At 43.9% G+C, this 144179-nt stretch overlaps 2 protein-coding genes across 5 annotated transcripts in view; both read left to right on the top strand.

Moving 5' to 3' along the window:
• Positions 1 to 2926, top strand: part of LOC135052200 (vomeronasal type-2 receptor 26-like) — a 7076-nt gene extending 4150 nt beyond the window's left edge. Inside the window, exons 2-3 of the mRNA XM_063957426.1 lie at positions 888 to 1021; positions 2023 to 2926. Coding sequence (XP_063813496.1) covers positions 888 to 1021; positions 2023 to 2926 — 1038 coding nt within the window. The remainder of the gene's footprint in view (positions 1 to 887; positions 1022 to 2022) is intronic.
• Positions 2927 to 77680: 74754 nt separating this feature from the next.
• On the top strand, positions 77681 to 138839 carry LOC135026854 (proteinase-activated receptor 1-like). Of its 4 annotated transcripts, none has more exons than XM_063953663.1 (5): positions 77681 to 77807; positions 81202 to 81291; positions 97425 to 97484; positions 135077 to 135175; positions 137645 to 138839. In XM_063953663.1, the coding sequence occupies exons 2-5, from the start codon at positions 81261 to 81263 to the stop codon at positions 138715 to 138717; spliced, it is 1263 nt and encodes a 420-aa protein (XP_063809733.1). In that variant the 5' UTR covers positions 77681 to 77807; positions 81202 to 81260; the 3' UTR covers positions 138718 to 138839. The 4 variants fall into 4 exon arrangements, with proteins under 4 accessions (XP_063809733.1, XP_063809760.1, XP_063809742.1 ...); XM_063953672.1 differs by lacking the exon at positions 77681 to 77807 and adding an exon at positions 78018 to 78252; XM_063953690.1 differs by lacking the exon at positions 97425 to 97484.
• Positions 138840 to 144179: the final 5340 nt, after the last annotated feature.

Below are 144179 nucleotides of genomic sequence, written 5' to 3'. Positions count from 1 at the left end.
ACTATAAGTAGTAAAAATTATTATGAATGATCTGCTGTGTACACAGAAACACCAAAAAATCTAGTTCTAGGATTTATAAAATTTAGCCCATTTACTGTATGTTTCAATAGGTGCGAATTCTCATGCATGTAATCCCACAGTATTAATGTTACCTTTTATTTATTAGGTGCTGCAAAATGTATACACCGCTGTACAGAACACACATACATAACACTTCTCATTATCAGGGCATCACAGTAGGTGTTAAATACAATACACAAAGGAACGCCATAATATAAGTGTCAAAAAATACATTTACATCAGACTGGAAAGGACGGGCAAATGGGGCATGGATATGGCAACTCACTGATGATAGCTGTAGTCAAACGTGGGAGTCAGTGCAGTGCAGTTATCCTGTACCCAGCATGTGGGCAAGCTACAAGAATCAGAGTGGCTGTAGGCCACGGAGTACTGGTGAAAGGCGGAGTATTAAGGAAGAACAAGGAGCAGGAGCTTACATTCTAAAGTGAAGGGAAGAACAGCATCAAGGTGACCAGAGAAATATCAATTGTGCAGGGTTAGAGAATCAAATAAACAGGAAGGATGAAATGCTTTAATAATAAGGTATATTTTAAACCCCTTAAATAGCATTACTATTAATATAAGCCTTAATGTGGGGAGTGAAGGAGAGAGTGAATGTTAGGGTAACAAAGAGGCAACGGACTTGAGGGACAGAAGATATGGTCATGTTATCACTGGAGGATGAGGGCATATCAGCATATTGTAATATACCTAAGAGAAATAAAAAAAAATTGTAAATTGTTTTGCAAATAAAAAGAAGCAGTAATTAAATTAAATGATTTATATATAAACCTTAATCATATTTTATCTTTTAATGCCTGTACAAGATCCCAAAATCTCGATGCAATGACAGATGTCCTCCTGGGTACAGAAAAGCTTTTAATGGAAGATTCCATGTCTGCTGCTATGACTGTGTCCCATGTTCTGAGGGGGAAATTTCTAATACAACAGGTAGGAATATGTTACAGTATATACAGAAGATAAATCATCATATGTAAATAAAGATTTTACAATTATCATAGTAAAATATCAGTATAGAAGACAAACTGTATGATAGAATAAAAACTCAACACAAATATCACAAAACTATGTTGGTGTTCTCACATTAAAGTATAAAATACCACATTCCAAATTCACTACATATTGGTGGTCATTCCGAGTTGTTCGCTCGGTAAATTTCATCGCATCACAGCGATTTTCCGCTTAGTGCGCATGCGCAATGTCCACACTGCGACTGCACCAAGTAAATTTGCTAAGAAGTTAGGTATTTTAATCACTGCTTTTTCTTCGTTCAGGCGATCGTAGTGTGATTGACAGGAAGTCGGTGTTTCTGGGCGGAAACTGGCCATTTTATGGGCGTGTGGGAAAAAACGCTACCGTTTCTGGGAAAAACGCGGGAGTGGCTGGAGAAACGGAGGAGTGTCTGGGCGAACGCTGGGTGTGTTTGTGACGTCAAACCAGGAACGACAAGCTCTGAACTGATCGCACTGGAAGAGTAAGTCTCGAGCTACTCAGAAACTGCACAGAGATGTCTTTTCGCAATATTGCGAATCTTTCGTTCGCAATTTTAAGAAGCTAAGATTCACTCCCAGTAGGCAGTGGCTTAGCGTGTGCAAAGCTGCTAAAAGCGGCTTGCGAGCAAACAACTCGGAATGAGGGCCATTATATTGCTGTATTTTGTTAATTATCACTTTTTATTGAGAGACATAAGTATTTCATTAATGAAAAAAATACTCTGATACCCCCATTTGGGTAAATACCCCATAAAACATTTCAGAAGAACAAATGCCCAATGCTCCCATTGCTGACAAAACACATTAATTTATTTTTTCAGATTTATTGACACATTAATTTATTTTATTGATTGACATATATTAAATATATATTCTGTCTGTTTTATAAAGAACAAAATAACTGACCCACTGAGATTATATGTATGGTTTTATATTAAATTTTAGACAGTGATATCTGCCATAGATGTCCTGATGAAGAGTGGCCGGATGAGAGAAAAATTAGATGTGTACCCAAAATATTTGACTTTCTGTCCTATGAAAAGGACTTTGTGGTGCAAATATCTGCAGTAACAGCTTCATCATTCTCTGCCGTAACATTATTTATATTAGGGAACTTTGTTTATTACTGGAACACCCCAATTGTGAAAGCCAATAACCGGACTGTAAGCTTCATTCTCCTGATCTCCATCTTGCTGAGCTTCCTCTGTGTGTTCTTGTTCCTCGGCAGGCCAGTGGATATAACCTGCAGACTCAGACAAACATCATTTGGGATCTTCTTCTCCATAGCTGTCTCTTCTGTATTAGCCAAGACTGTTACTGTCTTCATTGCTTTTAAAGCCACCAAACCTGGGAGCTCCTGGAGGAAGTGGGTCACAGTCAAAGTATCTAATTATGTGGTCATTGTGTGCTCCTCTGTCCAAGCTCTAATCTGTGGTATCTGGCTGATTGTTTCTTCTCCCTACCAGGAGTATGACCATCACTCCTATAAGGGAATGATCATCATTCAGTGTAATGAGGGGTCAGTGATTGGGTTATACTCTATGTTGGGTTACATAGGCATCCTGGCGTCTGTGAACTTTGTTTTGGCTTTCATGGTGAGGACATTACCAGACAGCTTTAATGAGGCCAAGTACATCACCTTCAGCATGCTGGCAATCTGCAGTGTCTGGATTGCAATGATCCCGGCCTATCTGAGCACCAAAGGGAAAAACTCGGTGGCTGTGGAGATATTTGCTATACTGACCTCATGTGCCGGTGTTCTGGGCTGTATATTTTTCCCAAAGCTGTATATTATGCTTATAAAACCTGAATTTAACTCCAGAAAAACAATACTGTGGAAAAACACTATATAAACCATCAGATACTGTACGTTACCATTATATGATACAAGACTGTTGTTTTTCATAGACTTTGCTTAATTAAAAGGCTTGCATTGAAAATGGTTTATGTAAATAAATATAGAAAGATTTAGTTTAAGTGACAAGGACAAAGAAAAAAAAAAAAAAAATATATATATATATATATATATTCATACACACACACACATATGGATGAAAATAGATCAATTTTCTTTACTTTAAAAGAGTTATTTTAAAAAAACCACAAGACAAAATTCCGCCCCTTCATACTGACGAAGTGATTACACAAAACTAGTTTAGTCTTGGACTATACAACGTGGTGTGTCTGGAATATTGTCCTTCATGCTGGTAGTGAGCAGTGTCCAGATGGATCCTATGGTGAACAGTGGATACAGTTGGGTAAATTTACTAAGGTGGGAGATTTTTAGAATTGGTGATGTTGCCCACGGCAACCAATCAGATTATATCTATTATTTGCTAGAAGCAGCTACATAAATGGTAAGTAGAATCTGATTGGTTGCCATAGGCAACCTCACAAGTTCTAAAAATTTCCCACCTTAGTAAATTTACCCCAGTGTATGGTCCTAACTCCTTTCCTAGTGAAGGGTTTCAGTATTTTGGTGGCTTTCTGTTTTACATATTGTATATCCAGCCCACAGTGGTGAGATACTTGGTACAAGGCTGCAATTTATCTTGTGATGTTCTAAAAGACCTGTTTTTAAGTGAATAAAATAGCTTTTTTTCACTATGGTGGTCATTCCGAGTTGTTCGCTCATTGCCGTTTTTTGCAATGGAGCGATTAGGTGGAAAATGTGCATGCACATGATAAGCAGCGCGTATGCGCTTAGTCATTTAACACAAAACTTAGTAGATTTACACACGCTGGAGCTACGTTTTTTCATCGCTCGAGTGTTCGTAGTGTGATTGACAAGAAGTGGGTGTTTCTGGGCGGAAACTAGCCGTTTTCAGGGAGTGTGCTATAAAACGCAGGCGTCCCAGGAAAAAAACGCAGGAGTGGCCTGAGAAATGGGGGAGTGGCTGGTCGAAAGCAGGGCTTGTTTGTGACGTCAAATCAAGAACTAAACGGACTGAGGTGATCGCAGTTTAGGAGTAGGTCTGGAGCTACTCAGAAACTGAAGGGAATTATTTAGTAGCAATTCTTCTAATCTTTTGTTTGCTATTCTGCAAAGCTAAGATACACTCGCAGAGTGCGGCGGCCTAGCGTGTGCAATGCTGCTAAAATCAGCTAGCGAGCGAACAACTCGGAATGACCACCCATGTGCGCCCTCTTTTAATCCTTTCTTTCCAGATAAATTAATTTCCTCGGATCCAGAGATTATATAAAGAGGAGAGGTGGTTCATTAAGAGGATCTAGTGCTGGACGCAGTTCTTTGGGTTATAGAATCTGCATAATCATTTGTCATTTTATAGGAAAAATAGCTTTATATTATTTGAACTAAAAGTGCACATGTACATCTTTGTAATTACTGTATGTATCTCTCTCTCTCTCTCTCTCTCTCTCTCTCTATGTATGTATATATATATATATATATATATATATATTCATTAAAATAGAACAAAGGCATACTCACCAGGGCCCTCTCACAGGCAATACTTTAGAGTTTTATTACTCACATCACCACTTTAATACATAGAGTCAACATTTTGATTCACATATGTAACTTTCCTCAAGACTTCCCACCAGACAGAATGACAGAGACATACTGAGTGGTGTCCTTGATCTCCCTTTATACCTAACATGATTAAGTCCCATCTTCTCCCCTCTCAACAGTGCTGGGAGTACTAGTGCCTGTTTATGTAAAAAAAAAACTCTTTGCATGCTAGTGTAGAGCGGTGACGTGTGGTAGGGTGGGCATTTAAATTATTATTAATGCATAATAAGGTGATAAAGTGAACAGGAAACTATCCTGAAGAAACTGGAATGCAACCAGGAATCCATTTATAAATGGACATTACACTGTAAATAAGAATTAGAAATATGCATTAAAAACCTATGGGAGGTGCAAAGCATCAAATGGTAGATACATTACAGTACAAAATGTAACATGCACCCAGTCAATAATCATATATTTAGGGTAGTTTGTTAATGGCCAACCTGCAAACAGCGTGACGCCACTGGTTTATTAGTGACACCTTTCTAATATGCCAATTTTATATCAGACCTATGTTGAGTCATTCTCATTCTAAAGTTCATTGTGATCCTGCCCACATACATTAGCCTGCACTGGAATATCAAGAAGTAGATGACATTATTCAATAGGCATGTTAGGTGATGCTGATTCTCTTTCCATTCTGCGGACGTGGAAAAGACACATAATCAGCACCTTGCAGGTTGTACATCCCAGACAGTGAAAACTTCCTTTGCTGGTGGTCTGCAAATTCTCTCTGCTGGAGGGTGTAGTTCTTATGTTGGTTCTATATAGAATACATTTTACATTTCGGGACATGTCAAACACTTAGCAATGGCAGGGCTGACCTAATTTTTCCCATATCCACATCAGAGGCACCAATCAGCTAATGTTTCTATTCAAAACTACTCTGTCCAAACATTTACATCACATCTCACGCCCTTGATCATAATATCAGGTTTCTGCAACCCTTTGGGTGTCTTTAATCATACTGGGACAATTTTATTGACCTGGTGATGCAACAGTCGGCCACCTTTCTAATGTATCCGCTTAAGAGTAATCTTTGCCTTCTCTCCTCCAGTTGCATCCCCAATAAGGTCAGCTTCTGAGATATTTCTCAAAACTCATTGGAATTGAGATATAGGTAACTTATTTTTTAAGTCATCAGGATGATGGCTTGAATGAACAAGAAGAGTGTTCTGATCAGTAAATTTACAATAAAAAGTGTGTACCAACTTAATGTCTTTTTTGAGAATCAGAATGTCCCAAAAATTCATACATAGGCCCTCATTCCGAGTTGTTCGCTCGCAAGGCGATTTTAGCAGTATTGCACACGCTAAGCCGCCGCCTACTGGGAGTGAATCTTAGCTTCTTAAAATTGCCAACGATGTATTTGCAATATTGCGATTACAAACTTCTTAGCAGTTTCAGAGTAGCTTCACACTTACTCGGCATCTGCGATCAGTTCAGGGCTTGTCGTTCCTGGTTTGACGTCACAAACACACCCAGCGTTCGCCCAGACACTCCTCCGTTTCTCCAGCCACTCCCGCGTTTTTTCCGGAAACGGTAGCGTTTTTTCCCACACGCCCTTAAAACGGCCTGTTTCCGCCCAGTAACACCCATTTCCTGTCAATCATACTACGATCGCCGGAGCGAAGAAAAAGCTGTGAGTAAAAATACTATCTTCATAGCAAATTTACTTGGCGCAGTCGCAGTGCGGATATTGCGCATGCGCACTAAGCGGAAATTCACTGCGATGCGAAGAAATTTACAGAGCGAACGACTCGGAATGAGGGCCATAGCTTTTGATTGAGGCAGCAAAAATAATGTCAAATAATTGATTAAAATAATGGAGCTTATCCCCATATCATGGCATAAGATACTAATTTTCATAATTATCCATACAAATATTTACATATGCATTGTCCAAGTATGATCCCATTGCAGGCCCTGACAGCTGCATGAAAAACTCATTAGCATACATAAAATGGTTACAAGAACCATCTAAAGTAGTAATGATAAACTAAATTATTATACCTGAATATGGACCTATCTGGGGTGATATGTTTAGTGCCTTAATGCCCTCTGTGCGCAGTATTTTAGTGTACAAAGAACACACAACCAGAGTGGTCAATAAACAGTCATCTGGTATGGGATATACTTCAATGAATATATGAATAATCTTCAAAAAAAATCACAAGCATTTTGGATATTTTTACTGATCCCTTTAACACAATCTTGTAGGTAGAAAGCTGCACAATTAATTGAAACACTAACCATTGGGTGGGGTGGAAATAATTGGTCACCTGGGAGGGACCACTAATGATTTGTGGACATTAGACATAGTATACTAAACCACACACACCGGATATTCTACCATCAGTAACTTACTTAAAGTACAGTAGCATCAATCCAACCATTGGTAGAAGCTAAACTAATCAGTTGTTCAACTTTACATTTTATATTTATCATAGGATTACAGAGTCATTTAATTATCTATGTTTCACCAGGTCATAGGCTGAAACATCCTGCAGTGCCACTGTTCCACCCTTTTCCGCCTTTCTAATAATATTAGTTTAATTTTTGCATAATGAGGAGAGCGCCTCCTTCTCATCAAGATATCCAAAGTTTTGTATCCGCTGATGCTGTCATCTTAATAAATGTTCCCTGGACCTTTTCATTAGATAGGAGTTAGGTACTGAATTTAAAAAAAAAATCGAGAAGACTTTTTGTCATTTGACACAGACTGTACATCTCTTTTAACTGCTGACAAAACTGATCATTGTATCGAGTCAATTAGAGAAATATAATTCTGGAATTGTAGCATTTAAAAGAAAGAAACTTGAGACAGTTTAAAAAGACTATAAAAATCAACAGTCCTATTGGTGGTTATTAAGGTACAGTAGTTATGGGTGTGGCACAGCTGGTGTACGCTTTAGGAGATGGAAAGGGATCCTGTTTATGATACCAACGCTTTAAACTCCACATCTGACTCTGAGAGCTTTAGAGAATAACAGCATTTTTTAAAAAACATTTTTCTTACCCAGTTTCATAGATTAACATATCTACTGGTGTATATGTTTCTGCATAGTGTTGCTTAGATCAGTGGTTCTCAAACTTGGTCCTCCAGACTCCAAACATCTCACTTTTTCCAAGCAGGTCATTATAAAGACAAGTCACTTGTGTCTATGTATGCCTAGGATATATATTTGAAAGTTCTAATTTAGCAGGATCATTGAAGAATATTCATTTTTGTATTTCACAATCAACAATTCAAGTTCAAAGTGCTTCCCTTATTTTTGGCATTGCTCCTTGATAATTTGCAAACATTGCTTTTATATGTTGCTTTTCATCAAAGCAAGGACTCTCAAAGTCAGTTTCCTATTCTTGCTAAAGACTTCTGTACTGAATTTTATTCAGAAAATAGTTTTGAAGTTTTAATAAAAAAATTCAAAAAGTCAGTTGACTCTCACAAAGCCCATGATCTCCCTGAGACTCCTATAGATAATCTGCTTCAATGAGCTTTATTTCCAAATGCAAACATTCTATTGAGACCTTTGCTCACTCACAGAAGTACATCTGTTATTTGGGCAGGAGAATATTGAGGATAATGGGCTCAAATTTTGAGGCAGCCAAGCTTGACATTAAAAAAAAAGATCTTATACAGATGGGTCCACATTTATCTTTACCTTTAACAGGATTAACTGAGACTGGCCAATCGGACTTAATCCCCTCTTTTAATGAGTTATTCCCCTGCTTTATTGTTCTCTGTATTGTATTGCAGCTGAGAACAATAGATGAAGGGTTTATGCTAATAAATCATGTTGTGACGACTATGCGCAGAAAACTAGTCAAGATAACGGTGGACACATCTGTATTAAAGATTTAGGGGATTTAGTAAGAAACACCAAGAAATTTAATGGGGCAGTAAATTGTATTCTAGTTTCTTCCAATGTGAGAAAAGTATTTACCATTATACAAATGCGGATGGATATCAGATCTGTCACGTTACACAAGCATCTGCGCGGCTTCATGAGTGTACACTACCAGTGTGTGCACTTGAGAGGTGGCTGTGAGAGTTGGAGATCAGCGGTTGTGATGAGGCGGAAGCGGAGGCTGTGATGTGACGTGGCAGAAGTGACGAGGGTGTACACATGTGCATGCGGGAGCCGGGGAATGCATTGAGCACCGGAGCAAGCTGGGCCCCAGGGTATCACCAGGGGGAGCCGAATTTGCGAAGGAGACAGCAGGGTAGGCGGTGAACACTGGCGGTGAGCAGCAGAGCAGGCACAGAGAGTGAAAGCAGTGGGGGTCTGACTGAGGCTGGAGCAGAGCTGCAGGAAAGGAGCCAACACAGGGGAAGCAGGTACCAGTGAGAAGGTGCTACTACAGGTGGTAGTGACTCCCCTGGACACGCAAGTATCATTTTAAATTATTGTATTGATTGTTTTCCATTGACACATTTTTATACATTTTTATGCATTGTATTTCCAATTCCTTTACTGTGTTGAAAATTGTTTCTTTCCACAGCTAGGCTGTAGAATCGTATTGTATTGCATAGTCTGTTTTGTTTGTATTGTATTACATTGTTTTTCTGAAGATAACAAGGAGTTAAAGTTTTAATCAAAATGGGTGGGGCCGTGATTGAGAATTTCACTCAGTGCATGTCATGCAAGATGTATGTATATTTGTGTATATATTGTACACTGGAAGGCAAGGCTTCCTTCCTCTGGTATTGGCACTCCTCCCATTCACCCTCAGGTGTTTTAGTTAGCTAGGTTCCTGCATTTCAGATCACACATTGATAAGGGCACTATTTAGAGGTAAGTCCTGAATACCTTTATATAATGTGATAGTATTAGGAGTGCTAGGGACCCATGTGTTGAAGTCACCTGGCCGCTGTACATGGGCCCGCATATTTGCGCAAATGTGTGCTAAGAACTTCAATTATATGCCATGTTAATTGTGATGGTTTATTTAAATTATTTTTACTGTCAGTGTTCTTAGTGCTAGGTGTTATGCACACCAGTGCCTGCAGGAATGTACTGGTGTCTGAACTGTTATGCACACCAGTGCCTGCAGGAATGTACTGGTGTCTGAACGGAGAGGGATGCAAAACAAATGAACTCACAGACAGACTGGGGAATATGACATTACGTACACAGAAGGTGATAGGGTAACAAAATAAACACAAAGTGAACAGAGAAGCCCAGAGGCTAAGAAACTTGGTGTCTCCCTAGCATTAGGAGTGCTCAGATGGAAGCAAGATGTTGTGTTTTAATACGTAGAGAACCCGAAATGCTGTTGCTAAGGGCAACAGCAAAACCCTAAAGGGTTACCAACGGGTGTGGCAGTAAACTCCTTGGTCAGAGATGGAATAATAGACACAAGGAGAGTCTCCACAATCCTAGTCCTCACTTGCAGTGCACTGGTTCAGCTTACTGCCACTAAACTGACACCAGAACACCTTGCACAGTGAGAAAGGATTTTGGCAGGCAAGTCTGAGAATACAGCCGCAAACTTGCTAAGTTCACAGAGTAGCAAAATAAGCCCAGCAAGTTAAACGACTGACTCCAGTCTTACTGCTAGGTCTGGATTGGCAAAGTGTAGTACCAAATCCCAAGGCCTATTTGCAGTAAGCAACAAACAAATACAAAGCTACACAGTACTGGCTAACTTTCAGGAACTGACTAACCAACAAAGATTCAGAAGCATCTGCTTAACCTGAGAAGAGGCCTTATATAGCAGGTGCTGTCCATGCCCCACTCAGACCTCACAGACTGTGAGCACAAAAACCAGCACCGGATCCCCTGCCGTGCACAAAGCCTGTAACCACTGCACAGCAAAAGACCCGAACCGGAGTATCAGCTGCACTTAGGCCACTCCGCTAGCACTTGTCTCCCGGTTGCCAAGACGACATGGCAGAAAAGGGCAGGAGACCCTAACAGTACCCCCCTCTGACGAGGGGTCAAAGAATCCCTACCACCGGGTTTATCGGGGAACTGCGATAAGAAAGAGCGTATCAGTCTGGGGGCATGAAGATCACAACTGCGCACCCACGACCGCTCCTACGGGCCATACCCCTTCCAGTGCACCAAAAATGACAGCCGACCCCGAACCTTCTTGGAGTCAAAAATCCTTTCAACAACAAACTCCCTCTGGCCACGTATCAGAAGAGGAGAAGGTCTTCCACTGGAAGAAGGATTACTAATCGCCCGTTTTAAAAGGGAACAATGAAATGTTTTATTGATACCCAAAGAACGGGGCAGATCTAACTGAAATGCCACCGGATTGATAACCCTAGTGATCTTATAAGGGCCGATGAACTGGGGGCCTAACTTATGAGATTGCTGTCTCAACTTCAAATTCTTGGTAGACAACCAGACGAAGTCTCCTAATTTGAAGCTGCAGGGTCTTTTCCGCTTATCAAAAACCCTTTTGGTCACTAATGACACAGACACAAGGGCTTTCTTCACTTTCCCCCAAATACCCCTAAGGACCGAAACCACAGAGGAACCACCAGGCGTGGAGTCCAGGGGGTCAAAAGAATTGGCCTTAGGATGATGCCCATACACACAAAGGAAGGGAGAGATCCCTGTAGCACAGTGAGCCGCGTTGTTATAAGCAAACTCCGCCATGGACAAATGAGCAACCCAGTCAGTCTGACACTTGGAGACATAACACCTGAGGAACTGCTCCAAGGACTGGTTCACCCTTTCAGTCTGCCCATTAGACTGCAGATGGTAGCCTGACGACAAGCTGACAGAAATCTGGAGATCGGAACAAAATGCCCTCCAGAATTTGGCCACAAACTGGGATCCGCGGTCAGAGACCACATCAAGTGGCAACCCGTGGAGGCGCACAACATGCAGCATAAATAATTCAGACAGGCGTCTGGCCGATGGCAGCCCAACCAGTGGAACGAAGTGCGCCATCTTCGAAAACCTGTCAACGACAACCCAGATGGCTGTCATCCCCGAGGATTTGGGCAAGTCCACCACAAAATCCATTGAAATGTGGGTCCATGGCTTAGATGGAATAGAGAGTGGATGTAATGGGCCAACAGGAACCCCTCTAGGAGTCTTATTTCGGGCATAGATGTCACATGCCCGAACCCACTGATCCACATCCTTAGCCACCAAGGGCCACCAAACCGCCCTAGATAGCAACTCCCGAGGTCTGGCAATACCCGGGTGACCTGCCGACTTCTTGGCATGGAATTCCAGGAACACTCGCTGTCTTAACCTAGGAGGCACAAACAAAAGACCTACCGGAAGGTCTGGAGGAGCCTGCTCCTGTGCTCTAAGGACTAATGTCAAGAGGTCCTGGGTAATGCCCACTTTAATACATGATGGGGACACAATGGGCAATGGCTCCTCGGTGGTCTCCTGGATTGGAGCAAAACTGTGCGAGAGCGCATCAGCCTTGATGTTTTTTGACCCAGGGCGATATGTTATCAAAAAATTAAAGCGAGCAAAAAACAAAGCCCATCGTGCCTGCCTGGCATTGAGACGCTTCGCTGACTCTAAATATGCCAAATTCTTATGGTCGGTAAGAATTTAGACCACAAACTTAGCCCCCTCAAGCCAGTGTCTCCACTCCTCGAGTGCATCCTTAATAGCCAACATTTCCCGGTTACCCACGTCATAATTCATCTCGGCAGGCGAAAATTTACGGGAAAAGTAAGCACAGGGATGAAGGCGATTATCAGACACTCCCATCTGAGAGAGCACTGCCCCAATACCCATCTCAGAGGCATCCACCTCCACCACAAAAGGACGCTCTGGATCTGGGTGTCGCAGCACCTTGGCCGAGACAAATACCCTTTTGAGACGGGCAAAAGCCGCTTTGGCCTCACAAGACCAGTGAGCAACATCCGCCCATTTATTAGTGAGTGCCACCAAGGGCGCCACTATAGACGAAAATCCAGCAATAAATCGTCTATAAAAATTTGCAAAGCCCAGGAAACGCTGAAGCGCCTTCAAATAGTGGGCTGCACCCAATCCAGGACTGCCTGTACCTTGGAACCCTCCATTTGGAAACCTCTTGGGGAGATAATATATCCTAGAAATGCGATTTGCTGAACTTCAAATTTGCACTTCTCCAGCTTCGCCCCAAGCCGGTGGTCTCTGAGTTTCTGGAGGACTAAGCGTACATGCTTCCGATGTTCCTCCAGGGAATGGGAGAAGATTAGGATGTCATCTAAGTATACAACTAAGAATCTATCCAAATATTCCCTGAGCACATCGTTCATGAAATCCTGGAAGACTGCCGGGGCATTACAGAGCCCAAAAGGCATCACCAAATATTCATAATGCCCTGAGTGGGTATTAAAGGCAGTCTTCCATTCATCCACCTCTCTTATTCGGATTAGATTGTACGCACCGCGTAGGTCAATCTTAGAAAAAATGGTGCCAGTACGAAGCTGGTCAAACAAGACAGAAATGAGAGGCAGTGGGTATGAGTTTTTAATCGTGATACGGTTCAATTCCCTGAAGTCGATGCAGGGTCGCAATGAACCGTCCTTTTTACCCACGAAGAAGAACCCCGACCCAACTGGAGACTGTGAAGGTCTGATAAATCCCTTAGCCAAGTTCTCCTGAATGTACTCTGCCATAGCCTGAGTCTCAGGACATGACAGGGAGTACAACCTGCTCTTGGGAAGCTTAGCATTCGGCAACAAATCAATGGCACAGTCATAGGGGCGATGGGGAGGTAGTACCTCTGCCACTTTTTTGGAGAACACGTCCGCAAAATCTGCATAACATCCTGGCAATCCTGGCAAACGTAGCTGCGAAAGCCTGACTGGAAGGCTCAAGCAACTCCTGAAACAATCAGTACCCCAACTAAGAATCTCCCCAGAGACCCAGTCAAATTGAGGATTGTGGGCCCTTAACCAGGGTAACCCCAACACCAATGGGGCAAAAGTACAGACAGTCACATAAAAGGACAATTTTTCAGAGTGTGTGGCTCCAATAAACAAAGAAATCTGGCTAGTGCAAGAGGTAATTTTACCCTGGGATAATGGTTCCCCGTTTAACCCACAGATCTCAATTTCCGATGCCAAGGGTACTAAGGGAACAGAGTGTTTCAGGGCGAATTGGCGGTCCATAAAAACCCCGTCGGCCCCACTGTCCACAAAGGCCTCAGTCTTCACAGTTTGACCGAGGATCTTCAAGGTCACCGGAATGATAAAAGTCTTCTTGGGAAATTCTGACTTCTGGCCTGACAGGATATTTCCCATCACCCTCAGGCCCTGAAGTTTTCCGGCTTTTCTGGGCATGATACTACCACATGACCTTTATTCCCACAGTACAAACACAACCCCTGCTGTCTCCTCCGCGTCTTCTCACGCGAGGAGAGGCGGGTAGCCCCAATCTGCATACGCTCCTCGGAAAATTCCTCAGAGTCTGAGGTTCCCTTGGGAAAGAAGGAAACCTCGGTCTCCCTTTCAAGCCTACGCTCTCTCAGCCGTCTATCCACCCGGATGGATAACTGCATGAGCTGATCCAAGCTATCAGGCAAGGGATATTGTACCAGTTGGTCTTTTATCTGGTTAGAAAGACCTCTTCGGTACTGGTGTCTCAGGGCTGGGTCATTCCACTGGGTATCATGGGCCAACCTCCGAAACTCCGTACAGTAAACCTCAACTGGCCTTCGCCCTTGCTTAAGAAATGAAATCTGAGCCTCGGCTGAGGCCGTCTTGTCAGGGTCATCATACAACATGCCCAGTGCCGTAAAAAAAGCATCAGCACTTTTAAGCGACGGACAGTCAGGCTGCAACCCATATGCCCAGACCTGTGGGTCTCCTTGAAGCAAGGAAATCACTATGCCCACCCGCTGAATATCTGACCCAGAAGACTGAGGCCTAAGCTGGAAATATAGCTTGCAGCTCTCCTTGAAACAAAAGAACTGCAAGCGATCTCCAGAAAAACGATCGGGGAGATTTACTTTCGGCTCCTTAACCCCTGAAGGTGCTGCTGCTGCGGGAGCTCCGCCAGCGGCCTTGGAGGTGTGCATTTTAATGGACAAATCAATAAATTGTCGAGTCAAGACCTGCACCTGATCGACCACCTGTTGCAAAGTATTTTGAGGGGTATGCTCCATATTCCCACAAAATTTCAACAGGAGTATTGGGCTGCTGAATATGTTATGCACACCAGTGCCTGCAGGAATGTACTGGTGTCTGAACGGAGAGGGATGCAAAACAAATGAACTCACAGACAGACTGGGGAATATGACATTACGTACACAGAAGGTGATAGGGTAACAAAATAAACACAAAGTGAACAGAGAAGCCCAGAGGCTAAGAAACTGGGTGTCTTCCTAGTATTAGGAGTGCTCAGATGGAAAGAAGCAAGATGTTGTGTTTTAATACGTAGAGAACCCGAAATGCTGTTGCTAAGGGCAACAGCAAATACCTAAAGGGTTACCAGCAGGTGTGGCAGTAAACTCCTAGGTCAGATGGAATAATAGACACAAGGAGAGTCTCCACAATCCTAGTCCTTACTTGCAGTGCACTGGTTCAGCTTACTGCCACTAAACTGACACCAGAACACCTTGCACAGTGAGAAAGGATTTTGGCAGGCAAGTCTGAGAATACAGCCGCAAACTTGCTAAGTTCACAGAGTAGCAAAAGAACCCCAGCAAGTTAAACGACTGACTCCAGTCTTACTGCTAGGTCTGGATTGGCAGAGTGTAGTACCAAATCCCAAGGCCTATTTGCAGTAAGCAACAAACAAATACAAAGCTACACAGTACTGGCTAACTTTCAGGAACTGACTAACCAACAAAGATTCAGCAGCATCTGCTTAACCTGAGAAGATGCCTTATATAGCAGGTGCTGTCCACGCCCCACTCAGACCTCACAGACTGTGAGCACAAAAACCAGCACCGGATCCCCTGCCGTGCACAAAGCCTGTAACCACTGCACAGCAAAAGACCCGAACCGGAGTATCAGCTGCGCTCAGGCCACTCCGCTAGCACTTGTCTCCCGGTTGCCATGACGATGTGGCAGCACAGGGCAGGAGACCCTAACACTAGGAGTGTGCATCTGCATCTCTCTTCCCCCAGCATAGTATTAGAAGCCTCAGAATGATAGAACCTCTTGATATCTTTAGTAATAGGATGTGCAGTCCAGGTCCCCCCTTTTTCCAGCTCTAGGAAGAGGCCTGGTGGTTCCGAACTTTTCCATTTATGGATGATGGAGTCCACTGTGCTCATTGAGACCTTCAAAGCAGCAGATAATTTTGTGTATACTTCTCCAGATTTTTTCCTTAAGAAAATTCTGTCTCGGAGGTCTACAGACAAATTATTTTGACTTCATGCTTGGTTTGTGCTCAGACATGCACTGTCAAGTGTGGGACCTTATATAGACAGGTGTGTTCCTTTCTAAATCATGTCCAATCAACTGTATTTATCACAGGTGGACACCAATTAAGCTGTAGGAACATCTCAAGTATTATCAGTGGAAACAGGATGCACCTGAGTTCAATATTGAGCTTCATGGCAAAGGCTGTGAATACTAATGTACATGTGATTTCTAGTTTTTTATTTTTAATACATTTGGAAAAATCTCAAAAAAAACTTTTTTCACATGGTCATTATTGGGTACTGTGTGTAAAATTTTGAGACAAAAAAAGAATATAGTCTATTTTGGAATAAGGCTGTAACATAACAAAATATGCAAAAGCTGAAGCAATGTGATTACTTTCCATATGCACTGTGTGTATGTATATCTATATCTACATAAATTGTTTTTGTCTGTATTTTTTAACTGGTAATATATTTAATATTTGTGTAAATTGTTTTTATCCCATTTTTTTAAAGAGACCTGTTATTAAGAAACTTTTTAGATGAAAAACATTTTATGTGAAAACTTCTTTTTTATGTGAATAAATTGTATTTTATTATATATTTATTTACTTTTAGTGTGAGTTTTTAAAAACACCATTGGTCGCTATATCCCCCCCCCTTTTGTGCATATATATATATATATATATATATATATTCACTGTAAGTCCACAGTGTAAATTGTCATTTGTAAAAAAAAAAGTGTTGTTTTTTGTACTTTTGTGTGTTCAATAAAGCCCAGTAGGCGCCGTGCCCCACTGCATTAATAAATATAAACACTGAGTTCCAGTATATGGATCACGATCAGTCTATGGCTGCTGACTGTCATGATGATTGTGATATTAGTTCTTCAACATCTACTAGAGCTGGTGTTCAAGGGCACAGAAGGTTTAAGAAAAAGCCCCTGAAATCAAAATAATGTTTTACAATGGTGAAGACAAAAACATCAGCTGTAAAACAGAGAAAGATTACTGCCAGAAAACATAAAAAACACAAAATTACCAACATGCCATTCCCCACATGCAGTGACAATGAAAGCTCATGCCTTGGCCTATATTTGTGATTGGTGGTTCTGCAACTGTCAGAGATGCATCTTTTTCATCTCACTAACGAATGTGCAGTAATTGCCTTTATCACAAGGAGTGTGACCCATTTATGATTAAGTTTCATAAAATCACAGTCAGTGTAATAAATCTCAGCTCTTAGACATGTTGGACTGATCCTATGTCATATAATAGTGTTATCCGGCAGCCAGCGCACAACACAGGGACTGGCCAGTAATTACACAACGTGTGGGAACGGTGGAAACATCTGCCCCCAGCTCCCAGCCTGAGTGGTATAAGATGATCGGCTTCCTTCCCAGAGCACACCTGCAGAGCACAATACAAGAGTAATCACAGGAGTACATTACACGGCCGATCACAGGCAAAGCCAATCAGTCTTATTGTATCACATTCCAAGTACACTTTTCTATAGCTTTTATACTGCTTGTCAGGACACACATGGGTCACAGTTACACTGCTCTGTACTTATATATACAATAATATATACACTATTCTATAGCTTCTATACTGCTTGTCAGGACACACATGGGTCACAGTTACACTGCTCTGTACTTATATATACAATAATATATATACTATTCTATAGATTCTATACTGCTTGTCAGGACACGCATGGGTCACAGTTACACTGCTCTGTACTTATATATACAATAATATATATACTATTCTATAGCTTCTATACTGCTTGTCAGGACACATGGTCACAGTTACACTGCTCTGTACTTATATATACAATAATATATATACTATTCTATAGCTTCTATACTGCTTGTCAGGGACACGCATGGGTCACAGTTACACTGCTCTGTACTGATATATACAATAATATATACACTATTCTATAGCTTCTATACTGCTTGTCAGGACACACATGGGTCACAGTTACACTGCTCTGTACTTATATATACAATAATATATACACTATTCTATAGCTTCTATACTGCTTGTCAGGGACACGCATGGGTCACAGTTACACTGCTCTGTACTTATATATACAATAATATATATACTATTCCATAGCTTCTATACTGCTTGTCAGGGACACGCATGGGTCACAGTTACACCGCTCTGTACTTATATATACAATAATATATATACTATTCTATAGCTTCTATACTGCTTGTCAGGGACACGCATGGGTCACAGTTACAGTGCTCTGTACTTATATATACAATAATATATATATATATACGTTTCTACATCAGAAAACATATTTATCCACATGCATTCTATACAGCACACAAATATAACCACGTCAGCATCACTGATTAATGTATATGATTGATCTATGGATATGTAAATGTTCCTCAAAAGACTGAAGGATTCACAGTTACCTGAATTCACACTCAGCACCAAGAACCGAAGAGATGTCTAAACTTTCCATTATCACTCACTGGTATTCTTAGGGGATATATATGCACTGCTCAAAAAAATAAAGGGAACACTAAAAGAACACATCCTAGATCTGAATGAATGAATTATTCTTATTAAATACTTTGTTATTTACATAGTTGAATGTGCTGACAACAAAATCACACAAAAATTATCAATGGAAATCAAATTCATTAACCCATGGAGGTCTGGATTTGGAGACACACTCAAAAATAAAGTGGAAAAACACACTACAGGCTGATCCAAGTTTGATGTAATGTCCTTAAAACAAGTCAAAATGAGGCTCAGTAGTGTGTGTGTGGCTTCCACGTGCCTGTATGAACTCCCTACAATGCCTGGGCATGCTCCTGATGATGTGACGGATGGTCTCCTGAGGGATCTCCTCCCAGACCTGGATTAAAGCATCCGTCAACTCCTGGACAGTCTGTGGTGGATGGAGCGAGACATGATGTCCCAGATGTGTTCAATTGAATTCAGGTCCGGGGAATGGGTGGGCCAGTCCATATCATCAATGCCTTTGTCTTGCAGGAACTGCTGACACACTTCAGCCACATGAGGTTTAGCATTGTGTTGCATTAGGAGGAACCCAGGGCCAACCGAACCAGCATATGGTCTCACAAGGGGTCTGAGGATCTCATCTCAGTACCTAATGGCCGTCAGGCTACCTCTGGCGAGCACATGGAGGGCTGTGTGGCCCCCAAAGAAATGCCACCCCACACAATTACTGACCCACTGCCAAACCGGTCATGCTGGAGGATGTGGCAGGCAGCAGAACGTTCTCCTTGGCGTCTCTAGACTCTGTCACGTCTGTCACATGTGCTCAGTGAGAACCTGCTTTCATCTGTTAAAAGCACAGGGCGCCAGTGGCGAATTTGCCAATCTTGGTGTTCTCTGGCAAATGCAAAATGCCCTGCACGGTGTCGGGCTGTAAGCACAACCCCCACCTGTGGATGTCGGGCCCTTATACCATGGAGTCTGTTTCTGATCGTTTGACTAGACACATGCACATTTGTGGCTTGCTGGAGGTCATTTTGCAGGGCTCTGGCAGTGCTCCTCCTGTTCCTCCTTGCACAAAGGTGGATGTAGTGGTCCTGCTGCTGGGTTGTTGCCCTCCTACGGCCTCCTTCACATCTACTGATGTATTTGCCAGTCTCCTGGTAGTGCCTCCATGCTCTGGACACTACGCTGACAGACACAGCAAACCTTCTTGCCACAGCTCGCATTGATGTGCCATCCTGGATGAGCTGCACTACCTGAGCTACTTGTGTCGGTTGTAGACTCTGTCTCATGCTACCACTAGAGTGAAAGCACTGTCAGCTTTCAAAATTGACCAAAACATCAGCCAGAAAGCATAGGAGCTGAGAAGTGGTCTGTGGTCACAACCTGCAGAACAACTCCTTTGTTGGGGGTGTCTTGCTAATTGCCTATAATTTCCACCTGTTGTCTATTCCATTTGCACAACAGCATGTGAAATTGATTGTCCGTCAGTTTTGCTTCCTAAGTGGACAGTTTGATTTCACAGACGTGTCATTGACTTGGCGTTACATTGTGTTGTTTAAGTGTTCCCTTTATTTTTTTGAGCAGTGTATATACATCTTATCTACACAAATGCTTGGAGCATCATTGCCAGGATGAGACTGCATTACAGAAAGCTATTTATACATTAAGCCAGAGACATTAAAATTTGAGTCACAAAGGCCACATTCCTTTGTTATATTAATTCTAAAACTGGGTTCTGTTTCTGATCTGGATAAGCCACACGCTGTTTCATCACAACCATGATATTCTAAAACTATAGCGAGGTTTATGAGGCATTGCCAGTTATGACCTCTCTTCCTTCTCCATTGTTGTGCCCATTACTGCCCTGCCTAAAACAATAGTTTATTACAGGTTGAGTATCCCATATCCAAATATTCCGAAATACGGAATATTCCGAAATACGGACTTTTTTGAGTGAGTGTGAGATAGTGAAACCTTTGTTTTTTGATGGTTCAATGTACACAAACTTTGTTTAATACACAAAGTAATTAAAAATATTGTATTAAATGACCTTCAGGCTGTGTGTATAAGGTGTATATGAAACATAAATGAATTGTGTGACTGTAGACACACTTTGTTTAATGCACAAAGTTATAAAAAATATTGACTAAAATGACCTTCAGGCTGTGTGTATAAGGTGTATATGTAACATAAATGCATTCTGTGCTTAGACTTATGTCCCATTACCATGATATCTCATTATGGTATGCAATTATTCCAAAATACGGAAAAATCCGATATCCAAAATACTTCTGGTCCCAAGCATTTTGGATAAGGGATACTCAACCTGTATTATGATTATTCACCCAAGGCTCTGGCAGTTTTCAGCCATTTAAAAGGTCATTTTATTGTGGCACAGATTCTCCAGCATTCTAATACCAGCCTGCCCTGTAGATACCAGTAAAGTGCTATGTAGGTTTTGTTACAGAAAGTAATAATAATGATAATAATTTTATTTATATAGCGCTCTTTCTCCAATAGAACTCAAAGTGCTTCACAGATAGAATGAACCTTACACTTATGTGCCTGTTTTTCTGGAAAGTTTTCTGCTGACCAACTGAATAATGATATTGGGAATTGAGAACTAATCTATGTATATTTAAATGCAAAAGCTCTCACTCACTCACTTACTCACTCACTCTCACTCACTCACTCACTGACTTACTCACTCACTCACTCACTCACTCACTCACTCATTTTCTTACTTCCCGATATCTTCGGTAGTTAAATTGTAACATAGGTATTCTGCAGGTGGGAAAAAGAAGAAAAAAAAAACTACATAATTCGAATTGTAATAAATTTTCCTTAAACGGATGATCGGGGGGTGACGATGATTCCCAAACAGATAATCGGATGAAAATCTGGATTGCACCTCCAGTTTGTACAAGTTATTAAACTACAAAAATGCTCCTGTCATGTTTTACCGTATCTGCTTCGGGTGCTCCTCGGGTAACGCCATGAACCATGGATTAATATTTACTTACATTAAGACGTCTCAAATTTACATCTCTATAGATATACTACATTTTTAACACTCATTTATATGTACAACCGTGATAATCAGAAACTCTTGTGTAAAGAACGGGTAGAACAGCTTTTAGCCACTAAATGGATGAAAAGTTACTTTGGATGGAACCTGTCCATCATTCTATGGATCTATATATTGATTATAAAAGCTTACAAGATAATGAATCAGCTAAAAGGGGTACATTTATTAAATCTTCTAAAAAAAAGAATTGGTGAATGTTGCCCATAGAAACCATTCAGATGCTGGCTATCATTTTCTAAAAGGCAATTCTCTATTTTAGAAGCTTTAGTAAATTTACCCCAAAAAGTAAAAACTAGACAAGCACCGCGGGCTGTTTATTATTCTAGATTCTGTTTTACTACTTCATCTAGAACCCGCTGTAAGATTACCATGGCTGCTGGTTTTCCTTTAGCTTCAGTTAACCCAAAACACTCATTATCCCTCAGACATGGATCTTCTGTCTTCTAAAAACACAGAGCACCAAGTGGGCAATCATGGGTTATTTTAGTAATATGAGTAATTTTTATGTCTCTCACAGGATTTCCTTCTGCCCCTCTGATCATTCATCATGTCATAAGGCTACGTGGCATTACAGTTATATTATTTCATACAGAGGGTATCAGTGCTGGAAGATGGAGCTTCAGAGGGTGTGGTCTGTGCACTGGAAATAATTTCAAAAGGTTTTGTATATTTCATTGACGTTCATCATTTCAATTACTTATTTGGCAGAATTCAATTCTTATGGCAGAGCCCTGCACCAATGCACACACGTATGCCAGCAGCTATTCAAATGTTTCTGCTGATGGGCTCGAGTACTTCATTTCAGCTGGCAACGCCTGGTGGTGGTGATCTGAAATGCACAAAAAGTAACCTGTTTTGGTGCCCAAACAGGACTTTTTGCATTGCGCTCATACGTCTAGTTGACTTTTGCTGCTTTATGCAGCTAAACCGACTTGATGATGGCGCGATCAAGGCAATCAATTGAATATTGCCCAGCAATCTCCCGTCAGAGTTTGCATTGATCTGCCAGGCAGGGCTCTGAGTAAATAAACTGTGCTGTTATTAACAGCTTATAGATACAAAATATACAAAAAATATACATATCTTATAAAATCCTTAAAGGATCTGTATGCCGCTGTCATCATCTGTGAAGAAACTGTGTCTATGTGCTGCTGTCATCATCTGTGAAGGAGTTGTGTCTGTGTGCCGCTGTCATCATCTGTGAATTAGCTGTGTCTGTGTGTCGCTGTCATCATCTGTGAAGGAACTGTGGCCCTCATTCCGAGTCGTTCGCTCGTTCTTTTTCATCGCATCGCAGTGAAAATCCGCTTAGTACGCATGCGCAATATTCGCACTGCGACTGCGCCAAGTAATTTTACAATGAAGATAGTATTTTTACTCACGGCTTTTTCTTTGCTCAGGCGATCGTAGTGTGATTGACAGGAAATGGGTGTTACTGGGCGGAAACACGGCGTTTTATGGGCGTGTTGATGGAAACGCTACCGTTTCCGGGAAAAACGCAGGAGTGGCCGGAGAAACGGGGGAGTGTCTGGGCGAACGCTGGGTGTGTTTGTGACGTCAAACCAGGAACGACAAGCACTGAACTGATCGCACAGGCAGAGTAAGTGTGGAGCTACTCTAAAACTGCTAAGAAGTTTGTAATCGCAATATTGCGAATACTTCGTTCGCAATTTTAAGATGCTAAGATACACTCCCAGTAGGCGTAGGCTTAGCATGTGTAACTCTGCTAAATTCGCCTTGCGACCGATCAACTCGGAATGAGGGCCTGTGTCTGTGTGCCACTGTCATCATCTGTGAAGGAGCTGTGTCTGTGTGCCACTGTCATCATCTGTGAAGGAGCTGTGTCTGTGTGCCGCTGTCATCATCTGTGAAGGAGCTGTGTCTGTGTGCCGCTTTCATCATCTGTGAAGGAACTGTGTCTGTGTGCCGCTCTCATCATCTGTGAAGGAGCTGTGTCTGTGTGCTGCTGTCATCATTTGTAAAGGAGCTGTGTCTGTGTGCAGCTGTCATCATCTGTGAAGGAGCTGTGTCCGTGTGCCACTGTCATCATCTGTGAAGGAGCTGTGTCTGTGTGCTGCTATCATCATCTGTGAAGGAGCTGTGTCTGTGTGCTGCTGTCATCATCTGTTAAGGAGCTGTGTCTGTGTGCCTCTGTCATCATCTGTGAGGGAGCTGTGTCTGTGTGCTGTGATCATCATCTGTGAAGGAGCTGTGTCTGTATGCTACTGTCATCATCTTTGAAGGAGCTGTGTCTGTGTACCTCTGTCATCATCTGTGAGGGAGATGTGTCTGTGTGCTGCTATCATCATCTGTGAAGGAGCTGTGTCTGTGTGCCGTTGTCATCATCTATGAAGGAACTGTGTCTGTGTGCCGCTGTCATCATTTGTAAAGGAGCTGTGTCTGTGTGCCTCTGTCTTCATCTGTGAGGGAGCTGTGTCTGTGTGCTGCTATCATCATCTGTGAAGGAGCTGTGTCTGTGTGCCACTGTCATCATCTGTGAAGGAACTGTGTCTGTGTGCCGCTGTCATCATCTGTGAAGGAGCTGTGTCTGTGTGCCGCTGTCATCATCTGTGAAGGAGCTGTGTCTGTGTGCCGCTGTCATCATCTGTGTAGGAGCTGTGTCTGTGTGCCGCTGTCATGTGAAGGAGCTGTGTCTGTGTGCTGCTATCATCATTTGTAAAGGAGCTTTATCTGTGTGCCGCTGTCATCATCTGTGAAGGAGCTGTGTCCGTGTGCCACTGTCATCATCTGTGAAGGAGCTGTATCTGTGTGCCGCTGTCATCATCTGTGAAGAAACTGTGTCTATGTGCCGCTGTCATCATCTGTGAAGGAACAGTGTCTGTGTGCCGCTCTCATCATCTGTGAAGGAGCTGTGTCTGTGTGCCGCTGTCATCATCTGTGTAGGAGCTGTGTCTGTGTGCCACTGTCATCATCTGTGAAGGAGCTGTGTCTGTGTGCTGCTGTCATGTGAAGGAGCTGTGTCTGTGTGCTGCTGTCATCATTTGTAAAGGAGCTGTATCTGTGTGCCGCTGTCATCATCTGTGAAGGAGCTGTGTCCGTGTGCCACTGTCATCATCTGTGAAGGAGCTGTGTCTGTGTGCCGCTGTCTTCATCTGTGAAGGAGCTGTGTCTGTGTGCCGCTGTCATCATCTATGAAGGAACTGTGTCTGTGTGCCGCTGTCATCATCTGTGAAGGAGCTGTGTCTGTGTGCCGCTGTCATCATCTGTGAAGGAGCTGTGTCTGTGTGCCGCTGTCATCATCTGTGAAGGAGCTGTGTCTGTGTGCTGCTGTCATCATCTGTGAAGGAGCTGTGTCTGTGTGCCACTGTCATCATCTGTGAAGGAGCTGTGTCTGTGTGCCGATGTCATCATCTGTGAATGAGCTGTGTCTGTGTGCCGCTGTCATCATCTGTGAAGGAGCTGTGTCTGTGTGCCGCTGTCATCATCTGTGAAGGAGCTGTGTCTGTGTGCCACTGTCATCATCTGTGAAGGAGCTGTGTCTGTGTGCCGATGTCATCATCTGTGAATGAGCTGTGTCTGTGTGCCGCTGTCATCATCTGTGAAGGAGCTGTGTCTGTGTGCCGCTGTCATGTGCATGAGCTGTGTCTGTGTGCCACTGTCATCATTTGTAAAGGAGCTGTGTCTGTGTGCCGCTGTCATCATCTGTGAAGGAGCTGTGTCCGTGTGCCACTGTCATCATCTGTGAAGGAGCTGTGTCTGTGTGCTGCGATCATCATCTGTGAAGGAGCTGTGTCTGTATGCTACTGTCATCATCTTTGAAGGAGCTGTGTCTGTGTGCCTCTGTCATCATCTGTGAAGGAGCTGTGTCTGTGTGCCGTTGTCATCATCTGTGAAGGAACTGTGTCTGTGTGCCGCTGTCATCATCTGTGAAGGAGCTGTGTGAGTGCCGCTATCATCATCTGTGAAGGAGCTGTGTCTGTGTGCCGCTGTCATCATCTGTGAAGGAGCTGTGTCTATGTGCTGCTGTCATCATTTGTAAAGGAGCTGCGTCTGTGTGCAGCTGTCATCATCTGTGAAGGAGCTGTGTCTGTGTGCCACTGTCATCGCCTGTGAAGGAGCTGTGTCTGTGTGCCACTGTCATGTGAAGGAGCTGTTTCTGTGTGCCGCTGTCATCATCTGTGAAGGAACTGTGTCTGTGTGCCGCTGTCATCATCTCTGAAGGAGCTGTGTCTGTGTGCCACTGTCATGTGAAGGAGCTGTTTCTGTGTGCCGCTGTCTTCATCTGTGAAGGAGCTGTGTCTGTGTGCCGCTGTCATCATCTATGAAGGAACTGTGTCTGTGTGCCGCTGTCATCATCTGTGAAGGAGCTGTGTCTGTGTGCCGCTGTCATCATCTGTGAAGGAGCTGTGTCTGTGTGCCGCTGTCATCATCTGTGAAGGAGCTGTGTCTGTGTGCCGCTGTCATCATCTGTGAAGGAGCTGTGTCTGTGTGCCACTGTCATCATCTGTGAAGGAGCTGTGTCTGTGTGCCGATGTCATCATCTGTGAATGAGCTGTGTCTGTGTGCCGCTGTCATCATCTGTGAAGGAGCTGTGTCTGTGTGCCGCTGTCATCATCTGTGAAGGAGCTGTGTCTGTGTGCCACTGTCATCATCTGTGAAGGAGCTGTGTCTGTGTGCCGATGTCATCATCTGTGAATGAGCTGTGTCTGTGTGCCGCTGTCATCATCTGTGAAGGAGCTGTGTCTGTGTGCCGCTGTCATGTGCATGAGCTGTGTCTGTGTGCCACTGTCATCATTTGTAAAGGAGCTGTGTCTGTGTGCCGCTGTCATCATCTGTGAAGGAGCTGTGTCCGTGTGCCACTGTCATCATCTGTGAAGGAGCTGTGTCTGTGTGCTGCTATCATCATCTGTGAAGGAGCTGTGTCTGTGTGCTGCTGTCATCATCTGTTAAGGAGCTGTGTCTGTGTGAATCTGTCATCATCTGTGAGGGAGCTGTGTCTGTGTGCTGCGATCATCATCTGTGAAGGAGCTGTGTCTGTATGCTACTGTCATCATCTTTGAAGGAGCTGTGTCTGTGTGCCTCTGTCATCATCTGTGAAGGAGCTGTGTCTGTGTGCCGTTGTCATCATCTGTGAAGGAACTGTGTCTGTGTGCCGCTGTCATCATCTGTGAAGGAGCTGTGTGAGTGCCGCTATCATCATCTGTGAAGGAGCTGTGTCTGTGTGCCGCTGTCATCATCTGTGAAGGAGCTGTGTCTATGTGCTGCTGTCATCATTTGTAAAGGAGCTGCGTCTGTGTGCAGCTGTCATCATCTGTGAAGGAGCTGTGTCTGTGTGCCACTGTCATCGCCTGTGAAGGAGCTGTGTCTGTGTGCCACTGTCATGTGAAGGAGCTGTTTCTGTGTGCCGCTGTCATCATCTGTGAAGGAACTGTGTCTGTGTGCCGCTGTCATCATCTCTGAAGGAGCTGTGTCTGTGTGCCGCTGTCATCATCTGTGAAGGAGCTGTGTCTGTGTGCCGCTGTCATCATCTGTGAAGGAGCTGTGTCTGTGTGCCACTGTCATCATCTGTGAAGGAGCTGTGTCTGTGTGCTGCTGTCATCATTTGTAAAGGAGCTGTGTCTGTGTGCAGCTGTCATCATCTGTGAAGGAGCTGTGTCTGTGTGCCACTGTCATCGCCTGTGAAGGAGCTGTGTCTGTGTGCCACTGTCATGTGAAGGAGCTGTTTCTGTGTGCTGCTGTCATCATTTGTAAAGGAGCTGTGACTGTGTGCCGCGGTCATCATCTGTGAAGGAGCTGTGTCTGCGTGCCACTGTCATCGCCTGTGAAGGATGATAAAGCTAAATATTTATCTAACTTAAAACCCTTTAGGAGGTCTAAGAACATTGTACGCTATTGACGTATGGAGTACCGTAAGGGTACGCACGTTGCGTAACAATCGCTTAGCCGTAGTCGAGACGCTCAAGCGTCACGTTCGTTCACGGCCAAGAGATCACAGGCAGGCATGCTATTGGCTGCCGACTAACGTAATGGTTCGCTATTAGCGTAGCGGACGCTCGGGACCACGAGGAGATCACCAGCTGCGCAGACGCTCACAGTGTAAAACCTTTATAACTTAACCATAAACAATATATTATGCAGTAAAACCTTGGTTTAGTGATAGAGTGTAAATGTAACACAGTGTAACTTATTAACTTAAAAGCTGTTCGAGCGTCTCCGACGCTCTTAGAATACTTAGAAATATAAGAAATACACAGATACCGGGCTTAGGGTCTAACGCCTTATATGAATGTTATACTTGCAAAAGAATAATACAATACAAGTCATACACTACCAATATAACATAGACTAACTAACCAGATAACTACACAGGAAATACAATACAATACAATTACGTTTAAGGGAAAATGAGAGAGAAAGAGGAGAAGAGAGAGAAAGAGAGATATGGCTCACAGTAACAATAAAGACAATATGATTGCGGAGAAAACTTACGCACAAAGGGAACGATCGCATGCGCCTTTCCGAATATCCAGCTCCCGATTATCAGTGATGAGAACCGTTGAAGAGAGTGAGCTGGATATGATCGGCTTGTCTATTTATGCCCCACACACAGTACAATACAATGGTCCCTACAATCTCATTGTTCATTGGACACAGGAATTCGTCTTCGCATTATAACAAAAGGTCATAGTTTGATTCATACAGGTGGGCTGTGACTATTTCCAACTGCTCAGGTGGGTGGGAAACTAGGTTTCCCGCCGCATGGATAAGTGAGTGCAAATAATAGTAAATGGACATAAACTTCTTATGTCCATAACTATTCGCACGAGTGATTAATCCGCTTCAAACCAACACCGGAATATTGCTAATTAAATACTCTTCCGATGGATACTAAACACCACTGTGTAACCCATGTCTGACCCTTCGTATCAAACAAAGAGGGACCTCTTTGTCCATGAACATGCTACATTAACTAAACTTTCAGAATCTATCAAAGGGACCATAATCTACAAAATACATTATGTGGTTAAAATATGTAACGATTGAGTAGCCCGCTAGACGCATACAAACTCTACCGTAAATCCGCATATCGTGCGCTTGCGGGTGCACGCGACTGCGAGTATGCACACGTACGGGAGAGCTCTTGCACGCGCAGTGGGAGCTCGCATGAGGTGCAAATATGGCAGTGTGCATAGTGATATTTTTCTGACTTTGACAGTCCACCCTTTGGCAGTCAACAATAACTGCCACTTCCTAAAACAATTCAAAACGAGAAAAATATATGTCAAGTGTAAATACATTTCCATGATTGGGTAAGGGAGGAGAGAAGAAGGTGTGAAACGGGTATGACCTAGTGAGATAGCAGTAGCTTGTGTGTATGAATCCATGTTTGGGGGGTCATTTATCATCGTGCCGTACGTGTTTTAAATCAAGCTTCGAGGTATTGCGAAGTATACATTTGAATTCCTTCTTATCCCGTATTAAGGGTCTGTGGATGGGCTGTCAAACTTTACCGAACTCGTTTCGGCTTTTGGTTTCAACAAAATGGGGGAGCACATTTTAGTTGATGATACATGAGTGGGGGAATATGTGATTGCTGATATCTGTGCTGGTATTCCCTATCGACTATGTGTGTCATTACCTGAAGGTTGTAGAGATGAAGATAAGACACAATTATGGTAAATGCAGTGGTATTCTATGTCAGGTTAATGAACATTTGTCGGTTGAGGTCTTGTTCGGTGTCTGTTGAATGCAGTCTTCTTTGGGCTTTTGCCAAAAGGTGTGGGCAAAAAGCTTTGTCAATGTCCATAGACTTACAAAAGTGTTGGGCTAGCGTAATTTTAAAATTTCTAGGGAAACTGGGGGTCTATGGCATAGTTCATCAATTATCTGTGTATAAGGTTGTCAAAACTTCTTCTTTATTCCATCTGTTGTCTGTATACAGGATCATCAAATTCCTCGTCCAAGTGGGTCTTTTTACCTTGGAGAAGACGGAAAAACAGGTGAAAGAAACGGACCGTATAATCGCATTTTCATCACATCATTGTCTCTACCGTTGGGTCATAAATCAAATCCATTGGAATTACAATTTCCTCACTCCTTAGACTCATTACCCTGGTACTACAATTGCACTTCATTAAAGCCTGACCGCATCTAAATATCAAGCCAATCGATATGACAACACCTAAGATACATAGGAGAAACTTCCCAACATCCATTATGACTCCTTGAGCCCATTCTCCTAAACCAGAGAACCAATTTCGCGGGTTCAACCATGACACCCAACCAGTCAGCTCATTACCCACAGCAGCAAGGGTGAGATTGTGTCTCCTGCGAAATTCCCACTTTAATTGGAGAATATCGTCCATCTTTTGGTCTATGACCTCGACCGGGTCCTCGGTGCTATTCGTAATATATGTGCAGCATTTCACGCCGTACTGCGTTGCCAGTGTGACACAATATCCACCTGTCACTGCTGTGAGATAATTAAGAACCATTCTATGCTGAACCAGTTCTGTTTTATAAGCTTGAAGCTCTCTTCCAGTTTACCTAAAAGTGTCATCATACATTTCTGTGATATTATCTAATAAATTTGCAAGCGCAGATATATATCTATAATTCAGCACTCCTCTAGCGGTGCGAGTGAAATCTAACGCAAGTAGGAACTGAATCCCGGTGGATTCATGGATCAGATCAGAGGCCGGATGCTCTGTCCTTTCTGTCAGTTGCCTTTTAACTACGTGCTCGTAATTGGTGTGAGTATAAGGAGCTTGGGCACCACGGTGTATATCTTTCATTTTGGCATGTGATACAGTCATTACCTCAGGCAGTACTTTTCCAATATAACACAATCCTTCAGAGTTTGGGGCAAGCCACTTATACGCCTTCCTCCCGCATATGAAATAGGCATCATCGGGGAGAACATATGGGATGGAGTAGGACATAACCATATTACACATCTTCCATGTGAAATCTCCTAATCCTAATTCTCCCATCTGTCTAGTACACGTATCAGTTTGTACGATATGTGCACAGTATCCTGGTGATACCTTTCCAACTCTCGTAATCCTACTTCCTAGGGTATACCTATATCGGAAAGATTTTTCTCTACTGGCTATGTGGCGTATAAGCTCTGTATCTGTAGGCATTCTATCTGCCCTATATGAAAAGGTCATGGTTTGGTTACTCCATGACACTTCCCAATTTCCCGGCTTTCGGGGATTGGAAATGTTAAAACATATTAGGGACTTATCCACATGATATTGGTGGAGCTTCAAACTAGGAGGACTGGAGATATTAAACCTCCTGTCCACCGGTCTCCCACCCTTTAGCTCAAGTACCTCCCCTACCGTTAAAGGAAATGGTACTAGTCCTGATTTGCTATGACCTTGAGGTACTTGAGAGCATACCCAACAATCTGTTTGATTTAACACACTACCCACTAAGGAGTGATAGTCACTCAATGGATGCCGGTCCATGTGGATATTAAAACTGGATTGGCATTTCTTGATGCACCCATCCTCAACTACATTGTCACAGAGCCTACAGATACAGTTTTCTTCAGCTAACAATCCTTCACAATTCCTTCTATTGTCAATGCTATCGGATCGTTTTCTGATACTCGCCTTTACTTGTTGGTTAAGTTGTTCTTGGAAAACTACGCCTCCACCTTTGTCATCAGAACCCATTCCAGAACCTCTCTCGACCTCCATGGTACTCTCGCCGGAACAGGCTGCTCTGGTCAACATTATGGTCAACAGGAAAATCCGGATCACAGTCTCTTGGGGCAAGTCCATCTTATAGGAGGAAACGGAGAAGAATGAGAAGGGGGAAAAAATAGTTGAGGGAGATGGGATGGGAAGTTGGAGAAAAACAATAAAAGGGAACAGGGAATCGACAACTGCTTTCGATCTTGTAATTTTCAATGCTCAGGTGCCGCCTCAGTCCTCCTGGAACAGACACTCCAGTGATACAACTTCCTCTACCGTCTGTTCCTTATCACGGGACCTCTCTGGATCAGCAACCTTCTTACAATGGGACGAATAAACCCAAGTCTCTCTCTCGGCAACTTTCAATGCTGTAGTGCTAGTCAATAAGACTTGGTATGGTCCTTCCCATCTGTCAATAAGGCAACCTGAGCGTAGAAAATTCCGTATCATTACATAATCCCCAGGTTCAATGTCATGACAATTACTATCTGGTAAATCAGGAATCACCAACTTCAAATTATCATTTTGATTCCTTAGCTGTTTACTCATGTTAATCAAGTATTTTACAGTCACTTCATTGTTACACTTCAAATCACCCTGAGGGTTAATCATAACATGCGGTTGTCGACCAAACAAGATTTCAAAGGGAGACAGATTAAGAGGGGACCTGGGAGTGGTTCTGATGCTGTATAGTACAATGGGTAAAGCTTCTGGCCATGTCAATCCTGTCTCTGCCATAACTTTGCTCAGTTTATTTTTAATAGTGCTGTTCACTCTTTCCACCTTCGCACTCGCCTGTGGACGGTATGGAGTGTGCAGCTTACTATCAATTCCCATTAACTTACACATTCCTTGAAAGACATCACCTGTAAAATGGGTACCCCTATCACTTTCGATTATTCTAGGGATACCATATCTACATACAAATTCCTGCACAATTTTCTTAGCAGTAAACATAGCGGTATTTGTGGCCGCAGGAAATGCTTCGACCCAATTTGACAACACATCTATACAAACAAGTACATAGTTCAAATTTCGACAAGGGGGTAATTGTATAAAGTCAATCTGTATTACCTGGAAAGGGCCGCCTGTAGGTGGGATATGAGATGGTTCTGTTGGTATTGCCTTTCCGATATTCTTCCTCAAACAGGTAAGGCATGACATTGCTCTTTTACCTCCATGAGATGAAAATCCTGGGGCGCACCAATATGCTCTTACCAACTTACACATTCCTTCCTTGCCCAGATGAGTCAGCCCCTGTGCTGCCTCAGCCAAACATGGAAGGTATGCTCTTGGGGCCACTGGTTTACCTTGTCCATCTGTCCAGAGTCCTGAGGACTCCTGGCCATATCCTTCTGCCTTCCAGACTGCCTTTTCCTGTGTGGAACACAATTTTTGCATTTCACACAACTTCTTTGTGTTGATGGTATTAAACACCATCAATTGTGTGGTGTCTGTCTGTCTGGGGGTACCAGCTGCTAGCTTAGCAGCTTCGTCTGCTCGGCTGTTACCAAGTGATACTGGGTCCTGGCTATATATGTGTGCTTTACACTTGATAACAGCCACTCTGTCGGGTTCCTGTATCGCTGTTAGAAGCCTTTTGATGTGGGCTGCATGCGCTACCGGTGTACCAGCTGCCGTCATGAAATTTCTGAGGCGCCATAGGGCTCCGAAATCATGGACTACCCCGAATGCGTATCTAGAGTCGGTGTAGATATTGGCTGACTTACCCTTAGCCAATTCACATGCTCTGGTTAGGGCCACCAGTTCAGCAACCTGGGCTGAGTGAGGTGGGCCTAGCGGTTCAGCTTCTATGGTGCCTTGGTCGTCTACGACTGCGTATCCAGTACACAAGTCTCCCGAGTCTGACTGTCTGTGACAACTACCGTCCGTGTAGAAAGTCAGATCTACATCTTCCAGTGGGTTGTCACTGATGTCAGGCCTTGCCGTGAAATTTTGGGTCAAATATTCCATACAATCATGTGTGTCCTCCTTTGTATTAAATCCTCCTTCCCCACCACTCTCATCCTCCACCCTTTGTGCCTGTCCAGGCACACCTGGGAGATATGTTGCAGGATTTAATGCACTGCATCTCCTAATGGTGATGTTTACGGGGGCCATTAGTGCCAATTCCCATCTTGTAAACGCGCTGATGAGACGTGTCTGGTTTGGGCAGAATTTAACAAGGCTGACACTGCATGTGGTGTATGAATTGTGAGGTTGTGACCTAGCACTACATCTTCGCTTTTCGTTACTAGCAATGCTATCGCAGCAACGCTTCGCAAACATGTGGGGAGGGACCGCGCTACCGTGTCTAGCTGAGCGCTATAGTATGCTACCGGCCTGCTGGCATCACCGTGCTTTTGGGTTAGGACGCCTGCCGCGCAACCAGCACTTTCTGTTCCGTACAGCTCAAAGGTTTTCCCATAGTCTGGCATACCTAATGCTGGTGCCTGCGTTAGGAACTGTTTAAGTCTCTCAAATGCCATCTCGGACTCGTCTGTATGCGAAATCCGATCAGGCTTGTTTGAGGAAACCATCTCCTGCAAAGGTAATGCTAGAATGGAAAACCCTGGGATCCAGTTACGGCAATACCCACACATTCCTAAAAACGTTCTGATCTGTTGCTGGGTTTGAGGCAGAGTCATGTCTCTAATTGCTTGAATTATATCAGCGGTCAGGAGTCTCAGTCCTTGTGTTAGACAGTGTCCCAAATATTTTACTTTAGTTTGGCATAATTGCAACTTGTCTTTGGAAACCTTGTGTCCTGTGTCTGAAAGATGAAACAGGAGCTGTTTCGTATCCTTCAGGGACGCTTCCAATGAATCTGAACACAGCAGTAAATCATCCACATACTGTATCAATACTGATCCACTCTCTGGTTGGAAAGACTGTAAACAATCATGCAAAGCCTGGGAAAATATACTTGGACTATCTATGAAACCTTGTGGTAATCGAGTCCATGTGTATTGGACTCCTCTGTATGTAAATGCAAACAAATATTGGCTGTCAGGGTGCAGAGGTACCGAAAAGAAAGCGGAGCAGAGGTCAATAACAGTGAAAAACATCGCAGTGGGAGGGATTTGCATGAGGATGACAGCTGGATTTGGCACTACGGGGAACTGACTCTCAACTATTTTGTTAATCCCCCTTAGATCCTGCACTAGCCTGTAAGAGTGGGGGGCACTCTTTTTAACAGGGAAGATGGGACTATTGGCAGTGCTGGATGTTCTTACAAGAATGCCCTGTTGTAGCAAGCGCTCTATTACGGGATATACTCCTAACTCCACCTCTGGCTTCAGAGGGTATTGTGGGATTTTTGGAGCTATCCTACCATCTTTTACTTGCACAACTACCGGAGCTACGTTTGCCATTAATCCAGTGTCTTGTCCATCTTTGGTCCAAAGTGACTCTGGTATCTGGGATGTCATCTCTTCTACTTGGGATGGAGTCCTATTTGTCATAACGGTATGTGTCATTAAGTTTGATGGGGAGTCTAACATGTCTCGCACTTCCTGAGCGTGATTCTCAGGTATGTCCAAGAATACACCTTCAGGAGTACAATAAATGACGCACGTCATTTTACACAATAAGTCTCTTCCCAGGAGATTAGTCGGTGCCGATGCAGCCAGCAAAAAGGAATGCTTGGTATGTAAAGGCCCTATTGTAATCTCGGCTGGCTTGCTAACAGGGTAGTGCTGGACTACTCCCGTTACTCCCATGGCTGGAATTGTCTTACCAGTGGTTCTCATGCCCACTGTCGAATTTATCACTGATCTGGCCGCCCCCGTATCTACAAGAAAGTTTAATGATTTACCAGCTACGTTAATTGCAATTTCGGGTTCACTTCCAAGACTTGCAATCAATTTTACTGGCTGCAGATTACAGGTATGGCCACACCCCTATTGGGTATGGTGACCTCCCTGAATCCCGCTGGCAGCAACTACTTGAGAGAAAGTTAACTGGGAACTACCAGAGGCTTGCCAGTCTCTGTTCGGGGGGTATCTTTTTGTTTCCCCTGCATGTGGCTCATAACTCCGTTTCTGCGGACCCTGATCCCAATGTCGTGTGTCGTGTCGTTGTCTAGGGGGTTGATAAGACTTTTGTATGTTTCTTGATTTACAGTCTCGTGCAAAGTGTCCCTCTCTATGACAGGAATAACAGGTTACCACATTCGACTTACCCACAGGGTTTGGTGATTTATACAAAGGCTGCCTTGTGGTCAGGGCCTGTATACTTACGGCCATTAACTTATCACCTTGTAATTCCCTGTGTCTGGTGATATTCCGATCGTGATCAACAGCTGCCTCTCTCAAAGTAGCCACCGACAGACCTCGCCAACATGGTTGCGTGGTCTGTACCCTTGTCTTTAATGCTTCTTTTAAACCATCCATTAGCACAGATACTGCTACTTCTCTATGATTTATGTTGGTTTTAATGTCCTCTATGCCTGTGTATTTAGCCATATCTAGTAATGCCCTGTGAAAATATTCTGCAGCTGTTTCTGACTCCTTTTGTTTAATAAAGAAAATTTTGTTCCATTTAACTACAGCTGGAAAATACTCTTTTAACTGTAAATTTATTCTTTTTACATTGTCTTGATTGTACACATCTGAAAGGGGTACATCATGATCCAATCCACAGTCAGCTAAAAATTGAGCTGAGTCGACATTGGAGGGTAAACATGCCCTCAGCAATATCTGCCAGTCTTTGTTATTGGGCTCTACAGTGTTCCCTAGGTCTCTGATGTATTTCTGGCTAGCAACTAGATCTTTCCTTGGATCAGGGAATTCAGACACTATGGTTCTTAATTCCATTCGGGAAAACGGGCTGTACATGGCAATGTTTCTGATAGGAGTGACTCCTGTGGTGTCCGTTTTCCCATTTGGAACTGCGATAACCCTAATGGGAGCAAGTTTAATAACATCATTCTGATTAGATTCTACAGCCTGTGGTGAAATGGTTTCAGCATAGTGTAAGGTGCCGTACTTACCCGTTGATACGACCTCACCTGTCCCTCCGCTAGGGGCCTTTGTTACTAATCTTAAGGGTTGGGCCGTGCCTACTGTTGTCTCTGATATGGTAGCTGCTTGAGAGAGCGCCAATATTGTTGATGCTTCGTCCTCTTGATCACACTCCTGGGGAAAGTTTAAAATAGGGTACAACTTGCACGGGTTAATACTTGCATTGGTTAACTTATTAACATTATCTTTAACATTTGTACAGTTGCTAAGTGTTTGTTTGTTACACCTTAGTGCGTCATTCTCCGCAACCAATTTCTCTCCTGATATATATGGTGGCGGCGGTGCCGTGGCTATCAGTTTCCTGATAGGGTTAGATCCCGCCGCCTGAGCCAATCCTCTCTGTATTTCACCCTCCTGTTGCCATAACTGCAAATAATCATAATGTTTAATCCGTCTCTTTGCTGATTTAATGAGACATATCCTCCTCCTTAGATTTTGTAACACTTCTGGGCTAAAGCTGCCTACTCTTGGGAACTTCTCCCCGTCATGTACCGTCATTCTCTCCCATTCATCACATAAAACCTCTGTGTGTGAACCGTATTTTTCACACATTACATACCTTGCCGACCCGATTGGTCGGTTTACTGAATCAACCCGAACCGAGGTTGATCGTCCCCTATTTGAACAACTGGCCCCCATAACTTGCAGGTGTTGCTTTCACTACCTCTGACCTTTATATCAGGGTTTTCAGCGAACCCTTACAAACAAACCAAAATGTTCAAGATAGGCCAACGGTGGCGGTTTACCGAGTACCCCACTCACTCGCCCACGCCGACCAATACGACCTACACACTACTCGACCCAGGGCCCCTGCGACCTGAACCTCTATTTACTGGAACATGCGAGGGTGATCCGCAGAGCACTTACTCTTTCCAGTAACTATTGGTTGCTGGATAGTTCCTTAGTGACCAGCGAACTTCCCTTAAAATAAAAAAATTACACAAATCACGTTAGAATGTACAAATAGTGTTTATGACCCCTTTCGTACACAAATGGCACTAGGTCAGATTACTAACTAATGCACACAATTACGTGCGGTACAATCGTTCAGTACATAAGCAACTAATCTTATGTACGGAGCGACCAACGGAATCGAAAATTACGGCTGCGAATTCCTTCAGCTGTTATGATTCCAGCACTCCTGACCGGAGGAGATTTTATGACAAGGACCAGAGTGCAGAAATGGAATGCAGGTAACGGGAGCAGGGAAGACTAGTTGCCCCTGGCGCCCTAACTCTATTGTCTCACCCGTGCTATCGGAAATCCCCTGCGAGACTATGGTTTCTTGAGCCCCTGGCAGCCACGTTTGAAGGGCGGATTATGTCTGCCCAACTCCGGTGCCCCCCGGTCTTATTGAGAGACAAAGGGAAATCCGAGGCAGGATGACAACAGGCCAGGGGCAACAAGCTAACTAACAAAAACTGAAGTATGTGCGGAAACCCGCCAGGGAAAAGGACAACCAAAATCCACTTGTCCAATACTCCTACCCAGTACCGCCGGATACCAGAGTGGACCTGTGGAAGTGGAACCCTCCGCAAAATGCTCCAAAACACAAATAATAAATAATAAAGCGGACAAGCCGCAACACACGGCAAGGCCGCGACTCACGAACACCACTGGATGTTATATGGTGATTAGTCAGGACTCCAGGAATAAGATGACAAACTTCCGAGTTCAGGACTTCTGAATACTGGAATGACCGGATACAGCAAGACTGGAACAGACTCTCAGCAAACAGAAACAGCATGCAGGAAGCTATTACCGGCGTCTGTGAGAAGCCCTGGGAGTGTATTTAACAAGGAGTCCTCCAATCAGCTGCCAAAAGGCTGATCAAATAAATGCCGTGCAGCTGCCTTGCTGCATGGCCAGAGAGCAGGAGAATACATTTACTCTTAAAGCCTAGCAACGGGGAACACGGTCCGCCAGTGGCGTCCCCGTTGCTAGGGTTCGTGCAGCTCAGCGCGCCCGGCGTCCAGTGTTGCCAGGGAGCCGGCGGCTGTCCGCGTACGGCGTCCCTGGTTGCTAGGCGCCAGGCCGCACCGACGAGCGGACCCCGGTGCCTAACAGTACCCCCCCTTGAGGAGGGGTCAAGGAACCCCTAAAGCCAGGCTTCCAAGGAAACTCCCGAAAAAATGCCCTCTTGAGCCTTTGGGCATGAAGATCCTTATCCAGGACCCAGGACCTTTCCTCTGGACCATAACCTCTCCAGTGAACCAGAAAATAAAGCCGGCCCCTGGACAACTTGGAATCGAGAACCTTCTCCACCAAGAACTCCTGTTGTCCCTGTACATCCACTGGAGATCTTCCCTGAGAGATCTTCCGAGGAAATTTATTGGAAGAAATGTATGGCTTCAACATGGAACAATGAAACGTATTACCAATCCGAAGAGATTTTGGTAAACGTAACCGGAAAGCAACTGGGTTAACTTTTTTAATGATATGAAATGGTCCAATAAATTTGGGTCCCAACCTAGCTGAAGATTGTCGAAGTCTAATGTTACGAGTCGACAACCATACCCTATCTCCCACCTTAAAATTGCAAGGACGTCGGAGCCGGTCAGAAATTTTTTTCTCACGAAAGGCCGCTTTTCTGAGAGCTAGGTGCACTTTTTTCCAAATGGCTCTGAGATGGGAGGTTAAGGTTAGCGAAGAAACTGAGGAATGTTGAAAAAAAGAATTAGCTCTGGGGTGAAAACCAAAAACTGAAAAGAATGGAGACACGTTGGTGGAGGAATGACAAGAATTATTGTAAGCAAACTCCGCCAATGGAAGAAACTCGGACCAATCATTCTGGAGATTGGCATATAGATGATTCTCACGTAACTTTTGAAGAACCTGACGCACCTGGGTAACATGTTGTTCAATAGAGTCAGAATAAATCAGGATGTCGTCTAAGTAAACGACCACGAATTTCCCTAGGAAGTCACGGAGCACATCGTTAATGAGGTCCTGGAAAACTGCTGGAGCGTTAGACAAGCCGAACGGCATCACTAGGTACTCGTAGTGACCCGACTGAGTACTGAAGGCTGTCTTCCACTCATCTCCGGACCTGATTCGGATGAGGTTATACGCTCCTCTTAGATCGATTTTGGAGAAAATCACAGCCAAACGCAGCTGATCAAAGAGGACAGAAATCAGCGGCAGAGGATAAGTATTTTTAACTGAGATTTTATTTAAGGCTCTATAGTCAATGCAAGGTCTGAGCGAGCCATCCTTTTTCTCCACAAAGAAGAAGCCTGCACTTAAAGGAGATTTAGATGACCTAATAAATCCTTTCCCTAGGCTCTCTTTAACATAGTCATTCATGGCCGCAGTTTCTGACCCGGATAAAGCATATAACCTTCCCTTTGGCAATGCGGCACCAGGAATTAGCTCAATGGCGCAATCATAAGGCCGATGGGGAGGCAGAATGTCTGCATTGCCCTTGGAGAACACATCAGCAAACTCCTGGTACTCCACGGGAATGAGTTCAGGAATTGCAGCAGCTATTCTGACTGGAAACGAAATACATTCCTTATCACAGAAGGCACCCCATTGAGAAATCTCCCCTGACCGCCAATCAATGGTGGGATTGTGAAAGGCCAGCCAAGGGTGACCCAGAACCACTGGAACTGCTGGGCAATGGGTAAGGAAGAACTCGATCTTTTTAGAATGAAGAGCTCCTACCGTAAGTAGTACAGGGGGTGTACAGAGGGAAATAACCCCATTGGACAGTGGACTCCCATCTAAACCATGCATGGTGACACTCCTACCCAAAGATAACTGAGGAATGCCTAAGGCCTTGGCCCAAGTTAAATCCATAAAGTTTCCTGCGGCTCCACTGTCGACAAAAGCCGACACCGAGGAACTGAGGCTGCCAAAGGAAACCTTAGCTGGGACTAAAAGGGAGTTATGCGAGGAGATAAGCTGCAGACCTAGGTGAACCCCCTCACAATTCACCTGGTCAAGGCGTTTCCCGACTTATTCGGACAATTACGAGCAAAATGTCCCTTACCCCCACAGTACAAACAAAGACCAGAGTTTTGCCTTCTGGCTCTCTCTTCAGGAGATAACCGGGAGAGACCCATCTGCATGGGCTCCTCTATGTCCTCAGGGATGGAATATACACACGGAGATGACCTGACCGATGCTCCTTTTTCAGCCTTCCGCTCTCTGAGACGACGATCAATCTTAATAGAAAGCTCCATGAGTTTATCGAGAGTCTCAGGAGCGGGATACTGGAGGAGACTGTCTTTAATAGATTCTGATAAGCCGAGGCGAAACTGACTACGCAGGGCTGGGTCATTCCAGCCACAGTTGTTCGACCACCGGCGAAACTCCGTACAATAAACCTCTGCGGGATTCCTACCCTGTCTGAGAGCGCGCAACTGACCTTCAGCGGATGCCTCTCTATCAGGGTCGTCATATAACAGTCCTAAAGACCCCAAAAAAGCGTCTACTGACAACAACACCAGATCATCTGCTTTTAAACCAAATGCCCAAGTCTGGGGATCCCCCTGGAGTAAAGAAATAATAATCCCGACCCGCTTAGATTCAGTACCCGAGGAGATTGGTCTTAAACGAAAATAAAGTTTACAGGATTCATTAAAATTAAAAAACTCTTTTCTATCACCAGAAAAACGGTCAGGCAAATGCATTTTTGGTTCAGGAACTACCCTCGGGGAAGTTCGTAAAAGATCTTCCTGCGACTTCACCCGAAGGGAAAGATCCTGCACCATCTGAGTAAGTTCTTGAATCTGACTGACTAAGAGCTGACCAGGATTTGGTCCTAACCTTGTTGGATTCATGAGGCCGACAATTTCTTACAAAAACTGAATAAGAAAAAATTAAACTCTGTTTAATTTTAAGTTTTGGTAAGGCCGGTAATAATGTTATGATTCCAGCACTCCTGACCGGAGGAGATTTTATGACAAGGACCAGAGCGCAGAAATGGAATGCAGGTAACGGGAGCAGGGAAGACTAGTTGCCCCGTGCGCCCTAACTCTATTGTCTCACCCGTGCTATCGGAAATCCCCTGCGAGACTATGGTTTCTTGAGCCCCTGGCAGCCACGTTTGAAGGGCGGATTATGTCTGCCCAACTCCGGTGCCCCCCGGTCTTAGTGAGAGACGAAGGGAAATCCGAGGCAGGATGATAACAAGAGGACCTCTGACTGACAACAGGCCAGGGGCAACAAGCTAACTAACAAAAACAGAAGTATGTGCGGAAACCCGCCAGGGAAAAGGACAACCAAAATCCACTTGTCCAATACTCCTACCCAGCACCGCCGGATACCAGAGTGGACCTGTGGAAGCGGAACCCTCCACAAAATGCTCCAAAACACAAATAATAAATAATAAAGCGGACAAGCCGCAACACACGGCAAGGCCGCGACTCACGAACACCACTGGATGTTTTGTGGTGATTAGTCAGGACTCCAGGAATAAGATGACAAACTTCCGAGTTCAGGACTTCCGAATACTGGAATGACCGGATACAGCAAGACTGGAACAGACTCTCAGCAAACAGAAACAGCATACAGGAAGCTATTACCGGCGTCTCTTAGAAGCCCTGGGAGTGTATTTAACAAGGAGTCCTCCAATCAGCTGTCAAAAGGCTGATCAGAATAAATGCCGTGCAGCTGCCTTGCTGCATGGCCAGAGAGCAGGAGAATACATTAACTCTTAAAGCCTAGCAACGGGGAACACGGTCCGCCAGTGGCGTCCCCGTTGCTAGGGTCCGTGCGGCTCAGCGCGCCCGGCGTCCAGCGTTGCCAGGGAGCCGGCGACTGTCCGCGTACGGCGTCCCTGGTTGCTAGGCGCCGGGCCGCACCGAAGAGCGGACCCCGGTGCCTAACATCAGCATGAGCTTTACTGGCCTATATGGGTTCTGCACCAACCCCCTGGGTTGTGCTCTTTTCTCTATTTATAGCGGACTTCCTTGTCTGCTGTACCTGGACCTCCTGGTCTGTTCTGGACCTCCTGGTCTGTGCTACAGTATGACCTCCTGGTCTGCTATACTCTAATGATCAGATTTTATGTTTAACAAGGGATGCCTCCCTTGCCACCATGCACATCACTTACATGTATGTACCCTGCGAGAACTCGAGTTCTTGTGGTTCAACCTCAAAAAAATTGTATAAACTTATATATGCAAAACACTCACTCACCACATGTACACTTTTGTTTCTATTTCTATTTCTGCGCAGAAATTTTCTTTCCTTTAGACCAGATGTGTTGTAAATTTGGAGAAGGATCTGTTAGTCTAAATTTCGGACACTAAAATAGACTTGCGCTATTTATCGCGTTGCCACCTTTTCGCCTGTTAAAATAACACTAGCGTGTGATTTGAGTTACGTGGGCATACCCGGACGCTCCGTTGCGTAATATACGCTGCGTGTGTCGGCCTTTGGGTTGCGTACGCAAGTCTCAGCCCTTTGTTAGAGACGTGTACACAAAGCAAATATCCACCGTAACACAATGTACACGTTTATCAATGTAGATGATCCTCGATCATCTACCGAGCACCACACCAATCTCTCCTTGTATCTTTAGGCAGAGCTGTGTGCGTGCTTTTCAATTTACACCTTAATGTATTACTTTTACTCTTTAACTATGAAATAGCGGCAAATCTCTCTTAGCACGTTTATCAATTATAAAATGGCAAACAGGAGAGTGATATATGAAAATACACGAAATAAAAAGAAATGCAGATATATGCGTGTGTGCGTACGCAAGATAGAAATAAACAGTTTTAAAAGACACTAGCGTGTTGTTCTTACCTCCGGTTCCGGATTCCCTCAGCACCCTTTACTAAGCGAAGCAGACGCTTATCCAGACAGCACTACGAGGAATATGATCTCCCGCCCTTTGCTGATGGATAATGTCTGCTGGAATTACCTAGTACAGATATGTGAAGGACGGACGAGCCGCCAATTGATAAAGCTAAATATTTATCTTACTTAAAACCCTTTAAGAGGTCTAAGAACACTGTACGCTATTGACGTATGGAGTACCATAAGGGTACGAACGTTGCGTAACAATCGCTTAGCCATAGTCGAGACGCTCAAGCGTCACGTTCGCTCACGGCCAAGAGATCACAGGCAGGCACGCTATTGGCTGCCGACTAACGTAATGGTTCGCTATTAGCGTAGCGGACGCTCGGGACCACGAGGAGATCACCAGCGGCGCAGACGCTCACAGTGTAAAACCTTTATAACTAAACCATAAACAATATATTATGCAGTAAAACCTTGGTGTAGTGATAGAGTGTAAATGTAACACAGTGTAACCTTATTAACTTAAAAGCTGTTCGAGCGTCTCCGACGCTCTTAGAATACTTAGAAATATAAGAAATACACAGATACCGGGCTTAGGGTCTAACGCCTTATATGAATGTTATACTTGCAAAAGAATAATACAATACAAGTCATACACTACCAATATAACATAGACTAACTAACCAGATAACTACACAGGAAATACAATACAATACAATTACGTTTAAGGGAAAATGAGAGAGAAAGAGGAGAAGAGAGAGAGAGATATGGCTCACAGTAACAATAAAGACAATATGATTGCGGAGAAAACTTACGCACAAAGGGAACGATCGCATGCGCCTTTCCGAATATCCAGCTCCCGATTATCAGTGATGAGAACCGTTGAAGAGAGTGAGCTGGATACGATCGGCTTGTCTATTTATGCCCCACACACAGTACAATACAATGGTCCCTACAATCTCATTGTTCATTGGACACAGGAATTTGTCTTCGCATTATAACAAAAGGTCATAGGTTGATTCATACAGGTGGGCTGTGACTATTTCCAACTGCTCAGGTGGGTGGGAAACTAGGTTTCCCGCCGCATGGATAAGTGAGTGCAAATAATAGTAAATGAACATAAACTTCTTATGTCCATAACTATTCGCACGAGTGATTAATCCGCTTCAAACCAACACCGGAATATTGCTAATTAAATACTCTTCCGATGGATACTAAACACCACTGTATAACCCCTGTCTGACCCTTCGTATCAAACAAAGAGGGATCTCTTTGTCCATGAACATGCTACATTAACTAAACTTTCAGAATCTATCAAAGGGACCATAATCTACAAAATACATTATATGGTTAAAATATGTAACGATTGAGTAGCCCGCTAGACGCATACAAACTCTACCGTAAATCTGCATATCGTGCGCTTGCGGGTGCACGCGACTGCGAGTATGCGCACGTACGGGAGAGCTCTTGCACGCGCAGCGGGAGCTCGCATGAGGTGCAAATATGGCAGTGTGCATAGTGATATTTTTCTGACTTTGACAAGGAGCTGTGTCTGTGCCACTGTCATCATCTGCGAGGGAGATGTGTCTGTGTGCCGCTGTCATCATCTGTGAAGGAATTGTGTCTGTGTGCCGCTCTCATCATCTGTGAAGGAGCTGTGTCTGTGTGCCGCTGTCATCATCTGTGTAGGAGCTGTGTCTTTGTGCCGCTGTCATCATCTGTGAAGGAGCTGTGTCTGTGTGCCACTGTCATCATCTGTGAAGGAACTGTGTCTGTGTGCCACTGTCATCATCTGTGAAGGAGCTGTGTCTGTGTGCCACTGTCATCATCTGTGAAGGAGCTGTGTCTGTGTGCCACTGTCATCATCTGTGAAGGAGCTGTGTCTGTGTGCCGCTGTCATGTGAAGGAGCTGTGTCTGTGTGCTGCTGTCATCATTTGTAAAGGAGCTGTTTCTGTGTGCCGCTGTCATCATCTGTGAAGGAGCTGTGTCCGTGTGCCACTGTCATCATCTGTTAAGGAGCTGTGTCTGTGTGCCGCTGTCATCATCTGTGATGGAGCTGTGTCTGTGTGCCGCTGTCATCATCTGTGAAGGAGCTGTGTCCGTGTGCCACTGTCATCATCTGTTAAGGAGCTGTGTCTGTGTGCCACTGTCATCATCTGTGATGGAGCTGTGTCTGTGTGCTGCTGTCATCATCTGTGAAGGAGCTGTGTCTGTGTGCTGCTGCTGCTATCATCATCTGTGAAGGAGCTGTGTCTGTGTGCCACTGTCATCATCTGTGAATGAGCTGTGTCTGTGCCGCTGTCATAATCTGTGAAGGAGCTGTACCTGTGTGCCGCTGTCATCATCTGTGAAGGAGCTGTGTGTGTGTGTCTGTGTGCCACTGTCATCATCTGTGAATGAGCTGTGTCTGTGCCGCTGTCATAATCTGTGAAGGAGCTGTGTCTGTGTGCCGCTGTCATCATCTGTGAAGGAGCAGTGTCTGTGTGCCGCTGTCATGTGAAGGAGCAGTGTCTGTGTGCCGCTGTTATCATCTGTAAAGGAGCTGTGTATGTGTGCTGCTGTCATCACCTGTGAAGGAGCTATGTCTGTGTACCGCAGTCATCATCTGTGAAGGAGCTGTGTCTGAGTGCCGCTGTCATCATCTGAGAAAGAGCTGTGTCTGTGTTTCGCTGTCATCATCTGTGAAGGAGCTGTGTCTTTGTGGAGCTGTGGGAGAGTTTGATCACCGCTGACTGTTACCTGTGTCCCCGTGTCTGCAGCCGGGAAGGTCCCGGGTAATAAACAACTGCTGCACTTCTCTCCTCCTGTATTACACCTGTTGGACTGTGCTCATGCTGGATTTTTTGTGATTTTATATGGTGTGTATATTTTTTATATAAATACTTTTTTATTGAACATCCTGCTGTGGATATTGCTTTTACTTGGACGCTAAGAAGACCTGCTAAAGATACCATTTTATGAATGCTGGGCAGAACTTGAATGTAAGTGTCCTCATGTGTGTATATGTTAAGCTGCTACACTGTGTACTGTGATGGGGAGTATTCCAACCAATATCAGAGGGTGAAAAGATACCTTTATGGGCCTATGGGTGAGAATTTAAAAGTAATAAGAGTAATAAGTAATAAGAGTTTTCAATGTGTATCGGGAAAAGAAGTACTGTGCTGTGAATTCTGACATTATTGGTGCAGGGTTATCTTCTTTGACTTTCTCCATTTAAAGTGTGCTAATAAGTGAACTTTCTAAAAGGTGTTTTTGGGAAAGTCCCTGATCGGGAATTTTTATACTGTGGGTGCAGCACAAATATCCTCTGACTATTGTATTTAAATTGTATCATAAGGTTTTATGGGGGTATTTCCTTCTGTCAGTAATTTGCAGCATTACCCAGGTAGCGCGTATACTCATAAATTTTTCTTGTTGCTATTGTAAAATGTGTGTTTCCTATTTCACTATTTTAGCCACTTCTACATAGGTAACATGTCATGAAGTATTTTCCCTTCAAATAATCTAACACACGGGCATCGTAACGGAAGGGGAGGGCAAGGAGGTAGCTCACCCACCCAAAAAATTTGAGAGGCACCGCCAATATAGAGCGATCAGGGCCAGCCAGCCTGCCAATAACGCAACCTATGCTGCTACATAGGTGCCTAGCTCTTAAGGGTGCCATCTCTCACCGCCACTGCACAGAGTCTCATCCATGGTGTCTGCTGCCTGCCTGTGCCTCCTGGTCATGGCTAGCACCACTGACACATCTTCTTGAAGTGGCATGGCTATCTGCTGCTGCATGTCTCTCCCATGTCCCGGTGTCTCAGTCCCCTCTGCTCCGCTTCCCCCTTCTCTCCCCACCTCTCCCTAGGCCAAAGCAATCCATTGCGAATGGCCAGTGCATATAATCAGTGCGACGTGAGCCTCAGTGATTGGCAGCTTTGGCCTTATCTCCTGGTGACCACTGCTCCTGGGAGTCTTTATGTCCTCTGTTCCGCTCCTCGCACCCAGCCGATGTCTGTAGCTTTACCTACTGCAAGAAGTACAGGGACAGCAGCGGTTGAGAGAAGAAGGAGGAGGAGCAGCACCATGGCATTGGGCGATGGTGTGTGGCTCAATATATGGCTGTCTGCCCGCAATCATCACCTCATCTGCAGCAGCCTACCTGGCCCTGAGGAGACACATCATCCAGCAGTCCCGAATCCTGGCCCCTAGAAGCATGACCAGCTGCAGCATCAGCATCCTGAAAGAGCTAACTATCAACAAGGAAAGGAGATCTGCCAGGATGAGTGACTGACTCTATCATCCTCACCTCTCTCTCTGTCATAACCCCTCTCTCGCCTTTCGCCCACTTCTCTCTCTCTCTCTCTAATAACCCCTCTCTTGACTCTCACAAACTTCTCTCTCTCTATCTCTCTCTCTCTCTCGCCCTCACCTCTTTCTTTATCTTGCCCTCACCTTTTCTCTCTCTCTCATAAACACTCTTGCCTCTCACCTCTTTCTCTCTCTCTTTTGCCCTCACCTCTCTCTTGCTCACCTCTCTCTTTCCCACACCTCTATCTCTTGTCCTCAGCTCTCTCTCTCATTCTCACCTATCTTTCTCTCTTGTCCTCACATCTCTTACCTCTCTCTCTCTTGTCCTCACCTCTCTCTCATTCTCACTTCTCTGTCTCTCTTTCTCTTGTCCTCACCCCTCTCTCTCTCTCTCATCCTCACCTCTGTCACGCTCATTTTTCTTGTCCTCTTTCTTTTCCTCTTCTTTCTCACCTCTCTCTTTCTCTCGTCCTCACATCTCTCTCCTCACATGTCTCTCTCGCCTCTCTCAATGCTGTCTCTCATCCTCACCTCTCTGTCTCTCTCTTTCTATTGTCCTGTCTCACTCATCCTCATCTGTTGCTCTCGATTCTCTCTCTCTTGTCTTCAGCTCCCCCTCACCCTCACCAATCTGGCATAATGTGTATAAGCAGCTTCTCTTTATTGTAACATGTATAATTGGCTATACTGTTGTGTAATGTATATAAGGGGCTCTACTGTGGTGTAACATGAATAGGGGGATGTGCTTTTTATGTGAATCATATGTGTTTTATTATTTTTCCTTTGATCTATAGATTCCCTTGTATTATTGGTCTCTCCACACTCTAAATTATGGGCTGTCCGACAGGTAAGCATGCACTTATCACCCGGCAGCCAAGACTCCCTGACTCCCGGCAGCTTTTTCCGCCACTGTGTCTGTCCCCGTGGCTTGCCCCACAGCCCCAGTAATGTGCGCATCCCCTGTGGTTTGCCTTGCACCCTCTCCAAAGTTAATGTTTCTGGAGGAGAGGGCTGCTGGACAGAGCACCAGATGTAACTGAAGATGATGTCACATCCGGAGCTCTATCCAGCAGCCATCGCCGCTGGAAACATGTTAACTTTGGAAAGGGTGCCAGGTGAACGAGAGCCCTAAGTGCTCCATCCGGCATCCGGGGACGGGCACACTGTGATGTTGATGGAGGACAGAGATCCTTCCCACTTCTAAAAAGGAAGCGGCGCGCTGTCTGGGCGGGAACAGATGCCTGAACATATTGAAGAGAGTGGACATCCAGCGTCCGCTCTCGGTTCCTTATCACTGTGCTGTATGAAAACAATTTTGTGGAGTTAGCAAGTGGGGAAAATACTTGAAGTATCTGAGAGCTGTTTGTGGGGGCAGTCAGTGTTCTAAAAAGCTGTTTAAAAAACTATTTAGACAGCAAGTGCCAGTATCTGAAAGCTAATTAAAAAAACAATTGTGCCAGCAAGTGCCAGTATCTGAAAGCCAATTAAAAAAACCATTGTGCCAGCAAGTGCCAGTATCTGAAAGCCAATTAAAAAAACAATTGTGCCAGCAAGTGCCAGTATCTGAAAGCCAATTAAAAAAACCATTGTGCCAGCAAGTGCCAGTATCTGAAAGCCAATTAAAAAAACAATTGTGCCAGCAAGTGCCAGTATCTGAAAGCCAATGAAAAAACATTTGTGCCAGCAAGTGCCAGTATCTGAAAGCTGTTTGAAAATGATTTGTGGTGCCAGCAAGTGAGGACAGTATTTGGGAGCTGTTAAAAAATACATGTGTGTCTAGTCACCTGGTTCCCATAATGAGTAAACATTTAAATCAGAAAACAAAACTCTTATTTTATAAAAAAAGAAAAGAAAAAATGAACACAACAGCGGAAGAGATTTCCAACAAGGACACTGCAGACACTGCAGACGTGGCCGTTTCATCTTCTGTATCACAGTCTGTTTCACACCAAAAATGTCTCTCTAAACATCGCACATCTGGAGTAATCAGTGACTGGTGTAAAACATTTCAGTGGTTGTTAGTAAAAGATAATGGAATGATGTGTTCCACTTGTATAAAATATGGAAAGAGACCAGCCGCAAATAAGGAAGTGACTTGGGTGATTATACCTTGTAAAAGACTCCGAAAAGAAAGTTTAATGGACCATGAGCAAAGTAAATTACACACTGATTCGAGTTCAAATATACTTCAGAAATGTGTTTTTGAAGAAACTGGGATAGGGGAAATTGAACGATCCATTTCAGTTTTGATTTACTTGCAGAGAGATGCTTTAGTGGGAGCTTTAAGAACGATGTATTGGTTGGCAAAAAACAAACTACCACATACTACTTTGTATGTAAATGTACTTGAGCACTGTAAGGCTATGGGTTGTAAATACTTATCCCTTCTTTATACTGGAAATAACACAAATTACACTTTGGAAAGAGTAATTCAAGAACTGCTGGACATCTTATCTGCACAATTAAGATGCAAAATACTTAAACAATTGCATTCAGCAGAATATTTCAGTGTTCTGTATTATGAAACTACAGATATCTCTGATTTGAAGCAGCTTATTAAATACATTAAATACTGTATATTTGCCAATTCAAAAAAGAGATAATTGTTAGTTTTATATCAACATGAAGTATCACTGATGGCAAAGCTGAAACTATAACTAACAAAATAATTGAACACATTGACAATATAGGGTTGGAAAAATCTAACTTGGTGGCCCTAGGCTCTGATGGAGCAGCGGTGATGATTGGGAAGCACAAAGGGGTAGCAAACTATTAAAAGATGAAACAGATGGGGCCATGGTCTGCTGTCACTGTATAAAACACCGTCTGGTACTTGTAGTGCCCAATAAGCTGCTGAGGTGCTTTATTTGGTCAAATCTAATGACATCTTAAGACACCTGTTCTTCTTTTTTCAAAATTCCCCAGTTAGAATGGCTGAGATAACTGAAATGCAAAATATTCTGAACAGTCCTCACATTAAACTTAGAATGGCTGGTGACACTAGGTGTTTGTTGACATACAATTTTGTAGCTTCACTTATGGTGCATTTCAGATGTGATGCCTCATTTGTCTAAGTTGACTAAAGTGGGTGTAGATCATCAAATCGACAGTGTCTAGGTCGACAATGTTTAGGTCGATCAATATAGGTCAACAGTCACTAGGTTGACAGGGTCTGAAGGTCGACAGAGTTTCTAGGTCGACGTTAGTTTTTCAGATTTTGTTTGTGTGTCATTTTCTCCGTACAGTGACTGAGAAGCCCAATTAGTGCAATGTGTCCCTCACATGGCTCACTTCACTCGCCATGCTTCAGGCAAGATTACCATTCCAATCGTAGTCACATGGATCGTTAAGTATGAAAAAGTTCATAGTGACTGTCGACCTATAGTGGTTGACCTAAACATTGTCGACCTAGACAGTGTCGATCTTCAGACCGGATCCCATCTAAAGTTTGGCAAAGGCAAGATGTTAATTTAACAGAAATAGACCCTACCTTAATAGCTACAAAACTATGCATCATAGATCTGAAAGACGCACCTGCTACTCATTTTACAAACCTCCATCGACAGCTTGCTGGTGAATGGTCAGACCTTCGAGTTAACTGTTCCGATGCTAATGCTACTGCTTTTCAGAAAAATGTCTATGGTAAATACATAGACACAGTTATTTATCACCTAGAATCAAGATTTCCAGATATGCCACTCATATCCTGTTTTTCAAGACTTTTCAATACAGAAAGCCATGATCAAAATGAGGCTTGTGAGATTCTTTTTGAACAATATTCTAAAAATGGAAGTCCCGCAATCTTAAAATATGAAAATAATAAATTAGAATGGGCTGTTGCATTAAAATTGTTTGAACTACAGTCTTACAAAAATCTAGATTAAAATCTAAGTATGCAGAAATTTTCAATGAGATCTGAGCTCAGAGAATCTTTTCCAAATTTAGCAAAACTAGCTGCTATTGGGCTGACCATACCTGTAAGCACAGCTGAATGTGAAAGAGGATTTTCTACTCTAAAAAGAATTAAAACCTGTCTAAGGAAGCGGATGAAGCACAGCACCCTAAATAACCTGATCCTTATTGCACTAGAGGGACCAGATCCTGCAGACTTTGATTATGAAAAAGCTGCAGATGACTGGACCTCTAAGAAGAAGAGGAGAATATATAAAAATCTCAAGTTTAGATCAATATGGTCATGATTATTGTGACGGTCCCTATCCGGCTACTTCGTGATGCCACCCAGCTGGAAACATTTTCTCTGGAGAACACTGTTGTATCATTGTTACATTATTACTTGTACTCCCGATACACTGAGTAAATGACAATTATGTAAATATATGAAGGTTTATTAAACCAAGGGGCACCAAAATCTATGTCTGCTTACCAAAAAATTTAGGCTGGAGCCGGCCCTGGGAGCGATGTGCGGTCAGCTGAAAGACCGCACATCATAACCTCCATGCAGGGCCGGAGCAGCAGCAGCAGGATGTGGCTGTGCAGCCCATCCTGCTCCCAGATACAGTTCAACGGGACTGTGCTTCCCTCATGTCCCTCCCCCCTTTACCAGGGCAGGCTCATGGCCCCAGAGAAGTGCCGCGATTCATAAGTGATTAGGGGATGTGGTCTAATGCTGATAAGAGTCTGCCTTCATGACAGACCTGTGGCTGTTCTGTGTGTGTCAGGTAAGAGTCTCTCCTGATCACTCCCTCTCTCTCTCTCTCTCTCTCTCTCTCTCCCTGTTCCCTCTCCAGTGGCAAACTCAGGATTTGTAAGGGAGTCCATATATGTGAATCATAAATATATATATAAAATGCAAATATATGGAAACCCCCTGAACCCCTGCAAATATTGTGTGTTGTATAGTGTCCGGCATGAGTGTATATATATATATATATATATATATATATATATATATATATATATATAGTAGTGTAATTAGCGCTGCTACATGTTATCCTAGTTTAACATGGTGTAAAAATGTGCAATAAATCAATAAATCAACGAATCAATAAATCAATACATTAACAAATCACTTCTTCAATTAAGATGGCTGCTGAAAAAAGTCCTCTAAAGATGGACCCTATTTCAAAGTCCAAGTGCAAAATATGAAAAAAGTGGTAGGATAAATAATGTCTTTCTGCGTTAGTCATCCTAGTTGGCCAATATTCCAAAATCTCCAATAATCCAGTACACCAGCCAAAGTATGGAAAACAGATATATGGATAACAACAGTGTAGTATTTCAACTACATAAAGTGATTGTGCTGATGGTGTTTTGTGCCGTGGATACAATTTTAAATATGCATCAATTAGTGCAGATACACCCTTTGTGTATATTCAGTGCAAAGTAGTTGGTATCCTTAGCCAGGTGAAGAAAGTAAGTATATATAATAGACCCTCAGTACGTATAATGAATTCTCTCGGGGATCTTCTCCTGGATTTATTGTGGATAACTTAAACATAAAACTCCCAACAGGAGGGAATAATACTCATAGTGTAGTATTTATAAAATGAATTTAATGACGTAGACAATAGACATAATAAAAGATAAAACAAAGTAATAATAGCTGTACTCGTACAATATATAAAAGTATAAAAGCTTATCTGCTTATCCTTGAGGAGGAGTGAAGTGTGTACCAACGCGTTTCATCCTCTATGCTTTTTGGCAGCACTTCATCTAGGGGTAAGTAGTGGTATATATTGCTACCGTATTTGCCGGCGTATAAGACGACTGGGTGTATATGACGACCCCCAACATTTCCACTCAAAATATAGAGTTTGTTATATACTCGCCGTATAAGACTACCCCCTCTTCCGCACACCTTCCACACACCAAATAAAACGTAAAAGAACAAAGAAGTTTAAAACTTGCATCATATTTCTTTCTTTTTGCTGGTGCCATGATAGGGTTGATAGGCGTTTGACGGCTGGACTATTTCTATGCTGTATTGTACTGTACAATGGTGTAGTACTGTGGTTGGCTGTTGGCTGTATACAAAGCTTGATTGGATTGGTCCCTGCTCCATGTCTGCCCTCCCTGTCTCCCTGTCACTAGCAGCAGTCTATTAATACCAAGTGACATACTGTATATTATGACCGCATGTGCAAGGGGCTGGTCGGAGCGCCGCTGCTTCCCGGCAAGCAGAACGGGCCGGTCACGCCGAAAAGGCTGGCACCCCTGTATCGCTGCTGATGCTCGCCGCAGCTATGCTGATGACCCGCCGTGGCCGCAGTGCATCGGGAGGCCACTATGGCACCCGGCGTATGAAGTGCACCCGGCGTATAAGACGACCCCCCCACTTGGAGGCATGTTTTGCAGGGCAAAAAAGTAGTCTTATAAGCCAGCAAATACAGTATATATATCTATCTATATATATATATATATATATATAGTGCCTTGCTAAAGTATTCACCCCTTTGGCTTTTTACCTATTTAGTTACATTACAACCTGTAGTTTTTATTTTTATTTTTCTGAATTTTATGTGATGGAGCTACACAAAATAGTCTAAGTTGGAGAAGTGAAATAAGAACAATTTATTGAAAATATAATTCTTATAAATAAAGATCTGAGAATGTGCATATGTATTCATCCCCTTTGCTATGAAGCCCCTCAAAAGTTCTGGTGCAAACAATTACCTTCAGAAGTCACATAATTAGTGAAATGAAGTCCACCTGTGTGCAATCTAAGTGTCACATGATCTGTAAGTATAAACACAACTTTTAAAAAAGGCCTCAAAGGCTGTAACACCACTAAGTAAGAGGCATCACACCATGAAAATATCCAAATCTTTGATGATCCCCAGGATCACCGTCAAATCCATTATCTTTAAATGGAAAGAACATTGACCAAAGAACATGGTACCACAACAAACCTACCAAGAGAGGGTCAGCCACCAAAACTCACAGACCAGGCAAGGAGGGCATTAATCAGAGAGACCAAAGGTAACCCTGAAGGTGCTGCAGAGTTCCACAGAAGAGACTGGTGTATCTGTGCATGTGACCACAATAAGCCGTACAATCCATAAAGCTTGGCTTTATGGAAGAGTGGCCAGAAATAAGCCATTACTTGGTGTTAAAAATAATTTTGCGTTTGCCAAAAGGCATGTGGACAATTCCCCAAATGTATGGAGGAAGGTGCTCTGGCCAGATGAGACTAAAATTTTACTTTTCGTCCACAAAGGAAAACGCTATATCTGGCGCAAACCCAGCACATCCCATCACCCCAAGAACACCATGACCACAGTAAAACATGATGATAGCATCATGCTGTGGGGATGTTTTTAAGCAGCAGGGACTGGGAAACTGTTTCGAGTCGAGGGACAGATGGATGGTGCTAAATACAGGGATATTCTTGAGCAAAACCTGTTTCAGTCTGCCTGTGGTTTGAGACTGGGACAGAGGTTCACCTTCCAGCAGGACAATGACCCAAAGCATAATGCTAAAGCAACACTCGAGTGGTTTAAGGGGAAACATTTAAATGTGTTGGAATGGCCTAGTCAAAGCCCAGATCTCAATACAATAGAGAATCTGTGGTCAGGCTTGAAGATTGCTGTTCACAAACAGAAACCATCCAACATGAAGGAGCTGGAGCAGTTTTGCCTTGAGGAATGGGCATAAATCCTAGTGGCAAGATGTGGCAAGCTCATAGAGACTTAACCAAAGCGACTTGCAGCTGTAATTGCAGCAAAAGGTGGCTCTACAAAGTACTGACTTTAGGGGGGTGAATAGTTATTACACTGAAGTTTTCTATTATTTTGTCCTATTTGTTCTTTGCTTCACAATAAAATAAAAAAACATATTCAAAGTTGTAGCCATGTTCTGTGAATGAAATATATATATGGAAAACACATGTACATCAGAATGCCAGCATGAGGGAGCACAACAAAGCTCCTTGCGGGCTCGCTGCACTCACCACGGTTTCTATTCCCACTCTGTGTATGTCATGGACACCCATGAGTGGGAATAGCCCTTGTGAGCTGGTATATATATATATATATATATATATGGCCTCCATCAGGGGCAGATTGGGAACAAAAAGTGGCCCTGGAAAAATTTGTACTAGTGGCCCCACATGGGCAGCACCAGAGGTGTAAGGTCTAGCCATGGGCCATGGCAGCAGCACCCTCCCCCAATACTTTCCAGAGAGTGGGGATGTCCAGCATCAAGGGGAAGTTACAAGGAAATAAAATTAAATGTTATGAGCACATTATATGATACACCTTCAGAATTTAGGAAACTATATAATTCTTTAGAAAGATATATTTTCTTGCTTATTACACCAACCATATCCCAATCAATAGTCACTCAATTTTATATGTCAGCCAAGCAGGCAGACAGGACATACACTAGATCATCTGCAATCACAGGCTAAGTGGCAAAGACATTTTCATATATGCAAATTATTTTGCATCTTATTCATTATGTCTATAAAAAGGACCACATGTCCTCACACAAAACAGGCCCCACGGGTGCGTCGGCCCTCCGGGGATCTTCCCTGTACACCCTATGCCCAATCCTCCTCCGGCCTCCATAGACCGACAGCACAGGCATCAGAGATATCTGCATACTGTGCCCCGATATTTCTGTTGCCGGCCCTGCCTGCTCTCTGGAGGTCCCGGGGGGCAGCCTCACCTATACGATGGTGCTCGCTGGTGCAATGCTGCAGTCCCAGGCTTCTCCTTCCCCCATCACAGCACCCCCATCAGTGGGACTCCCGGTCTCCATCTACACGGTGCGGCCGACTCCCCACCATGGTGCTGCCTCCTTTTCATCCCCATAGTATTACCTCCTCCTCCCTGGTGGCTCCGCCCCCAGGGGCACCAAAAAGAGGCTCTATCTTGGCTCCGCAACCTTTAAATGTTCTGTCACCACAGCTAACACATATATCTCAATTACACACTGATTATAAAAACACTGCAAACACAAAGAAAGACTTATAGGCCCTACACACTTGACGATTTTCTGAAAGATATGAACGATCTCGTTCATAAATGAATGAGTACTCGTTCATATCTTTCAGTGTGGAGACTCCAGCGATGAACGATGCGCGTCCCCGCGCTCGTTCATCGCTGGTCTCCCGTCGGCTGTGCATGCAGGCCAATATGGACGATCTCGTCCATATTTGCCTGCACTTCAATGCAGCCGGGTGACGGGGGGAGTGAAGAAACTTCACTCCCCCCATCACTGCCCCCCCCGCCGCCGGGTTGCTCGTCGGCCGTATCGGCCGTCGGGCACCTCGGCGGCGAATCGCCGAGTGAGTAGGGCCCTTTACTAATTAATCCTCCCATAATGATATTTCCTTTTTCGAAATACTTAAATTCAAACACAGACTTTACCACAGCAAGTTTACAGTCTATGGCCGCGTCCTGCATTATACTTTCATGACATGTTACCGGCAGGATAAGTCACCACAGGTAACAGGCAGAGTGTACAGGAGACCAGTCCATGGTACAAACAGGCTCTGTCTCTGTAATGACACTGACAGCTATGCAGATCCTCAGTGCAGAGAGCTTACATACATTATCTGGGTCTGATGTAGAATTAGAGACTCAGCTGCAAAATATGAAACTATTGTAATAATTGCAACATTCATTTCAAAGTATCTGCATTTGTTTGTGATCATTTTATTATTAACAAGACTTCTTCGTATCCTTACGGTTTAGATGTATGTTCTGTTCAGAATGAAACTGAAAAGAAAGTTTTGCAAACTACAGACAAAGAGGCTGATACAGAGCTGAGTGACTGCCGGTTTGTGTAGTTTGAGATTGTCTCACACATGCTCAGAAGATGAGTACATACAAGAATGCAGCCACAAACACACTCTGAATGCATCTACACATGTCTAGAGATGTGGAGTGTGGGTGACAGGTGGCGTTCTCACATAGGAAAAATTCTGTACGAATGTTTGCAGTCATGTAAGCATATGTACACCAACCAGCCACCAACAAGTAAAAGCATCAGGTCCCGGCTGCAGTGCAATGTTGACAGTGGCCACCAGCCAATCCAGGCTCACAGACCAGCTACAGTGCCAATTAGAAGAAGGGGCAGCTTTTTCAAAATTTGGTGAAAGGGAATTGGTGCGCAATCACATGCCAGATTCAACGAGTGGCCCTTTTTTTGGAAAAGTATCCAAGACTGTCTGGCAGCCACTGCCAATGTTACATTGAAACCGGTACCTGATACTCCAGGCTCTGCCTCTGATGCAGAGGGTGAGGTTGAGGTGAGAAAAGAATTGAACCCGATGTTACAGGCTCTCTTGATGCAGGAAGGTAGATGGGGGATGAGAGAAGCAGGGAGGGAGATGGGGTGGATGAGAGAAACAAGGGGAGAGATTGGGGAGTGAGAAGAGCAGGGGAGAGATGAGAGAGTAAGAGGTACAGGGGGAGAGATGAGAGAGTAAGAGGTGCAGGAGGTGATATGGGGAGTGAGAGAAGCAGGGGAGAGATGGGGGTGAGGGAAGCATGGGGTGAGAGAAGAATTGAACACAATGTTACAGGCTCTCACGATGCAGGGATTTAGATGGCGGGATAAGAAAAGCAGGGAGGGAGATGGGGTGGATAAGAGAAATAGGGGGAGAAATGGGGGAGATAGAGGTGCAGGGAGTGATATGGGGGAGTGAGAGTAGCAGGGGTTGAGATGGGGTGAGAGAAGTATGGGGTAAGATGTGGAGTGAGAGGAGCAGGGGGTTAGAGAAGCATGGGGTGAGATAGGGGACTGAGCGGAGCAGGGGGTGAGGTGGGGTGAAAAATGCAGGAGTGAGATGGAAGAGTTATAGGCACAGGTGGTGTTATGGGATAGAGAGTTGTGCAGGGGATGAGATGGGAAGGTGAGAGGCACAGGGGGTGAGATGGGATAGTGAGATGCACAGGGGATGAGATGGGAAGGTGAGAGGTGCTAAGAGTGAGACAGGGTATGAGAGAATCAGCAGTGAGTTGGGGGGATGAGAGAAATAGGGGGATAAATGGGGGACTGAGCGGAGCAGGGGGTGAGATGGGGGTGAAAAATGCAGGGGTGAGATGGAAGAGTTAGAGGCACAGGTGGTGAGATGGGATAGTGAGAGGCACAGGGGGTGAGATGGGATAGAGGGATGTGCAGGAGATGAGATGGGATAGTGAGAGGCACAGGGGGTGAGATGGGATAGAGGGATGTGCAGGGGATGAGATGGGATAGTGAGAGGCACAGGGGGTGAGATGGGATAGAGGGATGTGCAGGGGATGAGATGGGAAAGTGAGAGGCACAGGAGGTGAGATGGGAGAGAGATGCAGGGGGTGAGTTGGGGATAAGAGAATCAGTGGTGAGATGGAGGATGAGAGAATTAGAGGGTGAGATGGGGAAGAGAGAAGTAGGGGGTGAGATGGTGGAGTGAGAGGTGCAGGGGGTGAAATGGGTGGTTTAGAGAAGCAGGGAGTGAGTTGAGAGAAGCAGGTGGTGAATTGGGGGAGTGAGAGGTGCAGGGGGTGATATGGGAGAGTAAGAAGCGCCAGTCCACTGTCCTTACCCCACACTGTGCCAGCCTTCACTCTCCCAGTCCGTCTCCCGCTGTAAGGACCCCATACTGTGCTGGTGACTCCGGCTGGACACAACCCACACCATGCTTGCCACCACCCCTTCCTGGCCACCTCCAGCTGACTGAAACCCACACCATGCTGGCCAACACCCCCAGGTGCCTCCCACTGCCAGCAACCTCACGCCTTTCCCGCTACTTACTTCATCCCATGGAGCCAGGGACCTACTGGACAGTAGCCGGCATCAGATGGTGGTGAGTTTCAGGGACACATACACACTTACACACACTCACTCACATACACATACACACACACACACACACACACACACACACACACACACACACACACACATGCACTCTCTTTCTCTCTCTATAGAGGGGTACCTGGCATAATGTGTATAAGGTGCTACCTGGCACAATGTGTATAAGTTGCTACCTGGTGCAATGTGTATAAGGACCTACCTTGGAAATGTGTATAAGGGGCTTCAGGGGAAATGTATATAAGGGACTCCCTGGTACCATGTGTATAAGGGGCTCTGACACATTTGTATAATGGGCTCTTCCTGACACAATTTGTATAAGGGTCTCTACCTGGCCCAATGTGTATAAGTGGCTCTACCTGGTGCAATGTGTATAAGGGGCTCTGACACATTTGTATAAGGGGCTCTTCCTGACACAATTTGTATAAGGTGCTCTACCTGGCACAATGTGTATAAGGGGCTACCTTGCACAATGTGTATAAGGGGCCATCTGGTGAAATGTGTATAAGGGGATACCTGGTGTAATGTGTATAAGGGGCTCTACCTGGTGCAATGTGTAAATGGGGTTCTACCTGGCACATTGTGTTTAAGGGGCTACCTGAAGCAATGTGTATAAGAGGCTCTACCATGGCGCAATGTGTATAAGAGGCTCTACCATGGCGCAATGTGTATAAGAGGCTTTACCTTGCACAATTTGTATAAGAGGCTTTCTGACATAAAGTGTATGAGAGGCTCTACCTTGGCGCAACATGTGTAAGTGGCTCTGTCTGGCATAACGTGTGTACGGGACTGTGTCTGGCGCAATGTGTGTAAGGCTCTGTCTGGCACAATTAGTGTAAGAGGCTATACCTGACATAATGTGTATAAAAGGGCTCTACCTGGTGTACTGTGTATAAAAGGAGTTTTTCCTGGTATAATGTGTATAAGGGGCTTTACCTGGCACAAAATGTATAAGGGGCTCTTGTGTATATGTGCGGCTAATGTATATGGCTGACGCACAGAATGGCCATCTGTCATTTATATATATATACAGTCAGTATTCATATAATTACAGTACGTATTATTTATATACTATCAGTACAGACTTTTCCCTCTGGGATTCCCTGTTTAGGAATATATATGTGGACCTGTCACTATGGTGCCTTGTGACAGGAATAACAGATCCAGTCACATTACTACTGCACATATTAACAAATATTTTACTATGCATGGTAAATCTTACTATACAGTACATGGTAGATAAATATTTACACTGTACCCGCATTTAGGCCTGCACCTTCCATCTACTAAACTCAGGGGAATAATCTTCTCCTTTTGGTATTACTCCTTTAGTATTATAAACGTGGATTGTCATTACGGTCCCTTGAAACAGGTGTTCTTAAGTGTCCTTAATGTCACATTATGATGGTGTGAACCTCTGTCTTTTAACTATATCTTCACACATTTTTACCCATAGGATACATTGGGCATATAACACCCCTCCACTGAGATCACTTATTCAGAATGACTTACTCAGGTCTATTAGCTATTAGTCATCATCATTAAACACTGCGGCTGCCTAGCAACAAGTAAACACACAAAGTGCAGTGACGTGATCAGCATCACATTACAACCCATCCACGCGGCATCCGATTTGACGTAATTCCAGAACTAAGAGTAGTAAACATTCCCCCTAAGCCCACATATTGGGATTGATACATCTGGTTACTGAGCAACCATCTTACAACATGTGACTCTATTCAACCTTGCTGCTGCTTAGCAACAAGCCTATACACCTAGAGTAGGCTTGTCGAAACTGCGGCACTCCAGCTGTTGAGAAACTACACATCCCAGCATGCCCTGACACAGCTTTAGCATTCTCTGACTGCAAAACGGTGTCAGGGCATGCTGGGATATGTAGTTTCACAACAGCTGGAGGGCCGCAGTTTGGACATGCCTGACCTAGAGCAATGAAGCGATCAGCATCACACATGCACCGGAACCAGAAGGGTCGTAGATAACGCGGTATCTGATCAGACGTGATTCCGGAACCACGGCATTCAGCACTATGTAAACATGCCCCTCCCTCACTAACCTTAAATACAGCAGCCTTTCTAAATGTCCAAACACAGTGAACAAGCCGTCCTCTGGTGAAACGGGCGTTTGTGGACAGTGTGTCTGAACTGTGCACAGTTCTGCCCACACACATTCATCTCCTAGTATTGTATATGCCCATTTGGGCTCTCTAATTATTTATCTTCTTTGCAGATGAGATATTACTTGGAATAAGACCACATGGTTACAATTTCCTTGAGACAGAGACTGTTCCTCTCTCTGGTTACTATTCCCGGTAAAAGTATGCTCTGTGACTCACTTATCCAGTACTGAATGTATTGCTCAGAAGATACTTCAGCAATATATAATTTGACATATTTGTGAGGATCACTGCCTGTCTTTTATGTATGTCTTTACATGTATCTAATATCAATGATAACTACCTGTTCCACTTAGGAATCCGGAATTACATGCAGCATCTTACAACATTAGGATTTTTTCATCTCTTCATCTCAATAGGTCTAGGCAGCCCACCTCCCTCATCCACTGCCCCCTATGATCTGTTATACGACAGTGGACAGCAGAAGGTGGAGCCCCCTACCCTATTTATATATCAATCTGATTTCAGTACTCTCTCATCCAGTTGCCAGTAAATCATTATCTGCAATGCCAAAGTTACAGAGAACCTGTGCAGACTTACTGGACAGCAGTAGTAATCTGTTTCTGGGTATACGCCATCAACCACACTCTCTCATTTGTTCTATTTGGATGAATTACTGCCAAACTGTATTTCACTGGTCACACCAGATCTCGTCTGTTCTTGGAAGCTACACAGTGATAAGCGTGATCAGTAGCTAGATGGGAGAGCACTAGGGAATATCAGGTGTAGTAAGTATAACTCCCTATTTGATACAAACAGCAGAAGTGTTGGAGAAACCTTTGACCCTTACCACCACTCTATCATCCAATCTATATTTTTTTTATTTTTTGTTAATTACACAGTAATTTGACCTTTACCAGACCCTTGAAACAGAAGGCACCTCATATTGAACAATATTGTAATTATTACTATCCTATCTGTGTGTCTGTTTTCATTTTTCTGGATATCTATTAAGATTCCAGTTTTAAATATTTTCACCTCTGGTACAGTATATCCAAATTAATACACCATGATTATTTGAAGTTTGTGAATAATCATGTTTCATAACCAACATTTCACATAATTGGATGTGGAGGTGCTATATATATTTTTTTTCTATATATGTTTTGTGTTTTTCTGTGTACCAATTCTTTTATACTGTACATAATTAAAAGTTAGATTTTAATAATTTCTGATATTTCAGGCATGCCCCAACACAGTCTTCCTTTCCCTCTCCCTCTATACTAGTATACACTACTGACTCTGGGAGCACCACCAACCTAAGATAATATTTATACCCATTCCAGGGATCTCCTACATAATATATTGCTGGTATCTTTAGGGCTACATAGAACCAAGCCCATTGAATAAATTATAAAGTCCACTGCGGTACCAAACAAACCCTCTTTCTGGACACTCCCTGTAAATGGTCAGTTGTCACCCACAAATGACCTCTTCATGTCAATCACCTTTCGAATGCCCGTGCAAATTGATCCTTCGTACAAACCCACCGCTGGCCAGCAATGCCCGCTGTAGCTGTCTGACGCACCTGCGCAATGCGGTCCATACGCATACACAGTTTGGACCTGATTGCCCGCTGTGCGAAAATGCAGAGCAGCGATCAGATCTGAGTTACCCCCCAAGTTCAACAGAAATGGATCAGCCAACAGATTAGTGCATGTCTATGTGACTGTGTGCAGTTACATGTATTATCTGATCTTACACTCAGTGTGTGTGTGTTTGAATATATATATATATATATATATATATATACACACACACACAAATAAATGTTAGTATAACTGTCACAAAAACATTTTGAAAGTGACAATGCAGCCAACAACTGAGTCACATTATATAAGTCATTCAATTCAAAACAGGAATATAAGAAGCAACATACAGTAGAAGCCTTACACACTGATTCCATACAGCGATAGCCCCCGGATTCATTTCTACTGTCCATCCTAGCAGAACCTGACACATATTGTACAGTCATGTTCTTAAAATATAGCGTCTCCAAAGTTCCGTTAAGCAGTGGTTCAAAAACTTTCCTGAATCACGGTGCCCTAGAGAGTCAGCATTGTTTTTATGACACCCCTAGGCCAACAGTTACTTCAAGAGAAATTCAGCGGGAAAAAAAAGTTCTTATATTACTTGTGGTCCAGGGGCGCTTTAAGAGAGGAGGAGACCCATGTGCAGCCTCCTCCATTCAGGCTCCCTCCTCTCTACCGGCAGGGCTGAGAGCTCTACTGCGCATGCGCAAATCTCTGGGAAAATGGCGCCATTTCTCTGTGCTTTATCAGTGCTGCTGACATTGGCGTGGGACTCCGGAGCGGTGAGTATTCAGAAAATGGGTGCACCCATTATAAATATGCCAGTGCTAGGGTCAGTTATGTGGCGGTGACAGGGTTGTACTAATGTTTGTCCACACATTCTCTGATTTGTAGCCACCAGCACTGATTTGACGATCACATTGTCCAAAGATCATTTGATTTGTTCTAAGACCACCAAAGCGTGGCACACCTGCAGATGTACCACGGCACCCATTGTGAGACCCTAAAGGCATGGGATCTCAGCTCTGCTTGCTCATACATTAATATATAGTTAATTGGGGATCAGTGCTATATTTCGGCAGTCGGGATAGTGGCGGTAAGGAGACCGACGCTGGGATCCCGATAGCCGGGATAACGGTGGCGAGCGCATCATGTCCCTTCGCAGGCTCGCTGCACTTGGCATGCCTCAGGTCTGGTGGCAACCTTCGATCACCACAGGGTTATATCCCTCCTCAGGTGGTGGTGTGGACCACCACCCGAGGGGGGATACCAGCCGGCGGTCGGGATTCTGACCACCAGCATTTCAGCGTGTGTTGGGATTCCGATGGGCAGTAAACTGACTGCCTCCCAGTAATACAAATGAGACAGAATAACCAGCTTTCTATCCGTGTGCAATAATAATATCCAATCATTAATAGTGATGTGCACCGGAAATTTTTCGGGTTTTGTGTTTTGGTTTTGGGTTCGGTTCTGCGGCCGTGTTTTGGGTTCGAACGCGTTGTGCCAAAACTTCACCGATTTTTTTTTGTCGGATTCGGGTGTGTTTTGGATTCGGGTGTTTTTTTCAAAAAACCCTCAAAAACAGCTTAAATCATAGAATTTGGGGGTCATTTTGATCCCAAAGTATTATTAACCTCAATAACCATAATTTCCACTCATTTTCAGTCTATTCTGAACACCTCACACCTCACAATATTATTTTTAGTCCTAAAATTTGCTCCGAGGTCGCTGTGTGACTAAGCTCAGCGACCCTAGTGGCCGACACAAACACCTGGCCCATCTAGGAGTGGCACTGCAGTGTCACGCAGGATGGCCCTTCCAAAAAACACTCCCCAAACAGCACATCACGCAAAGAAAAAAAGAGGCGCAATGAGGTAGCTGTGTGACTAAGCTCAGCGACCCTAGTGGCCAACACAAACACCTGGCCCATCTAGGAGTGGCACTGCAGTGTCACACAGGATGGCCCTTCCAAAAAACACTCCCCAAACAGCACATGACGCAAAGAAAAAAAGAGGCGCAATGAGGTAGCTGTGTGACTAAGCTCAGCGACCCTAGTGGCCGACACAAACACCTGGCACATCTAGGAGTGGCACTGCAGTGTCACGCAGGATTGCCCTTCCAAAAAACACTCACCCAAATAGCACATGACGCAAAGAAAAAAGAGGCGCAATGAGGTAGCTGTGTGACTAAGCTCAGCGACCCTAGTGGCCGACACAAACACCTGGCCCATCTAGGAGTGGCACTGCAGTGTCACGCAGGATGGCCCTTCCAAAAAACACTCCCCAAACAGCACATGACGCAAAGAAAAATTTAAGAAAAAAGAGGTGCAAGATGGAATTGTCCTTGGGCCCTCCCCCCACCCTTATGTTGTATAAAGTAAACAGGACATGCACACTTTAACAAACCCATCATTTCAGTGACAGGGTCTGCCACACGACTGTGACTGAAATGACGGGTTGGTTTGGACCCCCACCAAAAAAAAAGCAATTAATCTCTCCTTGCACAAACTGGCTCTACAGAGGCAAGATCTCCACCTCATCATCATCCTCCGATTCATCACCGCGTACATCCCCCTCCTCACAGATTATCAATTTGTCCCCACTGGAATCCACCATCTCAGCTCCCTGTGTACTTTCTGGAGGCAATTGCTGCTGGTGAATGTCTCCACGGAGGAATTGATTATAATTCATTTTAATGAACATCATCTTCTCCACATTTTCTGGAAGTAACCTCGTACGCCGAATGCTGACAAGGTGAGCAGCGGCACTAAACACTCTTTCGGAGTACACACTTGTGGGAGGGCAACTTAGGTAGAATAAAGCCAGTTTGTGCAAGGGCCTCCAAATTGCCTCTTTTTCCTGCCAGTATACGTACGGACTGTCTGACGTGCCTACTTGGATGCGGTCACTCATATAATCCTCCACCATTCTTTCAATGGTGACAGAATCATATGTAGTGACAGTAGACGACATGTCCGTAATCGTTGGCAGGTCCTTCAGTCCGGACCAGATGTCAGCACTCGCCCCATACTGCCCTGCATCACCGCCAGCGGGTGGGCTCGGAATTCGTAGCCTTTTCCTCGCACCCCCAATTGCGGGAGAATGTGAAGAAGGAGCTGTTGACCAATCAAGTTCCACTTGACTTGATCATTTTCTCACCAGCAGGTCTTTGAACCCCTGCAGACTTGTGTCTGCCGGAAAGAGAGATACAACGTAGGTTTTAAATCTAGGATCGAGCACGGTGGCCAAAATGTAGTGCTCTGATTTCAACAGATTGACCACCCGTGAATCCTGGTTAAGCGAATGAAGGGCTCCATCCACAAGTCCCACATGCCTAGCGGAATCGCTCTGTCTTAGCTCCTCCTTCAATGTCTCCAGCTTCTTCTGCAAAAGCCTGATGAGGGGAATGACCTGACTCAGGCTGGCAGTGTCTGAACTGACTTCACGTGTGGCAAGTTCAAAAGGTTGCAGAACCTTGCACAACGTTGAAATCATTTTCCACTGCGCTTGAGACAGGTGCATTCCACCTCCTTTGCCTATATCGTGGGCAGATGTATAGGCTTGAATGGCCTTTTGCTGCTCCTCCATCCTCTGAAGCATATAGAGGGTTGAATTCCACCTCGTTACCACTTCTTGCTTCAGATGATGGCAGGGCAGGTTCAGGCGTTTTTGGTGTTGCTCCAGTCTTCTGTACACGGTGCCTGTACGCCGAAAGTGTCCCGCAATTCTTCTGGCCACCGACAGCATCTCTTGCACGCCCCTGTCGTTTTTTAAATAATTCTGCACCACCAAATTCAAGGTATGTGCAAAACATGGGACGTGCTGGAATTTGCCCAGATCTAATGCACGCACAATATTGCTGGCGTTGTCCAATGCCACAAATCCACAGGAGAGTCCAATTGGGGTAAGCCATTCTGCGATGATCTTCCTCAGTTGCCGTAAGAGGTTGCTGTTCTGTGTACATTTTCGGTATCGCCTGCCTAGAGAAATGGAACCTAGATGGTCTTTGGTACCGGGGACACAGTACCTCAATCAAGTCTATAGTTGGCTCTGAAGTAACGATGGATACCGGAACCACGTTTCTCACCACCCAGGATGCCAAGGCCTCAGTTATCCGCTTTGCAGCAGGATGACTGCTGTGATATTTCATCTTCCTCGCAAAGGACTGTTGGACAGTCAATTGCTTGGTGGAAGTAGTAAAAGTGGTCTTACGACTTCCCCTCTGGGATGACCATCGACTCCCAGCAGCAACAACAGCAGCGCCAGCAGCAGTAGGTGTTACACTCAAGGATGCATCGGAGGAATCCCAGGCAGGAGAGGACTCGTCAGAATTGCCAGTGACATGGCCTGCAGGACTATTGGCATTCCTGGGGAAGGAGGAAATTGACACTGAGGGAGTTGGTGGGGTGGTTTGCGTGAGCTTGGTTACAAGAGGAAGGGATTTACTGGTCAGTGGACTGCTTCCGCTGTCGCCCAAAGTTTTTGAACTTGTCACTGACTTATGATGAATGCGCTGCAGATGACGTATAAGGGAGGATGTTCCGAGGTGGTTAACGTCCTTACCACTACTTATTACAGCTTGACAAAGGCAACACACGGCTTGACACCTGTTGTCCGCGTTTGTGATTAAATAATTCCACACCGAAGAGCTGATTTTTTTGGTATTTTGACCAGGCATGTCAATGGCCATATTCCTCCAACGGATAACAGGTGTCTCACTAGGTGCCTGACTTAAACAATCCACCTCACCATCAGAATCCTCCTTGTCAATTTCCTCCCCAGCGCCAGCAACACCCATATCCTCCTCATCCTGGTGTACTTCAACACTGACATCTTCAATCTGACTATCAGGAACTGGACTGCGGGTGCTCCTTCCAGCACTTGCAGGGGGCGTGCAAATGGTGGAAGGCGCATGCTCTTCACGTCCAGTGTTGGGAAGGTCAGGCATCGCAACCGACACAATTGGACTCTCCTTGTGGATTTGTGATTTCGAAGAACGCACAGTTCTTTGCTCAACTTTTGCCAGCTTAAGTCTTTTCATTTTTCTAGCAAGAGGCTGAGTGCTTCCATCCTCATGTGAAGCTGAACCACTAGCCATGAACATAGGCCAGGGCCTCAGCCGTTCCTTGCCACTCCGTGTGGTAAATGGCATATTGGCAAGTTTACGCTTCTCCTCCGACAATTTTAATTTAGATTTTTGAGTCCTTTTTTTACTGATCTTTTGTGTTTTGGATTTTACATGCTCTGTACTATGACATTGGGCATCGGCCTTGGCAGACGACGTTGATGGAATTTCATCGTATCGGCCATGACTAGTGGCAGCAGCTTCAGCACGAGGTGGAAGTGTATCTTGATCTTTCCCTATTTTTGGAACCTCAACATTTTTGTTCTCCATATTTTAATAGGCACAACTAAAAGGCACCTCAGGTAAACAATGGAGATGGATGGATACTAGTATACTTATGGATGACGAGTGACTGACGACACAGAGGTAGCTGACGGACCTGGCGGACACTATCAGCAGACTGCTAAACTACTAGTATGAAGAAGATAGAAAAAAAAAAACCACCACAGGTAGGTATACAATTATGGACGAGTGACAACACAGAGGTAGCTACAGCCGTGGACTACCGTACTGCGTCTGCTAGTATAGATAATATAATAAATATATTACTACTGTAGGTATATAATATAATGACGGACCTGGTGGACACTCTCAGCAGACTGCTAAACTACTAGTATGAAGAAGATAGAAAAAAAAACCCCACCACAGGTAGGTATACAATTATGGACGAGTGACGACACAGAGGTAGCTACAGCCGTGGACTACCGTACTGCGTCTGCTAGTATAGATAATATAATAAATATATTACTACTCTAGGTATATAATATAATGACGGACCTGGTGGACACTGTCAGCAGACTGCTAAACTACTAGTATGAAGAAGATAGAAAAAAAAAAACCCACCACAGGTAGGTATACAATTATGGACGAGTGACAACACAGAGGTAGCTATAGCCGTGGACTACCGTACTGCGTCTGCTAGTATAGATAATATAATAAATATATTACTACTGTAGGTATATAATATAATGACGGACCTGGTGGACACTGTCAGCAGACTGCTAAACTACTAGTAAGAAGATAGAAAAAAAAACACCACAGGTAGGTATACTATTATGGACGAGCACTGACGACACAGAGGTAGCTACAGACGTGGACTACCGTACTGCGTCTGCAAATATAGAGATGATAAAGATGATAGAGATGAAAAAAAAAAAATAACACTACTGTAGGTAAATATTTATATAATATAATGAATGACGGACCTGCTGGACACTGTCAGCAGAATGCGTTTATAGAATAAAAAAAAAAAACACCACAGGAGTGTTTAACTTTTTTCAGGCAGACAATATACTGGTGGTCACTGGCAGCAAAAGTGTGCACTGTACTCCTGCTATAAACTGCTCCCCAGTCTCCCCCACAATTAAGCTGTGTGAGCAGTGAGCACTCAGCATAGTCAGATATACATAGATATATCATGCAGCACACTGAGGCTGAGCACAGATATTGTATGGAGCGTTTTTTTCAGGCAGAGAACGGATTAAAATAAAACTGGTAGTCACTATCAGCAAAACTCTGCACTGTACTGAGTACTCCTAACAAGTAACAACTGCTCCCCAAAATTAGTAGTAAACTAAAATCAAATGTCACTCTCTCTCTTCTAATCTAAACGGAGAGGACGCCAGCCACTTCCTCTCCCTATCAATCTCAATGCACGTGTGAAAATGGCGGCGACGCGTGGCTCCTTATATTGAATCCGAGTCTCACGAGAATCCGACAGCGGGATGATGACGTTCGGCCGCGCTCGGGTTAACCGAGCCACACGGGAGAATCCAAGCGCGGCTCGGACCCGGCAAAAAAGGCTGAAGTTCGGGGGGGTTCGGTTTCCGAGAAACAGAACCCGCTCATGTCTAATCATTAATAACACAAATTCATAACTATATAATACAACACATTCTATCTAAGACATACGGCCTGATTCAGTAAGGATAGCTAATCAGCAGAATCTGCTATCGTTTGGATCACAGGCTGGGGGCCGCCCATCACTGGTCAAGGCCACCCAGCATGCTGACCGGAGCCTTCCCCATTGAACAAGCAGAAATTGTGATGTGCTTGTTAGCAGAAACTAAGGAAGCCTCCTGCCGGTGCCTGCTTCCTGATCATGTTGGCTGCGTGTGACATCATGCAGCCACCGTGATCATGCCCCTGATATGCCCCCGTTCGGCTTCCTCCAGCCCCCGTTTGCGCCTCACCGCCCCCGCAACGCTCCGTCTCCTCCCTGGAAATGGAGTTTTGCCCACCCCCCCACTCCACGACCGCCTGTGTCTGATTGACAGGCAGAAGCAATATAATTTTCTGCACCCCCCGCAGAATGTGCGGGCGCATGCGCAGGACTGTGTCCTCTCACCCCTGCTCTTCTCCCTGTACACAAATGACTGTACCTCAGAGGCGCAATAAGTAAAGATCATCAAATTCACCGATGACACCACCTATCATCGGACTCATCAAGGACAGGGACGAATCGGCCTATAGACGGGAAGTAGACCGGCTGCCCAGTGGTTCATCCAAAACAACCTTGAGCTCAACCCCCTCAAAACTGTCGAGATGATAATGGACTTCAGGAAGAAGTCATCTAGTGCACCTCGGCTAACGATTGCGGACAGTGTGGTATCACTAGTGGACTCCTTCAAGTTTCTAGGGACCACAATCTCCCGGGACCTTAAATGGGGGTCCAATGCTGATGCCACTGTTGGGAAGGCACAGCAGAGGTTGTTCTTCCTAAGGCAATTAAGGAAGTTCAACATCCCATAGAAGCTTCTGCTCCTCTTCTACTCCGCGATTGTGGAGTCGGTACTGTGCTCCTCGATACTCGTATGGTACAGCTCCGCCAGCGCAAGGGACAGATGCAGGCTACAAAAGGTGGTCAGAACCGCAGAGAAGATCATCGGGGCTGACCTTCCCTCAGTCCATGACCTGTACCTGTCCAGAGCTAAAAAGCGGGCAATGAAGATAGTAAAAGACCAGCCACACCCCGGCCACAGCATGTTTAACTTGCTTCCTTCAGGCAGGCGTTTACAGGGCTGTCCCAGCCAGATCCACCAGAAGCCTCAAAAGTTTATTTCCCCAAGCGGTCCGCCTGCTGAACTCCTGAACATTGACTGACTAGATGTACATGTAACTCACTTGTGTTCCTACCGTATACCTATCTGTGTAACTTTACTTGCCTTCCCCCCCCCCACCCACACATGCTTACCTGTTACCTACTTGGCTGTTGTATAGCAAACCGAAGACAAATTCCTAGTATACACAAGTACACCTGGCCAATAAAGCTGATTCTGAGTCTGATTATTTGGTAGCATTGTTGTCACTTGGTTGCTGGCGCGTTTGGTGTTCCACCCGGTGTCAGTCCCTAACCTGTAGCAGCCATCTACACGCTGTGCATTTCTTATAATAAGCAAAATGAGTCTTTGCTCTCAGATGTGATCTAATGGATGTTCCCCAAATAATCATCTGTCCCTGAGGACTAGTTTTGTATAGAAGGTTCCTATGTTCTTGTGTAAACCAGCTGCAAATTAGAAAGGACAGTTATGAATATTCAGACTTTATTACCAATTATAGACATTTCTCAGCTCCGTTATAAACATTGGTCACCAGATATGTCACTTGCTAGCTATAGTATCTGTGTAAGATTATCTACAGCCTCCATCTGTAACAGCTCAGATGCAGATACCACCACCCTGTGACACAGCGTCTGATGATCCGGCATTAGTTATATCAGGACTGAGTACAGAGATTCAGCTGCTCAGGAGGAACAATGTGGAATCTGTTACTACTCTCCCTACTTGGGGCCACTGACCTGTTCTGGAGGGGAGGCTGTGATAACATGGCAGCAGGTTAGTGGTATTGTGTATATGATATGTAAGTAGGTTCTCCCACACCCGTCTTATTCCTGCCCTATGTACTAACATGGGGAGAGCTTCTGATGGTCCATAGCATCACTGCGACATGTAGCATTTACTTATGTGCCTGTAGTGTGCAGCAATGTGCTTTACTGACATTTCCTGAGTTACTACTGGTGATATAACTGCATTGTGACAGGGAGGAGTCTTCCTGTGCTGTAACACTGTACTAAACATACATGTACAGTAATGGGAAATGCTGTGAAAAGCGTCACACTTCTACAGCAAGGGGAAACAGTATGAAATGTGTTACACAGGTACAGCTGGCACAATACTCTGAAACACGTCACACTTATACAGCAAGGGGAAACAGTATGAAATGTGTTACACAGGTACAGCTGGGGAAATACTGTGAGACGCGTCACACTCATACAGCAAGGGGAAACAGTATGAAATGTGTTACACAGGTACAGCTGGCGCAATACTCTGAAACACGTCACACTCATACAGCAAGGGGAAACAGTATGAAATGTGTTACACAGGTACAGCTGGGGAAATACTGTGAAACACGTCACACTCATACAGTAAGGGGAAACAGTATGAAATGTGTTACACAGGTACAGCTGGCGCAATACTCTGAAACACGTCACACTTATACAGCAAGGGGAAACAGTATGAAATGTGTTACACAGGTACAGCTGGGGAAATACTGTGAAACACGTCACACTCATACAGCAAGGGGAAACAGTATAAAATGTGTTACACAATTACAGCTGGGGAAATACTGTGAAATGTGTCACACTTATACAGCAAGGGGAAACAGTATGAAATGTGTTATACAGGTATAGCTGGCGCAATACTGTGAAACGCGTCACACTTATACAGCATGGGTAAACAGTCTAAAATGTGTTACACAGGTATAGCTGGCGCAATACTGTGAAACGCGTCACACTTATACAGCAAGGGAAAACAGTATAAAATGTGTTATACAGATACAGCTGGCACAATACTGTCAAACGCATGACACTTATACAGCATGGGGAAATAGTATAAAATGTGTTCCACAGGCACAGCTGGGGAAATACTGTGAAACGCATCACACTTATACAGCATGGGGATATAGTATAAAATGTGTTACACATGTACAGCAAGGGGAAACACTATTATATGTGTCACACATGTACAGTAAGGGGAAACACTATGATATGTGTCACACATGTACAGTAAGGGGAAACACTATGATATGTGTCACACGTGTACAGTAAGGGGAAACAGTAAGATATGTGTCACACATGTACAGTAAGGGGAAACACTATGATATGTGTCACACGTGTACAGTAAGGGGAAACACTATGACATGTGTCACACGTGTACAGTAAGGGGAAACAGTAAGATATGTGTCACACATGTACAGCAAGGGGAAACACTATGATATGTGCCGCACGTGTGCAGCAAGGGGAAACGCTATGATATTTGTCACACATGTACAGCAAGAGGAAACGCTATGATATGTGTCACACGTGTACAGCAAGGGGAAACACTATGATATGTGCCGCACGTGTACCGCAAGGGGAAACGCTATGATATTTGTCACACATGTACAGCAAGAGGAAACGCTATGATATGTGTCACACGTGTACAGTAAGGGGAAACACTATGATATGTGCCACACGTGTACAGTAAGGGGAAACACTATGATATGTGTCACACGTGTACAGCAAGTGGAAACACTATGATATGTGTCACACATGTACAGCAAGGGGAAACACTATGATATGTGTCACACGTGTACAGCATGGGGAAACACTATGATATGTGCCGCACGTGTACAGCAAGGGGAAACGCTATGATATGTGTCACAAATGTACAGCGAGGGGAAATGCTACGATATGTGTCACACATGTACAGCATGAGGAAACGCTACGATATGTGTCACACGTGTACAGCAAGGGGAAACGCTATGATATGTGTCACACGTGTACAGTAAGGGGAAACACTATGATATGTGTCACACGTGTACAGCAAGGGGAAACACTATGATATGTGTCACACGTTTACAGTAAGGGGAAACACTATGATATGTATCACACGTGTACAGTAAGGGGAAACGCTATGATATGTGTCACACGTGTACAGTAAGAGGAAACACTATGATACGTGTCACACATGTACAGTAAGGGGCAACACTATGATATGTGTCACACGTGTACAGTAAGGGGAAACACTATGATATGTGTCACACGTGTACAGCAATGGGAAACACTATGATATGTGTCACACATGTACAGTAAGAGGAAACGCTATGATATGTGTCACATGTGTACAGTAAGGGGAAACACTATGATATGTGTCACACGTGTACAGTAAGGGGAAACACTATGATATGTGTCACACATGTACAGTAAGGGGAAACACTATGATATGTGTCACACATGTACAGTAAGGGGAAACACTATGATATGTGTCACACGTGTACAGTTAGGGGAAACACTATGATATATGTCACACGTGTACAGTAAGGGGAAACACTATGATATGTGTCACACGTGTACAGCAAGGGGAAACACTATGATATGTGTCACACGTGTACAGTAAGGGGAAACGCTATGATATGTGTCACACGTGTACAGTAATGGGAAACACTATGATATGTATCACACATGTACAGCAAGGGGAAACACTGTGATATGTGTCACACGTGTACAGTAAGGGGAAACACTATGATATGTGTCACACGTGTACAGTAAGGGGAAACACTATGATACGTATCACACATGTACAGTAAGGGGAAACACTATGATACGTGTCACACATGTACAGTAAGGGGAAACACTATGATATGTGTCACACATGTACAGCAAGAGGAAACGCTATGATATGTGTCACACGTGTACAGTAAGGGGAAACACTATTATATGTGGCGCACGTGTACAGCAAGGGGAAACACTATGATATGTGTCACACGTGTACAGTAAGGGGAAACACTATGATATGTGGCGCACGTGTACAGTAAGGGGAAACACTATGATATATGTCACACATGTACAGTAAGGGGAAACACTATGATATGTGTCACACATGTACAGCAAGAGGAAATGCTATGATATGTGTCACACGTGTACAGTAAGGGGAAACACTATTATATGTGGCGCACATGTACAGCAAGGGGAAACACTATGATACGTGTCACACATGTACAGTAAGGGGAAACACTATGATATGTGTCACACATGTACAGCAAGAGGAAACGCTATGATATGTGTCACACGTGTACAGCAAGGGGAAACGCTATGATATGTGTCACATGTGTACAGTAAGGGGAAACACTATGATATGTGTCACACGTGTACAGTAAGGGGAAACGCTATGATATGTGCCGCACGTGTACAGCAAGGGGAAACACTATGATATGTGCCGCACGTGTACAGCAAGGGGAAACGCTATGATATGTGTCACACGTGTACAGTAAGGGGAAACACTATGATATGTGTCACACGTGTACAGTAAGGGGAAACACTATGATATGTGTAACACGTGTACAGTAAGGGGAAACACTATAATATGTGTAACACGTGTACAGTAAGGGGAAACACTATGATATGTGGCGCACGTGTACAGTAAGGGGAAACACTATGATATATGTCACACGTGTACAGTAAGGGGAAACACTATGATATGTGTCACACGTGTACAGCAAGGGGAAACACTATGATATGTGTCACACATGTACAGTAAGGGGAAACACTATGATATGTATCACACGTGTACAGTAAGGGGAAACGCTATGATATGTGTCACACGTGTACAGTAAGGGGAAACACTATGATATGTGTCACACATGTACAGTAAGGGGAAACACTATGATATGTGTCACACGTGTACAGTAAGGGGAAACACTATGATACGTGTCACACATGTACAGTAAGGGGAAACACTATGATATGTGTCACACATGTACAGCAAGAGGAAACGCTATGATATGTGTCACACGTGTACAGTAAGGGGAAACACTATTATATGTGGCGCACGTGTACAGCAAGGGGAAACACTATGATATGTGTCACACGTGTACAGTAAGGGGAAACACTATGATATATGTCACACGTGTACAGCAAGGGGAAACACTATGATATGTGCCGCACGTGTACAGCAAGGGAAAACGCTATGATATGTGTCACACATGTACAGCAAGAGGAAACGCTATGATATGTGCCGCACGTGAACATTAAAGGGTAACAGTACTTTTCATTTGATCTCCTGTGACCCCTGCAGTAACCCTAAGGTAATGACATATATGTAACAGTGATCAGAAGACATTGTTTCTTACCTTTAAAGTCTCCACTCCTAGAGAAGCCCAGAGAGGGGATTCTGCTTGCAACATGCCACTCACTCCCAAAATGCCATGTATCATGGGTTTACTGGGAGGGGGGCTAAATGATGATAATTTGCTTAATTTAGTCCACCATCTTCCAACGGTGCTGCAAATCTCTATATAATCTCCTCATCCTGCCCACTGCTAGGAAGCAAACATGATGTGGCCACTCTTACATGATATGACCACTCTTACATGATATTACCACTCTTACATGATATGGCCACTCTTACATGATGTGGCCACTCTTACATGATGTGGCCACTCTTACATGATGTGGCCACTCTTACATGATGTGGCCACTCTTACATGATATGATCACTCTTACATGATGTTGCCACTCTTACATGATGTGGACACTCTTACATGATGTGGACACTCTTACATGATGTGGACACTCTTACATGATGTGGACACTCATACATGATATGACCACTCTTACATGATATGACCACTCTTACATGATATGGCCACTCTTACATGATATGGCCACTCTTACATGATATGATCACTCTTACATGATATGACCACTCTTACATGATATGACCACTCCTTCATGATATGACCACTCTTACATGATATAACCTCTCTTACATGGGTGTGTCGAAATACAGATTGAGCCATGCTCATCTGTAGCAGATCCATTGCAAATGTGCACTCCCGCCACGACTATGTGATCCGGTGCCTAGCCGCGCTACAGGAGTGAAGACACTCCCTTTACGGTGAATGGGCCACGCGCGTATCACGGACGCGCGTGCGGCCCAGATGCTGGTATAGGTGCGCCTAGGCAGGCGTGCCTCAGCACAGATGGAGCCACGATTAGCATGGCAATTTTTTTTTCTTATTTGCACAAGATACCTAGGGGGACTTACATCCGGAAGCAAGTCTGGCAACAAATTGTATCACTTAATGACTTGTGAGCAATGTGGAAATAAGAGTCTTAGCCAGAAGCCGTGGACACTATATACAACCAACAACAAAAAATAGTGCCATCCTGCATTTTTAGATTCCAGAATTTTAGCAATTGCTATATTTATACTATTTTCCCTTTTTGAGGAATAGGAGTTTTTATTTAATTTTGATTTTTATGAATGTATAAATAAATTAAGTGTTATATTTTATATACTGTAATTTCATTACTTGACCAACAGCCGGCGCCAGTATAATTTCTTTTTAACCTGTCTATTAATAGAAGTATAGTCAGTGCAGGTTATCCATGTAAAGTCACGTTCTTAAAGGGATATTGTATTAGAACATGTAATTGATAGACACAAATGTAAAGTATTTTATATATTTTAATTATCATTATTCTTATGTTTATGTTTATTATTTTGTTTTGTATATCTATTTATATTTATGTGCAAATACATTTACTCATACTTGCCTACCTGACCCTCTCCATGAGGGAGAAAATGCTCTGTTCCTGGACTTTCCTGGTAATGTATGATTGCCATCACCTGTGGTGAAACAGCTTTATTATCAATTAACTAGCCTGCATTTACTAGCTGTATGTGTAAAACAATTGTACTGCTTTGTGCACGTTAATCACAACCCTAATTGCACTTAGAACTAACACCTGAGAAACAGGTAATAAATCAGCTCACAGGAGCTGACAGGGATCCTTGCTTCTTGAGAAAGCTGCCTGTCAGTGTGGAGAAACCGGTTGAAGAGACAGGGAATAATGGCACTGGAATAAGCATCAATAATCGTCTAGATTAGCATTGATCTGATAGTTTTGCAATCATGAAGCTATTACCAGAGGTCCGGATACTGATATTGTTTGATTCTTTGATTGTTTGCCACTATTTTGTTACCATCATTTTGGCACACGCACTGTGCAGCTGCTTATTACTTGTTCCTATTTATAACCAGTTCCAAGTCTGGGATCACATATATTGTCCACACTCACTAGCATCTGATGTGGTGAACCACAAGGATAGTATCAGCGGCTGACAGCAGATCAATGTATCAGCATTTACCATCTTGCTGTCAGTGAGGAGATTCTGAGTCAGCCGGGCCCCCACACATCTACACTGCCGGGCCCCCACACATCTACACTGCCGGGCCCCCACACATCTACACTGCCGGGCCCCCACACATCTACACTGCCGGGCCCCCACACATCTACACTGCCGGGCCCCCACACATCTACAGTGACGGGCCCGATCTCTCCCTTACTTATTAGCCGCTGTCTCCATTATAAACTGTGAGTAAAGGGGCCTGTGGGACTGAGAAAGCCGGGGATCCAACAATGCCTTGCAGCCTACCCGGTCTCTTCACTAAACCCCCGCATGTGTACTTATCCTTTGGGACTATTTACTATGCCAGTATAATACCATCATTGTGTGGACTAAGTAACATTTAAACGGCTACAGGAGAAGCGTTACATTTTTATACACTTTATAATATGTCTAAGTATCTCTGGAGATAATATAGTTTCTATTGTGTCATTTCATTTGTATTACACATTGGTGTAGTAATAGCGTGAGCTGTATGCTGGCACCACATCACCCAGTGACAGAGATAATCTATGACAGATATAAAGAGCTGATACCCGGTTATCTTACAATGATAGTGTGTCTTTATTTCCTTTCTGTCTTCCTCTTTCTGTTCTCTATAAATAGAAGTCATGTTATTCTTATAACTGAATTTATTTTTAAGCTTACTCCAATGCCTGTAAATGCCATAACGACCAATGGGCCTGATTTAGAGATATTTGCTAACTGATTGTTTTTGTACATCTCCTGTGCTTAGTGTACTGTCCGTGTATATTGTTTCTGTGCAGGGTAAATGCTGGGTGCTTTATTTTTACACTGCAATTTAGATATAAGTTTGAACACACCCCACCCAAATCCAACTCCCTCTGCACATGTTAGATCTGCCCCCTCTCCCTTGCAGTGCACATAGTTTTGCCAATTCGCTAACAAATTTGCTGCTGTGATGAGATCTGAATTAGGCCCCCAGTCACTTGGTCAGGCTCTGCACCGGCGTGGTGGGCAGGGACGTGCAGTCAGGGGAGGCAGTGCCTCCCCTGTGATTAATTATTAAAATAATAAAAAGATACTTACGACACATATTCTGTGTCATAAGTATCTTCTTTCTTGAATTCTAAGAATTTTCCTGCTTTAAAGCATTTTGGGAGGCACTGATAGCAGTGCCTCCCGTGAATAATGGGAACAGGGACAGTGTGGGGGGCGGAGCCTAGCACTGGGCTGTAAAAGCCTATAAAAAAAAATGGTGAAAGCAGCACTGATCCAAGTGCCTCGCTGACAGGGACACCACCCCCATGTCAGCGAGGCACCTGTGATTGGACAGCAGATCCAGGGCTGGATCCGCTTGTCCAATCACCGACATGCGGCGCTGGAGGCGGCGTGTCCCGGCGCTGATGGGCCTTCAGTGTGTGCGGCTCCCCCCCCCCCCCCCCCTTCCCGTCGTCCTGCTCCGGCTCCCGTTCACCTTACCAGCAGCGGTGGTCCTGCGGAGCTCTCCCCCATCCTCCCGGCTCCCGATCATCTGACAGTGACACTCAGCAGCAGCGGTGGCCGTGCAGTAAGTGAGGCTGTCCTCCTCCGCCCGCTGCAGTCTCTCCCCCTCTCTCCCTCTCTCTCCCCTCGAGTTCCTTATTAATTTATGATTCCCATCACCTGTGCTGAAACACCTTTGTAATCCATAGACCTGTTCAGCACAGGTGATGGCAATCATAAATTAATAGGGAACTCCAGGAGCAGAGCATTCTGTCCCTCCTGGAGAGGTCATGTTGGGAGGTATGGATATGTCAGTATAATGTTCATTTTTACAGGTGTCTCTACCCCTTTGGATTCTACTGGACAAGTGAACGTGACCGGCGTGGGATGTAGGTAAGTAATCTCTCTCTCATTTTTACAGGTATCGCTATTGGATTCTACTGGGCAACTGGACGTGACCGGCGTGGGATGTAGGTAAGTATGTGTGAGTGTGTAAGTGTGTTATAATAAAGTTTTACTGTCACGGTGTTTGTTTTTATTTGGGTATTTTTTGTTGTTGTAGAACTACAGGTACCAGTGAGCCCGTTATTTCCCTGCCTGCTGGTACTTGAGGTTCTCCAAGTACCAACAAGCGGGGGAGGCTTGCTGGGCCTTGTAGTTCCACAACAAAAAACAATATATATTTTTTTACACACATGGCTATCAGCCCAGCACCCACCACCCAGGGGTGTTGGGGACAGCCTGGGGCTTCACCCCTGGCCCTTGGGTGCCTGGAGGGGGGGACCCCTTGATTTAAGGGGTCCCCACTCCTCCAGGGTACCCCGGCCAGAGGTGACTAGTTGGGGGGTAATGCCACGGCCGCAGGGACCTACATAAAAGTGTCCACCGGCTGTGACATTATCTCTCTGGCTAGTGGAGCCCGGTGCTGGTTTTAAAAATACGGGGAACCCCTACATCTTTTATCCCTCGTATTTTTGGAACCAGGACCGGTCTAAGAGCCCGGTGCTGGTTGTCTAAATACGGGGAACCCCTGTCCAATTTTTTCCCCAGTATTTAAACAACCAGGACCGGCTAAAAGAGCCCGAGGCTGGTTATACTTAGGAGTGGGACCTCACGCATTTTTTTTTTTTAACTATTCAGACCCTTCTCCATTAAGTTAATGGAAGCCCTGGACAACAAAATTGCATTCATGTCCTCCTCCCTCGCCCTTCCCAGTCCCAAACACTAATTTTTTTTTCTATAAAAATGTATAATATATCACAAGTATGATGAGCAGGCGGGCATTGGCGGCATCGGACTGAGATAGAAATTAGTGGCGGAGGGCTGGGTCAGTTGATTGTGGGCGGGTTTGTAAGCCATTGGCTGTGGCAGCTGGTATCGGCTCAGAGGCAGTAGCGGGCATTGGCTAGGGGTCATCGGCAGGATTCGGCGGTCATTATGGCTGTAGTGCCTCACTAGCCACTGACCTCACCACACGCCACTGGTGGTGGGGCTCTGGGTCTCGGCTACCCTGCTCCAGCAGGCCAATACCACAGAACCAGTGAGCTACCCCAATGGAGTGATGCCTTTAACATGTCCTCATGACTATATTGTTGTTGTTTTATGTACACACCCCATGTTCTTATATTTTTTGGAAGTGAGAGAATTGCTTGGTGGACACTTATGTATGTTCTTTTCTGTGTATGTACCAGATGTGAATGCTGATGATGATTATTACCTGGACTTCAAAGTTGAACCACTACATGGCAATATGAGCAACAGAGACATCAGGAGATCTCCACGTAAGATTTTCTCATTTCTTTAATCACATATTAGAGGAGGATCAGAGCACTTATTGCTTATAATGATCTTCTGCTTAATAGATAAGTAGAGTATACAGTTTTGTAGTGTTGGATATAGAACAGTTTACAGCTAATCATACTGTCACATATGCCCAAAGCAGCAGAGAATTTAATGACATGAGTTTGTAGATGATGCTAGGTATAGTTACTGTAATTGTTCCCACATGTGGTAAAGCTGGACACAAATGTTTCTCAAGCCATTCAGGGATCCAAAAAGGACCTATGGTGTTTTCAGTCAGTGGTACAAAGTTGTGCTAGCCATACCTCCCAACATTACTGTTCATCTAATCTAGAGATGAGCGCCTGAAATTTTTCGGGTTTTGTGTTTTGGTTTTGTGTTCGGTTCCGCGGCCGTGTTTTGGGTTCGAACGCGTTTTGGCAAAACCTCACCGAATTATTTTTGTCGGATTCGGGTGTGTTTTGGATTCGGGTGTTTTTTTCCAAAAACACTAAAAAACAGCTTAAATCATAGAATTTGGGGGTCATTTTGATCCCAAAGTATTATTAACCTCAAAAACCATAATTTACACTCATTTTCAGTCTATTCTGAATACCTCACACCTCACAATATTATTTTTAGTCCTAAAATTTGCACCGAGGTCGCTGTGTGAGTAAGATAAGCGACCCTAGTGGCCGACACAAACACCGGGCCCATCTAGGAGTGGCACTGCAGTGTCACGCAGGATGTCCCTTCCAAAAAACCCTCCCCAAACAGCACATGACGCAAAGAAAAAAAGAGGCGCAATGAGGTAGCTGTGTGAGTAAGATTAGCGACCCTAGTGGCCGACACAAACACCGGGCCCATCTAGGAGTGGCACTGCAGTGTCACGTAGGATGTCCCTTCCAAAAAACCCTCCCCAAACAGCACATGACGCAAAGAAAAAAAGAGGCGCAATGAGGTAGCTGTGTGAGTAAGATTAGCGACCGTAGTGGCCGACACAAACACCGGGCCCATTTAGGAGTAGCACTGCAGTGTCCCGTAGGATGTCCCTTCCAAAAAACCCTCCCCAAACAGCACATGACGCAAAGAAAAAGAGATAGTATACTCGTAACTAGTATGTATGTATAAAGAAAGAAAAAAAAACCACGGTTAGGTGGTATATACAATTATGGACAGGCTGCCGAGTGCCGACACAGAGGTAGCCACAGCCGTGAACTACCGCACTGTACTGTGTCTGCTGCTAATATATAGACTGGTTGATAAAGAGATAGTATACTCGTAACTAGTATGTATGTATAAAGAAAGAAAAAAAAACCACGGTTAGGTGGTATATACAATTATGGACGGGCTGCCGAGTGCCGACACAGAGGTAGCCACAGCCGTGAACTACCGCACTGTACTGTGTCTGCTGCTAATATATAGACTGGTTGATAAAGAGATAGTATACTCGTAACTAGTATGTATGTATAAAGAAAGAAAAAAAAAACCACGGTTAGGTCACTGGTATATACAATTATGGACGGGCTGCGGAGTGCCGACACAGAGGTAGCCACAGCCGTGAACTACTGCACTGTACTGTGTCTGCTGCTAATATATAGACTGGTTGATAAAGAGATAGTATACTCGTAACTAGTATGTATGTATAAAGAAAGAAAAAAAAACCACGGTTAGGTGGTATATACAATTATGGACGGGCTGCCGAGTGCCGACACAGAGGTAGCCACAGCCGTGAACTACCGCACTGTACTGTGTCTGCTGCTAATATATAGACTGGTTGATAAAGAGATAGTATACTCGTAACTAGTATGTATGTATAAAGAAAGAAAAAAAAACCACGGTTAGGTCACTGGTATATACAATTATGGACGGGCTGCCGAGTGCCGACACAGAGGTAGCCACAGCCGTGAACTACCGCACTGTACTGTGTCTGCTGCTAATATATAGACTGGTTGATAAAGAGATAGTATACTCGTAACTAGTATGTATGTATAAAGAAAGAAAAAAAAACCACGGTTTGGTCACTGGTATATACAATTATGGACGGGCTGCCGAGTGCCGACACAGAGGTAGCCACAGCCGTGAACTACCGCACTGTACTGTGTCTGCTGCTAATATATAGACTGGTTGATAAAGAGATAGTATACTCGTAAGTCGTAACTAGTATGTATGTATAAAGAAAGAAAAAAAAACCACGGTTAGGTCACTGGTATATACAATTATGGACGGGCTGACGAGTGCCGACACAGAGGTAGCCACAGCCGTGAACTACCGCACTGTACTGTGTCTGCTGCTAATATAGACTGGTTGATAAAGAGATAGTATACTACTAATATTATATACTGGTGGTCAGGTCACTGGTCACTAGTCACACTGGCAGTGGCACTCCTGCAGCAAAAGTGTGCACTGTTTAATTTTAATATAATATTATGTACTCCTGGCTCCTGCTATAACCTATAACTGGCACTGCAGTAGTGCTCCCCAGTCTCCCCCACAATTATAAGCTGTGTGAGCTGAGCAGTCAGACAGATATATAATATATATAGATGATGCAGCACACTGGCCTGAGCCTGAGCAGTGCACACAGATATGGTATGTGACTGAGTCACTGTGTGCTGTGTATCGCTTTTTTCAGGCAGAGAACGGATTATAAATAAAAGTGGTGGTCACTGGTCACTATCAGCAAAACTCTGCACTGTACACTACTGAGTACTCCTAATGCTCCCCAAAATTAGTAAATCAAGTGTCTAAACGGAGAGGACGCCAGCCACGTCCTCTCCCTATCAATCTCAATGCACGTGTGAAAATGGCGGCGACGCGCGGCTCCTTATATAGAATCCGAGTCTCGCGAGAATCCGACAGCGTCATGATGACGTTCGGGCGCGCTCGGGTTAACCGAGCAAGGCGGGAAGATCCGAGTCGCTCGGACTCGTGAAAAAAAACATGAAGTTCTGGCGGGTTCGGATTCAGAGAAACCGAACCCGCTCATCTCTAATCTAATCTGGACCTGGCATGTGGCCATCTGAAAAAGAGGTGTAGCCTATGGAAGGGCACGTCCTCCTGACAACCCCCCATCTGCATCTCAGCTAGGGTAGGCTCAGCACCCTCCAAGATGCTGGGTGGAACACAGGATCTCAATGCACTGTGAATAGATGTTGTGTGTATAAGTATGGCATCTACACAATCACCTTTCTGCATAAGTGTTCCTCCCCAACTCCCCCCCCTCCCCCATGGGACACTGTGGCCTGCTGGTGGGATGGTGGGACAGTCCCAGAAGAGTGGGACAGTTGTGAGGTATGAGCTAGTCATGGTACATCACAGACCTTTTCTGTAAGCTCCAGAACATAGTGTTTGAGGAGAGGGGAGAGGACATCATCACAGAACATGGACATGACTGCTGCACATCACAGCCGCTCTCTCTGAGCAGGGGCTCGGAGAGGAGGAGGTCGGCACTAACTCATATATTCTCATGTACAGAATTAATAAATAGTAGACACCAGTTGAAAGTAGTGTTGTAGACACACCAGCTGGATAGACTTAACCAGGACCTTGGATTTATTGTTCATAGTGGAAATGTATTGTACAGCTTTATACACAAAAGGGACTGCTGCTGGAGTCATTATAATGAGTCAGACTAACTCATTATATTTGGCCGCCACAGTACTGTGGGCTTCCAGTCCATCCTGGTCCCAGTGACATAAAATGAGCTGCTTTCTGCTGAGGATGCTATGATTGTGGTCCTGCCAGAGGAGGAGGAGGAGGTGCCACATCTTCTTCCATAAGTTTCATGGACTGGATTTCCATCCCGATCCAGCACTGCTCTTCTCTCATCCCCTTGTATTTTATGACCAGCCTGACTCTTCCTATGTGAAGTAGTCCTCGCTGCCAAGCCAGTTATCTAAAGTCACAATCTCATGACAATCCCCGGTGTTAAGAGAAGACACCCTGCAGTACTGTGTTTTGTTAAACAGATTGTAGTATATTTATTACCCAACTCCTGTCACTCTATCTCACTGCCTTTCCCTGCCTCACACTGTCACCCACTACATCGAACTGTCACCTTCTTCCTACCACACTCTCCTTTCCAAGCTCTGCCACCTCCTCTCACCTACTCCCTGTTACTCATAGCCTCTCCATCACCCACTGACTCTCCCTGTCACCCTCTTCTTCTTTCTGTTACCCTCTCCTTGTCAAGCTCTGCCACCTCGTATAACCTGCCCCTGTTACCCACTGCCTCTCCATCACTAACTCCCCATCACACACTGACTCTCCCTGTCAATCACTGTTTATCCTTGTCATCCTCTGAACTCCTCATCCCCTGACTATGCTCCCTCCCGACAGTGTAAGGTAAACCATACAACCCTACTCATGAATAAATAATGAAACAGAGACTTGTATTAGGGGAAAGGAAGGTCAGCTTTATTAGAATTAATTATACTATTTAAAATCTATCTAACTAGCATATATATCTGCAAGTAGAATATATAACTAGAATACTATAAGAAGAGGAAGATAGGAAAACAAAGAAAGTATGGTAGCACAGAAAGTACAGCCCCACTAGACAAGATCACCAACTGCATACTCGCACATATTTACCACATGGGTGGGTGAGTAGCCAGCCCCATAATCATTCCCAAAGTATCCACCTCCCACACCAATGACACAACAACATGAAGCCCACCTGGACCAATGGTGCCGCTGACCCCTGTAAGGCAGAATCAGCCTAAAACCTGTATTGGAAAGGATAACACTTCAAGCTAAAAAGACAGATCGCGCCTGCCACCGTTCATTCCCGCCACAAAAAGTTGACACCAATAACAACAAAAGGGAGGGAGGGTGAATTTTCCAAAGACGGATGCCTGTAACAATCCTGCAATAGGCCCAAAACATCACCCCCTAACTCCCACTCCATAGGCTATCCTGACAAAGCCTTCTACAGAAACCATTAACCTTTCCCTGCCAGGAGGTGAGCACTCACAAGCTTGGGTGTTTACTTACCTCCATGCATATAAAATTGTAAACTTGGGGTAGGGTTGAGAATAAGGGCCCAAAGCATATTTTTGCACCTTGGCCCACGACTCACAAGTTCCTCAACTTTTGTGGATGACTGCAAGTTCAGCATGTGACACGTATATAAGGTCAGCATGTGACATGTACTGTATATAAGATTAGCATGTGATATGTACTGTATATAAGGTCAGCATGTGACATGTACTGTATATAAGGTCAGCATGTGACATGTACTGTATATAAGGTCAGCATGAGACACGTATATAAGGTCAGCAAGTGGCATGTTCTGTATATAAGGTCAGCATGTGACATGTACTATATATAAGGTCAGCATGTGACATGTACTGTATATAAGATTAGCATGTGACATGTACTGTATATTAGGTCAGCATGTGACATTTACTGTATATTAGGTCAGCATGTGACATGTACTGTATATAAGGTCAGCATGAGACACGTATATAAGGCCAGCAAGTGACATGTTCTGTATATAAGGTCAGCATGTGACATGTACTATATATAAGGTCAGCATGTGACATATACTGTATATAAGATTAGCATGTGACATGTACTGTATAAAAGGCCAGCATGTGACATGTACTGTATAAAAGGTCAGCATGTGACATGTACTGTATATAAGATTAGCATGTGGCATGTACTGTATATAAGGTCAGCATGCGACACGTATATAAGGACAGCATGTGACATGTACTGTATATAAGGTCAGTATGTGACATGTACTGTATATATGGTCAGCATGTGACATGTACTGTATATAAGGTCAGCATGTGACTTGTACTGTATATAAGGTCAGCATGTGACATGTACTGTATATAAGGTCAGCATGTGACATGTTCTGTATATAAGGTCAGCATGTGACATGTTCTGTATATAAGGTCACCATGTGACATGTACTGTATATAAGGTCAGCATGTGACATGTATTGTATACAAGGTCAGCAGGCGACACGTATATAAGGCCAGCATGTGACATGTACTGTATATAAGGTCAGCATGTGACATGTACCATATATAAGGTCAGCATGTAACATGTACTGTATATAAGATTAGCATGTGACATGTACTGTATATGAGGTCAGCATGTGACATGTACTGTATATAAGGTCAGCATGTGACATGTACTGTATATAAGATTAGCATGTGACATGTACTGTATATAAGATTAGCATGTGACATGTTCTGTATATAAGGTCAGCATGTGACACGTACTGTATATAAGATCAGCATGTGACACGTACTGTATATAAGGTCAGCATGTGACACGTAATGTATATAAGGTCAGCATGACACATGTTCTGTATATAAGGTCAGCATGACACATGTTCTGTATATAAGGTCAGCATGTGACATGTACTGTATATAAGGTCAGCATGTGACATGTACCATATATAAGGTCAGCATGTGACATTTACTGTATATAAGATTAGCATGTGACATGTTCTGTATATAAAGTCAGCATGTGACATGTACTGTATATAAGATTAGCATGTGACATGTACTGTATATAAGGTCAGCATGTGACATGTTCTGTATATAAGGTCAGCATGTGACACGTACTGTATATAAGATCAGCATGTGACATGTACTGTATATAAGCTCAGCATGTGACATGTTCTGTATATAAATCAGCATGTGACATGTTCTGTATATAAGATTAGCATGTGATATGTACTGTATATAACGTCAGCATGTGACATGTACTGTATATAAGATTAGCATGTGACATGTACTGTATATAAGATTAGCATGTGACATGTACTGTATATAAGATTAGTATTTGTGACATGTACTGTATATAAGGTCAGCATGTGACATGTACTGTATATAAGGTCAGCATGTGACATGTACTGTATGTGGCTGTTTTATCATATAAATGAAGTTCCAGTCGCATGACTCAATGCATGAACCTGTGCAATGTGGCCCTTCCACTATGTGGCCAATCACAGCAGTGCATTGGCGCCATTGCAGCTATAAATTTCAATAAACACAAACTGCACAGAATTGTTACATAAGTGAGTTTATGGTTATTGCTACATGTATAAGCACACTGTTCTTACAGCTATTCTATAGTGACTATGGTTATTGCTACATGTATAAGTACACTGTTCTTACAGCTATTCTATAGTGACTATGGTTATTGCTACATGTATAAGCACACCGTTCTTACAGCTATTCTATAGTGACTATGGTTATTGCTACATGTATAAGCACACCGTTCTTACAGCTATTCTATAGTGATTATGGTTATTGCTACATGTATAAGCACACTGCTCTTACAGCTATTCTATAGTGACTATGGTCAGTTCCACACATGGACATCACTGCCGTTAGCAGAACTGATTATGTAGGTGACACCAGGGCACTCCTTATACGATCTGCTCTCTCTGTGTTATTTATTACTTCAGCTACAGATAATTTGCCTTTAATGTCTCTAATACTATTGTGTTACTGTAGTTTATTCCTATCTGTCTGGGCATTGTCACATGTGGTCACTCGGTAAACCATTGGCTTAGTATAAATATGTTACTGTAGGTTATTCCTATCTGTCTGGGCATTGTCACGTGTGGTCACTCGGTAAACCATTGGCTTAGTATAAATATGTGTTACTGTAGGTTATTCCTATCTGTCTGGGCATTGTCACGTGTGGTCACTCTGTAAACCTTTGGCTTAGTATAAATATGTGTTACTGTAGGTTATTCCTATCTGTCTGGGCATTGTCACGTGTGGTCACTCGGTAAACCATTTGCTTAGTATAAATATGTGTTACTGTAGGTTATTCCTATCTGTCTGGGCATTGTCACGTGTGGTCACTCGGTAAACCATTGGCTTAGTATAAATATGTGTTATTGTAGGTTATTCCTATCTGTCTGGGCATTGTCACTTGTGGTCACTCGGTAAACCATTGGCTTAGTATAAATATGTGTTACTGTAGGTTATTCCTATCTGTCTGGGCATTGTCACGTGTGGTCACTCGGTAAACCATTGGCTTAGTATAAATATGTGTTACTGTAGGTTATTCCTCTCTGTCTGGGCATTGTCACAAGTGGTCACTCGGTAAACCATTGGCTTAGTATAAATATGTGTTACTGTAGGTTATTCCTCTCTGTCTGGGCATTGTCACGTGTGGTCACTCGGTAAACCATTGGCTTAGTATAAATGTGTTACTGTAGGTTATTCCTCTGTCTGGGCATTGTCACTTGTGGTCACTCGGTAAACCATTGGCTTAGTATAAATATGTTACTGTAGGTTATTCCTCTGTCTGGGCATTGTCACGTGTGGTCACTCGGTAAACCATTGGCTTAGTATAAATATGTGTTACTGTAGGTTATTCCTATCTGTCTGGGCATTGTCACATGTGGTCACTCAGTAAACCATTGGCTTAGTATAAATATGTATTACTGTAGGTTATTCCTATCTGTCTGGGCATTGTCATGTGTGGTCACTCGGTAAACCATTGGCTTAGTATAAATGTGTTACTGTAGGTTATTCCTCTGTCTGGGCATTGTCACGTGTGGTCACTCGGAAAACCATTGGCTTAGTATAAATATGATTTGATAATATAGAATGTAAAATTCTGTTCTGGTTATCCCAATGAAAATCATAAAGAGATTGCATCTGACATTCATATATGTCAGCAATGGGGTGGCTCCTGGGGTGCGGATCCTTCTGGACTGCCGTGGCTGGGTGACAACAGCGCATCGCAGCATTACATTTAATTTGTCACTTTCATTGTTTCTTTATTATACATATAACACCTTTTTCACTTATATTAAATCACCCCATAACCCTTTTTTCTCACCTATTCCTTAATCCTTCTCATTACACATAAGCATTCCTTGTGATGCCCTGGGGTAGCTTGGCTGTGGTGGTTTGGTGGGTCCCGTGTCCTAGGTTTGAACCCCTATAGTGCTAGGTACTGCAGCAGAGTGGAGACCCTTGCCTTGGGGCTGCAGCTACATGCATTGATCAATACATAACCAAACTCTGCTATTTATTATATGCTAAGCTGTATGATATCAGTAATGCTAGAGACAGTGCACCTACAACACCCCCCTTTTCTCTGTTGAACTACAAGTCTCAGTAGGTAGCACATCACATTACTGGCAGCTATAGGTGAGAAGTCTAAGGCCCCTCCGTAGCATTCATATATGTCTGCAAGATCATCATGTTGTATGTATGTTGGGTCATCAGGAGGAGGAGGATGATGATGATGATGATGATGATCTTTTCTCCAAATTGGACTCAAAGTGCTTTACATTTACCTTTACAACACAGAATACAAAACAAACTTAACAAGGGACATTAGTGCATTATGTGAGCACACAGCTAAGTCTTGAGTGTATTTTTGAGGGATTCTAGAGAGGAAGTCTTTGTAACTGCAGGACGGCGAGTTCCATAGAGTCAGAGCCACAAAGCTGAAAGCTCGATCCCCAGATGAATTCTGGGAGATTCTGGTTACCTCCAATAGTCCTTCATCTACAGATCAGTGATAAAATGAGATAAGGAGTCAAATCTGCTTCAGGCACACTGGACCCTGGTCATGCAGGGCTTTGAAAGTCTTGAAAAGGATTCACCATCTTACAGGCAGCCAGTGAAGGGAGTAGAGAATGGGTGTTATGTGGCTGGATGGTAAATAGTCTGGCAGTTGCGTTTTGTACCATCTGCAAGTGGTACAATTAAATTGCTTGGAGACAAAGGTAGAGGGCATTGCATTAGTCTAGGTGTAATGATACAAATGCATGTATGTAGGTAGATCTTCTGCGGGAATTAAGTACTTGATTCTTGCTCTGTTCCTCAGATAAAATAATGAGGTCTTGATTGCAGCTGATACCTGATGTTTACCTGTCAAGCCACTATCGGAGACAACACCAAGATTCTGCACATGTTCAGCGTTTTCTAATTATGAACCATCATGTGGAAGTCCTGTTAGTTTGCTATGCTGCAGTCTTGCACTGGGACCAATCATTAGGACCTCTGTTTTTTCAGAGTTCAGTCACAGCAATCTGGCACTCATCCACTTCTGGAGCTCGGCTAGACAGCCATTTATGGTTGTTATTAAATTCTCAGTTCCTGGATCAAAGGACAAGTACAGTTGTATAACAGTGGTAGACCAGGCCAGGGTGTCTGATTATTTCACTAAGTGGTAGCATGTACTCTATATTGCAAAATCCATGGGAGATAGTATAGAATGTTGTGGGACACCATATGTCATTGGTACTGGTGATGAGTATACTCCAAAATAATCTATGTAACAGCAAGTGAGAGATGATATGAACCAGCTTAGGACTATGCCATCCATACCACAGAAAGTTTCTCAGGCATTAGTTAGAATCCCTTGGTCCATGATGTCAGAGGCTGCAGATAGATCCAGGATTAAGCATGAGCAGTCACCTCTGTCTCTAGCCTCAGAAGATCATTAGGAACACATTCCAGGGCTGGTTCAGTGTTCTGTCTTCTCCTGAATCCTGACTGGAATGGATCCTAAATATCATGTGCTAACAGGTGGGTTTCTAGTTTAGTTGCAACCACTTTCTCACTAACCTTTCATAAAAAAGGAAGGTTTGCCATTGGTCTGTAGTTGGTCATGCAGCCAGGATCTAAATTAGGCTTTTTAAGAAGTGGTCTAACAATTGCTCCTATAGATGTTCAGGAAAATGCCTGTCTGCAAAGAGCGTTGACCCATGGGCATTACTCAGCTTCAGTTGCTAAATAATAAATCAGGTGATTATAGGAAGATTGTGCTCTGCGAACATATTGCACCTGCGTGGTGGCTAAATGGTGATCGTAATTTAGTGAAATGCAATCTGAATTTGAATGACAGGATGTGACCGTTTGTGGGAGGTTTCATGGCATTTGTAGGGAGTGGTTGGTAAAATGCAATTGGATCATGGACATTTTCGGGGCGTGTATCTGACGTCAGTTGCAATGGATTGTGACTAAAAACATGGTGCCTGCATTCTCATTATTCTGGGTAACCCTGGGCCAACCACAATTGTCGATGGTATTCCATTTCTGCATATGCATCGCTATTCTGTGATTTTATTTTTCCCCACTTCAGTAACATTTGACTGCAAATCTGTAACAATGTAAATGTTTCCTTTATATCCATTCTTAATCACCATTGTTTTTGTTGCCTGCCTTCACGTCTTCTTCTCACATTGTCTATTATTTTAGTATTTAATATCTGCATCCATAAAATTATACTATGTAATAATACACCAGTTTCATTGTGCATACATATTTACCAACACTGCACTGACTGTCACATACAGCCTCCAATCCTACTTCCAGTTGTCATTCCCCCATTTACCTCATACACACCATGTTTCCTTCTAATCCTGTATTCTACCCCCTGTTCCCACCTCTATCCCCCCAGTCTCTAATCTCCGCCTCCCCTCTGACTATCACACCCCTGCTTTCCTCCCTCACATCACCCGCACCTGCATTTTCATTCACTTCTCACACACTTTGGTCCTACTATCCCATCACTAAGCGCTGCTCCCTCTCTCTTCTGTCACCTCCCCTCCACCTGCATCTTATAACCTCCTTCCCTGCTCTCCTGTAATACCCTGGCAGGGATAATTCACAATGTATGCAAATTTCACTAACCTCAGTAAACTCTTCAGCCGAGTTGCTTCTGCTACTGGTTTGCGGGCGATGGCGCAGAGATGACAGTATTGGACCAGTTTCTGGGATGTTGTGCGGTTGTTTTATTATAAACATCCTAGTGATATTTGGTGGACCCCCTTCTTTTAAAGTAAAGCATTCATTACCTTCAAAACCAGAAATAAAGACACGGAGACTTGAATTTTGGCAGAAAAATTGCTAGCTATTCATTTGACCCTAACCAGTAGCAAACCTGTAATAGAAAATTTTATTAAGATGCCAATCCAGCCGGCATATGGTGGCAGCATGAAGAACGGCTCTATTAACCTAAATTAACCTTAAAATACTAAAAATTTGAGACCATCCTAATTTTACTACAACTATCACAAACCGGTAATAGGTGACAACTCAACCTCCACAGTGACTACCCACCGCTTCTGGGTGCCCTGCCGCTGCCTTCCCGGACGGGTGGTCAAGCGGCCAATAAGTCGATGGAGGTGAGTGCACCTAAACCACACCAAACTGTAAAACACTACAGCTTACCATACAAATACAAACTGCCGTTCTTTTCCGCCAATAAATAACCAACGATAAAACCAGCCAACAACTTAACGCCAAGGCACCACGTGCCAGAATTTCTGACCACAGGGGCGGGAGGGTGGGAAGGCAAATCACCACAAGAGAGAGCTAAAATGGCCTCACCTTCCCTATATATATCAAACCCTCCCCTTCAAAAAAGGCTGTACTTTCCTCACAGCTAGGTCCACCCCTCACCAGATGTTTAACTCTTTCCTCTCCTATGCAGTCAATTCTCTCTCCAACTAATAAGGTTAAGGCTAAGCACTGGAAACACTGCCCGCAAGACGGGACCAGCACACTATCAGGCAATACAGACACCGCCTATGCCAATTAGTCAAGATCATTTGGCGCAGAGAGGACCCTGGAGGCTGGCTGTTCATGCTGTATAGGTTGCAGCATCTCAAAAACAAACTTCTGGTGAGGATGGGTGAAGGGATTTATGAGATGAGGGGGTACTCTAAATGAAAAGCCTAATCAAGGGGTACGGGAGAGAAAAAAGGCTGGGAACCGCTGCTCTATGCAATAAAAAGAACCATTTTCTAACGTACAGTATTGTCAAAAATCTATTTGTATGCAATAAGTATTATATAATATAATTATAACACAGGTCACGGTAGCAATGTTCCTGGAAGATAATTTCAGGGCTCCATAGCTCCGAGTGTAGGATCCCAGTGTAAGCAGGGATGTATATGCATATACTGTACATAAAACCCTGGGGCCTGTACTTGGTCACTTATATAAACAAGGTAGTGCATGCACTTCTGAACAGCGAAAGGCGTTGCTCCCTTTAACACGATCAGTGGGGGTAATTCCAAGTTGATCGCAGCAGGAATTTAGTTAGCAGTTGGGCAAAACCATGTGCACTGCAGGGGAAGCAGATATAACATGTGCAGAGAGAGTTAGATTTGGGTGGGGTGTGTTCAATCTGCAATCTAATTTGCAGTGTAAAAATAAAGCAGCCAGTATTTACCCTGTACAGAAATAAAATAACCCACCCAAATCTAAATCTCTCTGCACATGTTATATCTGCCTCCCCTGCAGTGCACATGGTTTTGCCCAATTGCTAACTAAATTCCTGCTGCGATCAACTTGGAATTACCCCCAGTGTTGGGCAATTAGCATTGGACACAGTTTGGATAGTAAAGATCCCTCTTAACTGGAAATGTGTAGACTAGGTCCTGGTGAAGTTAGGTGAATGGGGTACAGGACACTGAGCTCCTATCACAGGGCACTGTTTGCTTACCCCACCATTCTCCTGGCTGCTGCTGGGCCCACTCTCTGACCCTGCGGTACCTCCTGCGGCTTCTTCACCCGTACACTCTGGCCGGTTAGATACTCTGGATCTCTGCCTCCACATGGGCCAGGCTGCTCACTCCTGGCCAGAGTCTCCACACATGCTGGGACCTGTGGCCCCTGACTCTGTGGCTGTCCCTTCTGAGCTAGACAGCACTCTCTACCTTCCACGGCAGCCACGCTGGCTCTCTTCACTCTGGCACTCCTCACTGACTCTCTCCATACCTCACGGTGACACTTTCTCTATACTGCCACTCTGCACTTCACAGCTTCCCGGCCTGCGCAGGGTATATTTACTCTTCTCTGAATCTAGAGCAACATTCCATTTCCAAGGATTCCCGCTCTTGTAACAACCAATCAGGTGCAGGTATGGAGCTTGTAACTGGCAACAATGTTTTATCCCCTAGCTTGGTTATCCCCTGTTGTCCCTGCAGCATTTGTGGCAAAGTCTGTGTACTGTGGGCTGTATGTCTCCAGTGACTTCCAGCCTCAGACATGCTGGGACATGTAGTTCCACAGCTATGGGGTGCCACACTCCTCCTATAGGCTCTCTTCCTAGCTCTGAAACCCGCACCATCACTACACTCTCTATGGGGGTCATTCCGAGATTTTCGCAAACGGAGCGATTAAGGCGAAAATGTGCATGCGCATGGTTCGTAGTGCGCATGCGCTAAGTATTTTAGCACAAAACTTAGTAGATTTACTCACGTCCGAACTAAGAATTTCCATCGTTGAAGTGATCGTAGTGTGATTGACAGGAAGTGGGGGTTTCTGGGCTGAAACTGACCGCTTTCTGGGAGTGTGCGGAAAAACACAGACGTGCCAGGATAAAACGCGGGAGTGTCTGGAGAAACGGGGGAGTGGCTGGCCGAACGCAGGGCGTGTTTGTGACGTCAAACCAGGAACAAAACGGGCTGAGCTGATCGCAGTGTAGGAGTAAGTCTCCAGCTACTCAGAAACTGCTAAGAATTTTCTATTCGCAATTCTGATAATCTTTCGTTCGCTATTCTGCAAAGCTAAGATACACTCCCAGAGGGCGGTGGCCTAGCGTGTGCAATGCTGCTAAAATCTGCTAGCGAGCGAACAACTCGGAATGACCCCCTTTATCCCTGCCCAACTCATCCATGCTCTCTTCCTAGCTCAGAAGCCTGCACCATCACTACACTCTCTTTATCCCTGCCTACCTCCTATAGGCTCTCTTCCTAGCTCTGGAGCATTTACATTCACTGCACTCTATCCCTGCCTACCTCCTATAGGCTCTCTTCCTAGCTCAGTAGCATGTACCATCACTGCACTCTATCCCTGCCTACCTCCTATAGCAGGGGTGGCCAACCAGTCAGAGACAACAAGCCAAGAAATCTTGTTAGGTACATCAAAGAGCCGACTTCGAGCCGAAGGCGCACTTTCAAAAATGAGGTGTGACCTTGTGCCTGCTAGGCCACGCCCCGGTATAAAATACACTGAAAAAGCCAGATCTAACATAAAGTGCAGCGGTTTACAGATCTATTGTGGTCACGTGACTTTGAGTGTTGGGAGCCACATTTGAATAAAGAAAGAGCCGCATGTGGCTCAAGAGCCATGCGTTGGCCACCACTGTCCTATAGGCTCTCTTCCTAGCTCTGGAGCATGTACCATCACTGCACTCTATCCCTGCCTACCTCCTATAGGCTCTCTTCCTAGCTCAGTAGCATGCACCATCACCACACTCTCTATATATCTTCTCTCCAATTTCACCTGTACACTACAGCAACCCTGATAATATCCTTCACATCATTCCCACAAATCCATTCCCTCTTTATTGTGCCCTCTGGAATGCCAGATCTGTCAATCTGGTGCCCAAGTATGACATCTTCATCTTCAGCTCCCTTAGTCTCCTAGCCATTACCAGAACCTGGAGGTCCCCCTATGACACCACATATCCAGCAACTCTCTACATTGGGGTCCATGTGTTATCTCAAAAACCCATGCCCAGGGTTACTCCTACCCTCAGCCCATTCTTTTATTTCTCTTCATTTGAAGTTCATCCTGTATGCATCACTTCTCTTTCATATTCTCTCACTCCTGCCCTGAAAAAGCCCCAATGCCTCCCTTACTTCTACTGTTGATTCTGCTGCTCGGGGGATTACTACTCACCCTCACAGATTAACACCTCAACCCTGACATTGCAAATGATCCAGATACCTTCAAATGTTTATGTACCAGAGAGGAACAGTGGAAGAAATTACACTCTAAGTTGGACTTCCTCCATTCAAATGTATGTCCTCTACCTCTCTAAAAGCTAAGCATAACATTGCTTTGCCACTTTCAACCTAATAATTATAATAATAATGTGGCAGATTATTCCTTGGTGGTTTGGTCACTTTGACCGAATGACTGGACCTGACCAAAGTGTTCCTTCAATTGTGTGGCCAATCAGGTATTGTGTTGGTGTCATTACCGCTATAAATGCCAAAATACAAATAAATACAAATTGCACATTGGAACATAGGTGAACATATGGGGATTGATGTATGTATTATCACCCTGGTGTTATATTCATGGCATAGTGCACTGAAGAAGTGTTATTGTACTCATTGCATGGTGACCTCACATGTTAATATATTTTTAATTTGTGTTATATGTAACAGATGGGGATTTTGATAATGATTACTGTGATGCCAGCAGTGATAGCATGAAGAGTTCCTCAGGTAATGGTCTTTTATCATATACACCCATATTCATCTTCTGTTCATCCAATATCTAAGCAGCTGTTCAGTGGGTGAGGACAGATAGATCTGTAGATAATCAGAGTGTGTCATGGGATGAGTGTGCTCCACTTATGGGGACCCTGGCCCATGTGTGAATGGGGCAGTATGAGACAAGGGCTGGGTCATGATGTGGGGGAGGGGAATGGAAGGAAGCTGCAGCGATATCTCACAGATGTACAGTTATGGTGATATAATCTTCACGTTCCATGTTTGCTTTGTCATCATGTGGCACATTGATATGAATATCTCAGGGAGATAACTGAATAATTGGATACACCTTCATGTGACTGAGAAAGGCAGCTGAAGGCAATATGCAATCAGTGGCTTTGAAAATGTTTATCTACAAGACAATGAATAGAGCATTCAGCAGTAATAAATGGCCGGGAGCATCATATTCCGGTGATATCCAGTGGCACATTGCCCAGAGTTGGATTGCACCCTATGATAAGAGCCAGAGCAGTGGTCCATAGACCATCACAATGCAGACAGATAAACAGATGGAGCCATTACATTTAGACTGTGTACTAGGAAATGTTATTAAGAGGTCTAGTATACAAGGACAACAATCAGCATGTCGGCATTCATATAAAACTGTCACACTGTGAAATGTCTACATGACAGAATGTCAACAAACAATGCCTGGTGGCCTAGCAGTGACATTCCTGCTCCAGATGGCAGCATCATCTTCAATGGAGTCTTCTGGGTCCCGGTGATCTCTGGCAGTCATATGTGGAGCAGATCTGGTAAAGACCTCTGACTGAAATGACATTCTAGTGAGTATCCCACCATCCCTAACCTCTAACCATAAACTTTTCTCTTGTGTCTAGCCCTGACTCTCGCCCTGCATCCTAACCCTAACACTCCCCTGATTGTATAAACCTATCCCTCCCATCCAGCAGCATAACCCTAACACTCCCCTGATTGTATAAACCTATCCCTGACTCTCGCCCTGCATCCTAACCCTAACACTCCCCTGATTATATAAACCTATCCCTCCCATCAAGCAGCATAACCCTAACACTCCCCAGATTATATAAACCTATCCCTCCCATCAAGCAGCATAACCCTAACACTCCCCTGATTGTATAAACCTATCCCTCCCATCCAGCAGCATAACCCTAACACTCCCCTGATTATATAAACCTATTCCTCCCATCCAGCAGTATAACCCTAACACTCCTCTGATTGTATAAACCTATCCCTCCCATCCAGCAGCATAACCCTATCCTCCTCTGATTGTATAAACCTATCCCTCCCATCAAGCAGCATAACCCTAACACTCCCCAGATTATATAAACCTATCCCTCCCATCCAGCAGCATAACCCTAACACTCCCCAGATTATATAAACCTATCCCTCCCATCAAGCAGCATAACCCTAACCTCCCGGGAAAGCATTTATTTATTAATGTGTTTATTACACTACAGGTGCAATTGGACCTTGTCAGCCATGAAATGCTGGCACATTTGGTGCCAGCCTGCCCTGAGAATACTGAAAATTGGGCATGACATGACAGGCTGTGACATGTAGTGTCACAATAAAAAAGAAAAAAAAAAAATTTTTTTTTACATATGTATATTAACCCAATAGTCCTAAGCACCAAGGGGTATAAGTAAGGAGAACTGAGTTTCAGAATTTGCCAGTTCCATAAGTAACACAGTTAAGTGTGTGAGCCTAGTAGCTGTGCTCCCCAGAGTTTACAGATGTTGCCTTTTTACCTACAATCCTTTCTTCCTTTGCACTCCAGTCCAGTTCCATTCAGGTAGCCCTCCAGTGCGGTTCCAGCCTGGTTGCAGTCCAGTGCGGTTCCAGCCTGGTTGCAGTCCAGTGCGGTTCCAGCCTGGTTGCAGTCCAGTGCGGTTCCAGCCTGGTTGCAGTCCAGTGCGGTTCCAGCCTGGTTGCACTCCAGTGCGGTTCCAGCCTGGTTGAACTCCAGTGCGGTTCCAGCCTGGTTGAACTCCAGTGCGGTTCCAGCCTGGTTGCACTCCAGTGCGGTTCCAGCCTGGTTGCACTCCAGTGCGGTTCCAGCCTGGTTGCACTCCAGTGCGGTTGCATCCCAGTCCGGTCCCAGTTTGGTTGCATCCTAGTCCGATTCCAGGCCCATTCTCCTCTATAACTTTCATCATCCCAATTCCAGCCCTGTTAGCACTTCCAGTCCGGTTCTCATCTAGAAGTGTCATCATCCCGCTTCCAGCAGGTCAGCAGTCCAGTCCAATTCTTATCCAGTAGTTTCTTCATTGCTTCCAGTCAAAGCCCGCTCATAATCTGTTCCAGCCAATTCTTCTCAATATCAGTCCTGTAATTCTCGACTAACACCCTGCCATATTCTACCACTCAAGCTTTTCAGGTTTTGCACCAAGTAAGGATCTAGTTTCCATCCAGCCAGTTAACCTTTTGCTACACTCCTCTCTACTACATTCGCCATCCTGTGATCAACACCAAAGTCGTTGGTGTTCCAGTGGTCAGGATACGTGTCTCTCTGCTGAGACCCGGGTTCGACTCCTGGTCAGGGATTGCTCTCTACCTCTACATATCAAATGTATCCCTCAGACCAACCGATCCCACACATAGTCCTGCAGTTACCCAAACAGACTTTACATAGACTCCAGGTTCACAAAATAAACAGATATGACACCCCATATTGCACATGTGCAGATCTGATACTGTATGACCAAATACTCATAGAGACCATTTGAAGGCCATCTTCTATTTGTCTCCAAACCGGATAATAATTAAATTGCAGGCCCCATGAAGATCAAGCTTGGTGAAAATTTGCACCACTTTTATGTGATTGCAAAGTTCTGAGATTAGAGGTAAGGGATACTGGTCCTAATTGTTAATAGTGTTCAGACCTCGATAATCTATACAATGCCTTAGACCTCTGTACTTCTTAACAAAGAAAAGACCAGCTCCTTTGGGGGACTTGGATTTTCTAATGAACTGACGTTCAAAGTTCTCTTTGATACAGATGTATCCATGCTTATTCAGCCTGCAGCACGGCCGCACTGGCACACACAAACTGCTGAGGTATGCTGAACTGCAACTTAGTATGGTGCCCATATATTCCTATTGGCATGCATACATGTATCCTAGTTGTGGACAAATTTGCTGTGAATCTGGCAAGCTGCAGGTTAGATGAGCATGGCTACATCTATATATTCAATTATAACCTGGGTTTCTGGGAGTGACAGAGGAAACACTTTGCATGAAGAGGCATTTTCCCAGTTAACAGGTCAATAGAGCAGTCCTGTTCCTGATAAGAAGGTAGTGTTTCAGCAATTTTATTTTTTTACAGAACAGTATGTTACAGCTTTCCTGGCTGTTTGTAGTATGTTCCTGTTGTATGCTGTCTTACCATCAGGGGTCGCCAGACACTTTTGTTTAATTGCAGTTCTGGTTACTGCCAGAGGTGTTGCTGTCTGGACATTGCTGAGATCAGTTGCCTGGTGAATTATTATCAATCAGAAATCATGGACAACACCTGTTTGCTAGCCTTATAGTCTGCTTGGGACCAGGGTACATGGCTTGTCATTAATGTTGTTTTCTGGTTCCTGGTTAAAGAATCCTGTTTCTGGTCCCGTCTTTTCTTGTTCAAGCTCCAAACTACCGCCCATTACTACATGTGTGACCTCCAGATCCTAAGGGGTAAATTTACTAAGATGGGAGTTCTATTTAAGATAGGATGTTGCCCATAGTAAACAATCAGATTCCAAGTATTATCTTCTAGAAGGTGATAGATAAATAAGATGAAGAATCTGATTGTTTGCTGTGGGCAACAACCCATCTTAAATAGAACTCCCATCTTAGTAAATTTACCCCTAATTGTTTCTTGCCTGGACTGCTGCCTCTGTGCTACAGTTTCCTTCATCTCGATTCTTACTCTTTGTGCATGAAACCTGCCACTACCTTCCATAATTACCTGTTTGATTTCTGGACACTTTATTGTTACATCTGTTCTGGACTCGACTCCAATGTCAAATCTTCTGCTATCTGCCATCAAACCTGGTACATCTTGGTAAAATTACATCCAGCTTCTTTATTTGTTCATAATATTCAGTACCTGCAGTAACTTCTAACCAACTACATTCAACAACTGCACCTTTCCATATTTACTGCTGTACATTCATGCTCCATTATACAAGGATTCTCTATATGTGCATACAGCGTATCTTGTTAGTTTAATGTTATTTGGATTTCAAGTGTTTCTGCAAATCAAGTCACTGTGAATCTCCTGTACTAATTGTTATCCAGCTACAGCCAAGTGGGATTCCCTGTGCTGTCCTTGTGATCTCTTCAATAAATATCCTAAGGTTCCTTGATATATTTTGTGAAGTCTGTTCTGGTAAACTCAAGTGGTTAATTCCTAACAACATATCACTCAAGGGTTGATATGGAGATATACTGGTAGAGAGTCATTGTGAGAGATGATCGATCTTTGTTGTGGAGGTCTGATGGTCAGCAAGCATCTCAGATGGCACTGAGATCCCACAACAAAATTTGTGTATAACTCCTGTCTAATATGGGAGCATGCAGACATAGCATGGAAGACCCAGGATAATATGCTTCTTATCTGTTGGTAGTAGATAAAAGGAGATTAAGCACCTGTGGAAATCGTCAACCTGCATGGTCACATCTGAAGTCTGGGAGTGAATAGTAGCTATAGGAATCTTATTCCCATCCACACCAAAGATACAAGCGAAGTCTGCAAAGGCACACAAGGAATTCTGAGCTCCTTACATTTCCTGGCCATGATAGTATTGCCATTAGAGCCAGAATCTAAAAAGTACTTAATTGGATATATGGAGGATCACACTGAGATTATATACAGAATGCTGAAAGCGCTGTGCAGAGGCAGCATGTATAGACTTCACTGACAACTAAGCATAAAGAGCAGAGATCACCTGCTGAACATGGGATTCTAACCAGGAGTTGTCAGCAGCTAGTAACTCAGACTGCAGCTTGTAAGCTAAACTGCAGGAGTGATGGAAGAGGTAAGACACAAAACATGAGAAATTTTGTCAGGACAAAAATTCCATGAAGACAGTTCAATCAGATGCTAGACAAACTCAATGACACAAAGCTTCAATTGGAGTTAGGATCTTCGATGATTCTTTTTTTTTTCCCCTCCTAGAATGCTTGGAAACACTTAGTGGAGGTGGAATCTCTGCATGAAAAAAAAGCTTTACTAAGGAACATGGGTCCACCAAGAAATGGAGTCTCATCAGCTTCAGTGTCGTAGTCAGAATTAGAATCTAAGTCTAATATTAGGATGAAATCTTTGTTTTTAGACAGAGAATGTTCCCAACGATAGTTGAAATAACATGAGGCAGATGACCATAAACATAATGTAGGACTTGAAGAATCAAAGGCTGACTAAATCAGATGACTGGAATGCTCTGAATAACTACTGTATGGGGAATACATGGAGATATTCCCCATGTTCATATCAATGGTTTGTAGCTTATGTACAGATTTTGTAGTACTGCTGTTCTTGTAGGGTTGAAAGACTTTAGCGTTTTGATCCACTGGAACTTGATCTTCCTCAGATGTCCAATGAAGAGAGGACTAAGCAACAGATGAATTATTGACAGAAAAGGTAGAATGCTTGGATGACTCCACATGGACTGTCTTTGGACCAAATTATCCAACTACATCATCACAAAAGGTCAGCAAATTCTGTAGTATTAATTATTAGACTGAATATGTGGGTTAAACCATTCTGAGGCTTCACTTCTGAAGGCTAGAAGATGTTTTACTATTTTGGCAGAAGTAATACCAGATGATGAATCTGCCATCATCACCGAGAGGTGTTGAACAACCAAAGCATGGAAATGAGCTAAGTGTAGATCTCCATCAAAGTAAGTAATTGATGAGGCATCAGATTTAAACTCAGAAGGAGAACCTAATGATGAATACACACAATCAGATGTTAATTCAGCTTGAGGCACTTCAGACCCAAAGGGAAGTTTGCAAACAAGGTAAGGAAAAGGGGATCAGTTTCTCTGGGTGCACTCTTTTCCCAAGACCAATAAAGATTTCTGATATTAAATCTGTGTCACTATACTTTTTTTTATATATATACATATATTAACACTTGATTTATAGTACCTACCAATACCTATATGGAATAACTCAACTTTATTAATATCCCATATGAAGTATTATGACCCTAAATTGGGCCGTGAAAGTGAAGTATAAAAACAATAAAGAATAATAGACGTGAATCAGAAAAAATGGACAAGTAAAGAAAAAGAGATAATTTACTCGTCCTGGTGTCAAATAATAAAGAAGATTAAAATCAAAGCCGTGTGCCGCCTGTCATTTATTAATGTTTCATGTAACTTAGTATTCCAATGTTATATTTCTAAGAAGAATAAGGGTTGGGATATATATATATATATGTTTATGTAATCTTGGTTATTATTATAATACTCCCTGATTGATAATAAAATTCTTCAAAAATCTATGCCAACCTTACTGCATTATTATAAACAATATTTGCTCATAATTGTATGTGAGCCTTCTATTGTTTTTGATAAAGGCCAGAATTCTCAGTGCAGATATTTTGTGCTTCAATCCTGCCAAGAATAATAGTTGCTTTTAAATGTTACACCTGGTACCAGAGTATTGTCTCGATACAAATGTTGCTAAATCTAAGCAAAATATCCAGCTGTGTTGTAACTATACTGTCTTATCACTGAAGAGCTATAGTATCTCTTTCTAAATACAGTATAGTTATGGGTGGTTTATTATAGGCAGGGGACACATTAGGGTCTTTCTTATAACCAAGCAATCATATATATATATGTACAATACATGCATGTAAAATTTACTTGTCATACTGTACAGTCTTTTAGGCTGATGACATTACACGTTGATCATATACACACCATTTAAAGAGGGATCAAGCTGATGACATTACACGTTGGTCATATACACACCATTTAAAGAGGGATCAATTTATACTCCCCCGTTTGAGTTATTATGCGTTTGTGTACTATATAGCACAATAGGAGATGGTACGTTTATATTCAAATGATGTTTGGTTATATACTGGTAGTAGTCGTAGTAAACTGCACAGTTCTTAATTGCTTTTACCCTGCTTAATATATATATCTCTCATGCCCATATCATATTCCACATCTCTCACAGATAAGGTTATGGAATGGTTTTAATATAAATATAGTGATAACATAGGGCAATTTATACACCTTTATACTGACAATGCTCGTATTGGGTGTCCTGTGGCTGGGTTCCCAGTCAATAAGATACTGGTTTTTATTCCTAGATATCATAGACCAGTGTTAAAAAGACATTTAATCCCAATAAACATGCTCTACAGAAAAAGTTTGAAAAGCTGTTCTATAAGTATAGTAGTGTGGAACAGTTGCCTCCTCCTTTATAGTATCAGTGTTTGCATACAATATTCTGTAGTTATGTACATAATAAATGGAATCCTAGTCTTTTTTATATAAGATGCCACAGGCATATATAGAGAGTCAGGGCTCCTTGTGTTACATGCTACCACATATCATCGCATTGTACTGTGCTGGCTGGTCTCTCTACATGTCTGGATATGTGGACAATAATCTGCTTCTTTAAACTGTCAGTACTAATGTGCAGTGTCCTCTAACTGCAGGTAAAAGCCTGATGTCTTTAATCAGATGCTGCAGGCATATACAGAGAATCCAGGCTGTCAGTGTTAAATGCTACCACAGGACACTGCGCTGTGCTATCCAGACTGATGCCTCCACACCCCTAAATGTATCATGCCCAGGCAAACAATAAGGTTGATAAGTAATACATTGGAATAACAATTAATAGCTAAAACATTATTTGTCTAGCGGCGCACGGCAAATCCCTATGCGCATTTCACTCTATATTAGAGCTTCGTCAGGGCTCTAGTGATCGGCGCCCGCCTCATAGTAGATTTATATAGGGAGAGGGAGCCAGTGAGAACTCGTTATAGTTGTCATAGCCGATCCGTTGTGCGCACTGGGGATTTGTTTTTTGAACCAAAGGGAAGTTTATTAGGGCTCAAGGCAGTCAGTGCAATATATGCATCTTTGGATGGCGAGTCTTGTATTGGCTTAAAACTGCACTCTTCATTGATAACCTGGGAAACTTCCTTTACTTCAGGTGATACAGCAAGAGCATCCTGGTGCTCCTAAATAGAAGCACTTAAATTATCCAAAGAAGATTGGTATGAACTCTTCTCTGAAACTGAAGCCGGCGCTGTCTGTTTCTCCAATGATAAATAATTTGAAAACTATGGATTATTGTAAAAATCTTCTGATGAAGCTAGGTGACCGAGCCTAGGGAAACGCGTTAAGTGTAAAAGCTGCCATCACCACCATTACGAGTGCCCCACATCACCACGGATCCAGATATGGACATATAACAATCAGCTTTGGAACACATGCTTTGGAATTTTTCCCTGTGGGACATTTATATTACAGCACCGACTGGAGAGACCCAGCTTGAATACAAGTGACACAGCATGCTTGCTGTTATCTAAAGCCTCTGGAAGCCTCCGTCCTCACGGGTAATACCAGCTGTCTTCATTCCTTTTCCCCAGGGAACTTTGTCCAGTGTTCTAGTCCGGGATCCATAGTGGACACTCACCTGCAGCACATTCAAATGCTTTACAGCTCTATATATGCCCTATATTTCATGTGTATATGTGAATTTTAAATATAGCTTTATTAATTGATGTTTAGCTAATAAATCCAAGTGTGTTTTTACAATCATCCATAGTTTTCAAATTATTTATCATTGGAGAAACAGACAGCACCGGCTTCAGTGCTTTTCTTTGTTAAAAATTATTTTGGGACTGACAATCCCTTGCTGGCAGCTGTGACAGCGCGTCTGGAATTGCTCTTTTCCTCTTCTCTGAAACTGGTTGGTGTAACTTAATAGAAATAACTGAGCCAGGAGCTTCCCCTAGATAAACAACTTTAGATAAATTTGATTTTAAAATGTATGGCACCTCACACGGGTACTTAACTGTTGAAACAGATGATGAACTTACAGGAGCAGAGTTAGGGTAAGTTGAGAAACCTCTGATTGAAGAGGGAATGTCATCTCTGAAACTGACTGGCAGAAGTCCATAGCATGAACTGACTGATCATTTGAAGTCCCTTCCTGGGGTAGGATGCTCAAAGCCTCCATTTGAGTTCAGGAACTTGCATTATCTGAGAAGGCTGTTTATTCTAGACATGTTGGCAAGGAAGCAGTTTCTGAATTCATTCTCTGAATAGCAGACTGCAGTCTTAGCTCTCAGTCGTAAATCCATTATTGGAACATGCTGGAAGAATTTATTTACTGGATCAATAGAAGGAACCAGATTGGATCCAGATATCTAAATTGGATAGAACCAGAGACTAAACCATACAAATGGATGGAATCGGATTGAGTCTGGAAGGACTTGTACCGGCTGGAACCAGAGGAGTTTTTGGACCTATGGATGGAATCAGATTGGGTCCAGAGATACTTGAATCATCTGGTACTGAAAAAACCTGATCCAGACAAATGAATAGAACCAGATTGACTGTGGAAGTGCTTGATCTGGTTGGCCCCAAACAAGTTTTTGGATGTTTACAAATGGAATTGGATTGGGTCCAAAGGTATTGGAATTGGTTGGAACCAAAACAAACATACAGTACTCTGGGTGTTCAGATGACCCATCTTGGACCTGTGCTGCAACAGCTTTCAACTTGGTGGCATACTCAGAAGATGGTGGACAGGAGTTCATGTCGGCATCTATGGCTATATGAATTTCACCTGGGAACTTGGCCATGATTATCTCCCTTGGGGCAGGAACTCTGAAAACCCCTCATGCAGTTAAAAGATCAGACATTTCTCCTTGAGTAGAAGACACAGATGCCAGGAACCTGAACGTCAGATACCCCTTCTGGGGTCAGCAGATCAGAAGCCTCTTCAAAGGCTGCAGGGTCAGAGGCCCCCCTGGGACTGAACCAAGAAACACCCCATATGCGGTTAAACAATCAGATGACTCTAAAGGCTACAGGATCAGATGCCTCACTTGAGAATAACAAGTCAGAATCCTCTGTAGAGGCTATGGAGTCAGACACTTCCATGGTGATGATAGACTTAAATAACCACTTTTGGGTTCCTGAACTTGGAAATTGGACTCCTTGTCCCAGGACCCCAATCATAAACCTGGAATTCTCTTTGGATGAACATCTTAATGCACTTAAGGAGAAAGAATTGACTGGAGACCTGTATGAGTGCCTACTCAAAAACAATATTAAGAAATACACAGAAGAAAAGATCAAACGTTATGCATCCATTATGCGTGATTAATAAACGTCCATCCTTTGTTTCCTTTTTTATATTACTTTGTCTAATTTCTTGATGGAATATATCTCAATTTCCGAATAGCATATAAGAAAAAAATAAGAAGCTACATGTAATGTTGTTTCATATATAGTTCTTTATGTTAAACATTTCAAAATCCCACATGTCTATTGTCACTTAAGAGTGGATAAAGACACAATCCAGCCAGGGAGAAAGCGTACCCCAACTCACAGTGGAACCCCAAAAATGAAGAAATATAAATGTATCTTTATATCCTCTCAATCACCCTTTGTGTCCTTCATCGGAAAATAAGGTGGCGCATACCTAACTTACTTAAAAATCAGATAGGTGAAACCTATAAAAGGTATCTTTTCATTTTATGTGATGGTTCTAATGTAATATGTGTACCACACTCACGGATTTTCTGGAGAAAGTACTTCTATCTGGGTTTCTTTGTGTTCCAATGCACATTTATTAGCAATCTGCTCAATCAGATTGTGATGTCACTCAGGTGCTAAAAGGGAGTGATAATTCTGGGTAAGAGAAAAACATTTTGCTATCCCTAATGCACACTGAGTGATAAATAACATTACATAATAGTCAGATAATACAGAGATCTTGCTTGCGTATACCTGCAGATATAGGGTTAAGCCCCCAGGCCGAACAGCAAGGCGTCTGTCACTGGGGGTCCCTAATACTGAGTGTGGGTCCAGGGTGCTGGACCCCATTATATCAGCACAGGCCGGCTACTCCAGGGCAGCACACAGGTGAAAATTATTAAGGGTTAATAAGAAGCACATAAGTGCTATATTAAAATAATACAACAATATATACAATGTGATAGGAAAAAAACATGTGTTAATAAAGTGTTAGGGTGTGCCAACCTGATAATGCTGATTTTGATTACCTTATAACCTTCACTATATATGGGTAAGAGACTCAATACGCAATTGGCGTATGGGGTACCGTAAGGGTACGCACTTAGCGTAGCGGACGCTTAGCCGTGATCGAGATGCACGAGCGGCACGCTCGCTCACAGCTTTACGCTTGGTGTCGAACACGCTATAGGCGAGCGACTACCGTAATGCTACGCTACCAGCGTAGCAGACGCTCGAGACCACGAGGAGATCACGAGATGACAATCAGTAAACCTTCAATGTAATACACAGAAAGGATACTCTTATGCTGTAAACCTTGAACTGAAACACTGTAGCGATATAACGCTGCTTAACCTTGTTAACACTAAAGCTGTCTGAGCGATCGAGAGGCTCCTATTACCCTCTGCAATGTAATGAACACACAATACCGTGCTAAGGTTCCAACACCTTTACTAACAAGCTTTTAAGTTATATCGAAAAAGGTAAAAACAGTTTACAAGTTATACACTACAAGCTAACATATAATTCTAACAGAATATCTAGACAGAAATATACAATAGCGTCACAATCTTATACAATAACGGAGAGAGAGAGAGAGAGGGAAATGGCCAATACAAAACAGAGAACAAATTTGATTACAGAGAATTACTTACACACACTGGGAACGATCGCTGCGCTAGTCCTGGTACCAGCTCCAAGTTAGTCAATATGAAAACCGTTTGTGGAGTGAGAGATACTGAGCTGTCCCGGCTGGCTGATCTTATATACACTGCGTACAGTACACTACAAAGGGACCTATAATCTCATTGTTCATTGGACACAGGAATGTCTCCCTGTATCATAACAAAAGGTCATCGGTTGATTTGAACAGGTGGGCTGTGGCTATTTCAAACAGCTCAGGTGGGAGGGAATCTTCGGATTCCCGCCGCATGGATAATGAACTGCAAATATAGGATATGTCCAGAAATTACTAATGGCCATAACTATATGCAGGAGCGTTTAATCTATACCTAACCAACACCGGATTGTTGCTATTAAAATACTCTTCGGTTAGGTACCAGACACCACTGTTCAACCTTAAACAGACCCCTTGTATAACATAAAGAGGGATTCCCATCTCCATAAACACGTCACATTAAACAAACTTACAGTTATCACTAAGGGGAACATTACCTATAAAACCTGCTATATGGATTTATTAAGCAGCGAATTGAGTCGCTCGCTAGACGCACACAAACTCTACCGTAAATGCACATACCATACGTTCAAGCGCACGCCCGTAGGGGCGCCGTCACGCATCAGCGAATATGTGCACGCACGCCAGAGAAAGTGCATGTGCAGCGGGCAAGCGCATGAGGTGCATATATGGCAACGTGTAGCGTGATATTTTTCTGACTTTGACTGTCCACCCTTTGGCAGTCACCAATAACTGCCACTTCCTAAAACAGTTCAAAAAGAGAATAATATATGTTATATGTAAATACATTTCTATGATTGGGTAAGGGAGGAGAGAAGAAGGTGGGAAAAAGGTATGACCTAGTGAGATAGTAGAAGCATGTGTGTATGAGTCCATGTTTGAGGGGTCATGTATCATCGTGCTGTACATGTTTTAAATCAAGCTTCAAGGTATTGCGAAGTATACATTTGAATTCCTTCTTATCCCGTATTAAGGGTCTGTGGATGGGCTGTCAAACTTTACCGAGCTCTTTTCGGCTTTTGGTTGTAACAAAATGGGGGAGCACATTTTAGTTGATGATACATGAATGGGGGGATATGTGAGTGCTGATATCTGTGTCTATATTCCCTATCGACTATGTGTGTCATTACCTGAAGGTTGTAGAAATGAAGATAAGAAGCAATTATGGCAAATGCAGTCATCATCTATGTGAGGTTAATATACATTTGTTGATTGAGGTTTTGTCTTGTGTCTTGTCTCGATGTACATGTTGACTGTAGTCTCCCGATGCTTTTGCTATAATTGCTGAGCAAAAAGCTTTCTCAATGTCCATAGACTTACAGTCATTAAAGTATTGGGCTATCGTAAAAGTTAAAGTCACTAGGGATATTGGGGGGTCTATGGCATTGTCCATCAGTGGTCTGTATAAAAAAGGTTGTCAAATTCTTCTTCCAAGCGGATGTCTTTGTACCTTGGGGGAAAACAAAGGAGAAACGGGTGAAAGAAACGGACCGTGGAATCACATTTTCATCACAACATTGTCTCTATCGTTGGGTCATAAATCAAATTTGTTGTTATTACGGTGTCCTCACTCCTTAGACTCATCACTCTGGCTTTATCTTTACACTTTGTCAAACTCTGAACGCATCTAAATATCAAACCGACCAATATGATAACACCCAGAATGCACAAAAGAAATTTCCCTACATCCATAATAATACCTTGGGCCCATTCTCCTAAACCAGGGAACCAATTTCGTGGGTTCAACCATGACACCCAACTGGTCAGCTCATTACCCACAGTGGCGAGAGTGAGATTATGTCTCCTTCGGAACTCCCACTTTAATTGCAAGATATCATCCATCTTTTGGTCTATGACCTCGACCGGGTCCTCAGTGCTGTTTGTAATGTACGTGCAGCACTTTACTCCATATTGAGTAGCCAAGGTGACACAATACCCGCCTGTCACTGCTGTGAGATAATTGAGAATCATCCTATGCTGAACCAATTCTGTTTTGTAGGCTTGTAACTCTCTCCCAGTATACCTGAACGTGTCATCATACATTTCATTGATATTGTCTATTAAATTTGCAAGCGCAGATATATATCTATAATTTATCACTCCCCTGGCGGTATGAGTGATATCCATCGCGAGAAGGAATTGAATCCCGGTGGATTCATGGATCAAATCAGAGGCAGGATGCTCTGTTTTCTCTATCAGTTGCCTTTTAACGACGTGCTCGTAATGAGTGTGAGTATAAGGAGCCTGGGCACCGCAGTGAATATCTTTCATTTTAGTGTGGGATACAGTCATTACCTCAGGCAGTACTTTTCCAATATAACATAACCCTTCTGAGTTTGGGGCAAGACACTTATACGCCTTCCTACCGCATATGAAATATGCATCATCGGGGAGAACATATGGGACGGAGTATGACATTACCATGTTACAAATTTTCCATGTGAACTCTCCTAACCCTAATTCTCCCATCTGTTTAGTACACGTATCAGTTTGTATGATCTGTGCACAGTATCCTGGTGATACTTCTGCAACTCGCATGATCCTACTTCCTAAGGTGTACCTATACCGAAAGAATTTCCTATGGTCGGCTATCTGGCGTATAAGCTCTGTGTCTAAGGGCAATCTGTCGGCTCTGTGTGAAAATATCATGGTTTGATAACTCCATGACACTTCCCAATTTCCCGGCTTTCGGGGATTGGAAATGTTAAAGCACACTAGGGATCTGTCCACATGATATTGGTGGAGCTTTAAACTAGGAGGACTAGAGATATTAAACCTCCTGTCCACCGGCCTCCCACCACTTAGCTCAAGTACCTCTCCTACCGTTAAAGGGAATGGTACTAGTCCTGATTTGCTATGGCCTTGAGGTACTTGAGAGCATACCAAACAATCTGTCTGATTTAACACTTTACCCACTAAGGAGTGATAGTCACTCAATGGATGCTGGTCCATGTGGATATTAAATCTGGACTGACATTTCTTGATGCACCCATCCTCGACTATACTGTCACAGTGTCTACAGATGCAGTTTTCTTCAGCTAACAATCCTTCACAATTTCTTCTATTGTCAATGCTACCAGATCGTTTTCTGATACTCGCCTTTACTCTGTGATTATGTTGTTCTTGGAAATCTACGCCTCCATCCTGGTCATCAGAACCCATTCCAGATCCTTCCTCGACCTCCATGGTACTCTCACCGAAACAGACTGCTCTGGTCAACATCATGGTCAACAGGAAAATCCGGATCACAGTCTCTTGGGGCAAGTCCATCTTAGAGGAGTAAAAGGAGAAAATAAGAAGGGGGAAAGGAAATAGGAGGGAGGTGGGAACTGGAGAAAATAACAAATGGGGAAAAGAAATCTGGCTCGACAAGCTTCTGGTCTTATTATTCCCAACGCTCAGGTGTCGTCTCACTCTTCCCTGAACAGACACTCTAGTGATACAACCTCTACCGTCTGTTCTTTGTCACGGGAACTCTCTGGATCCGCAACCTTCTTACAATGAGACGTATGGACCCAAGTCTCTGTCTCGGCAACCTTCAAAGCAGTTGTGCTGGTCAATAAGACTTGGTATGGTCCTTCCCATCTGTCAATAAGGCAACCTGAGCGTAGAAAATTCCGTATCATTACATAATCCCCATGTTCAATGTCATGACAATTACTGTCTGGCAAATCAGGAATCACCAACTATAGATTATCATTCTGATTCCTCAATTGCTTACTCATCTTAACCAAGTACTTTACAGTTACATCATTGTTACATTTCAAATCATCCTGGGGGTTAATCATAACATGGGGTTGTCGACCAAACAGAATTTCAAAAGGAGACAGATGAAGAGGGGACCAGGGAGTGGTTCTGATGCTGTATAATACAATTGGCAAAGCTTCAGGCCACAACAGTCCTGTTTCAGTCATTACCTTGCTCAATTTATTTTTAATAGTGATGTTTACTCTTTCCACCTTCGCACTCGCCTGGGGGCGATACGGAGTGTGCAGCTTACTATTAATTCCCATCAACTTACACATTGTTTGAAAGATTTCTCCTGTAAAATGGGTACCCCTATCACTTTCAATTTTTTCTAGGGATACCGTACCTACACACAAATTCCTGCACAATTTTCTTAGCAGTAAATACAGCGGTATTTATGGCCGCAGGAAATGCTTCGACCCAATTTGAGAATACATCAATACAGACCAAAACATACTTTAAATTTCTACAAGGTGGCAATTGTATGAAATCAATTTGTATTACCTGGAAAGGGCCATCTGTCGGAGGGATATGGGATGGCTCTGTCGGTATTACCTTTCCGATATTCTTCCTCAAGCAGGTGAGGCATGTCATCGCTCTTTTACCCGCATGGGAAGAAAATCCTGGGGCGCACCAATAAGCTCTTACTAGCTTACACATTCCTTCTTTGCCTAGATGAGTCGGCCCATGTGCTGCTTCCGCTAGACTTGGAAGGTATGCTCTGGGTGCCACTGGTTTACCTTGTCCATCTGTCCAGAGTCCTGAGGACTCCTGGCCATATCCTTTTGACCTCCAAACTGCCTTTTCCTGTGGAGAACACAAATTTTGCATTTCACACAATTTCTGTGTGTTTACAGTATTAAATACCATCAGCTGTGTGGTGTCAGTCTGTCTGGGGGTGCCGGCTGCTAATTTAGCAGCTTCGTCTGCTCGGCTGTTACCAAGTGATACCGGGTCTTGGCTATATGTGTGAGCTTTACACTTGATAACAGCCACTCTGTCGGGTTCCTGTATCGCTGTTAGGAGTCTTTTGATGTGGGCTGCATGCTCTACGGGTGTGCCAGCTGCCGTCATGAAATTTCTGAGGCGCCATAGGGCTCCGAAATCATGGACTACTCCGAAGGCGTACCTAGAATCTGTGTAAATATTGGCTGACTTGCCCTTAGCCAATTCACATGCTCTGGTTAGGGCAACCAGTTCAGCAACTTGTGCTGAGTGAGGTGGGCCTAGCGGTTCTGCTTCTATGGTACCTTGGTCATCTACGACTGCGTATCCAGTACACAAGTCTCCCGAGTCAGTCTGTCTGTGACAACTACCGTCAGTGTAGAAAGTAAAATCTACATCTTCCAGTGGGTTGTCACTGATGTCAGGCCTTGCCGTGAAATTTTGGGTCAAATATTCCATACAATCATGCGTGTCATCCCCTGTATTAAATCCTCCTTCACCATCACTCTCATCCTCCACCCTTTGTGCCTGTCCAGGCACACCTGGGAGATACGTTGCAGGATTTAATGCGCTGCATCTCCTTATGGTAATGTTTACGGGGGCCATCAATGCCAATTCCCATCTTGTAAACCGCGCTGATGAGACGTCTGGTTTGGGCAGAATTCAGTAAGGCTGACACTGCATGTGGTGTATGAATTGTGAGGTTGTGTCCTAGCACTACATCTTCGCTTTTTGTGACTAGCAATGCTATTGCTGCAATGGGGAGGGATCGCGCTACCGTATCTAGCTGAGCGCTATAGTAGGCTACCGGCCTGCTGGCATCACCATGCTTCTGGGTTAAGACACCTGCTGCGCACCCAGCACTCTCTGTTCTGTACAGCTCAAAGGGTTTCCCATAGTCAGGCATACCTAATGCTGGTGCCTGCGTTAGGCACTGTTTAAGTCTCTCAAATGCCATCTCAGATTCGTCTGTGTGCGAAATCTGATCAGGTTTATTTGATGAAACCATCTCCTGTAATGGCAAGGCCAGTATGGAAAAACCTGGGATCCAGTTATGCAATATCCACACATTCCTAAAAACGTTCTAATCTGTTGCTGGGTTTGTGGCAGGGTCATGTCACGAATTGCTTGAATTCTATCAGCGGTGAGGTGTCTCAGTCCTTGTGTCAGACAGTGTCCCAAATACTTCACCCGGGCCTGGCATAATTGTAACTTGTCTTTGGAAACTTTGTGTCCTGTGTCTGAAAGATGAAACAGGAGTTGTTTCGTATCTTTCAGGGATGCTTCCAGTGAATCTGAACACAGTAGTAAATCATCCACATACTGTATCATTATTGATCCACTCTCTGATTGGAAAGACTGTAAACAATCATGCAGAGCCTGTGAGAAAATACTTGTACTGTCTATGAAACCTTGTGGTAAGCGAGTCCATGTATATTGAACCCCTCTGTAAGTAAATGCGAATAAGTATTGACTGTCAGGGCGCAGAGGTACCGAGAAGAAAGCGGAGCAGAGGTCAATCACAGTGAAAAATTTGGCAGTGGGAGGGATTTGCATTAGGATAACAGCTGGATTTGGCACTACGGGGAATTGACTCTCAACTATTTTGTTGACCCCTCTTAGATCCTGTACTAATCTGTAACCCCTCCCCCCACTCTTTTTAACAGGGAAGATGAGACTATTTGCAGTGCTGGACGTCCTTACCAGAATGCCCTGTTGTAGCAAGCGCTCTATTACAGAGTAAACTCCTAACTCCACCTCTGGCTTCAGAGGGTACTGTGGGATTTTTGGAGCTATCCTACCATCTTTTACTTGCACAACTACTGCGGCTACATTTGCCATCAATCCAGTGTCTTGTCCGTCCTTGGTCCACAGTGACTCCGGTATCTGGGAAGTAATTTCTTCTACCTTGGACGGACACCTATTTACAATAACAGTGTTTGACATTAATCTTGTTGGGGAGTCTAACATATCTTGTGCTTCCTGAGCGTGGTTTTCGGGTATGTCCAAGAACACACCTTCAGGAGTACAATATATGACGCATCCCATTTTGCACAGTAAATCTCTCCCTAAGAGATTAGTCGGAGCCGATGCAGCCAGCAGGAAAGAATGCTTGGTATGCAAAGGCCCTATCGTAACCTCTGTTGGTTTGCTTAAAGGGTATTGTCGTACTAATCCTGTTACTCCCATGGCTGGAATTGTTTTACCAGTGGTTCTCATGCCCAAGGTCAAATTTATCACTGACTTGGCCGCCCCCGTATCTACAAGGAAATTTAGAGATTTACCAGCTACATCGATTGTGACGTCGGGTTCACTTCCAGGGCTCGCAATCAATTTCACTGGCTGCAGATTACAGGTGTGGCCCAACCCCTATGGTGTGTGGTGACCTCCCTGCAATGCAGTTGCAGCTATCACCTGTGAAGGGGGTAACTGGGTATTATCAGAGACTTGCCAGTCTCTTTTTGGGGGATACCTTCTTGTTTCCCCTGCGTGTGGCTCATAACTCCGTCTCTGCGGTCCTTGATCCCAATTAAGTGTGTCATGTCGTTGTCTAGGGGGTTGATATGATTTTTGTGCATTTTTCGATCTTCAGTCTCGTGCAAAATGTCCCTCTTTATGACAGTAATAACAAGTTACCACATTTGACTTACCCACAGGGGTCGGAGATTTATATAGAGTTGGCCTTATGGTCAGGGCCTGTATACTTACGGCCATTAACTTATCACTTTGTGACTCCCTGTGTCTGGTGATATTCCGATCATGATCAATAGCGGCCTCTCTCAAAGTAGCCACCGACAGACCTTGCCAACATGGTTGGGTGGTCTGTACCCTTGTCCTCAATACTTCCTTTAAACCATCCATTAATACAGATACTGCTACTTCTCTATGATTCACATTTGTCTTAATGTCTTCTATGCCTGTATACTTAGCCATTTCCTGTAGTGCCCGATGAAAATACTCAGCAGCTGTTTCTCCCTCTTTTCGTTTGATGGAGAAAATTTTGTTCCATTTGGCAACAGTGTGAAAATACTCTTTTAACTGTAAATTTATTCTCTTTACATTATCTTGGTTGTACTTATCCGTAAGGGGTACGTCGTCATCTAATTTACAGTCAGCTAAAAATCTATCTTGCTGAGTCGACATTGGAGGGTAAACATGCCCTCAGCAATATCTGCCAGTCTTTGTTATTGGGCTCCACAGTATTTCCTAGATCTCTAATGTATTTCTGGCTTGCAACTAGATCTTTCCTAGGATCAGGGAATTCAGAGACCATTGATCTTAATTCCATTCGGGAAAAGGGGCCGTGCATGGCGATGTTTCTGACAGTAGTGACTCCTGAAGTGTCAGTTTTCCCATTTGGCACTGCAATTACCCTAATGGGATTAAGGGGGTCATTCCGAGTTGTTCGCTCGCAAGCCGATTTTAGCAGAGTTGCTCACGCTAAGCCGCCGCCTACTTGGAGTGAATCTTAGCATCCTAAAATTGCGAACGACGTATTCGCAATATTGCGATTACACACCTCGTAAGCAGTTTCTGAGTAGCTTCAGACTTACTCGGCATCTGCGATCAGTTCAGTGCTTGTCGTTCCTGGTTTGACGTCACAAACACACCCAGCGTTCGCCCAGACACTCCCCCGTTTCTCCAGCCACTCCTGCGTTTTTCCCGGAAACGGTAGCGTTTTTTCCCACACGCCCATAAAACGGCCTGTTTCCGCCCAGAAACACCCATTTCCTGCCAATCACATTACGATTGCCAGAACGATGAAAAAGCCGTGAGTAAAGTTCCTAACTGCATAGCAAATTTACTTGGCGCAGTCGCAGTGCGAACATTGCGCATGCGCACTAAGCGGGAAATCGCTGCGATGCGAAGATTTTTACCGAGCGATCGACTCGGAATGACCCCCTAAGTTCAATAACATCATTCTGAGTAGATTCTACAATATGTGGTGAAATGGTTTCGGCATAGTGTATGGTGCCGTACTTACCAGTTGATACGACCTCACCTGTCCCTCCACTAGGGGCCTTTGATACTGCTCTTACTGGCTGGGCCGTGCCCACTGTTGTTTCTGCTATGGTGGCTGCTAGAGAGAGTGCCAATATTGTTGTTGGGTCATCCTCTTGGTCACACTCCTGGGGAAAGTTTAAAACAGGGTACAGCTTGCACGGATTAGTATTTGCATCAATAATCTTAGTCACATTATTCTTAACATTTATACAGTTACTAAGTGCATGTTTATCATACACCAGTGTGTCATTCTCTGTAACCACTTTCTCTCCCGTTATGTATGGTGGCGGTGGCGCAGTGGCTATCAGTTTCCTGATAGGGTTAGATCCAGCCGCTTGAGCCAATCCTCTCTGTATTTCACCCTCCTGCTGCCATAACTGTAAACAGTCATAATGTTTGATCCGTCTCTTTGCAGATTTATTGAGACATATCCTTCTCCTTAGATTTTGTAACACATCTGGGCTAAAACTGCCTACCCGTGGGAACTTTTCCCCATCATGCACAGTCATCCTTTCCCATTCATCGCACAAAACCTCTGCGTGTGAACCGTATTTCTCACACATTACATACCTTGCCGACCCGATTGGTCGGTTTACTAAGTCAACCCGAACCGAGGTTGATCGCCCCCTACCTGAACAACTGGCCCCCATCTTTGCTGGTGTTGCTTTCACTACCTCTGACCTTCAAATCAGGGTCTTCAGCGAACCCTTATAAAAATCAAGATGTCCGGGGTAGGCCGGCTGCGGAAGTTTACCGAGTACTCCACTCAGTCGCCCACGTCGACCAATATGCCCACACACTGCCTTAGCGCTGGCGTACTCAACCTAGGGCCCCTGCGACCTGAACCTCTATTTACTGGAACATGTGGGTGTAATCCGCAGAGCACTTAACCCTTTCCAGTAACTATTGGTTGTTGGATAGTTCCCGAGTGACCAGCGAACCTCCCTTAAAATAAAAAAAAATTACACAAATCACGTTAGAATGTACAAATAGCGTGTGTGACCCCTCTAGCGTACGTAAATGGTACTGGGTCAAGTTACTAACTAATGCACACAATTACTTGCGGTACAATCGTTCTGCACATTAGCAACTAATCTTATGTGCGGAACGACCAACGGAATCGAAAATTGTGGCTTCGAATTCCTTCAGCCTGAGCTTAATGGCCTATATGGGTATCGCACCAACCCTTTCTGGTGTTGTGCTTCTTTTATCTATAGCGGACTTCTTAGTCTGCTGTACCTAGACCTCCTGGTCTGTCTGGACCTCCTGGTCTGTGCTACAGTAGACCTCCTGGTCTGCTATACTCTAATGCTCTTTTTTTTTGTTTAACAAGGGATGCCTCCCAAGCCACCATGCAGTCACTTACACGTATGTACACGAGAACTTGATGATTTCCTGTGGTTCAACCCCAAAAATTTTAGAAACTTATATATATGTATACACACTCTTTCACCTCATATACTCTTTACTTTTGTTTCTGTGCAGAAATCCCTTTCATTCAGTAACACAGTCTAGTCCAGATGAGTCACAAATTAGAGAAGGATCTATTAGCTTAAAATTTTGGACGCTAAAATTGACTTGCGCTATTTATCGCGTTTCCTCCTTTTCGCCTATTTAAAATAATACTATCGTGTGATTTGTATTATGTGGGCGTACCCAGATGCTCCGTTGCGTAATATACGCTCCGTGCGTCGGCCCTTGCGTCACGTACGCGAGTCTCACCCTTTTGTTAGAGACACGTGTACGCCAGCCAGATATGTCCACAGAAATACAATTAACACGTTTATATCAATGTAGATGATTTTTAACTGTAATCATCTACCGAGCACCACACAGGTCTTTCCTTGAATCTTTAGGCAAAGCTGTGCGCGTGTTTTACAAATTACCTCTTAATGTATTATTTTTACTCTTTAACTACCAATAGCAACAAGTCTTTCTCAGCACGTTATCAATTATGAAATGGCAATCAGGAAAGTGATGTGAAAATACACAAATGAAAAGAAATGCAGATGTATGCGTGCGTGCGTACGCAAGACAGAAATAAAACAGTTTTAAAAAGACAATAGCGTATTGTTCTTACCTCCGGTTCCGGATTCCCACAACACTCCTACAACGTAGCGAAACAGACGCTTATCTAGCCAGCACTACTGCCTTCCCGCCCTTGCTGGCAGATAAAGTCTGTATTTCACTGGTGCGGATATGTGGTGGACAGAAGAGCGGCCAATTGATAATGCTGATTTTGATTACCTTATAACCTTCACTATATATGGGTAAGAGACTCAATACGCAATTGGCGTATGGGGTACCGTAAGGGTACGCACTTAGCGTAGCGGACGCTTAGCCGTGATCGAGACGCACGAGCGGCACGCTCGCTCACAGCTTTACGCGTGGTGTCAAACACGCTATAGGCGAGCGACTACCGTAATGCTACGCTACCAGCGTAGCGGACGCTCGAGACCACGAGGAGATCACGAGTGGCGCAGACGCTCACAAGATGACAATCAGTAAACCTTGAATGTAATACACAGAAAGGATACTCTTATGCTGTAAACCTTGAACTGAAACACTGTAGCGATATAACGCTGCTTAACCTTGTTAACACTAAAGCTGTCTGAGCGATCGAGACGCTCCTATTACCCTCTGCAATGTAATGAACACACAATACCGTGCTAAGGTTCCAACACCTTTACTAACAAGCTTTTAAGTTATATCGAAAAAGGTAAAAACAGTTTACAAGTTATACACTACAAGCTAACATATAATTCTAACAGAATATCTAGACAGAAATATACAATAGCGTCACAATCTTATACAATAACAGAGAGAGAGAGGGAAATGGCCAATACAAAACAGAGAACGAATTTGATTACAGAAAATTTCTTACACACACTGGGAACGATCGCTGCGCTAGTGCTGGTACCTGCTCCAAGTTAGTCAATATGAAAACCGTTTGTGGAGTGAGAGATACTGAGCTGTCCAGGCTGGCTGATCTTTTATACACTGCATACAGTACACTACAAAGGGACCTATAATCTCATTGTTCGTTGTACACAGGAATGTCTCCTTGTATCATAACAAAAGGTCATCGGTTGATTTGAACAGGTGGGCTGTGGCTATTTCAAACAGCTCAGGTGGGAGGGAATCTTCGGATTCCCGCCGCATGGATAATGAACTGCAAATATAGGATATGTCCAGAAATTACTAATGGCCATAACTATACGCAGGAGCGTTTAATCTATACCTAACCAACACCGGATTGTTGCTATTAAAATACTCTTCGGTTAGGTACCAGACACCACTGTTCAACCTTAAACAGACCCCTTGTATAACATAAAGAGGGATTCCCATCTCCATAAACACGTCACATTAAACAAACTTACAGTTATCACTAAGGGGAACATTACCTATAAAACCTGCTATATGGATTTATTAAGCAGCGATTGAGTCGCTCGCTAGACGCACACATACTCTACCGTAAATGCACATACCATGCGTTCAAGCGCACGCCCGTAGGGGCGCCGTCACGCATCTGCAAATATGTGCACGCACGCCAGAGAAAGTGCATGTGCAGTGGGCAAGCGCATGAGGTGCATATATGGCAACGTGTAGCGTGATATTTTTCTGACTTTGACAAACCTGAAGCAGCCCTGCCATACTAACACAGGGAAAATCGCACCCCATACCCACCGCATAAATAATAACAAATATGTCTGGATCTAATAGCCCAGTGTAAGGCCACATGATAATGGCTGCTACAGAATCTGAGAGCCAGCTTACCTGGAGACACTCCTAGCTTCACCAATGGCACTCCAATGCTGACCCATCCATTCCTCTCTGAAATACAATGCACATATATTGGCAAGCTGCTCAAACAGATTGTGATGTCACTCAGGTGCTAAAAGGGAGTGGTAATTCTGGCTTAGAGAAAAAACATTTTGCTATCCCTAATGCACACTGAGTGAGAAATAACACATACTTGCCTACCCTCCTGGAATGGCTGGGAGGCTCCCGAAAAACGGGTGACCCTCCTGGCTCCCCGGAAGGGCAGGCAAGTCTCACGATTTACGGGGTTCACCCCCTGCCCGCCGCCCACTTAACGAGTAAAGTGGGTGGTCAGGGCAGGTGATGACGCGATGCCCCCTGCACGTCACCTCAGGCCCCCCCCCCTGCTGATCCGACGGGCTGCTCTCAGATGTCGGCAACCCTGAAATAACACTACATAATAATCAGATAATACAGAGATCTTGGTTGTGTATATTTCCACATCAATCCACAGACCAACTAATGAATCCAAAAAGTTTGTGAGGGAATGGAGAAGTGGAGGGATAGAAGTGTGAGGATAGTAGCAGGATAATGAAGGAGTTGATGTGGTTGGGGTGTGTGGGAAAAAGGAAACTGTTGAAGGAGAAGATGGAGCTCGGTGTATAAGAAGGAGGATAATGGATGAGAGGGTGTTGGCCAAGTATGGAGAAAGGAATAGGGTGATAGAGGAGTGGATGTGGCCAGGGTGTGCAAGAAGGGGCAGAGTGATGGAGGAGAAAAGAGGCAAGAGTGTGATGGGAAGAATCAGGATGAAGTAGGAGAGGATGGGGCCAAAGTGTGAGGGAAGTAGCGGGGAAATGGAGGAGCGGATATGGAATCTGATGGTTTCATATGCCCTTATATGCATTTACATTATCGCACAGGTGACTTACAGGCTCATCTATGCCACAATCTATACCAATGTTATGCATATCGTGTCATGCTGCATGGATTACCAAACTGCAATTATTCACACCAGGCGATCACAAGTGCATATTTTTGGGCATGTGTATGGGTACGCATGTGTGCGACCCATTCACTGTCGCACGAGTCACGCCATTTATGCCGCTATGTGTATAGATGATGGTGATTACATCTGTATACACCATCAGATCCATCTAGATATTTTGTAATACCTGGAATTTCACACCTGTTCAGTTGCGGCCCGTCTGGTTGACAAGTTCTCACTTGCTGCGACACCTGCCAAAGTCTGCATGGAACACCTGTATAGGATTTGGACAGAGGGACGGAGATACTCCAGTATGGACGATACTTCCCCTAAGGTGCACAAGGATCACTACAGTAGGGCACGTGACAAAGGTACAAAGGGTATATTCACCGCTTAGCGTTAACTTGAGCTACTGATTAGTAAGTTTAGCACATTTTGGTAAGACACATTACCTATTATCTCATATCATTTGCATGGTAAACATAAACATATCACAACGTCAACATAAGTTATTTTCTGAACATCAATACTAAAACTCATTTAGAGAAGCTTGCTCAGGAATATTCAAACAGAATACTTAGCCCCTAGATGGCGCTGTGGGCCCAGCAAAGGCAATCTCTGGCCCTATACACAATTCGGAGAAGTTCAAGTATAAATCTATGCAAGGCACATGATAATCACAAAAGAGTATTAGAATTACTTTTCCACTCTTTGGTTTGGTAAATCCTGCGCATGGCAGACAGCAGATATCTCAGTTCCTTGTAGGGCTGCTGGGGTATGATCAGCCTATTGAGGCTTGGGGATTGGCGTAGCCTAAAGCACTGTCCCTATCTGGGGCTCCAGAGGCAAGTGAATATATCGGTGAACACACACGGCAACGTGAGCTAGGCATGCTGCTCCTTTACTCGTAGACAAGCCAACCACTGAGTGTAAGCAATGGCTTCTGTGTCCACTGCTACTGGGTAGCTGCATGCGATGTCAGAGAAACTGCCAAACCTGGGGGTATACCCCTGCATGTCCCTATTAATGTTCTCAATGAGAGGGGCAGAGTAAGTAAGTAAGCAATAAAGCTTGAGGCGCTCTTGTACGTTTATGTGTAGCTACAGAGGTCTAGGGCACTATATATTATTTGGGTCCTGTGGCAGACCCTCCAACATGACCTGCCCCACTAGGTACAACATTTTCTGTTTCTGGACTTCCCTCTTAAGTTATGATTTCCATCACCTGTGTTGAACTAGTTAAATGATAAGAAATCTGTTTCTTCCCAGGTGATGGCAATAATAAATTAAGAGGGAAGTCCAGAAACAGAGCATTTTGTACCTAGTGGGGCGGGTCATGTTGGAGGGTATGCTGTGGTAGCTCTGAGTGCTTAACATTGGAGGTACAGGTACCAGTTTGTTTGTCAGTGCTCTCCCACTGTTTTGCATCCCTGTCATGGCTTCCCCCTCTCCTATTGTGCATACAGCGCTTCCTGGTCCCAGCCGCCTCCTCACTAGTCATGGGCAAAGTGATTCACTGAACTGAGTTGAGACACATGACTCAGTTCAGTGAAGTGTCTCGAGTCAGTGTGTCGGCACACGAGTCATGACTCATTTGCATTGGAATGTATTGCAGAGACTGCACATGATTCAGTGAGTTGCCAGTGCTGGACTCATGGGGGTTTATTTACTAATATTCATGTTTTTGCCGTTTTTAAGGGTGTTTGAACTCGAATGGTATCGGGTGCATTTTACTGCAACTTTTTGAATCCCGATACGATCATTCACTAAGCTGCCGAGTTTTGCACATTCGTTTTTACCGATATCGATATGATTCTTAATGTCAGGCAGTGTTTTACGGGAGTGATGAGTAAAACACTTCCTGACAAAACACAAGGAATCCCGGCCGGATCTATGAGATCCATGCAGGGCTTCATTGTGTACCTTAAAAATGTGTTTAAAGTATTTTTAAATCTGAAAAAAATTGCGTGGGGTCCCCCCTCTTAAGCATAACCAGCCTCGGGCTCTTTGAGCCGGTCCTGGTTGACAAAATATGGGGAAAAAATGACTGGGGTTCCCCCATATTTGAGCAACCAGCACCGGGCTCTGTGCCTGGTGCTGGTGCAAAAAATACAGGGGACAAAAAGAGTAGGGGTCCCCCGTATTTTTTGAACCAGCACCGGGCTCCACTAGCTGGACAGATAATGCCACATCCGGGGGTCACTTTTATACAGCGCCCTGCGGCCGTGGCATTAAATACCCAACTAGTTACCCCTGGCCGGGGTACACTGGAGGAGTGGGAACCCCTTAAATCAAGGGGTCCTCCCCCCCAGCCACCCAAGGGCCAGGGGTGAAGCCAGAGGCTGTACCCCCCATCCAAGGGCGGTGGATGGGGGGCTGTTAGCCTTTTGAAAAAAATTGAATATTGTTTTTAGTAGCAGTACTACAAGTCCCAGCAAGCCTCCCCCGCAAGCAGTTACTTGGAGAACCACAAGTACCAGCTTGTGGGGGAAAACGGGCCCCCTGGTACCTGTAGTACTACTACTAAAAAAAAACAACCCAAAAAACAGGACACAGACACCGTGAAAGTACAACTTTATTACATTCATTCCGACACACACATACTTACTTATGTTGACACGCAGACTTTGGCCACGTCTCCGTCTGTCGACGTCTCCAAGTCGAATCCGGGGTACCTGAAAATAAAATTATACTCACCTAAATCCAGTGTGTCCTGTTCTTTTTTTTTTTTGTAATCCACGTACTTGGCAAAAAAAAAAAAAAAAAAATAGAAACCTGACCACGCACTGAAAGGGGTCCCATGTTTCCTTTTCCTGACTGCCAGGACCCCCCCTGACTACTGTCAAAGAGGGTCCCTTCAGCCAATCAGGGAGCGCCATGTCGTGGCACCCTCCTGATTGGCTGTGTGATCCTATAGTATCTGTCAGGCAGCACACGGCACAGCACACGCCTATGCGCTACATTGTAGCCAATGGTGGGAACTTTGCGGTCAGCATTGAGGTTACTTTCGGTCAACCGCTGACCGCAAAGTCCCACCATTGGCTACAATGTAGCGCATAGGTGCTACATTGTATCTGTGCCGTGTGCTGCCTGACAGATACTACAGGAGCACACAGCCAATCAGGAGGGTCCTCACTGCGGTTCTCTTCTCCTGTCAGCCAGCTGCAGCAGTGCGCATCTCTGCACACACGCTGCCCAGAGCCTCTCTCACTCTGTCCAGGCCAGCAGTGGCGCCATGTCTGTCTGCTCTGTCAGCGAGGGTCCTGTCTCTCCTCACTGAGCAGCCTCTCTTCTCCTCCGCGGCAGTGTGACCTGCTCCTGTACCTGGCGGCAGCGTGATCTCATCCTCTCTCCGCGCCTCCTCACAGCACAGAGCTAACCCCGCCTCTGTCACTCTCCCGCTCTGCGGCGGTGAATCCCCGCATCCCCAGCTTCCCGCTCTGGGTCCTAAGGCTCTCCCTGTCTGCTGTGGTTGCTTAGTAACCAGACGGTCTGTTAACCCCTGCAGAGGTTACCAGCTGCAGGTGTGTTTAGCAGGGGCTGGGGTATCTTAATGTCATTAGATCTCGAACCCTCCACAGACCCCACCCACATTTTAGGGCTGCTTTAGAAATTTCCTGTGCTGGTTTTCTAGGCCAATCTGCCCCCACTCAGAATGACACCATGGGTAATATGTAATAGCCTGCGACATGCAGACTGTTCTGGAATGTTGACGAGTGTGCCCGTATATTTTTCTGCTTGTACTTGCAGAAATTCCTGAATGCAGGCTGTGCAGGCTATTACTTATTGCCCCATATCTTAATATTGTAGTTTGCCTAGTAAGGAGTGTATTACACTGCCAAAAAACAATAGTATGGACTTTTACATATTCTTAGTCCTGTACAGCTCTTGTCTAACTACACTGTATTATGCCAAATTGCCCACATATTTCTCTCTTATGTATTCTGTCTAGTTGTGGCTGCTCCTAGCTGTGGCTGTGACTAGTTGCTGGTGTGACTATTTGTTGGTGTGACTAGTCCCAGGTGTGATCAGTGTCTGTGACTAGCTGCGGGTGTGACTATTTGTGGGTGTGACTATTTGTTGGTGTGACTAGTCCCAGGTGTGATCAGTGTCTGTGACTAGCTGCGGGTGTGACTATTTGTGGGTGTGACTATTTGTTGGTGTGACTAGTACCAGGTGTGATTAGTGGCTGTGACTAGCTGTGGCTGTTACTAGTAGCGGGTGTGAATAGTGGCTGTGACTAGTTGTAGGTGTGACTATTTGTGGCTGTGGTGATTTGTAGGTGTGACTAGTTGTGGCTGTGACTAGTTGCGGATGTGACTAGTTGCAGGTGTGATTAGTGGCTGTGACTAGCTGTGGCTGTTGCTAGTAATGGGTGTGAATAGTGGCTGTGACTAGTTGTAGGTGTGACTATTTGTGGCTGTGGTTATTTGTAGGTGTGACTAGTTGTGGCTGTGACTAGTTGTGGCTGTGACTAGCTGTGGCTGTGTCTAGTTGTGGCTGTGGCTAGTTGCAGGTGTGGCTAGTTGTGGCTGTGACTAGTTGTGGCTGTGACTAGTTGTGGCTGTGACTAGCTGTTGCTGTGACTAGTTGCGGATGTGGCTAGTTGTGGCTGTGGCTAGTTGCAGGTGTGGCTAGTTGTGGCTGTGACTAGTTGTGGCTGTGACTAGCTGTTGCTGTGGCTAGTTGCGGGTTTGACTAGTTGTGGCTGTGTCTAGATGTGGGTGTATATATGCACCAGTGGCCCATATGCATTGCACAGCCTAGGCGTGGGTGTATATAGACACAGCCCGGCACACGGAGTGTTACTCGTGTTGCATACACACGTATGTATATGCTTTGCTGGTAAGTTGTATATGTGAACATGTGTAAATGAAGGAGAGGACTTGGTAAGGATGGGGGATTGGAATGAAGGGAGGAGGGGGATGCGGAAGTTGGGTGTTTGATTCTATGTGTATAATGCAACTGTAAATAATTGTTGCTGATGGTGTTTTTATTATTTATGTATTGTTCATTATAAGTAGTACAGGCTAATACAGCTTACATGAGTCACAGTACTCCCCCATCAGCTAATGTCCTGCCTGGACTACCCCCTCCCCCCCCCCACACACACACACTGTCAGGCAGTGTCCTGCCTGGACAACCCCCCCAAAACACACACAAAGACACAATATCAGATAATGCCCTGCCTTGACTACCCCCACACATACATACACACACACACACACACACACACACACACACACACACACACTGTCAGATAATGCCCTGACTAGACAACCCCCCCAACACACACACAGTTAGGTAAAGTCCTGCCTGGACTACCTTCATCCCCCCTCACACACACACACACACACACACACACACACACACACACACACACACAAACTGTTAGGTAGTATCCTGTCTCCACTACCCACACACACACACACCCACACACAGTCATGTAATGTCCTGCCAGGACTCCCCCCACCCACTCACACACTGTCAGCTAGTGTCCTGCCAGGACTACCCCCCAACACACACACACTGTTCGGTAAAGTTCAGCTAGGACTACCACCCCATCACACACACACACACACACACACACACACACACACTGTCAGGTAATGTCCTGCCTGGACTACCCCTCCCCCCCACACACGCACTGTTATGTAATGTCCTGCTAGGACTCCCCCACCCACCCACACATACTGTCAGGTAGTGTCCTGTCTCCAATACCCCCACCCCCCACACACTCACACTGACACACACACACAGTCATGTAATGTCCTGACAAGACTCCACCCACCCACTCACACACTGTCAGGTAGTGTCCTGCAAGGATTACACCCCATCCTAAACACACACACACACACCCACTGTCAGGTAATGTCATGCCAGGACTACCCCCAACTCATACACACTTTCAGGAAATGTCCTGCATGGACTACCCACCCCCCCAACCAACTTTCAGGTAATGTCCTGCCTGGATTAACCCCCCCCCCCCCCCCCCCCCCCACACACACACACACACACACACACACACACACACTGTCAGGTATTGTCATGCCTGGATTAACCCCCCCCCCACACACACACACACACACACTCACACACTTTTAGGTAATGTCCTGTCTGGGCTACCTTCCTAAACACACACACACACACACACACACACACTCTCAGGTAATGACCAGCCTGGACTACACCTCACACCTCACAATATTGTTTTTAGGCCAAAAGGTTGCACCGAGGTCACTGGATGGGTTGCTTAGCTTAGTAAAGTGGTCAGCACAAACACCTGGCCCATCTAGGAGTGGCACTGCAGTGTCAGACAGGAGGGCAGATATCAAAAAAAGGCCCCAAACAGCACATGATGCAAAGATGAAAAAAATGTGCCCCAAGGTTGCTGTAGGCCTAAGCTAAGTGACACAACCACCTGGCACATCTAGTAGTGTCACACAGTGGCTGAATGTCAAGAGTGGGCCGCAACTGTTCGGTCCACTGACAGCATTTACAGCACGCTCCAGTCACTTTAAAAAAAAATATTCAATTGGTGGACTTATACGGCAGTACCCCAGGACTAATACAGCAGTGTCATACAGGATGGCACTTTTCAAAAACTAGGCCCCAAACAGCACCTCATGCAAAGATGTCGAAGAGGTGCAATTAGGTAGCTGTATGACTAAGCCAAGCGACACTGGAATTATTTGGCAAGATCACTCTAATTAATAATTATAAATCACTGATATTAATTGGTAAAATCACTGTAATGCTATGTCCAAATCACTGGAATTATTTGGCAAGATCACTGTAATTAATAATTATAAATCACTTATTAATTGCTAAAATTATTGTAATACTACGTCTAAATCACTGGAATTAATTGGCATAATCTCGCTATCGCCTGCCTAGTGAAGTGGAATCTAGATGAGATTTGGTACCGGGGACACAATTTTCTAAATCCCACTGCATTAATGGCGGATAATGGGCGCACGTCTAACAACGCACTGATTTTACTGAGCACTGATTATACTGATGACACTATGGAGAACTGACACGGAGCAGCAAGATGCAGCAAAGGACTACTGTACTGTACTACTATATATACTGGTCAGCACAATGCAGCACTGATACTGAGCACAGATATTGAGCACTGTTCAGGATACTAGAACTGACAAGGAGCAGCAAGATACAGCAATGGACTATTGTACTGTACTACTATATATACTGGTCACCACAATGCAACACTGATACTGAGCACAGATATTGAGCACTGTTCAGGATACTAGAACTGACAAGGAGCAGCAAGATGCAGCAATGGACTATTGTACTGCAGTATTATATACTGGTCACCACAATGCAGCACTGATACTGATCACAGATATTGAGCACTGATGAGGAGGATACTAGAACTGACACTGAGCAGCAAGATACAGCAATGGACTATTGTACTGCAGTATTATATACTGGTCACCACAATGCAGCACTGATACTGATCACAGATATTGAGCACTGATGAGGAGGATACTAGAACTGACACGGAGCAGCAAGATACAGCAATGGACTATTGTACTGCAGTATTATATAATGGTCACCACAATGCAGCACTGATACTGAGCACAGATATTGAGCTGATATTTAGCTGATATTGGGCTATTCAGGCAGAGAACGTAGCCACGTACTCTCCGCTCAATGTACAAGTGAAAATGGCTCTTTATATGGAATAAGAATCTCGTGAGAATCCGACAGTGGGATAATGATGTTTTGCCTTGTTCGGGTTTTAAGAGTAAGGTGGGAAGAACCGAGGGTGCCTCTGACCCATGTAAACCACGTGAAGTTTGGGGTGGTTTGGATCTCGACGAACCGAACCCGCTCATCGTTAATATATATATATATATATATATATATATATATATATATATATACAGCACACAATAACAGGTGGCACTCACAGACTCGTCCCCGAAACGTTACCTGTTTGTTTCAATAAACACTTCACGGGGTGAAGTTTTTTCATCATTCTACAAGTCTGTGAGTGCCACCTGTTATTGTTTGCTGTATGTCGGTGGACTGCCATGTCCACAAGGAAGTGCACCACAACAAGTGAACTCAGAGGAGTGCCGGGGCAAACACTGGATATATATATATGTATATATATATACAAATATGCAGAGTCCACGGCACTCTCAAATCCCAAAGGTATGTATAGAGAAATACTAGTGCCGGTGCCCTCCCAATGGCTGTGTCCAGTAATATATGCTGCAGAGACGGGCGGCACTCTCAGCGTAAGAAATAAATACAGACAGGCAAGTCTGATGTGTCAACGTTTCAATGTCAAAAGCGGCATTTTCGTCAGGATAAAATCACAAAAGGTACTACTCACCCAATTATCTCCGTCTGGTGGTCCGTAGCGCCAGCGGCCGTCGCATCACGCTCCGTTCAATAATGACGTCATCACGAGGTGCCGGCTTCGGCGTCAGGGAACACCTGGACCGGAGCACAATTGAAAAAACTAAACTGCGCAAACAAACAAAACAATAATAAGACAGTGTGATTTACACGGCACAATCAGGGCAATGCTTGTAACAATTTCATTCTTCAAAAGCAGTATTGATAGTATCTATGTACATAGTAACAAGAAAAAGCTACACTGTAAACTTTCACAGTAGCTGGTGGAAAGAGCCCATAAGTGTGCGTGGAGAGCTGGCTAAGAGCCACTGTGTGTCAACAATTAGGAAACATGGAGAAAAATGATACAAACTAGTAGAAGCTGTTTCTGAAACATCATATACTTTGTGTGCCCCTGAATGATTGTATATAATAATGGGCTAAACAAAAGCCGATAGGCCCAACTGTTCATTTAACCCACGAGGGGACAATGTGTCTAGTACAAATATCCACTTGGCCTCAGCTTTAAGTAGTAATTGAGCACGATCACCCCCTCGTTTGAGCGGGGGGATGCAATCAATCATACGATGTCTCAAGGCATCTACTGAATGTTTGGCATGCAGAAAATGTCGGGCAACAGGTTTATCACTTCTGCCTGAATTAACTGCTGCTCTAATGGAGGCCCGGTGCCCGGCCATCCATTCTTTAAACATGCAGTTTTTCCCACGTAGTGGAGACCACAAGGGCAACTGAGTAGGTAAACTACATATCGTGTAGTACAAGTTACTCGATAACGTATTGAAAATTTTTTACCCGTGAAAGGGTGACAGAAAGTGTCACCCGTCAACATATGGCTACATGTGGTGCAGCCAAGGCACTTGAAGCAGTATTTGAGAAATGTGGTGATGTTACTCTTTTTGGTACCTTCAATGTTGGTTTTAACTACAAAATCACGTATATTCTTCCCTCTACGGTAAGCGGGCATAATACGTGTACTAGGTTGGATGCCTATTTTTTTATTTGTTTGGATAATAGGCCAGAATTTTTTTCGTGATCTTGCTGATTGTTGGACTTTGAGTATTATATTGATTAACCCAAATTAGTTTATCAGTATTATCAGTTTTTTTGTTGGAAATTAAAGTTTTACTTTTAGGAATTTTCAATACTTTCTTCTTAATAATAATAAGCTCAGACTGGTTGTATCCCCTTTGGATAAACTTTGTGATCATGTTATCACATGCTGATTCCAGTTGTGTCTCATCACTGATAATGCACTTAAGGCACAGCATCTGTGAGTAGGGGAGACCTTTGTGTAAAGAGACAGGGTGATGACTGGACGCTTGTAAGAGGTTATTCCTGTCGGTACTCTTAGTAAACAGGGCTGTGTCAATTTTGTCATCCCTGAATGATATCTGTACATCTAAGAAGTTAATACTTTGCTCATGTATAGTGTATGTGAATTTTACCGGTGAATTTGATGAGTTATGTACATTGAGGGGTATATGCAATTGCGGTCGAATTCCCAAAATTGGCGAAAAACTGGACTTTTTCGCCCCCCCAAAAAAATCGTCAATGCAATTCAGTACTTTTCTCCAAAAAAACGGACTTTAAAAATTCGACTTTTTGAAATTCGACTTTTGACAAATTCGACTTTTTTGCAATGATACAAATGCTGCAATTCGACCAAAGTATATTCAATTGAAGTTTGGAAATTCGACAACAGTGCTTTTAGACAGTAAATTCGTCTTTTTCAATCCGCCACACTTTGGAGGGTGAAACCAATAAAAAAAATGTAAAACCTGTTTTTTGTGGTGTTTTTTTTTTTTTTGGTAATAGCATATCTATTTATATTAGAAGGGATTAGGAACTTGGTTTGTCTTTTTTGGAGGCACAAGTATTATTTATATATTTTTAAAAATATATATATATATTTTTTTTATAGATGGATTGGTAAAATCCCGAAAAAAAATGGCGTGGGGTCCCCCCTCCAAAGCATAACCAGCCTCGGGCTCTTCGAGCTGGTCCTGGTTCTAAAAATCCGGGAAAAAATTGGACAGGGGATCCCCCGTATTTTTAAAACCAGCACCGGGCTCTGCGCCTGGTGCTGGTGCAAAAAATACGGGGGACAAAAAGAGTAGGGGTCCCCCGTATTTTTTACACCAGCATCGGGCTCCACTAGCTGGACAGATAATGCCACAGCCGGGGGTCACTTTTATACAGTGCCCTGGCTTAAGAGACCTTTCAGTGACAGCAGTCATGGGGGGGTCTCCCTGCATTCAGGGAAAGGGGTCCCATGTGTCAACATGGGACCCCTTTCAGTCCGTGTGGTACGGGTGTCCGGTTTGTTTTTTTGACAAGTATGTGGATTTATCTCTGGACCCTGGATGAGGTGAGTATATTTATCTTTTCTTTTCAGGTACCCCTGGATTCTACTTGGAGAAGAGAACCGATGTCGGCGTGTGCACATAGGTAAGTATGTGTGTGTCGACGTATGAAATAAAGTTTTACTTTCACGGTGTCTGTCTCCTGTTTTTATTTGGCTATCTTTTTTTCAGTAGAACTACAGGTACCAGCAGACCCGTTTTTCTCCCGCATGCTGGTACTTGTGGTTCTCCAAGTACCAGCTTGCGGGGGAGGCTTGCTGGGACTTGTAGTTATTCTGGAAAAAACTATATTCTCTGAATTTTCTCAAGGCTATCAGCCCCCCATCCGCAGCCTTTGGATGGGGGGGACAGCCTCGAGCTTCACCCCTGGCCCTTGGGTGGCTGGGGGGAGAGACCCCTTGATTGAAGGGGTCCCCACTCCCCCAGGGTACCTCGGCCAGGGGTGACTGGTTGTATATTTAATGCCACGGCCGCAGGGCACTGTATAAAATTGACCCCCGGCTGTGGCATTATCTGTCCAGCTAGTGGAGCCCGATGCTGGTGTAAAAAATACGGGGGACCCCTACTCTTTTTGTCCCCTGTATATTTTGTACCAGCACCAGGCGCAGAGCCCGGTGCTGGTTTTAAAAATACGGGGGATCCCCTGTCCATTTCCCCCCCGGATTTTTAGAACCGGGACCGGCTCGAAGAGCCCGAGGCTGGTTATGCGTTGGAGGGGGGACCCCACGCAATTTTTTTTTCGTTTTTTTCCCGTTTTTCCCGTATTTTTTAAATTGCGTCAAAATCCGCCTAATCGGCCGTTTTTCGCCCGCGGGACTGTCGAATCTGTTTTCCATTGAATATGGTGAATTTCGGCAACCACTTTCCGAAATTGGATGGTCAAATTGTGTCGAATTAAAAAACGGGCGAAAATTTGCCGCGATTCGTCGCTAATTGCATATACCCCTGAGTGTGGGGTCCCCCCTATCAACATGCCCCATACTTGCCTACTCTCCCGAAATGGCCGGGAGGCTCCCGAAAATCGGGTGACCCTCCTGGCCCCACGGAAGAGCAGGCAAGTCTCCCGATTTGCAGGTCCCCCCTGCCCGTCCGCCCACTTAGTGCGTCATCATAGCCACGCCCCCTGCAGTGTAATGCCGGGGATCGCGGCATTACAGAGCGGGGGGGTGGCTTAAAGTGGGTGTCAGTGTGACCCCACCCTTGCTCCACCCCTGTCCCACCCTTGTTCCGCCCTCGTCCTGCCTCCGGCCCACCCCCTCCTCTTCATCACAGCCTCCCCTGCCCGGGAGGTGCTGTGATAACCTGGGTGTGATCTCTCATTTACAGCACAGTACATGGAATAAAGCCACATGGTTCTGTAATCAGCCAGTAGGGGGCACTGAGTCTTCTCTTATTACAGGATGGTTTATATGACGTATTATTTATGTATTACAGGTGACGGAGATATGCCAGAGAGAGTTTTAATCGCTTCTGAAATGATAAAACATTATGAACATAATTACTGGGGACGACATACATTTGATAAAATGACAGGTAAGCTGACATGAGCTGTGAGACACCAACACTAATGAAAATGATACATTTCCAATACGGGTATACCCCAAGCACAATGTTACGTGATGGGGACAATAATCTGCCTTTGTTATGCGCCTGGAGAAACAAATCCCTACAGCACTCTGATGGCGATGGTAGTCTGACGATGCACATGGAGCGGGCAGTGATACCATAAGGACTTACAGCTCTGCATGTGGTTACACAAAGTCATTTATTTTCTCTGCACACAATGTCACCCCAATTGCGGCTGACTTGCTTTCAGCTCTGCATTGACCCCTGTGTCTCATATGGTTTCCTTCTTACAACCCCATTACCACTATGAATCCAACGATACTTGCTTCCCCGCACACACAGATTTGTGCCTGTATCTGAAATAGATGTATTTGTTAGCATCTGACTACCCATGGCTGAAGCTAGGTGTTCTGTCATCAGGGACAAAGACTTACCTCAGCACCCCTCTCCCTCTCCATCAGATAGTAGCCACCCCTACCTACACATACGTCCACCGTCATCCTGGATGTGTTTTTTCGCAGTCACAAGACATTTGCTGTGATAAGTGTCCATGTTTGTGGGAGCGTTTAAATATTCTCACCCACAAAACTTTCAGAATACACTGAGCATTCACATCCGCGACTGTATGCAAGCAGGTGCAAGTAGTCGCTGCCGCGATGCGTGTGCACGTGCGAACGCATTGCAACAGGGATGAGGAAGATTACATCTGTATATGAACACCATAGAATGTAGACAATATCACAGCAACACTAACACAAGCCATAGACTACAAGAGAGATATAGTTTTAAGTGGTTATAGGGTGCGCAATGAGATCCAGAGGTCAGCCCAGTGATAGTATAAATGAAGTTTCACCTACTTCACAGAATTTTCACAATTTTACACAGGTAATATACTCCACTTTGGCGCTCTCCGGATTTAACATGCCACTTATATGGACTAAATTCTTCAAAAGGCCACAACCTGTATAATATGTGTCCCTAATGACATATACCAATTAGGGTACACACATAAAAACAAAAAACACGCAATAGTGTAGAGTCCATTTATAAAGAGATAGTATATTCTTTTTTCAATGCATCACACTCACAAAGCTCAACAAGGTTTTAAGCATATCGTAGTTTCTTTATATCAAAAAGTCTGTCCAATTCCACAAGATCAAAATTCCACTTCTTTTAAGGGTTCAATGTCCCACCACTCCCGAAAACATATAACAGAAAAAAAGTAAATAGTGCAGCAAGCCCTTAAACAGACGGGTATTTATATTTAAACAGATGCACTCACATGTTACATAAATAAAAAGGCATATCACAAGGCGTTATCCCCTATTTCCCAAAAGACACCTCACTGGTTCGCTGAGATATTTCTTACAGCATGTGTAGTCAGAGTCCCGGAAACTCACGGCTTTCCTTCCAGGTGGTGAATAAGGAATCTAAGGAATTGTCAGGATACACAGCACAATCCCGCTTAACGCGTTTCGGTTTTAACCTTTCTCAAAAGCGGATTGTGCAGCACTGAATTTTCCCCCTATATATACCCCTAAAGTCCTCTAACAAGTTTCAGATGTCACAATTACAATTACAGTGTTTGAGAGTCGCCGCGCTTCCGCGGCCGTCATTTCCGGTCACATGGTATCGCATCTCCCATCAACTTCCGCCCGGTCGCTCTATACTCATTTCCGTGCGGTTCAAAATGCGTTCCAACTCGTAAGACGTCATTTCCGGCCGCTATATGCTTATTTCCATGCGGTTCAAAAAGCATTCCAACCCGTATGACGTCATTTCCAGTCATACAATACATCTCACAGAGCTGCTTTCTCTTCATATAGTAATGTTGGCGGGTCAGATGCATTCCGGGGGTCATTCGTAAACATAATTATATAGCAGCAATATGACATCATAAGATGCATATAGGAGAGAGAAAAACAATAGTCAATAAAAACAAAAAGAGAGATAATTTCTAATTATTTTTTATTGACTTTTGTTTTTATCTCTCCTATTTCAATAAAATAGCCTTTTTTCCCGCTCTGAACAATCGGGATTCACACACGGAAAACCACTGATTCAGCATAAACTGTGAAATTAGTGTTTTTTTGTTCCCCGTGCATGACCAGATTTTGTTGGTTTTTACATGGACTTTACCTCACAGCTTCATGAGCTGCGAGGTTCTGTGCAATCTGTGAGAACTTGAACATGGGACAAACCTCGCTAATTGAATAAGTCCAGCACTGACAATTAGTGTTGTGGTTTAAATTGAATTCCTCCCTATATGTAATGAGTCTTAGACTTTCACATTTATTCCTATTACTGGGTGTTCTTATTGATAATGAAGCTAATATTTCTATACATACTCTACATAAACAGTATCTAGGTTCACATGCAGAAGAGAAATCTCCAAATTTAGATTTTTTTTTTTTTCACTTCCTCTTTAATGTTTAGGGAATGAAACCTCTAACAGCGCTGAAGATGGCCGTGACCTGAATTTATCATCAAGTCAAGTTCCCCATTCACGGATAATAGAAAAAACAATTACTGAGGAAGCCAAAATAATTTTCACTGGCAAGTTGCTGACTGTATTTGCTCCATCCGTGTCCACCGTGGTGCTCATTGTGTCTCTGCCTCTCAATCTTCTGGCCATCATCATGTTCCTGTTCAAGATGAAGGTCAGGAAGCCAGCGGTGGTCTACATGCTGAACCTGGCGGCCGCTGATGTGCTCTTTGTGACTCTGCTGCCTTTCAGCATCGCTTATCGATTCTCCGGGAATAAGTGGATGATTGGAGATGGAATGTGTCGCTTCTACATCACAGCATTTTACTGCAACATGTACTGCTCCATCCTACTCATGACCAGCATCAGTGTGGACAGGTTCCTGGCCGTGGTGTATCCAATGCAGTCTCTCTCCTGGCGTACCACGGGGCGAGCTTGGCTGGTCTGTGTCTGTATATGGGTGTTATCCATAGCCGGCACTGTGCCACTTCTCATAAGAGAACAGACACAGTACATTGCCGCTTTGGATACCACAATTTGTTATGATGTGCAGGACATTGAAGATGTGCAGAGATTTTTTGTAAACTATTTCCTAATTTTTATCTCTGCTTTCTTCTTCTTGCCTTTAGTCATTACAGTTGTCTGTTACATTGGAATCATCCATAACCTAAGCTCCCCCAAACTTGAAAACTCCTTTAAGCGATCTCGCGCTTTGTTTATGACAGTGACTGTGCTCTTGGTGTTTGTACTTTGCTTTGGACCAACAAATGTCATCTTTTTAATTTGGTGTCTTCATTTTCATAAGAAATCTAATCCATCTCTGTATTGTGCCTACATTCTGTCTGTCTGTATTAGCAGCATCAGTTGTTGCCTTGATCCTCTTATCTATTACTATGCATCCTCCCAGTGTCAGAGATACATGTACAGCTTGCTGACTTGTAATAGAGGTGGGGAAGTACCATCAAAGAAATATCAGAGGAATGTTCACACCAAACAACCTGCTGAACGGGCTCTGCTAGCATAACTGCATAATGATAATGGCGGCTTATTGCTTTCACATGTACGTTACATTACCGCTGTCCCCAATAGTAGACTGGTGGGTGCCATCCCTTGTACCCTGTCCATACATTATAATAAATGCTTGAAAAGAGAAGAAGCCTTTATCTTCTGATCACCACAAGGCAAAAGGGGTGGTAGAGATGGATGTCAAAAGAGAGTACCCTGAAGTGTTTACCTGCTCATTATGATGCATCACCTGCCCAACTGACCAATCAGGTGTTGATTCGGGTTCCTAATCTCTGGTGGCAATTGTTGTAAGCTCACCTCTCCTGCAAGGCTGTAAGTATCTGTCCTGCCCAGCGTCTTGTTAGGGGAGAGCGCCCATTTCTGGGCTGCTTATTTTACTAATTGTGTCTCCTTTTGTGTTAGTGCAGGACACACATGGGTGCACTTACCTGCTGAATTCTTTGTTGCTGTCATCTACTCACCTCTGACTGCTGACCTATGAATCTTGCCCTAATACGCTTTCACTGATCATGATGCCGCCTGCTGATTCCATATTGTGTGTTAGGTTGATCAGTGATGATTAGCAGCTATTGTCATATGCCGTGTTCAAAGGGTGCCTGGGTCCTCATGAGTGCGTATGGCTATATCTTTCTAGTGGCTGATCTACAGGTATTACTGACATTGCAGGGGCGGAGAAAATGGGTCTTCAAGAGGTGTATGTGAAGTATTGGCAGGTTCGGGTTAAGCCTTTGGAGGGCCCAGGTCACTTAACACAAAGTGGTCCCCCTTCTTTGATCAGCCCCACCCTTCCGGCTGTGAGTGCTTCCTTCTCTAGCAGCTCCAGGAGACTGCAGCAGCACAGGACCTAACAGCACACCTGCGGCTGGGGCAGACTTCAGAGCCTCCTCTCAAGCACCAAGCAGGCCTGGCAGCAAAAAGCAAAAGAATGCCTGGGAGAGCAGGGTCTGATTAGCTCAATGCATGTCATTGCCGGGTAGACCTTATTCAGGGTCCTAATGCTAGTATTCAGCTCGGGTGGTACTGCAGGCTGAAGATGTGGAGAATTGCTCCCACATAGGTTGCAGCACCAGAGCTGGGTATGAGCAGCTATGGCTGAGGGGGCCCAGAGAGATATGGAGGCCAGGGTTGCTCACCCCTTGTTCCCCCTCCCTTAATCTAGCTCTAGGTATAAGATGGGTTTTAGCAGGGGATTCACACTAGGCTTCTGCCCTTGGGAAAAACTCCAGTAAAAGGAATTCCATACCAGTTGGAGTTATTCTGTAAAGTAGTCTTCATGCATAAGGCAGCCACACAGTCACAAACATTATTTAATAATACTTTGTGGGATTGTATAATTCACTTAATCAGCATAAATGACTTGTCTGCTTTCCCAGCAGCATCACAGAGATCTCAGGCAAGGTCCACTTACACATGAGTATTTACATTTAATCCATTTAGAAAAATGATGTCCAGAACTGAGCATAATATGGTCCTCTTCCAGGTGCCTCTCCCAGTCTCCATCATTCCAGGTGCCTCGCCCAGTCCCAATATGTCCTCAACTCCACAGTTAGGCTTATCTTCCTCTACCACCACTCTACATCTGCTACTCCCCTTCGACAAAATATGCACTGGCTCCCATTCTTCTACAGAATCCTCTTCAAACGCCTCACCCTCACATACAAGGCCATTTCTAATTCCACTGCTCCCTATATCTCCAACCTCCTCTCCCTTCATACTCCCTCCCACCCTCTACCCTGGTCACTGCTTCCCTTGCTCGAGTTCAAGATTTTCCCTTTAGTGGAACATGCTCCCCCACTCCATTAATATTCCTCCCGACCTCACAAAGCTTCAAACTGGCACTGAAAACCCACCAATTCATCAAAGCATACCCTTCCGATGCATAACCTAGTCCTGAGGCTCCTCCTCCATCTGCCTGCCTCATGCGCTGTCCATCTCTGCTTCACTTGCATACTGCCATCGGCCTACCTCCCGCTTGCTTGCACCTCATGTCATCTGTCTATCGCCCCTTCCCACTAGATTGTTAGCTCCTCAAAGCAGAGATCTCTTTCCTCTTGTTGTCAAAGCCCTGTTCTCCTCACATTGCAGTTACAGCTCTCTCCTACTCAGCAACCAACTTTACCTGCATTGTCTACAGTTGATAAAGGCTCATCTCTATCTATGGCCGCCAGCCCCTAGTAGTACGCTGACTACTCCCTCACTACTTACATCTAAGCTGTATTGAGAATTGTGGTGCTTTTTGTTATATGTACCCGATGTTTGTTTGTTAGCAGTTGGGCAAAACCATGTGCACTGCAGGGGGGCAAATATAACATGTGCAGAGAGAGTTAGATTTGGGTTGGGTGTGTTCAAACTGAAATCTAAATTGCAGTGTAAAAATATAGCAGCTAGTAGTTACCCTGCACAGAAACAATATAACCCACCCAAATCTAACTATCTCTGCACATGTTACATCTGCTCCCCCCCCTCCTGCAGCGCACATGGTTTTGCCCATCTGTTAACAAATTTGCTGCTATGATCAGGTCTGAATTAGACCCAAGGTTCTTAGCTGTGCACTTACCGAGTATACAATTTTTAATGAGCAGCTTAAATAAACCATAGCTACAGAATATTATACAAGGAGCTCCAAATTGACATATGTACAGCACTACTAGTAGTCAAAGGTAGTAAAGAAGTCAAAGATGCTAATTTGTATATTTTCATTACAAAGTAACCCCCCTCCATTGTATTGATACGCACTGTGTCAGCTTGGTTTATGGAGAGGTGTCAATATACGGTAAGTATAATAATAATAATAATAATAATACAATTATTTTAAGTCTGACAAAATGTCTTAATGTTTCACTCTGGTGACCTGAGACGACGCATCATAATCACCAGTTGGTCTCTAAGAAAAGGTCGAGCCAGCAGCATCTGCAAGAGAAACTGAAGCAGGAACAATGTGTCATGTGCCATTTGAGCTGCAACTTTCTCACAAGGAGCTCTTTGCATCCTGTTAGTAGAAACAAAGTCATTACATAGAACTTTAACCTACTTTAGGATTAAAGAAATTCTGAACCACCAAGTTCATTGTGTGCACAAAACATGGTACATGTTGAAATTCATGCAGTTGTAATGCTAATACAATTTAAGTGACAAAACCTGAGGGAGTCTGAGCCGGATAAGCCATTATGCCATTACATCCATTAGTGTTCTCAAAAAGTTGACACTGGTATGCTTGTTAGTGAAGCCAGTGATACAGAGAGTAGCCAGCCTGTGAATGAGATGGTGTTGTGTGTTAGATACTGCCACTGCTGAAGTCTATACACCCATCCAGTGGGCCATCACAGTCATGTAGTCTTTAATTCAAAGAGGACAGCTTGTCCACTTATCTGTATTTAAATGGATAGTCTGCACAATGGCTTTTTATAGGCAAAGTGTAACTTTTTGTGTAACATCCAGCTACAGGTAAGGAATTGCTATTTGGATAAAATAGATTAAGATTGAATTTCATAGTAGGAACACATGATCTTTGCAAATTAGATGCAGGGCTACCTCCAATTGCTAATGAGGAGTTTGATGATGATGTTGGTGGAACTTGCATGTGCTGGTATATATCCTTGCTGCTGGTTGCTGATGCTGAACTGCTTGTTAAAGTTCTCTACATGATTTTCTATTGGAATTTCAAGACTTACTTCTACTTCAACTTACATTTAGCATCACAAATGGTACAGAGGCTTTGACAAGTGTTGCCAGGTTTTGGGTAAAAGTCGTTTTCTTTTGCTCAGGCATGACAACACACTTTTTATCACTGGCAAGAATATTTGCCAATGGTGGCACTCATTTTTACACAAACAACATCCTTCTCTTGAATTTTATCAACTTGCTCTTGTCCATCACATTCATCATCAACATTCTTATTAGAGTCTGATACACAAGTATCCCCTTTACCCTGTTGCACTTCCGAAGTAGCACCTCAATTTCTATATCTAAATTATTATTGTCATTATCATCATCATCATCATCATCATCATCACCACTTTTACTTCTTCTCATCCTCACATTTTTAGAAGGTTTAGAATTGTTGAAAAGTTGCTTCTCTATGAATATAGTGTCAGACACAGCACTCATTGCACACCCTTAGATTGTCCTTAGGGCTTTGGGAATTTTGTGAACATACAACTTGTTCTTCAGCCGTAATTTATATTTTTCCCTGAATTGCCCATTTTTAAGGTGACAAATCAGCACTCAGAGCTAAAAATTGTAGACTGTGAGGCTACAGATGATGCCTGATTGAATCTGGTTTTGGCAACAGACATTCTAATGCATTAAAAGCCCAGGACCACAACTCATAAATAAATCCATGCTCAGCCTTTTCTTGCCACTGTATATGGCATGCTGAAGATTATGTATTTTTTAGCAGTAACTTTTCCCTTCAAGTTTCCCTACAGATAATATTTTCTTAAAGAATTGTAGAATAGTGTTTAGATTTGGAGTGCCCTGTTTAACACAATCTTCCTCCCTTGACCTTCTGTAAAAGTACTGTAGATGTTCAATAAGACCTATGACTGCCAGCAGTAGCACTGGGTTGTTCCTGTTCTTCTAGCCAATGATTCATTTTTTTCTTTATACAAGAACAAGAGTAAAACTACTGTAGTTGAAATTAAATGTCAGAACAAAAGTGTATAATGAGATAGTGAAATGAAGGACCGTTATATTTACCATGCAGTTTTATTAAAATACTTTTAAATATATTGTTTCCACTTGGAATTGTTGTGGTGTTTCTAATAGGGACACAACCACACACAGTAAGTACATTCATATACACTGAAACTTACTCTGAAGTATTATTTAATCCTAAAAAGACTTGAGATTTTATTAGTTACCAGAAAAAAAAAATATATTGTTGATACTTCCCTTTTTTGGGGTGCACCTAACAGAGACACCCACACACAGCAAGCACAGTAATATACTGTATACTGCCTCTACAAAACACACAATTTGGAAATATTATTTACAGTACTGTAAATTGAATTCTAAAAAGACATAAATTATTTTTTTTTGTTTGACACAAAAAAAAAATTCTTGCACTATTTTTGAGGGGTGGAGCTGAAGGCGATATGACAACACCCAGTAAGTACAGTAACATATGCTGTCTCTTTAAAACACAAACTCTTGAAATACTGTGCTGTATGCTTTAAAATGAAATATTAAAGACTTTAAATGTTTTTCATACAAGAAATTGTTTTACTCTTGTTATTTTTGGGGTGCAACTGAACGTAAAATATCCACACCCAGTAAGTAAAGTAATATACACGGCATCTCCAAAACGCACACTTTGAAATATGACTTCAACTGAATTTTAAATTACTTAAAATGATTTTTACACCAGCAATATAAATTGTTTTTTGCACTTGTTATTTTAGGAATGCAGATGATAGGAATAAAATCACTTCCAGTGAGTAAATTAATATATACTGCCCT

The sequence above is a fragment of the Pseudophryne corroboree genome, chromosome 1 (genome assembly GCF_028390025.1).
Source record: "Pseudophryne corroboree isolate aPseCor3 chromosome 1, aPseCor3.hap2, whole genome shotgun sequence".
In the NCBI taxonomy this organism is placed as follows: Eukaryota; Metazoa; Chordata; class Amphibia; order Anura; family Myobatrachidae; genus Pseudophryne; species Pseudophryne corroboree.
This window is presented reverse-complemented; position numbering and strand designations above follow the sequence as displayed.

Bases quoted from the DNA above. Each gene is read 5' to 3' on its own strand.
- LOC135026854 (XM_063953663.1), top strand. From the start codon at position 81,261: ATGAGCAACAGAGACATCAGGAGATCTCCAC. The intron at 81,292-97,424 runs GTAAGATTTTCT...TATATGTAACAG, and splicing joins AGACATCAGGAGATCTCCAC to ATGGGGATTTTGATAATGAT. The intron at 135,176-137,644 runs GTAAGCTGACAT...TTTAATGTTTAG, and splicing joins TACATTTGATAAAATGACAG to GGAATGAAACCTCTAACAGC.